This window comes from Amblyomma americanum, chromosome 11 (genome assembly GCF_052857255.1).
Source record: "Amblyomma americanum isolate KBUSLIRL-KWMA chromosome 11, ASM5285725v1, whole genome shotgun sequence".
In the NCBI taxonomy this organism is placed as follows: Eukaryota; Metazoa; Arthropoda; class Arachnida; order Ixodida; family Ixodidae; genus Amblyomma; species Amblyomma americanum.
The window spans coordinates 73,539,483-73,683,661 of NC_135507.1; the positions used below are offsets into that span (position 1 = coordinate 73,539,483).

At 47.4% G+C, this 144,179-nt stretch overlaps 3 protein-coding genes and 1 pseudogene across 4 annotated transcripts in view; all 4 read right to left on the minus strand.

Annotated features, from left to right (window-relative positions):
• RhoGAP100F (Rho GTPase activating protein at 100F) overlaps nucleotides 1-34,839 on the minus strand; it is a 110,606-nt gene extending 75,767 nt beyond the window's left edge. The window contains exon 1 of the mRNA XM_077642337.1: nucleotides 34,700-34,839. The gene's annotated coding sequence lies outside the window, so the exon portion shown is untranslated. The remainder of the gene's footprint in view (nucleotides 1-34,699) is intronic.
• A 10,921-nt stretch (nucleotides 34,840-45,760) lies between these two features.
• Spt5 (Transcription elongation factor subunit Spt5) lies at nucleotides 45,761-86,472 on the minus strand. Its single transcript, XM_077643823.1, has 23 exons — nucleotides 86,355-86,472; nucleotides 84,042-84,280; nucleotides 82,345-82,631; nucleotides 81,366-81,503; nucleotides 80,204-80,303; nucleotides 78,635-78,985; nucleotides 74,596-74,660; nucleotides 74,391-74,496; nucleotides 73,340-73,415; nucleotides 71,902-72,053; nucleotides 70,929-71,084; nucleotides 70,185-70,282; nucleotides 68,607-68,676; nucleotides 65,923-66,048; nucleotides 64,536-64,661; nucleotides 62,718-62,916; nucleotides 60,460-60,565; nucleotides 57,357-57,493; nucleotides 56,242-56,520; nucleotides 54,517-54,660; nucleotides 51,240-51,352; nucleotides 48,575-48,673; nucleotides 45,761-47,376 (listed from the first exon to the last, which is right to left on the minus strand). Exons 2-23 carry the CDS (start codon nucleotides 84,213-84,215, stop codon nucleotides 47,233-47,235), a joined length of 3,246 nt encoding a protein of 1,081 aa, XP_077499949.1. The 5' UTR covers nucleotides 84,216-84,280; nucleotides 86,355-86,472; the 3' UTR covers nucleotides 45,761-47,232.
• A 572-nt stretch (nucleotides 86,473-87,044) lies between these two features.
• LOC144109985 (heat shock protein 68 pseudogene) lies at nucleotides 87,045-89,197 on the minus strand (annotated as a pseudogene). The gene has a single exon (XR_013309667.1). The product of XR_013309667.1 is annotated as a heat shock protein 68 pseudogene (transcript).
• Nucleotides 89,198-94,647: 5,450 nt separating this feature from the next.
• On the minus strand, nucleotides 94,648-96,678 carry LOC144109951 (major heat shock 70 kDa protein Ba-like). Its single transcript, XM_077642732.1, has one exon. The coding sequence runs from the start codon at nucleotides 96,591-96,593 to the stop codon at nucleotides 94,680-94,682; it is 1,914 nt and encodes a 637-aa protein (XP_077498858.1). The 5' UTR covers nucleotides 96,594-96,678; the 3' UTR covers nucleotides 94,648-94,679.
• Nucleotides 96,679-144,179: the final 47,501 nt, after the last annotated feature.

Genomic DNA, 144,179 nt, shown 5'->3' on the forward strand with positions numbered 1-144,179 from the left:
TCCCACTGTAGGGACGCATCACTTGACCGCTACACCAGTGCGATATGAGGTCACTGTATCTTTTTTCCTCATAATATCCCCAAAACTAAACGTCTAAACAGCTATCGCTGTATCTTGCGTTACATAGTCGTAACCGTCCTGTGAGTTTGTTTTGTTTTTCTCTGCTTAGAATCAGCTAATATCGTCAACGTTAAACTCAATCATAATATTTTGTAAAACAGCGCGAACAACGTCGGACAAGAACAAGAAGGACACGGGACGAGCGCTGACTCTCAACTAAGGTTTTATTAGCAACACCTGGTGCTTATAAAGGGAGAAACAAACACAGAGTACATCACATGATACGCTAAAAGAGATAAAACATGAGGCAGAGAAGAAACGCGATGCTTAAAGGTCACCAAGAAAAGCTGTCTCTTTGTCATTGAGAGTGACTGACTGCCTGCTAACACACGTTGGCTTTTGACTGATATGGAAACCTTCCGTTACTTCTCGCGCGGTCGGATCACAGTGCGTGCAAAGCACCTTTGTGCTACGCCACGTAGCTGGGCATTTTTTCTTCTTCTTTTTCATTACTCCACACTTTTTACAGTGGATTACCAAGTATGAAAGTTCCTTGTTATTGTCTAGATTATTTCTGTGCTCCTGCAACCTTTTATTTAAGCAACTCCCCGTCTTCCCGATGTACTGGGCTCTGCAGGAGAGTGGAACCTGGTACACAACCCCTTTGCGACAAGCGACGAACTTGTCTCTGTGCGCGGTGCCGCAACCTTTCGTTTTTCCGACGGTTCCCTCTCCCTTTGGATCGCCGGACATAACTGCTATAGTTTGATGGGAGCTGATAATGCTACATTAACTTCATAACGACTTGCCACATTTTTCAGCCCATGGGTGATGCGATGTAGGTAAGGAAGAACAGCAACTTTTTATTTTTTTCTTTTGGTTGTCATGAGTTTGCCGAGTGTCCTGCTGTTTCACCCACGTTAGCAAACGAGAACAGGCCTCTGTTACTGTAAAGCTGGGGGAGCCGGCAAGCCTAATCCTGGAGAGTTGAGACTGAAAACTGTCGCTGAGAGCATGGTGACAGGATTTTTTTTCACGTTGTTTTGCAAAAGATGCATCTGTATCAACTTGCCCAACTGAACGTCCTGCTTAGTCAATCGTAATGCATATGTGGCGGGCCGCATCAGTTAAATGCCAAGTGAATATTATAAGTGCAAATTTAAAAGTTACGGAGCACAGGACTTCAAACATCCCCTGCAATAAACTGGCTTTTTTGCACAACGAGCATTGTAGCAACTCAGCTCGTTACACCGAGCCTCGCAGCCCGCTAGTAATGTCGCCTGTAAAGCAGGTTTTGCTACATAGTATTCCTTGCAGCAACGCAACCAGCTTTACAGGCAGCACGAGCACCACATCATATTAGCACCTGGCTTCACATACCGAACGTTTTCTACAGTTTCAGCCATTCAACTTCAAACAAGCTGAAATCAGTGCCGCCTGGACAGTTTGGGAAACGCGGAAGCAGATTTAACGTGTGCTATTACGAAAGGTGCCATTGAATTTACAGGGAAATCCATTAAAGAAATTCTACGGCATATTTCAACATAAGATGCGTAGCTTACCACAAAAGCGCAGGACGAAATCGAACTTCAATGACGCCTAAATGCTGTATCAGTCCCGTCCCCCCCCCCTTATAATCGCAAGTGTCCGTTGGTGGCGGTACTGGTATTTTATTTTTATTGTTTACTTATTCTAGCTTTGAAAAGCTCTATATGGGGAGAGAGCAGCATTTCTTTTTTATCGGAAAGAAATAATGTGTAGATACAAGGCAACTTCAATGTGGGCTCTGCGTCCCTTTAAAAATTTGGCTGAGAGGCAATCAGCACGAGCTATTGCCAGGAGTGCTGCAAATGTGAGCAGAGAATGCGTTTATATCTTGTGAACAGAGGACAACCCGAAGCAAAACGAGCAACAACGGGTAAGTATGTACATAAAATCAGACGGAAAGAAAGGATCTGCTGAACCTGGAAGGAAAACCAGAACTTCAGTCTGAAAGAAAGCATGCGGCCCTAGAGTGCGGCGGCAGTTTGCTGGGCAGAGCACAAGAGCGCATATTGAAGTGGCCAAGCATTTCTTCACATGCTCTCGAGATGACGACGTCGATAGCATCGGAGCGCAGTGTGGACTGCTGAAGTTTCATTCGGAGGTATGCAGGTCCTTAAAGCGAGCTCATAAAAACGCTATTCTTGTTCTTCAATATGGGCGGCCCATATACACGACACGTGGATCGCATTTCGACCCGACCCGGGCTTTGGACACGGAGTTGGAGTTGCCCGCCAGCTTGTTTTCCGGGGGCTTCAACTGGCGTGCTCGTGGGGTATATGGATAGAGGTTAAAGAAGGAAACAAAACCTCGGTAATTTTTTTATTATTTTTGCTTCAATTTCCGAACCTCAAATTGAGAACACCGTAGAAACGGAAACACGGCGCTGGCAAGGGACCCTCCACTATAGCGGCAAAAATTGCGTGCTTGAGAGGCAGTGAAATTTCTATGCACTGCTGCCTACAAACCCCCTCCCCCCCCCCCCCCCCCCCTCTTCAGCAGTGTCGCAGCAATAGCACCCAGAATGGGAGCGGGCATTTATTTTAACGGTGATTTTTACTTTCTTCGTCAACAATACCTTAAAATTGGGGTGCCGGACACACGTAAGTGTTTATTTATTACTATTTTTGCGATTCCATGGTACTGCGCTTTGTCACTTTTTCGAGAAGGTGGAGTTATGTGCGTGCTGTGGCAGTTAGCGCATTTTCATGCGCTAGCACGTGATGCCTCGCTAGCGAAAAAAGCCGTCCTGTCTGCGGTTGAAGCCTCGTCCCACCAGCCGGAGAGGGAAATCCCCCTCTTCACTATAAGAGAGGAGGAAAATACAATTGGGAGAGGATCGAAAGACGAAGAGAGGGGGACAAGCGACGAGTTGCGGTAAGGGGAGGGGAGGAGAGGAAAGTGGAGATAGGAAAATTTCTCTTTTCTTTTCGTGCGCCAGTACTAGGTGGGTCACAGCCTACCGATGTGAGATCTGCGGATATATTGATTGGTATAGTTAAATCTTATATGAAAAAATTGCGTTCATAAGCTCTTTCCCGTTCAAAAATGTCTTTGTCCAGAATTGTTGGGTTTCGTTCCGAAGAACGCAACACGCAGCCGATACGCTGTATATGGATGTTTTCACTAGGTGAGTGATGAAATATTTCTGCCTAAATGGGTGAGCAGTCAGCCTAACAGGTGACTGTAAATAAACTAGAGGTAAAACAATGAGACATAGGTTGCAAACTAAGCCAGTACGTTTAAGCACATTATGACGGTCACCACGGATTTCGGCGACAGCAATTGGGTAATGCAAACATAGCTGCGCTGCTAATATATCAGGCATTCATTATCGCACAGAAGGCTTGAATATGCTTCGAGTCATCGCGGAAGGATGACGGTGAAAAAATTAGCAGCGGCTTAGCTCGGCTATGCCAGGATATACGTAGCGTGAACTACGCTGAGCCATTGAACATCAATTGCCGCTGAGAAGCAATTTCGCTCTCCTTCTCCACGGCTATACCACACTGGCAAACGCCCCGCTATATGTATGCCCCCACAGATACATCTGCGCATGCGCACAAAATGAGAGGCACTATCAAGCGGCTCTGGCGCAGCGTCACACTTGGCTACTGCGCAAAGGAGGCGCACAGCTGGGCACGCGCCGGCGCCAGTGCGTCTGCCGCGGCTATGACTGGCGAGGCGCACGCGGTGGCGGCGGCTACGGCGCGCCAGCTGTGCGCCGTGTGACGTCACTGCTCCTCGTGCATGTGCAGCACGGCTCACCAGGAGCCACGCGGAACTACTCAACCTCGGCCAGTGTAGCTCGCGCTACAAAAACGTTCTGTTCCACAGTGATAGCCGCAGATGGCGTTTTGGTTGTGCGGTTTCCATAAATTGCTTAAAAAGTGACGATAGCAAGCGTGTTGAACAATGCGAAATCGTGAATAGGCGTTCGTTGCAACGGTTGCGTACAATGCGTAGGTTAATCCATGTAGTAGACGCATATATATGCTATCGCATTTCAGCGCTAATCAATGCGACTGTACCGGCAGGCACTCTTTCACGCTTATCGCCATGAAAAGTCCGCAATGAACGTTTTAAACAAACATGCTGCGGGTTCGAACCCGACCGCGAAGGCGTTCGGAGGCTAAACGCAAAAGGCGCCCGTGTGCTGCGCGATGTCAGTGCGCGTTAAGGATCCACAGGTAGTCTAAATTATTCCGGAGACATTCACTATGACAGCTATTTATCTCTTTCTTCTTTAACTCCCACCTTCTTCCCTTCCCTCGCGGCGTGGTCGAGGTGTCCACCATGAAGTGAGACAGTTACTGCGCCATTTACTTTTTTTAAATAACTATTGATTGTTATAAGCATGCTGCCAGCAAGCTTGTCAGTCTGTACTTGTAGGCATTGCGGCCGAACGTGAAGACCGTCTACGCTGGAATCAAGCGGTAGAGCTTGTTAAGGCTTCAAGGTGTTTACCTTTTCAAGCTACTTTGAAATTTATTGCGCATTTCTAAAAATAAAAGAAGGTCTCACTTATTTGTGCAGTGACAACCACTTAGATATGTGCATACACATATGTGCAGTGACAACGCCTTAAATCTACCTCTTAAAACAGTGAATGAAATCGCAGCCCATGCCACCTTCTGCGTGAGCGTATTCATCGGCTTACTTGAAACAGTCGTGGAAGGCAGAAGGCTCAGAAGTTTCTTTTAGAAAGCTTGTTTTAATCACGTATATAATGTGTCGATGTCGAGACAGGTAGTAATTTCCCTAGCGTTCATATCAATTCGTGGCTATGAAGCCTGTGGAGGCATCATAGGAGAAAGACCGATTTCGTTCATTTCTTCGCCATTATACTCCAAGTGCAGCTTTTACCGGACAATATAGGTGACATTCAAAGGTGGGAACACAGTGACAGCAGCGTCCAGTTATCTGTAAATATGATTTCATTCCTGAGAAATTATATGCATTTACTAAGGAAATTGTACGGTAGGCCTTTTTTCCTCCTCATTCGATTGCATAAAGGCGACCCGTCGAAGGATCCGCGGCTAAAAGTATCCTTGCGGAAAGTACCGGCGAACATGCTCCGGGGTGAAAGGTCCCTCTCGCACTAACTCCTCCTCGCCTGAAGGAAAGGTTCCGACGCATCAAGACTTCTGCAAAGACCGCACGCATGCGCAGTGAGTCCCATCCCAAAAGACTCCAGTAGGGGCGCCCTGTTGGAATGAGGCTTAATTGAAGCCATGGATCACAGAGGGAACGAACGCTGGCCATTTCATAGCCTCGAACCCAGACCACGGCGTCTTTAGGCTGCCGTCTGTCATTCGTTATATAGCTGATCGGGCGCGTGGAAAACTTGGGACACGCATCAGAATTTACCCTCGGCGCATTATAAGCCGTTGAGGGCGGAAGAGGGAGTCCCCATAAAACGGAAATAAAGTTCAACGGCGTCTCCGACGAGCGGCGCGTCCCCGCCATCCGCCCACGTCTTCGTAGCTCTAAGTACCGGCTTAATTACGTGCAGTGTAGGCGGTGCAGGCACAGCGCTAGGCGGTGTAGGATCAGTGCAGCTGTTCAACGTCCCATGCGGGCCACCGTACTTGACCGCAACATCATACCCTCGGCTCCAGCGCTTTTCTACCGAAGGGGGCTACTGTTAAAGTCGTAAGAATTTTACTCGCCCACGCAAACTGTGCAGACCGCAGGGAGCGAAAGGCCTTTAAAAACCGGAAAGTGGTAGAGAATCATAGCAAAACATGAAGCTGAGCTATTTAGCACATAACGACTAAAAAAATTCTTTTAGAGCAGGCAGAGACAAGCAGACGAGCCACGTGCATTTAGGTCATTGGCCTGGTTTTTTCTGCGCTGCCAAAAAGTTTAGGTGGAAGGACAAATATCACCGATAATTTTAATTTCACTATGAAAACAATTCTATACCGATTCTTTTCTTCTTTACTGTACACAATTTTAATGAAAGCGAAAGAAAAATCAATACTCTCGCTGATCGGAGGGGAAAACGTGACATCCGCATGGTGTGTGCAGTGCTTTACCATTTCAGGGTCCTCTAACATTTTTTGGAGCTCTTTACAATCTTTACAACTAGCCCGTGCCAATCGCAACCACACAGGGTACAGTGATACGTCGTGTGTACCATCTAAATCGCTCCTACTACCACGGAGAACTTTTCTAGAAGCTGAGAGTTGGTTAGGAGACAGTTCTCCTCCTGGAGCCTTACTTGGACACCCCCCCGAGATCGCATCTCTGCCTGCACTCTGAAGTACCACCAAAGAATGGATTCACAGTATTGAAGAGAGTCTCCGAAATGGTCACGCCAGCCTTAGTATGCCTGGCTACCCTAAATGGGCCTCGCCGAAATTGTATAATTCCTTTTCTAGCTCTAGACTAGCATTCTTCGTCAGTAAGGTCCGTCACTACACCCACCACTGCTCTCATTTCTTCTCACGCTCTGGTAGACACACTTTGCCTTTCAGAGCTCCTAGCATCCTAATTTCAGCCACAAGAGCAAAAGGGGGCCGCGTCAGGACTTGCGGCAAATTATTCACCTCCAGAAACAGATAGAGAAATTATGTCTATCGCAAGTCCAGCGTTGAGAATTAAGGCTAGCTCTACGAAGTGGTTAACCAAAGCTTCCCGCTGGCATCTTCGCAGGAGCGGTGGTGATGAAGCGGGCCGCTTAGTCCACGTGACAGACCGCTTTCCAGCCTGGCCAGAGTAACGGAGCAAGAGCAGGAACCCAGCGCGGGGCCTCTGCACGCATTTAGCGAGAAGCAGCTGCCGACGCTTACTCACGCAAATTGCTTCACGTCAAGCATCGTCGTGCTGCTGCTGGTTTCACCACAGAGGCGGGAGAAGAGGCGAGCGTCAGCCTCCTCCCCGTCGCCTTTGCTGTTGATGCCGTAGCTCTCCGACCGCGTTGACGGCGGCGAAAACAAATGCCAGGACGGCGCGCGCCCGATGGCGACGAATCAATCGCCGGCCTCCGGTCGTAAAGCGGCTCCTTCGTCTCGCTGCTGAACCCCCCCCCCCCCCCCCCTGTTCACAACAGCATAGTTGGCTCGCCGGTAGGTCTGTGCGCTTGGCTTGGTTTCGATAGACGTGGCGTGAGTCTCTTTCTTTGGCGACACCGGCCCCCAGAGCTATCCGCCCGAACGTCGGTTCGCCTGATGGCCTGTTTGCTTTTGCGTAAGAGGGATGCTGTCAGTTGGCGGCGCCGCCGTCGCGGGGTGGTTTATGTCAGTGGTTGTTACTTAATTGTGGTCACTACTACGTCCTCTTCACCACCGTTACCTCCCCCCCCCCCCCCCTCCCGTCCTGTCCTGTTTTTATGAGCTGCGTTTTGCTTGGGGCCAAGGACGCCGGTATTACGGCTATAAGTTTAACTGCCGTGGTTGGTTAGGGTCGGCTGGATGTGTGTCAACGCGAATGGCAGAGCCAGTGAATAAGTGGGTGACTCACTGAATGAATTTGTGAACCAATGAGCGGGTCAGCGATTTGGTGAATGGCTAAGCGAATGTGCCTTCCGTGATGGCTGAATGCATATGGAGTTCGGCTGCTGAGTCCAGGGTAGCGCGATCAGATACTGGCCCCAGTTGCTGCCTTTTGAAGGAGGCGAAATGTAAAAGCGCCCGCGCAACATGCGATGTCAGTGAACGATAAAGCTCCCCAGGTGGTCGAAATTAATCTGGTGCCCTCCACTACGGTGTCCCTCATAGCACATGTGTCACTTTGGGGCGTTAAATACAACATAGCACATCATATCAATGACTGAATGAGTGCGTCAGTTAATACGGAAGGTCATGACGGATGTGATTACCGAATCAATTCACCAATGACTTTATGAGTGCGGTAGTGAATACGGAAGGGCATGAGTGATATGATTGCCCAATCGTTTCAACAATGACTTAATGAGCGCGTCAGTGATTACGGGAGGACATGAGTGATATGGTTGCGGAATCCTTTCATCAATGACTTAATCAGTGCGTCAGTGAATACGGAAGGGCATGAGTGATGTGATTGCCCAATCGTTTCACCAATGGCTTAATGAGTGCATCAGTGAATACGGGACGGCATGAATGATATGGTTGCCGAATCAGTCAAGTTAGTGAGTGACTCATAGAATGAGCGAGCGGTCTAAAGAGTGATTCCACGAGTCAGTAGGTCGTTGACTCGGTGAATAACGGAATAAACGACCAGGTAAGTGTCTGAATGAGGCTCAAACGAGTTGTTTTAGATCATGCCACACGAATAAAATTTTTGAGGACGCTTAAGCTTCGCCTTTAATAGCAGTACACAGTAGTGCTATCGGGTTCCATTCACATCGCCTACTGAACATTCACACAGCGACCTAATTGCTACGTAGCGTACTCACAGTTACGCATGTATGCAACGGCACATGTCTCAAAGACAGTTCGCTAAGTCAAAGGCCGCATTGCGTTCAACAGGTTCACCTTAATTCACCTTGAACAGATGAGTGTTCGTGGCCTACGGGCAGCGTGCCTATCTCACTCCTTGGTTCGATTTCCACCCCAACCCAAATTAACCCAATTATTTCTCAACTCAATTACTTTCGTTTGGTTACAGTATCCTCCCTGAGAAATTTCGCGTCAATCCGAACATTCTGCGGCCTGCTCCTGAATTCTTATCACTCTTTACTCCCATCGGAATTTTTCGCTCACGAACAACGACGTCCACGACGACGCCATCTTTTCTGTGACGTGGGACCCTTAGCACTCTTGCATTAAATGGTAACTTGGAAGTGGGATTGAATTGAGGCGAACACGGTGTGACAGGTGCATACAGTGACAGGGGCACAAGACGTAAGCTCACAATATGAAAGCTAAAGTGCCAAGTGCTTAATTAAAAACAAGAGCTGTCAATGAACGTGCCATCAAAGGACGAGATACGCGCCAGAGAACAATGTAAATTTATAAGAATATGTATATATTAGATCTCAGCTTACCAGATCAACGCATTAATCTGCAAAAGCTGAATGGCATTAATGACCGCGAGGTCTAGAGTGGAAGAATCGTTTTGACGTTTCTCAGGCGACTACTTTGTTCGGCGAAATTGGAAAATTGGGTTTTGAGGAATGTAAGTGGCGCAGTAATTGTCTCGCATATCTCGGTGGACACCCGAACCGCGCCGTAAGAGAAAGGGGGAAGGTGGGAGTTGGTTCAGGATAACGGTGGTTTAACGTCTCAAAGCGACTCAGGCTATGAGGGACACCGTAGTGAAGGGCTGCGGAAATTTCGACCGCCTGAGGTTCTTTAACGTGCACTGACATCGCACAGTACACGGGCCTCTAGAATTTCCCCTCCATCGAAATTCGACCGACGCGGCCGAAATCGAACCAGCGTCTTTCGGGTCAACAGCCGAGCGCCATATCCACTGAGCCACCGTTGCGGCGGTGGGAGTGAAGGAATAAAGAAAGAAAGATGGGCCGCAGTGGAGGGCTCCGGAATGATTTCGACCACCCGGGGATCTTAAATGTGCACCGACATCGCACAGCACACAGGTGCCTTTTGCGTTTCGCCTCCACTCAAACGCGGCCGCCGCGGTCGGATTCGAACCCGTGCACTCCGGATCAGTAGCCGAGCGCTCTAACCACTGAGCCACCGCGGCAACGCTCTGGAGCGCAGGGACTCAGTCGCGAGAGCTAAAGAAACAAAAAAGCTGCGCTCGCCAGCGCTGGATGCCAGCCGCCTCATTTGTTGCGCATGCATGCTCACAGGCAACGGGCCGTAATAACGTGGCGTGGTTTCCACTTTCTCTCTTTTTCTTTTCTATCTCTTTCGCACTCTCGAAGGCGCTACTCGGGAACCAACGCGTGAAGAAAGTGATGCAAACAGAAAAATCTGCTGAGAACCGCGAGAAAGTCCGAAAGCGTCGTTCGTCGGAGAACTTGCGCATTACGAGTCAGTCCCGAAGCCGCGTGCGGCCGTGCTGGCTAGAATCTTTTATTCATGACATCGTGTTTTCCGCCTCCGCCTGGATTGCTGCGGTTAGCTTTGTTTTGTCTCTGCCTTTAATTTTGTGTTGTCGGTCTCCAGAATTAGTCTGCGGCGCACGTTCGCAGGTTTCGTCATTAGGTCCACGTGAGTTCGGGGCATTTCTGTGGGAGTCAAAAGTTACTGTTGCCGTCTTTTCATTTCGATATAAACATAGAGGACGCGCGTGCTACAGCTGGAACCGTCAATCTGACTACTAAGGCGTACGTGAATGCGCCTGTAGTTAGGAGGCAGTTTGCGTCAACGTAGCAAATCAACCCCCATGAAAAACGCAGAAATGAACAGTTTTCAACGCTCCGTAAAGCATAAGGCCCAATATCCCCGCTGTTGTTTGAACGCACTTCAATGTGTGTTACTGGCGGATAACTCGACGACGAGGTGGTTTGACACCTCGTGTCAAACCACCTCAAAACACGGTGTCAAACCGCGGTGTCAAACAACCTCCCCACCCCTATCCACCTAAGATCTTTAGACCTTCCTACCGCCCCCCAAGTTGGGGTGTGCCCACCAACCCACTAACACCGTCGATCCACCTCCCCACCCCTGCCCACCTAAGATCTTTAGACCTACTACCACCCCTCAAGTTGGGTATACCCACCCATCCAATGACACCGTGAGACCACCTCCCCACCCCTACCCACCTAAGGTCTTTAGACCTCCCTCCCACCCGCCAAGTTGGGGTGTGTTCATCCATCCACTGACACCGTCGTGCCACCTCCCCACCCGTGCTCACCTAAGATCTTTGGACCTCCTACCACCCCCCAAGTTAGGTTAGGGCCACCCATCCACTGACACCGTCGAACCGCCTAAGATCTTAGACCTTCCTAACACCTAAGTTTGGGTGTGCCCACCCATCCACTGACACCCTCGAACCGCCTCTCCACCCCTAGCCGCCTAACATCTTTACAAGCACCAACTGCCACCCCCCGCACACTCTACCCTCCAGGATCGCTACCCTTACGGCGCGGTTCAGGTGTCCGCCGAGATGTGAGACAGATACTGCGCCATTTCCTTTCGCGAACACCACCATCCCACCTATATGCACCCTCCACAAGACCTTTACCCACTGGAAGATCACGCAGCAGAGCAAAGAAAAGTGGCAACGATATCGAGTTTAAAGACTTGGTGGGAAAACCAGCTGCCCTTCAGAAGCACTATCCACCTCTACTTTCCACCTCCACCCAGCCATTAAAAGCATTCGTAGAGTAAAACTGCTCCCTACAGCCCACATTATCATCCGTACTGACGCCCTTCAAGCAACTCGTCTACTTCGACACGTCAGCCGCAGCCCAGAAATGTTTCAGAATATAAATCGCCTGGCGGCTCGCATCCCACAAGACATTCCAATTGAGTGGGTCCCACGTGACCTGCTCAATTCACAAAGATCTGCAGATTCTGCAACCCGCTTGCCAACCCTACCCACGTCAATGCCTCAATTCCTCAGCATGGATGATGCTACTCTCCTTTTAACAAGAAAGGAACACCTCCGGCGTCGCACACGTGCTCTCGTCCCCCCGTGTGCGATAACCATCCCCCGCGGTCTTACCCGTGCAGAGGAGGTTGTGCTCCGGAGGATCCGGGTTGGAGTTGCCCTCACTCCTGCTGTAACTCGGACGTGGCCTCAATTTCGCCACTTATATCCCCGCCTAGGATGTCCACTCTGCAACTTACAAGACACTGAGGCTGACATTCATCACTTGTTGTGGGTTTGCCCGGCACTGAAGCCAACTAGAATTCGCTACCTGGCAGCAGCGGGGCAGCAGCGGGTCTCCACCCAGACAACCCGTCCTCATATATTGATTGGACGCAGGGGCCACATCGCCGCTCCCTCCTCGCCTTCATTAGATCGGCACACCTTTCCTGCTCTATTTAACACCCACCCACTCTATTCTTTCCTTTCGTTTCTCTTTTCTTCCTAACCCCCCTTATGCCCAGAGGCAATAAACAACGCTATCAAAAAAAACAAACATCAGAGTAATCATGGATGGTAGATCTAACACCTATCGCCGCAACTTTCTGGCTTCAGGTTTCATAATCGTCCTATCAATTTGTAATGAGAAAAATTAATGCCCGTTTATCGGTGTTTATTTTCTTTGGGGAAATCGATGCTTTTAGGCCAGTAGTAGGGTGCGAACGCTAACGATCATAGGCGGAAAAAATTCAGTTTACAAAAGGAGCGACAGATGCAAAGCGCCAGTTCTTTTTTTTTACGTCGGTGACACACAATAGCTTTGGCACGCAAGCTATATAGCGGCGCCACACATAGCCGATCAAATTATCGCCCTTATTAGTATTGGCGATTTTGGTGTTTTATCCAAGTATCGACGATGCAGTATCGAGTATATCTGTCTGAAATCAATGTTGATTTGGTATCTTGATACTGAAAATTGAAAATTGGCTTTTAGAGAAATGGAATGGCGCAGTATCTGTCTCACATTTCGGCGGCACCCGAACAGCGCCGTAAGGGAAGGGATAAAGGAGGGAGTGAAAGAAGAAAGGAAGAAAGAGGAGCGGTGGTGGTGGACTCCGGAGTAATTTCGACCACCTGGGGATCTTTAACGTGCACCGACATCGCACAGCACACGGGGGCCTTAGCGTTTCGCCTCCATCGAAACGTGCCCGCCGCGGTCGGGTTCGAACCCCGGTACTCCGGATCAGTAGCCAAGTGTCCTAACCACTGAGCCACCGCGGCGAGTAATAGTATCAGTTTCAGAAATACGAAAGAGGGAGAGAGAGAGAGCTCTTTAATGTAAGATTTTATCCAGCGTGAATATTCGCTACCGGGTATCATTATCGAATATGCTTTTTTTTTTCAAGTATCGTGCCCAGTCCTGTTTTTTACGTCCCGAACCTTTGCATCGGTTGCCTTATTTCCGGCTGCCGAGAGTTGTTGCAAAGATTTCTGTTACAAATATTTGATCTTTCATTTGCTGATTACCCGCCGCGATGGCTCAGTGGTTAGGGCGCTCGGCTACTGATACGGTGTATCCGGGTTCTAACCCGACCGCAGCGGCTGCGTTTTTATGGAGGCAAGACGCTAAGGCGCCGGGTGCTGTGCGATGTCAGTGCACTTTAATAATAATAATAATATTAATTGGTTTTTTGGGGAAAGGAAGTGGCGCAGTATCTGTCTCAAATATCGTTGGACATCTGAACCGCGCCGGAAGGAAAGGAATAAAGGAGAGAGTGAAAGGACAAAGGAAGAAAGAGGTGCCGTAGTGGAGGGCTCCAGTATAATTTCGACCACCTGGGGATCTTTAACGTACACTGGCATCGCACAGCACACGGGTGCCTTAGCGTTTTTCCTCCATAAAAACGCAGCCGCCGCGGTCGGGTTCGAACCCGGGAACTCCGGATCAGTAATCGAGCGCCCTAACCACTGAGCCACCGTGGCGGGTAGGGTTAAATATGATCGAAATTATTTTAGTGCCCTCCACTACGGCACCTCTCTTTCTTCCTTTCTTATTTCACTCCCTCCTTTATCCCTTCCCTTACGGCGCGGCTCAGGTGTCCGTCGAAATGTGAGACAGATACTGCGCGATTTCCTTTCCCCAAAAAACTAACTTTCATTTTCATTTCCTGATTGATTGATTGATTGATTGATTGATTGATTGATTGATTGATTGATTGATTGATTGATTGATTAACTTTTTCGAAGATCTAGTGTGCTTTATTAAGCAGAACATTATCGAAAACTGCAGTTCCTTTCAAGTGAAAATATTGACCCAAATTGCGTTACAGCACGACCATCCTTCACGTTCTCCCAATAAAAAAGACAGATATTGTTATCTCTCTAATTGCATATGCTCTTGAGACGTCTGTAGGTACATATAATCCTATATCACACCTGTAAGTTTTGGCTGCGTCCTTATGCAGAGACAGCAATGAACCGTTTGCGGTAAAACATACGAATTATCTGGTGAATATATAGTAGCAAATGTCCATGTAGGAACACCGCGCGCCTCTGAAACAAGAAGCCCAATTTGGTAGGAAAATGCGATAATGTTACACCGCGCGCTTCACACCCTACAGATAAATATGGACCTATCTCGCGCCTTAGTGCGGTAAAAACAACGAGGCATGTGGCACAGGCTACTTCTCTTCGTAAATCGAAAAAAAAACAATTACAAAAGAAAAACTATCCAGTCACGACAGAACGTGAGCACGTCCGATCTTTCGAACATCGAACAATGGATCAGACGAGCCGGGGGAAAACAAGAAAAACTGACGAGTCTAGCGAAACACCCGCCCTGCTCGGAAAGTTGCAGTCGTCACGCTAAAGCGATTACAGGGGCCCGCTGCTGCGGCGGGCAAAACAAATTTTGCTGCACACCTTTTTTCCCCTCATTTTTCTTTTCTCTTCCACTCTCTCTCTTTTATTCCCCGGGAGAAAGACGGAGTGAATAGCTGCGTGAGCGTAAGCTTCTCGAGCTACTTAGAAGCCCGCGAGTGTTTGCGCAGAGACAGAAAGAAGAATTTAAAAAAAAAAACCGGAGAGGTGTCCGTAGCCACCCGAGCGTGCGCTTGAGTGTTTGCTTTCGTTTAACCGGGTTCGGTGTGTTGCTGGAGGCCTTTTTCTCCGAGTATCGCTGTTCACGACCGATAGTTTGTTCTTGCCGTCCGCAGCTCCCCCCCTCCGATTGATTTAATAAAGGCTTACGACGAGACCCGACTGCGCGCGGCAGTCCTCGGTGCGCGAACTACAAACTCACCTCCGCAAATATCTGTGAACGGCGGTATTAAACGAATTTGTGTTAGAGATCAGAACAATGTCAACGCCGAACAGCCGTGAAAGCAGGTAGTCATGACATCGTGGGTTTAAAGTCTCCCGTGTAAGACGGATTACAGTTGACTAATACCTGTCAGAGACTGACGTCGCCTTTATGCTTGTGTAAGAATCATCACGACCAGATGTTCTCAAATACTTCGGCATTGGGTTCGCAGAAACGTTCAAGAGGAGTTTGAACAACGACGACTTAACTAATTCTTCCTTGCGCAGTACGTCGTTCATCAGCCAAAACTCCGGGGATGCATTCACAAAAAAAAAAATTCAAGGGCTCACGAAGATACAAAACTGTGCACACGGGAGCGTCAAAACATTTGCCGCTTTCCTCTGAATAATGAATTTTTGACGACCACCGAATACATGTGGGTAAGGGCCGCATATAGATTGAAAATTGAACCTAAAAATGCCGGACAAAGGAGAGTCCTGTAGCTCACCATAATTGTGAACAAAAATTACGGGACGATCAGTAACATCTGATGCGACGATTTTGCGAAAGCAGTTGGATTAATCCTCGATGACTACATTAATGCTTTTACTGTGATGAATGCTTTTACTCTAAGCCGAGTCTTCACACATGCGATATAATTTATCTGGAGGGTGAGGGTGGGCGAGGTGATTCAAAGGTTGGAAGTAGGTAGGTGCTTTCTTAGCATAAAGTGCTGCTCTTAGCCGCATATATACGGTATTCGCTTTTGTTTCCGTTCATCACATCAGCGGTCGCCTAGTGATTTGGGCATCCGCCTTATGTGCGGGAGGTGCGGGGTTCGATCCCCAGTGCCACCGGATGCCCGCCGGTGTTCTAATCTTTTCAATGCTTCCCACTGCCTGCCGTTCGATTTGTCCGGTGTAAAGTGTTTAGAGAATGAATCCTCGCCCCAACGTTTTGCAGAAAAAAAAAACACCTCGTGTCATCGCGCTCTTTGGACAAGGCTCCTTTTGCGCGATTAAAATTCATCACAATCATCAACTTGTTTTCGCTCATCACAGCGAAAACGCTGTAGCCCCGGTTCAGTGCGAAAGTTTCCGAAATTTCGTGAGAAGGCTTCTTTTCAATGCATGCTGGCAACAATGGGAGAGTATTGTATGGAAAGCAGCTTGAAAAATGGGCATATACTGAATGTGACCCTATATTCTGCAGACTCGAGAAAACATTATTTTTTCCCCTTCTTGCAACACAGCCAAAATTGCAGTGGCATTGTCCGCGCAGAAAGCAAATAGCAAATAGTACGACGTTGCTCTTATGAAGTGGTTAATGATATACTCGCTCACCATGATTGAGGTCTCACCCGACAAGACGCCAATCTGAAGAAACTTCGTTTGCACTCCAGCAGCAGAAGCGAAGTACCGCGTCATTTCGGGAAATACTTTCGAATCCTTGCCGTTGGACGCATCACAAGACAAAATAAAGATGAATTTCGTGTCTTGCATGGCATTCCTCAGCTCCTCAGCTGCAGACGGCGCCAGCATGTTTGAAACACCAGTTTCAGTTTTTGTGCGAGCATAGTAAAAGTTTTCGTCGAATGTTTCCTGCAGAACTTTCGATGCACAATCGACTGATCGGAACCTTCGGCTTTGTGCAGTCGTGTGGAACGCGAACTCACGTTCTTCCGCACGCAGTCAGGTGAAGCTCCTTCCCAGCGGAATGTTTTTTTTTTTTTCTGAAGAAGGATTTTGTCAGTGCACTCAGCGAAGCAGAAGGTGGGACATTCTGTTCGTGCTTCAACGACTTGATGTGCTTTGTTATGTCCGATCATCCGCCATGCGCAACCAAGAGGTTAGTTCCGCATTTATCCCCAGGTGGTCGAAATTATTCCGGAGCCCTCCACTACGGCGCCTCTTTCTTCCTTTCTTCTTTCACTCCCTCCTTTATCCCTTCTCTTAAGGCGTGGTTCAGGTGTCCGCCGATATGTGAGACCGATACTGCGCCATTTCCTTTCCCCAAAAACCAATTAAAAACTACGGACATCGACATTCGGCTTTATCTTCTTGATAAACTGCCACTCTTTTGCTGGTTGCGCACTCAGCTTGCACTTGCGTTTCGGCATTGCCTTCAACAGGACGAAGAATACCATTAAAAGTGAGAGCATCGTTCACAACGTGCAGCTTGTTTCACAAATGGAGTTGGTGCGGTCAAGCGGACTTTGGATTTGGCTGTCGATCTGAGCTAAAGCGGATAATTGGCTGGACAAAAGATGGCTGTCATGCGGCCGCAACCAGATGTCGAACCTACCGTTGGTGGTTTCGCTTATCTGATATGAAAGGAAGGGAAGACTCGAGAAATCATGATCACTGTCTTCACGCAGTTGCGAGTCTGCAATTTTTCTGTCAAATGCATCAAATGCACTACGTCAAACGCAGAAGTTAAGCGATGGCCCGCCTGCTTCGAAAGAAGGTTAATACAGGTGTGACACAAACCATCGTCGACCCTCGGGCGCTTCATGCCAAGGCCGAAAGACACCAAAGGAACGATCACCCGGAATCATCTACAAGATCCCTTACGCTGACTGTATCGCCAGCTACATCAGTGAAACGAAGAATTTTCTACAATAGTTTCGACAACATAGAAACAGTGTCTGCAACTTCGACCGAGAGCGAAGTGCAATCGCGATCGCGAACCATTCCAAGGGCCTCGCTTTGCTGGTGCAGTGCAGCGGTGGTATTCTTCTGATGTCGGCTTCTTAGACGTGTCTATATAATCCAGTCCACGACGGCTTCTGCGTCTCCAGCCAATTGGCGCGGACTGAAGTATACACGTCTAAAAAGACGACACCCTCAGAATACCATCATCGTCATCACCAGCTTGATTACGCCAACAGCAGGGCAAAGGCATCGCCTATGTCTGCCCAATTGACCCTTGTCCTTTGCCAGGTGCGGTCATCGTATCTGCACAAACTTCTTAATCTCATCCGCCAACCTAACTTTCTGCCGCCCCCTGCTACGCTTGCCTTCCCTTGGAATTCACTCCGTTACCTTAAAGAACCAGCGGTTATCTTGCCTTCACATTACACACCCTGCCCAAGCCCATTTCTTCCTCTTGATTTCGACTAGGATGTCATTAACACGCGTCTGTTCCCTCACCCACTCTGGCCGCTTACGGTCTCTTAACGTTACGCTTATATTTCTTTCCATAGCTCGCTGTGTTCTCCTTAACTTAAGCTGTACCCTTTTCGTTAGACTGCACATTTCTGCCCCATAGATGAATGAACACCACGCCAGAGTACCACACCAGGTTTAATTGGAGATACTTGGGATAGGCCTTTGTTCTTCAGGGGACGTAGTTATGCTTTCGTTGACTATTAGTATCATGGGGATGGTGATGATGATTGCATCAATGACAATAATGAATGTGCTGCAACCACGCCGCTCACTTTGCAGGAAGTCCCTCACTCGCCAAGCAAAACACGCGAGTTGAGACTGATCGCTGCCACGACAGCCCTCCGCTAATGCGGCAGGGAGGCGTGCTTCTCGGTACACCGCGCGTGATGGGCAGTACGTGCGCGATGCGCGGACACGTCCGGCATTGCATTGCGCTCTGCCTTGCCCCTTACCTCAGTAACGGCCGCGTTGTAATTGCAAAACGCGTCCGTGGCGTGCGCCCGCATTGCGCTCCGCGCCGGCAGTGGAGCGACACGCCGAATTCAACGCCAAGTGAACCCGCCGGGGTGGCTCAGTGGTTAGGGCGCTCGACTACTGATCTGGTTTACCCGGCTTCGAACCCGACCGTGGTGGCAGCGTTTGTATAGAGGCGAAACGCAGAAAAGGCGCCCGTGTCCTGTGCGATGTCAGTGCACGTTAAAGATCCCCACGTGGTCGAAATTATTCCGAAGCCTCCACTACGGCACCTCTCTCTTCCTTTCTTCTGCCATTCCCTCCTTTATCCCTTCCCTTACGGCGCGGTTCAGGTGTCCAACGATATATGAGACAGATACTGCGCCATTTCCTTTCCCCAAAAACCAATTGTTAGTATTAGTGAATGCGGCACTGCGTCCCACTGATTCCTGACGCACCAGCGTGGGACGCACTGCGCTACCCGGCGTTAATGCGAGGCGTCCGATCATGAATATCCTCGGTAATGCTTGAATAAAACAGAGAGAACAGTATGCCACAGGCATGCCTTCAGTCCTCACCTGGATAGTCAGACACGTCCAAACTAAAAAGCAACAAGAATTTCCGGCCTCTTTAAGAGCGGACACAGCATACGTGTCACTTATAGTGCTTATAGCGCATGCTGTGTATCGTGCTCTGCACCTTAATCTGATACCATAATATAATAATAATAATAATAATAATAATAATAATAATAATAATAATAATAATAATAATAATAATAATAATAATAATAATAATAATAATAATAATAATAATAATAATAATAATGATAATAATTGGTTTTTGGAGAAAGGAAATGGCGCAGTATCTGTCTCATATATCGTTGGACACCTGAACCGTGCTATAAAGGAGGGGATAAAGGAGGGGGTGAAAGAAGAAAGGAAGAAAGAGGTGCCGTAGTGGAGGGCTCTGGAATAATTTCGACCACCTGGGGATCCTTAACGTGCACTGACATTGCACAGCACACGGGCGCCTTAGTGTTTGCCTCCATAATATTATACCAGCATTTTAATTTTTTCTTTGCTCAACTGCTGGCTAGTTTTCACTGAAACTACGCCCGCAGCTTGCATATTGATGTAACTTTTGCCTCAGTTTGACAACGGCAGTTCGTTGGTTCGGCTACGCACGATGCAAGCTCGTAATCGTCTGCGCATCAGCAGACAGCACATTTCCATCGATGGAAACCCGCCATAGGCGGCTTCCGGCTGCTCGATCTCGACGCATGCGATTCATAGCTTGCATCATGCACGGCCGAATCATCTAAGTATGGTTGTGAAACTTACTATCAGACAAAAGTTACAGCAATATGCAAGTGTCGTGCGCAGTTTCAGCGCAAACAAGGCAGCAGTTGAGGCGGGAAAATTGTGTGAAGTAGCAACAATAAAGAACCACAGCACGGTACATGGCACGTACAGCTAAGACAATTGGTTGATTAATTCTATCCAAGTGGGGAGCTAGGAAGAAAAGGAAGCGGTAGCAAGAAAAATTGGTCACCGGGAGGTTCTCTTCACGAGGCTACGTCGTAGTATTTCGCAATTAAGTTACTATAGTGACTTCTACAGTATAGTGTGAAGGAGGTGTCTGCCCTCTGCGTCCATGCTGTGCTGAACCAGAAACTACTGGCCATTCTACTGTTCTGCAGTGGAAAAACTGCGCGAACGAGACACGGACCGCGAAGAGGCAAATACGCACACAAACATAAAAACGTTTGTGTGCGTCCTTGCCTCTTCGCCGTTCGTGTCTCGTTCGCGCAGCTCTTCGCATCTATAATGAACCAACTAGCCCTAATGAACCAACTATAACTAACTAGTTAGTTGAACTCCTCAAATTAAGCGCGGCCGAGAGTGCCGGGACATTCTGATTCCGGCAACCTCCGAGTTCAGCTTCTTTTTAGAACTAGTTCGCCCAAATAATAGTTTTGGTTATTCGCTTGATTGTCTGCATTGTTTGCAGTCTACGACTACCGCCCCACATGTAGGCACAGACGCGTGGCAATTTCAAATAATATACTGCGCAAGCGGGAGGTATACACACAGCATGCACCCTACGGACATAGTAAACGCGGTGCACGACTAAGCGAACTATTCTGGCGCGAAGCACAAGGACATCGTCATCGACACCAGCACCACAACTGCCAGCATGGAAACGCCACAATGCATGGATGGCGTGGTTGCAGAGTATATGCGCTGCTGTCAAAACGGTACAGCGGCGGGAGTTTCTACGAGTGGGAAAGCAAAAAAAATATACAAGTTTTCCCCATAGCTTTTTATTCCTTGTGCTCCTCTTCGTAGCGAAGATTTCTTTGCCTGGAGACCCTCTAGCGTACGCATATAGCGTGTGGGTCGTTTTCTCAGGCGGGATAAAGTCTCTGCCCTTCATTAAGGGGCCTTCTCTCTCTCTCTCTCTCTCCTGTCGTGAAGAGGGGGTGAAAGGGAATGTATTGTGGTACAGGCGGCCGAGCACGTACACTACAGCAGCTGGGTTAGGCGTGGGTTTTTCCCCTTGCGTGGGCGCCGGCCGCTTGGCGTTTTCCTGACCGTTAGGCTGTGTGGTGCTATACGGGCGTTGCTGCGCCTGCGTTGGCAGGCATGGCACTGCTCGCTTATGCGTTGTTTCTTCTTGCGCAGTTTGGGGGCGGCAGTGCAGCCCCTCTGCTCTTGGTTTGGATGCACTTAATTCAGCAAACTGCAGTTCATTCTTCTCTTGTGTGCACAGTTACCGCATTGGTATGGCTGTCTCTAAACTTTCTCGTGTTCGACGTTCCTCAGCTTCTGTATTCCATAGCGCGAGTGTCACGTAAACATCCTACGTGGCGGTCCTTCTGTAGAGTACAGAGGCTGATGAACACGTATGCACATTTTGGTGTGCGACAACTGCACGTGCGATTAAAGCACTAAACATCTGTTGTGTGCTTTTCTTCGCTTCTACGTTAGACGCCTGACACTGCGCTCTGTGTTAAGTCGGCTAGACCCCCGAAACACCCTTCCAGTGAATGTCTTGGGACCTTGGCCTCGTCATCCAATGTCGCAGGGAGACGCGCGAATTTGGCTGTATCACCTGAAATTTACGGCCCTAAGAGAGCGTTATTAGACCTGCGCAATCGTAGTCTATGAATCGGCTTTCACAATATGCATATTCTCTGCTATCTCCCTTTTGCTCATTCCATTTGTTCTTGTGTGCTCCCTTTTCACGTTTCCCATGTGTAAGGTAGCAGTTTGTATCTGATCCGCGTAACCTCCATGCCTGTCTTTTATGCGCCTCTCTCTCTCTCTCTCTCTGTCTCCTATCATATGAGCGCTCTTGTTACCAAAACCTTCAATTTTAATCGTTTCGATCGGGCGAAGCGCAGAAGGCGCCCGTGTGCTGCGCGATGTCCCAGGTGGTCGGCCACATCTTTCTTCTTTCACTCCTACCTTCCTCCCTTTCATTACGGCGCGGTTGAGGTGTCCGCTGAGAAGTGAGACAGTTCCTGCGCCATTTTCCTTTCCTGAAAAACCAATCTTTTTTTACGCGCCCCACCCGATGACAACGAAGATTATTGCACGCAGCCCAAGGCACTGATTATTATGACAATAATAATAATAATTGGTTTTGAGGGTAAGGAAATGGCGCAGTATATGTCTCATGTATCGTTGGACACCTGAACCACGCCGTAACGGAAGGGATAAAGCAGGGAATGAAAGAAGAAAGGAAGAAAGAGGTGCCGTAGTTGAGGTCTCCGGAATAATTTCGACCACCTGGGGATCTTTAACGTGCACTGACATCGCACATCACACGGGCACCTTATGGTTTTGCCTTCATAAAAACGCAGCAGCCGCAGTCGGGTTCGAACCCGGGAACTCCGGATCAGTAGCCAAGCGCCCTAACCACTGAGCCACCGCGGCGGGTCCAAGGCACTGCGTCGTTTTAATTTTGTGGCAAGGAAAGTAACAGGCTCGCTTGTCGGTGGATGCCTCAACAGCGCCGTGAGGAAAAGGAGGGAGGGGGAATAAAATAAGAGAGAGAGGTGAACAAGGATGCCGTCTGATCGCAGGAAAGAGCGACTCTTTGTCAGCTAGATCTACAGGTGATCCGCGATAGAAGGTGTGGAAGACTCCCTATAAATAGCTCGCGCAATAAACCGGGCATGATCATCAGCTAGGACGCTGCCGCACTGGAGGACGAAGGGCGTCTTCCGCTGATACCTGATCAGCCCTCTCCCGCCCGCCACGGCTACACAATAACGCGGCTGAAGACATCGTGTTGTGGCGTGTGTGCATAGCACCTTTACAAATTTGTCCTCACGGGTACAGCTGTAACACCACTGGACTGTGTCAGCATTTCAATTGGTGGATTTCACATGGACAGCTTACTGCACGCGTCCAGAATGCGCATGCGCTGAATCAAGTTATAAACAGTGGAAAGCTGTTTGCCAAATATAGCCTCCCCAGCCGGTCCTCAGCCGCCCCGACTTCTCTTCGGTAAACAGTATGGGCACTAGCTCTCAGTCTGAAGACAGGACTCAGGGTAAAATAGGTGTAGCATGCCCTCTGAGGGATACTAAGGACAATGTGAGGTTGGCTTGCATCGATTGATTATCGTGCTCTACCATCAAAGAGGCAACTATTACTGAAAACTACATTTTAGAAGCTATAAAAAAGCCAAACATTAAATATAAGTATCGCGGGCACTGATCATTTTCACAAACTACAATGACGACCAGTATGTTTTCGTTTGCAGACCTCTGAGGCTACTCCATGTCACCATTCACTTTTATGCGGCGATCACGGAGTCCGCATTCTCTCGACGTCACAGTGAAACCACGTTTTTGAACCCGACTAAGGTGAAAAGTAATTCACTTTAAACTCCAAATTTCTCAGCAAGAAAACTTCATTATCTGCGGTCAGACGAACGCATGCAGTGAGAGGAGAAACCTAACAATCATATTTGAATAAAATAAAAACTTAAGATTTCTTATTAGTGTCCTTTTCGCAGCAATGCCGTCTACCTCGGCGTTACAGTGCGGGCTGTGATGTAGTACGGCCGACTTTTTCACCTTTGATGAGCTTGGACAAGACTTATCAGATCTCAAGAAGCCTTGCAGTAACCCTATAGGCGACCGGACGACTATAAGTGCAAAGTAGTTACCCCCTTTAAAGTGAGCCTACCCTTTCCGACTGCAATTACATTCCCCCTCATTGGGGAAGTATAGTTCCCCACAGCAGACCCCCTCCCCAACTCAGCGACGAGGCACTCCAAAAGTTTATCCCTATTTCGATGAAGGCAGTTGCACTTGCAGAAGACGCTGGTACGAGTAACTAAGGCGGTAAAAAAAAAGACGAATTAACCGTGGGAACACCGTTGCGAGCACGCAGGTTCTCCCCAATTTATGATCGGCATGGCGATAGACGCGCCACGCGTAGCGACAAGCGGCAGTTTCTATGTGCCTTATACAGGGTTACACGCCGAAACACGCGCACATATAGACAGGAGAAAGTGCACACACACACAGGCAGAGACTGAATCCTCCGATCACGTTCATACGGCCCCAAAGCACGTACGTCGACGGCGCAGCGAGAGCGTGGCGCTGCCATCGCAATGATCGAGTTAATGCGTAGCAGACGACCACCACCGGAACGCTCGCCGAAGCGGGCGACAGCGCTGCGCGCGGCAATAACCATAAATAAAAATGAAACAGACGGCGACCGAGACTCGGGGAAACGAGTGTGGGTCGCAGGGAGGGAAGAGGTATAAATTTCGCGAACAGAAATGAAAATAATAAAATGACGTAATCGGTGGAGGGAAGAGAGGGCAGGTCACTCGAGCGCGGGCCGCTCTTGCAGACGACACAGCCTCTGTAGCAGACGAAAGCAAGGAAAGAGAAAACGTATGAAGACTCCGAGAGGGAGAGATGGGAACGACTTGTAATGAAGAAACGATATGGATTCGTTGAAAGTGCACACGCCGAAGATAAGCTCAGAGAGCAGTTAAAAAGAAAAGACCTCTGACCTGTAACCCATTTAACCCCAACCCCGAGAAGAACAGAAGATTTAAAAAAAAACCTCACCATTTCTTCTTGCCCTCCTATAATTACAGCTTTCATCGCTCGGCATAAGGCGAATTCTCGTGGTCGTGGTGGTAAAACTTTATTGGATGCACTGGGGCGGGTTTTAGAGGAGAGTGGAGGGTTTCACCGCTCCCTTGCCTGGGTGGTAGTCCTCATTCCGGGGCACCATTGGCGGTAGCCGCTGCCCGCGCTCTTTGGACCAGAGCCCTCTGGGACTCCAGGTCCAAGCAACCGGACAAATTCGCTTCCCAGCCCTCTCTCGTTGGCTGATTTACTCTCTTTATTTCCGGATTTTTCTTACATACCCATACCATATGATATGCGCCTGCCCACATCTCACAAAATTTACAGTACCCCGAAAAGGTTGGGTCTATGTGTGTTAGAATCGCAGGGCTTAGAAACGACCCTGTTTGCAGCCTTCTGAGGTGTCGTTCCTCAGTTCTATCCAGGCCCTTGGCGGGCTCTGGGAAAGTCTGCCTACTGAGGCGCAGACATGCTGTAATGTCCGCATATGTGGTAAGCGGATTCGGTACAGAAGTCCCGACAGAGCCTGGGAATTTAGTGGAACTCCGGGGGAGAGACGCTCGGGCGGATGTGTGGCAGCCTCGTTCCCTTCTATTCCCTGGTGTCCGGGCACCCATACCAATTGTTTTGTTCTCTGCATTGAGCTATGTTGCGCGTTTGCTAAAATTCTGCTGCGCTATTCTTCCCCTTATATAATTTCGACAGGCGTGTTGAGAATCAGAAATTATGCGCGTGGCGTCGGAGTGAGTGGCTGCCAGCGCTATCGCCACTTCCTCGGCTAACGCAACTTTACTAGTTTTCACCAAGAGTCCATTCGCCTGCTTTCCCTCGTGTATGACCGCGACGGTGCAGATGACCTCTTGCGTGGGGCCCGCCGCGTCTACATAATACGGGCCATTTTTGCTGCCGTAATACTTCTCTATAGCTCTAGCTCTGGCTTCTCTCCTGCCTTGATTGTGCTCGGGATGCATTTTTTTGGTATTGATTTAACTAATAGTTTATCTCTCCAGTCGTTGGGAATGTCCCCTCTGTCTTCGATTGTTGGTGGCAGTGCTATGTGCAGATCATCGAGGACTCGTCTACCAACTTTGGTCGTTGATAACCGCATTATTTGGCTTGTTTGGTGAGCTTCGAGTAGTTCTTCCAGCGTGTTATGCATTCCTAGGTGGAGAAGGCGATCAGTGGACGTCTTGGAGGGATAGCCCAAGCGCGTTCTTGGTGGCTTTTCTGACTATTACGTCTAATTTCTTCTTGTCGCTCTGCCGCAGTTTGAGGTGGGGCACTGCATATGTTATCCGGCTAATGACGTGAGCCTGCACCAGGCGTAACGTCTCCTTTTCCATGAGTCCACATTGCTTGCCAGATACTCTGCCAATCATCCTACTGATTTGCTCGCACGTGGACTTTAGTTTGTTAATCGCTATGGCATTATTACATTTGTTGCTGATCTGTAGCCCTAACACGCGGATGTTTTCTACCTCCGAGACCGGAGTTCCATATATGTATAATTGAATTTCGCTTGCCGATTTTTTATCCCCCGTGATATGAAGGAGCTCTGATTTTGGTGGGTGCACACTTAAGGCCACACTCTTCGGCATACTTATGTACCGCTGACGCTGCCTCCGGTAAGGCGTCCTCTAGCTGTCCAACACTGCCACCCGACGACCACAGAGTGATGCCGTCCACGTAGATGACGTGTCTCACGCCATCTATCGCGTTGAGCCTCCCGGGGAGGCCCATCATGGCTATGTTGAAGAGCAGAAGCGACATTAGTGCCCCTTGAGGCGTGCCTCGCGTTCCTATCTCTATGGGTCCGAATTTACTGTCGTCTATCCTGATGTATGCCTTCCTGTTCTTGAGGAAGCCCTTCACGTACTGGTAAGTCCGCTTTCCGCAGTTTGTGGTATTGAGATTCTCTAGTATCTTATTGTGTTTAACGTTGTCAAAGGTCCCCTTCAAATCCAAAGCAAAGGGGGGCTATGACTTCCCTATAGAGTTTTAAAAGCACGTCTTGTGCTGACAAGCGTGCCCGGAAGCCGAACATAGTTGTAGAGAAAAGCTCCTGGTCCTCTATGTACTCAGATAATCTTTTCCTGACCATCGTTTCCATAAGCTTACCCGCGCACGACGTAAGAGAAATTGGTCTTATTTTGTCCGTGTTGATTTTCTTACCCGGTTTGGGTATGAAAGTCACTATTGATGTTTTCCACTCTTCCGGTATTTTTTCCCCTTCTCATATTTTATTGATAAAGTCTGTGAGGTCCTCGATAGCTTTTTCGTTGAGGTTTGCCACCAAAGTGACCGTTATGCGGTTATCTCTCGGTGCCGTGCCTCTCTTCATACTGGCTAGCGCCGCCTTGACCTCCCATTTAGTGAATTTCGCATCCAGCTCCTCATTTTCTTCCCCGGTGTATATCAGTGCGTCCTCCTGTCGGTCTACCTTGGTGCATATGTACAGTACTCACGGATTGAAATAGGACATTCGGAGCGCTAGCCTTGCAGTGCCACGCAGGCATGTGGTAAACCACAGGCCGGCTCATTGGCTACTGGAAGGAACAATTCTGCTTTATAGATGTTCTCCCTCTCGCGCCATACCACAATGCACCACCTTGGTTCCATGAGCGTCTACGGGCGGCGCTGCATGCAGCGACGGCCACGCGCTCCGAATGTCCTATTTCAATCCGTGAGTACTGTACTTGTCTTCTAGAGCTGTAGTGAATTTAAAAAAAAAATTGTCTGTGGTTCAACCCGGATGAAGCTAGTTAGACGAGCCAGAGCTCTGTTAAGAATGGTTAGGCATGGTTTAGCTTCGGTTAAACTTTATTGCATATCAATGGTTTGGCTTGGATGGTGACGATACATAGTTGCGAGGCGCGCAACTGTGGTGAGGAGTGGCGAGTCACGTGGCATGACGTCAGAGCCAAGCCTCCGCTCTTTCAGGTTTGAAGGTCAAATTTCATACCCACATGACCTTCAGCTTTGTACGGGAGAAGTAGAGCTTTCGTTCTAAAAATTCAAGAAGGGAAGCGGAATTAAATACGAAGGAGGTAGTGCTTGCGTGTATAGAGAACATGGGGAAAAAAGTTATTAAACCATAGAAATTCAAAAACTCCCCAGGGGACCCACGTTACCTGAGCTGGCCAAAATTTGGTAGGCTGCACACTATCATGTCACCTTTGCTCAAGTGAATGAACTCTTCTGGACTTGGTATGTCCTGATGACTAGCCGCAATGCATCGAATTTTCATTTCTCACAAGCGGAGACATTGTGTGATGGATCCCAAAACATGTAACAGCACACAACAGACAGACCTACATGTGTGCAGCGAATGCTGTTATCCGGGAACTCTGGATTAAACAAAACTACGCGAGGAGCTAAACCAGTCCAAGAGTGAAGTCAGTACGAAAACGGTAACAAAATACATAACATGAGCGATCCGGTCTTTCAGTCAAACCATGGCGATAACATTAAGACAAATTGATGATTTCATTACTAGTCAAAAATAAACGACACAAAAGTGGCATGTCCGAAGAGAGCTGAAATAAATTTCCTTCAATGTTAAATTGCCTTTAAACAAGCCAGGTAGTTTGCTATACACGGTTGGCAGGAAATGAAAGAAGCGAAGAAATTGAAGGTTCGGTTTAAAGGGTTTTCAGCTCGCCAAACCCGTAAACTATCTGTGAGGTAGTGGAGGGCTCCGGATCAATTTAGAGTACCTAAGTATCTTAATCTCCCAAATAAATCTCAGTGGACAACCTCGAATATTTGAATTTCGCCTCCATCGTAATGCGACTACTGCCACCGTGATCGAATCAGCACCAAACTCGAGCCCAACAGCCCAAAATGGAAAGTGACTCAAGCCCCCTCTAATCTTTTCGGCAAGCAATTATCAATAATTCAGTGCAAGTGAAAGTCGTGCCTCTTCGATCACTTTATGCGCAAATAAAGAAAGAAAAATGATTGAGCTGAAAATCCTTTTTGTCCATACTTCGCAGCTAAGCGCTCGACAGTTTTCGGACGGCTAAAATGGATCGACAGCAACCACCACGAAAGAAGGGAGATTGGGGGGGGGGGGGGGGGGAGTAACGCTCAGGTGTTACGCCTCGGGTCAAAAACTGCAAGTTTATCGCTGACCAAGTTCGCGTAGAAAGGCAGTGTGTGTATGTGCGTAGCGTTAACCTATGCGGAAACTTCAGCGACAGAGAGAGAGAGTTTATGCGAGACTGCGGCCGGGTGAACGCAGTCGCCGCTTCTGTGACCGGCTCAGGGCAGTGAGAAATCGAACCTATGTCAATATTTAAAACCCCGCTCACTATACGGCACTCTCACGTACGCCAGACGGTGGCTTTTTATTTCTCCGTTTTTTCAGATACTCTCCTGGCTTTTTATTCCTCCCTTTTTTCGGGTACTCTCCTGGCGTACAACGCAATCGAATCTCAGTGTTTGACCTCTGAGGTGTTTCTAAACAATACCCCTGCGACAAAGTTCTGCAAACAATTTTCCCGGTTCGGATAGCTCTGCAAGCAGTTCAATTATAAGTTAGACCACACAAACCCCTTCTTTTCTACTGGACGGTCGCAATCGCACTATAAAGTCGACTCCTCCTAACCTGTATAAATGTCCGCGAGCTTTCTTATTGATTTCAACAAGCATAACGCGATTCCCTGGTTTCTAACCCCGTTGAAATAATATTTTTAAAATTGAAATAATTTTTTTAAACGTAGCACAGTACACGGGCTTCTAGAATTTTGCCTCCATCGAAATTCGACCGCCCCGGCCAGGATTGAACCCGCGTTTTTCGGGTCAGCAGCCGAACGCGATAACCACTGAGCCACCACGGTGGCTCTTACAGATGTGCGTAATACGTGATTGATTGATTGATTGATTGATTGATTGATTGATTGATTGATTGATTGATTGATTGATTGATTGATTGATTGATTGATTGATTGATTGATTGATTGACTGATTGATTGGTTGGTTGATTGATTGATTTTACTTGCCAGAGAAACACTGCAAAATTGTGGTCTTTGAGGCACGCGCAGTGGAGGGCTCTGAATGTTGACCAACAGACTGCCTAAAAACCTGCTGCAACCACAAACACAATTCAGAGCTATGAAGCCCTTTGTAGACATCTATAATTTGTGCTTGAGATATCTATAAGAAGTCTTCCAAAGCGTCTTGTAGCTCAGAAAAGTGCGAGCATCAGCTAAGCTATAAAGGATGGCTCTAAGATGTTAAAAGACGTCTAGAACTTGTCAAGATCGACGTCTTGTAAACATTCAGTCACTGCCTCAGGGGTCAGTTGAGACGTCTACAAGACGGCTTGTTCATCTTGGCAAAACACTTTACAGCTGTCCAGTAGACGGATTGGTGTTCTGTTCCTAAACGTGCACTGCTTAGACTGACAAAGAAATGAGTTAAAGACAACAACACTCACGGTTAAGCGATTAATGTCGTCCTAAAGCCATGGGAAACATCGTGCAATAAATTAATGACACCCACAAGCAGTGATCCTTGAGGTACTAGACCCCAAACGACCGACTATAAGCGTCTTCGACTGCGGCACTCGGAGCGAAAGATGTTCAAGATAGAAAATTGTACAAAAATAAAAGAAAATAAACGGACCAGTCTTGTGCGGGCCTAATATTAAGTGAGCCTCTGAAGGTCGGCCTTCAAACTGAGCCTCGATGCGCGCATATAGCGGGGACCTCGCGATCCTGAAACCTAACCAGACGTCCACAAGAATAATAGAAAGAAAGAGAGAGAGAGGGGAAAAATGGACGCGACGCGGCATTTACGTCAGCGCTGCTCACACGCACGCCGGGCTGGCGTCGGCCGCCCACGCTCAATTTCCAGCGCAGAAACGCGTGCCGCCGGTTTGCGAGACCCGCGCGGACCCCGTCACGCCCACACGCCCCTGCTCTGGGCCAGAGTCGGGGTCGTTACACCGCGAACACAGCGCCGGGCCGAAACCGGGATACCGACATATGGCAGCGAGAAAGGCGCCCTTCGCATACCTCCGATGCGCATTTCGGGCGCTCGTTTAAGTGCCGACGTTAATGGATCCCTTCCTTAAGCCTCATTGCTTCCCTACGTGAATTCTAATTGAAGACGACCAACTAGGGGCGTGAATGAATGCATTCCTGCATTCATTCTTTCTTAAGCGATTTTTTTTTAATTTAAGAAGATAGGCTGCCGACGTAAATGAGCGCCTTCTTTGGTTTCAGTTTTTTTTTACGTAACTCCTAAAATTTAGGACGATCAAATGCTGACGTAAGTGAATAACTCCTTAGGTTGATTCTTTTTTAGCAAATCCCTAATTTACGAGCACTGACGTCAATCAGTACTTTCTTGAGCTCGTTCTTATCTTACGTAATTCTTAATTTAAGATCGACAAAGTACTGAGGTGAATGAATACATTCATGATCTCAGTATTTGTTGCGTTCCACCATGCTTTATGAAGGTTTAACGCCCCAAAGCGAATCAGGCTAGAGGAACGCCGTAGTGAAGGGCTCCGGAAATTTCGACCACCTGGGGTTCCTTAACGTGCACTGACATCGCACACTGACATCGTGCACTGACATCGCACAGTCCATCAAAATTCGACCGCCGCGGCCGGGATCGAACCCGCATCTTTCGGGTCAGCAGCCGAGCGCCATAAACCACTGAGCCACCCCGGCGGCTTTATTTAATATCCCGTCAACAGCATTTTAAGGGTAGTATATATATGATGATGATGATGACGACGACGACGACAATGATTATGATGTCGAAGAGGAGAAAAAGGGGTTCGAAATTATACATTACAGATGGCCATGATCGAGCATGGATGAATTATAGTTATGATCAAAGATGGTACGCTGATGCAGGTAGTCCGACTCCCGATTTCGAACTTCAACTCACATTATTGTAAAACAGACAAGATTTCGCCAGGCCTCCGTCTGTTCTTAAAAGATTATTCGACATGTTTCACCTAAGAAGGGACTGTCCGTCTAGGCAGTGTACTTAGATTCGTAATCCATTAACATTCGAATAGATACAATGCTCTCGTTCGACGTTTAGGCGCAATGAATTCACGATAATGCATTGCTGGTAAAACTGAAGATGACGATAAGAGCGAACAAATGCTTTGATGAGACAAAGTTCCTATGTTTAGAGAGTTGTCATGATTTAAAAAAAGAGAAATAAAGAAGATATTAGCGCATAAAACAAAAAACTAAAAAGTTTAGGTTCTGAACTCGGCGTACAGTTTGAATTTCATTTAGAGCAAGCTTCCTTCTGCGTTTATTGCCCCGTACATAGTCTGAAATAAAAAGTTAAAATAAGATGGCTGAAAAATTATTTGATTAGGTTCTTACATGTCGGAAAAGTTTCCACCCGGTGTCTAGCAATTACTAGTCGTCGGGATCTAAAAATGACAAATACCATACTTCAAGCCGTCGTCTGCCATCATCTGCTGGCTCCGTCGCACTCGTGAAAAGCTTCCTTCGGTTTTGGAATTTTCACTAAATTTAGCTTGCTAACGCCTAAAAGTACTAGTGTGTTCCTTGATCTTTCTCTCGCTGTAAAAAGAAAAAAAAAAGCAAATTTATTCACCGAGTACATCCCTTCGGATAACATGAAAATAAAAACTACTAGTGTCGAATGGGGCATTAGAAGTTCTGGGTAGAGTTTAGTTGGAGTCGTCGCATTAATGTATCGCTGTTCAAAGTGATCGCGTAGTAGTTATACAGTGTTTTCCACAAGCAACTGCGACTAATGTAATACAACACACGGTGATGATGGCGACAAAGGGAAAGCGATAAGAAATGCAGTTTGTCTTGCTCTGGAGGCGGCAAGCCACACTTTTGGCCAATTTCATGCACAAAACTTGAAAGAGCGCCATTTACATTTTCTACAGTCTGAGATACAAAGAAAAATGGTAATCACCATATAGTGTGCACTTTTGAGGATGACCACGGGTCGATACAAAACCCAGCTTGCGTTCGCACAATTCAAGCAAGCCAAACATGTTCGGTACATCATCAGCAAGCCACACCGTTTGTACTCGATCGAATTCGATCTCATTGGTATTCATAATGTCAAGCGCAAGAAGAATATGTGTGCGGCTGTTCGCAACAGCTGTAATTTTGGTATCGTTTTTTTTTATTTATCTCTGAAAAAGCAAAGGCTGAGGAGTAAGGAAACTGAACGTCGCCGCATGGCCGCCTAGCCAAATGGATTTGCCGCTGGTCGCAAACCATGCGCATATCACTGGGTGCTAGCATAGCATTAACCAAAAATAGTCGCTTTGGGACGTTAAACCCTATAAACCAAACCAAACCTAAAAATAAGACGAATGGGAGTCCACCTCAGGGCGCATTAATATAGTCAAGGCTTTCAGCTCTGCGTAGCCTGGTTCATATAGCAGCCGGCCAGTGCAAATATAGGCAGTTCTGAGCAAAATCTCTTTATTTTTGGTTAATGTTCAAAAACAACAGACTATACTACGATCTTACAGGCTTAGACCTGTATTCCGAATTGAGAAAGCCTCGCGCTTGGTTCATTAGTGCTCTATGAGACTTTTCAAGGTGAAATGAAACATGCGGGAAATGCCTTTGTTTCGGGCGCGATAGCACCCCAGAAGTTCAAAGGCTTCGGGAAGGGAACGTGGGCAAAGTAAGTATAGGGTCCCTATGCGTTCTATTTTTCCTTCTTTTCGCTAAGAATTAGAAATTTCCCGGCCTTGAACTGGCGACGAGTTTCGTAGTTGCGCGTCTAAACGCCCACCTCCGTCACGGGGAGTGGGGCTGCTCGCAGAGCCAAGACGCGTCGAAATTCCGCTTCGTGCATAGGCGATAATTGATTGCGGCGCGCCCTTCGTTGCCAGTTTAACGCTAATTGCTCTCTGTGGCGTCCTAATCAGCGCGTCGACGGCTTCGGTGAACGAGAAATGAAACAAAAAATTAAGGCCAGAGAGACAATGAGGCTGTGAGGGGGAGGGGGTGGCATGGACAAACGCTCCTTATCGCGAAGAAAAAGCGAACCACGTATCAGTGAGGCCGTGTTCGACAAGCTCGTAAGGTCGGGTCGACATTATTCTTTCCTCCACGGCTTCCCTTCGCCAGAAGCACCCGTTCTCTCTCCGCGTCATTTTCTCCCAATTTACCTTGTGTTTGCTTTGTCGTTTTTTTTTTTGTCTGGGTGCTCGCTCAGCACGCAAAAACCCTCGCTCATGCATCTGCGCCGGACTCGACGAACGAGGCCGAGAAACGCATAACGAATGAGGCGTTTCCTGCTTAAGTCTTTGCACATTAATTCCACATCTTTTCTCTCGCCGTTTTCCGCTTAGCTTACGCTATAGACCGGTAAGTAGCACATAAAACCACTCTTCCAACTCTGCTCCCACTAGAACTTCGCCAAAAAAATACATCGTTGGAAAAGATGGACGCGGAAAAGCTTGAGCAGGTCTGCAAGATTCCGTCCTCACAGGAAGATGCGCAAGGTGTATATGAAGGGGAAAAAAAACACTGGCGCGCTCCCCCGCGAAACGGCTCCGTCCATCTTAGCTGCTCGCAGTACCGTTCTATCTCCAGCCCGTGCGGAGGTGTGCGGGCCGATTCAGGCCAGCGTGGCCGGGAAGGACTATGAGGTAGTGGTCGCGGCGGAGAGCCGTCGGTGAGCGCGCCGACGCTTCGATTCCCCAAATGTGCGGGTTTCCGGTGGCCCACACACGCGTACGACATGCAGTCAGGCCTTTCGGTAATCCATGCCTTTCCTAGCGGGCCAAAGGCACGCACGTACGCAAGCATGGGGAGAACCCGCCCCCCTTTCCTTGCCAAACACTACGGGGCTGCACACTTCGAACAAGCTCGCCTCCCTCTCGCTACGCTGTGTGGACCTTCCTTTTTTTTCTGCTCTTCTTTCTTTCTTTCCTCCTCCCCCTTTTCCTTCCCCACTCGCTCCTTGCGTGCCGTCGCGGCGGCCGACGTCGAAACCGCGGCCGCGCCGAGGAGGGAGCCACGACGTCCACTCTAATGGCTCGCCGGGGATACGGGGGAACCGAAAACCTTTTTTTCCCGGGTTTCTCCGGTGCCCGGGAAGGCGTTCGGGAAAAGCAAGGAGACCCACCTGGTTCCCGGTTCGGCGAAGGCGCACTCCCAGCCCAGCCCCATCGCCCGGTGCGGCTCCAAGCGCCGGGAACGCGCAAAAAATCCGCCGGGGTCCAGAGCGTCTAGCGTCTCGACGCCATGGCTGCCGGGACGGCCTTCCGCCTTCCGCGGAGCGCCGGGGCGCGTTCCCTTTTCCGCCCGCGCTTTCTCCTTTTTTCCCTTCACGTCGCTCCAGGCGCAGCGGCGCGATTGTGACGTCAGAGGCGTTCGATTACGCCGCTTCCGACGGCGCTGCGTCGTCTGCTCGCCGGGGGCTAACGCCGTGACGTCACGAGTCCGCGTGCGCCCATGTCGGCACCGCTGCGCCGCCTGTCGACAGGATTAGGACGCCGAAAAAGCTCTTTAGCCACGCTGTTTGCGAAGCTCAGCAAGCTGAACACAGAGCTGCGCCTGCATTGTCGTTTCTGTTCCTCGTGCTCCTGTCGTGTCTCATTCGCGAAGTACTAACCTTTTTTCTGCAATGAGCCAACTAGCCCGCAGAGCTTTCTACCTCATCGCACACTTCTAGCTTATAAGACGATCTAAAGCCCAAGATGATAGGACGCAAGCTGATTGTTGCGTCATCTGTGGGCAGAAAAACTAACCACTGTACAAATAATAGTTTAAATTGAATTCTTATGCGCCCGAACATTTATGCTGACAGAGGGTGCGCACGCTTGCTTGCTCCCATCTGCTTCTTGTCAAAGGTGCGTTTGTTGTTTACCAAAAAAGGCCGCTTTCGATGGTGGTGGATTGGAACGTTAAGATGCCAGCGCACGTGACATCAGCTGCGTTCGAATGTGCGGCCCGGTGACGCGGGCTAGCTTTCTTGCCGAGCTCCGGGGCTAATTCGGCATACCCGCTATGAATGCGCTAGTTCGGTCAGTGCGTGCGAATCTTGGTTCCTTGACTTACTTATGGGGTTTGCCTCAACTGACATTGATGAGCGAAGGGGCGGAATAGCCGCTCCCGGCAGAAACGAAGACACGTGTGATTGGTATAAGAAGCGCTTCCAACAGATCAAATGCCAATCAAGAACGTGTTTGACGTCTGGGCGCCTGCTAGCGAAACTAACTAGGTTTTTCTTTTGTTTTTTTTTTAACGACATTTACTTTTTATTTTCAAAACTCTTTCCAGCAACGTGGGGAGAAATTCCAAATAGCTCTAGAAATAAACAAGAAAAAAGACGGTTTGAACATAACCGCGTAACATGCACAAAACCAACATTGCAGTGTTATACAGAACGGAAAGCAAAGTTTTCAGTCACGTAGTGCCCACATCTGCAGTTACGGTGGCCAGACTGGAATGCCATTCAGGCTAGCCGTGAAGGCGGTTCGATTCATGCTTGTTCACCAATTAAAACAAAAACTGCAGGCACTGTACGAAGGCAGATGTGTCATTCTATAAACATAAATTAAAAAACAACTTTTACGATTTTTGACTGCGGTAAAACGTTTTGTCAGCCCATATTTAAGACATCAGCGCAGCGAATATCTCAGGAGAATAACGCAAACAACCCAAGTTTACGCTTCGAGCTCGCCAGTCTTTAGTGAAAATAAAAAACAAAACGTTCACAGAAAACAAAAACGTCTTCGGCAAAGCTGGCTTTGCCGCACAATAAAAGACTATGCGGCAAAGGCTTCTTAAAAGCACTTCTTTCTTGTTTGGTCATTTGCGCGTCTTTACATCGCTTCTTTATAGTTTTTAATCGCTGTGGCCATTACGACGACAGCCAGAAACTCCCCGTGGATGTTTACCGAGCTAGTGACCGAGTGCTTAGAGCATATGCCTTGTATGCAGGAGGTGCCGGATGCGATCACCCTAGCAGCCAGATGCCAACCCGATTTTTCGACGGGTACAAGCTTTCTAGGACGTGGACGTGACGTGATATTTCTAAAACGCTCCATAGTTCACCTTTAAACGTGTCCTAAAGAGAGTTTTGGGGAAAATTCGTTTTCGCTTTTATTTTGCAGCGAAAGCTACATTGGCCACGGACTCGCAGTTTCGCCGTGCTCGCATTACCACCGTGGTCGCACCGCACCACGTGACCAACCACGTGACTGGACACATGACCAACCACGTGACGAACCACGTGACAACAACTAGCCAGACAACCAGACTAACCTGGACTTGCAATCAAGATTAACCAGGGCTAACAAAGCTATGCCTTAGCTTTCGCTACGTATATCCTGGCATAGCCGAGCTAAGCCACTGCCAATTTTTTAGGGTGCTTTCCACGAATAATAAGTTTCAATTGCAGACAACACAGCCCCTAATAAGCCTACAGAAACGAAAAAATACGGAGGGCATTTAAGTCTACTTACGTGCTGTGAATGTGAAAGCATGCACGCGGTGTGTTGGCTGCGGTGGTGGAGTGCTACTGTCATGCCGTTCTCAGCAAAGCTGATCTGTTCGCTCCTGCTTGGGTTCGAAACCCACTGCAAAATAAATTTCCTTTTTCTTTCTTTCTTTCTTTCTTTCCTGACAATGTAGGCGCTGTCGATGGCGTCATGAGGTCACGTGGATTTTCGTTCCATTTCTCTTGGACGGAACGCCGGATTTTCTGAATGATGAGCCATATAATGCTTTCAGATTGATTCGCGTGTACTATTTGCTTTCTCGAGACTCAACCTCATCACTCTTTGACAGCGAATTAAAATAATATAATTCATGAAGACGCCCAAAGTAATTGTTATTACTCTTTTTGGACACGACGTAAGTAATAGTTTAAAAAAAACACTATATTCATGGTTCAGAGAACTTATCACCAAAATAGCAAGACTAAGCAAGCGGACTATGTTTTCTCCTCGTCCTCTGCCGCAGGGATGATGCGCCCGCACGTCTGCTCCGGCTGAACATAGTCCGACCAGTAAACCGCACGTTTTTGGAGATCACTCCACGTACTAATCTGCTGACAGCAGAGCGGCAAGCCGTCATGCGATTGACTGAAAGGCACTCCGCTCTTGCTTTTCGCCATGCCAGCCATGTTGGTTGACTCCTACTCTCCGCGGCGAGATTTAAAAAATGGCGGGAACCGGGACGATATAGGATTTAATAGCGAAATCGGCCACACAGGATAAATTCAAAGTTTCTAAGAATGCTTGGGGCGTGTAGATAGAGCTCCCGCGATGAAATGATAACTCAGAATTCACTTAATAATAATAACAATAATTGTTTTTTGGGGGAAAGGAAATGGCGCAGTATCTGTCTCATATATCGTTGGACACCTGAACCGCGCCGTAAGGGAAGGGATAAAGGAGGGAGTGAAAGAAGAAAGGAAGAAGAGGTGCCGTAGTGGAGGGCTCCGGAATAATTTCGACCACATGGGGATCTTTAACGTGCACTGACATCGCACAGCACACGGGCGCCTTAGCGTTTTTCCTCCATAAAAACGCAGCCGCCGCGGTCGGGTTCGAACCCGGAAACTCCGGATCAGTAGTCGAGCGCCCTAACCACTGAGCCACCGGGGCGGGGCTCAGAATTCACTTCAGTACACCTTAAAGTCGTCCTTGGCCACCAATGAGAAGCAAAACGTCTTCGTCAAAGCTGGCTCCGCCGCAAGGCGACCTATAGTGCGGCAAAGCCGAATTGCGGGCGCTCTTTCCTTGCACAATGGTAAGGGGAAAGGAAATGCGCAGTAACTCACTTTTCGGTGGGCGCCTAAATGGCGCCGTGGCGAAGCGGATGAATAAGGAAACGAAAAAAGGAAAACACAAAGAGGCGCTACAGAAGAGGGTTCCGTATTCTTGAGATTCTTTAAAGGAGTAGTAAGTGGTTTTTATTATATATAAATAATAAAAAGGAAGGAAAATATTTTTGCTAGCCCCGGCATCTGCCATCGATGCTGAAGCGCCTGAGCTCGGGCAGCGGAAATAAAGGATAGCATAAAGGAGCCCGTAAAACGGTTTTGAAGGTGGCCATAAAATGCGCGCAATGTGTGAAAGCTATTGAGCGTCCATGGCGCGAACGAGTCATTAAAAGCGGGCCTACAATCGACAAATTCACATTCCCTCGGCTCGCGGCTACGTCTGCTACCAGTTTCTCACGAGAATCCTGCCTTACGCAATCGTGTTGCTCGCGTGACGTCATGAGTGATGGGCTCTTTCGGCTCTCCGTGAAACGTCACATCCTGTAATTGCCGGGAAAATTACAATGCAGTTGGTAGACGACGCAGGTAGGTTCGCGGGGGGCACGTAAGGGCTATAGGCGGTAGCGCATCTTTCCCCTCACTTTTAAAAAGTCCAGCCACTGCGGGCGAACGAGAGGGCCAACCGGAAGTAAACCGAGAGGATTAAGTATTTGTGGGCGTAGCGCTAGCTGTCACGTTCAAGCATTTTACTTGTTGCATTTAAGGGTTTAGCTGTTACTGGCCTTTGCCCCGGCTTTACGGTGTCTTTTTCGTTGGCTTACAAGCGTCTTTTGCATGCTTTGCAAGCTATGCAGTCATGCGGGTTCGCTGATTAGTGTATTCCTCCGTGGTGAGCCAGTAATTCACTAAAAAGCCCAAAAGCATGAGATGTGCTCACTCGATCGTCCGGTAGGACTAGAGGCTTTTAGCATAGCGAGGTACCGCCACCGCTGCTGTTTACAGCGGCCCGCCACTGCGCGTGCGCCGATTGGTCCCGACGCAGTAGGCGTGCGCGCAGCTGGCCGGCACCTGGCGCCACCCAGCGCTTTCGGGACGACCTTCGCATGCGCAGTCGCGGCCTCCGCGATCAGCTCCGGCAGCGCGCCTTAGAGCAAGGCGCGCTGCCGGAGCCGATCGCGGAGGCCAAGGCGCAGATGCGGCACGCGGTTACAGTACGCGGTAGCGGAGGGCGATACTTGCCAAAAGTATCGAATACTAGCTGCCCAGGCAGCGAAAGTACGCAGAAACAGCTTTCCTTTACCGCCTGCCCACATTCCATAAACCTTTGTCCACGATGTCTAATAAAAGTAATATAGTGCAACACAGACCACATAAGGATGAGAAAAAAAGCATGACTCAGATCAAGCATATATCTGCGTCCTTTTTTCTTCCTCCTGGTGGTCGTCTGTTCCTGGCTATCTACTTTGAGGTATGTACAATCAACTAGCCCGGCACCATGTTTTACTTTCGTTCATAACTGTATAGACGGAGGCGGCATGAGTGTGAATGGATTATGAGCGCTCAGAAAAAAATTCAGGGCGATTACGATTCTCCATAATTAATGTGAAATTTGAGCGCATATCTCTGTCGGTGTCTCAGGCTCTGTAGGCTCATTGCTTTACTTTCCTGGGTTATTAGTTGGATAAGTCGGCGATGTGCAATGCACAGCGTGCGAAAATATGTATATTAGTACGATAGCAGTTTCAGCCGAAGACGACGATGTGCAATGCACAGCGTGAGAGTGTGTTGCAGTTTAATACGAGGCGTGATCGGCTGCGGTGAGAGCCTTCTCGTACAATAGCCAGCGAAGCTGATCTGCTCGCGGCTCCGCGGGTTCGAGTACCTGTCGCGGCAGTAATTATTTATTTATAATTTGGCCGGGTTACATCAACGGCGGTGACGCGGCTCAACCCAGAAACGGGATCTTAAGAGCCGCGCTTCAATGCGCAAGCACACTTTATGCTTTTTTATCTCTTAATAAAAGATATCAACTCTATAGTGCAAAAAAAATGGCTTGTGTGAAAAGTGTTTCATTTAATATTTAACCTAGCAGTCCTTAGCTGCCGCGCCGACGCAATTCCATAAAATAAAGCAGTAGGGTTTTAACATATATTTAAACCGGGTAGATCTTGCGAAAGCGTGTGTTTAGCCTGGTTGGCTCATGGTTTTGCTATGCAGGGTTGTCGGCACGTCTGGCGACGATAGTATACAGTGGCTAGAGTACCCCTGTCAAGACGATTTACAGCGCCGCATCATGGGGGCTGCCATCTTTGATCACGTGATCACGTCTTCATTACACGCCTTCTGACTGCTCGGCGCCTGCCTTGTGACGGCTGCTACGTCTGATGGTTTGGTTCCGACAGCCAGTGTTTCGGTTGATACGGTTGTAAAGGAGTGGGAATACGGCACTAGGCTTTGGTCAAAGCTTCAAAGGACATGTGAAAACCCTAATTTTATCACTTGATATGTGAAAACGTGATCGGGCTTCATGTCGCGGAGAGACGCTCAGCTCTCCGCCTCTTCGAACCAACGATTGGATCGCCTGAATACTTGTCTTTGTTGAATTTTTTTTCTTGTTGTGATTATCTAAAACGGCAAGGCTTATGCTCCTGCAGCAGCGCAGGTCGTTGATTGTGTACATTCATTCAAACACCACTCTAAAACGTTCACATGCACTTCGTACGCATTTGTTTACCTGTTAACGGTGCTTCAGAAACCTAAAATATTCTCTACTGCTTTGTCAAACAGAGAAAGGTTTATGGGTTTTATGAGTTTATGGGGGTTTAACGTCCCAAAGCGACTCAGGCTATGAGAGACGCCGTAGTGAAGGGCTCCGGAAATTTCAACCACCTAGGGTAAACAGAGAAAGGCGACAAAAATAAATACATACACAAATGTTAACTACCGTGGTAGCCGTATCATGTATCAAGCAGCCCTCATATGAGCTGGCGTGCAATCGTTTTGAAGGATTTGCAACGCGCGCAATGCAACGCGTTCATACGAAGTTGACAATTATGTCATCTTCACACACAAAATTGTGGTGCGCTCCACGCTCGATATGCTGACTGGAAAGTGCTCGAAGTCTCGTTGGTGGTAAGTAATCAGCTGTCCTGCGAGCTAGGTCACTTTCCTGGCTCGCATGGACCGCGAAGAATTGGGACAACCACCCAGCACAGCAGCTGTAACGCGAACGCTTTATTCTGAATATGTTCCACGAAAACGTCGCTTCTCGAAGCGAAGTTCAAAAGAAGCACCAAGACTGCAAGTAATACACGAACTGGCAGTAAACGTTGTCCGCTCGCACGGCTGTGCTCAGTGCATAATCTACAGTAGCGGCATGTAGGAGCGTAGTCGTTCTTATTTTCCATACCTAATTTGGTCTCGGGCGGGCCTGTTACTAATAGCTGCACACCTTAACTTATGAGCAATGGGGTCTCGTTACACACGCAGACGCAACTGAAAGCACGCCGTCACGGTTTCGGCGGCGGAACAGCTTGTTCATGCAGATAATGTTGTGCACTTACCCTCACAGACTTTCCAAGATCGAAACCTTTCTTTCTAGATTGGCTATCCAGCACTGGCAGACGTGTTGCGTTCGCCCGTTTGGAAAGAATGTATGACGAACGGCCACAGACAGGGGCGGTACGTCCTTGTGCAGTTCGGTTCCGTGAAGCTCACAAACGATCGCATCCCGCACCTTTAACTCTGTGTCATCATTCTTGTATCCCACAACACAATACGTATTTCCTCTGCCTTTCCAAATCATAGCAGAAAGAACACATTCGGCAGCCATGCACCCGCGATATTTCCACTGCTGCGTACACACCGGCGACTTATGAGGCCTGCAATGGCGCAGTGTTCCGAGCGCGCCTGTGGCGCCATCTGGTCTTAAACGGAAGAACTGTGCGCTGAAAACTGACTATATTCGATAGTATAGTAGGATACAACTTAAAAAAACAGCAGTTGTCAACACTGTGCCACGGTCCGCGGCGTCTTGTATTACTCTGCTAGCCAATCACAACAGTAAACGAAATCAGCTTTTTAATGTTTGACTTTATTAAACGAGCCAGCTATCAAAATTTTAGAACTTATAATTTTTTATTGTGATTTGCTTCTTGTTTCGGTAACAAGAAAAGATTTAACAACAGACTACTTTTTTGTTGTGGAGGAATTCTGTGCAGCGGCCCTGAATGTGGGCGGAGCTTCACTGCAGACTTAAGTTGTATCCGACTATAGTATAGGTTGACGAGGACGACGATGTGCAATGCACAGCGCGAGAGTTTGTTGCAGTTCAGCACGATGCGTGATCGGCTGCGGCGATAGCATAGTGCTCTCGTGCAGTGGCCAGCGAAGCTGATCTGCTCGCGCCGCCGCGGGTTATAATCCCTAGTCGCGGCAGTATTTCACTTGTGGTTTGGCCAAGGTCATTCTCAAGGTCAAGCTTTACACAAACTCGACAAGCCGGTAAGACCTCGTGAAGTATTGCTTTCACACTGAAAAAAATGCTCCCATTTGAAGCAACAGGTGGAATGAAATGATAGTCTGGTGTAGTTGTTCCAAGTTTTCACCATCTATGCTAAAATGCTACCTTTATTTCCATTGTTAACCTTCCCTGTTCAATCGTCTTTTAACTGTCTCCACGGTACCTTACACCAATTGAGTATTCTTCATCACAACTGCTCTCGACCAAATGACTTTTCACCCAAATAATGACCCCAAAGCCAGCAGCACTTCATAGTAGCTTGTAAAGCTTATTTTTTTCAAATGTGCAAATATGCATGCAAGGATAATTATAATCAGTTCATTATTTTTGTCTGAAAAAATTTCTGGCATCCTTTTGCTTGAAATAATTTCCAGCCTCCGCTACATCGGACTTCTGAACTTGCATGAGTGAAAGCTGAAAACAACCATGCAGACATGTATTTTGTGTGTTACTAACACATGGCTGGATATACTTGACTCTGCAATGCAATTTCCATCATGCTTGAAATGAAAAGCCGTGTAATAGAAACTGTTTAGAAGATATCGCTGACTCTGCTACATCATGCTAATAAACTATCTTAATACCAGTCAAGAGCCTACCATTGTAAATCACACACCCAAATCGGTAAATTCTGGCTTCTCTCATGCCAGAATCACATTAAGCCAGGCTTTGTAAAATCTTCCATTATTCAATTTATGTCATGCACTAATGAGGAATGGGTGCATTCACAGACCACTTACGGGGAATGAGGGGAGGATGACATAATGTCACTCTAAAGTTCTTTGCCCTGACGGAAGGTGAGAAGGTTCAAAATTTTTTCCAGTAACTTGGCACTGCTCATGATAAACATTGCTGCCTTTTTCCATTTGTGCATAAAGGTCTTATTCTGAATCCCTTTTCGCTTCAGATTGACATCATACAAAGACGTGTTGAAGATGGCACGCGGCTTACTGCATCAGCGCTGTTGTGTCCCCTTCTTGTTCTGTGCCGTCTTTGCGCTGTAATAATGAATAAATTCCCAACACACCTGATATGTAGACCTGCGGCTGCACACAGACAGACAGACAGACAGACAGACAGACAGACAGACAGACAGACAGACAGACAGACAGACAGACAGACAGACAGACAGACAGACAGACAGACAGACAGACAGACAGACAGACAGACAGACAGACAGACAGACAGACAGACAGACAGACAGACAGACAGACAGACAGACAGACAGACAGACAGACAGACAGACAGACAGACAGACAGACAGACAGACAGACAGACAGACAGACAGACAGACAGACAGACAGACAGACAGACAGACAGACAGACAGACAGACAGACAGACAGACAGACAGACAGACAGACAGACAGACAGACAGACAGACAGACAGACAGACAGACAGACAGACAGACAGACAGACAGACAGACAGACAGACAGACAGACAGACAGACAGACAGACAGACAGACAGACAGACAGACAGACAGACAGACAGACAGACAGACAGACAGACAGACAGACAGACAGACAGACAGACAGACAGACAGACAGACAGACAGACAGACAGACAGACAGACAGACAGACAGACAGACAGACAGACAGACAGACAGACAGACAGACAGACAGACAGACAGACAGACAGACAGACAGACAGACAGACAGACAGACAGACAGACAGACAGACAGACAGACAGACAGACAGACAGACAGACAGACAGACAGACAGACAGACAGACAGACAGACAGACAGACAGACAGACAGACAGACAGACAGACAGACAGACAGACAGACAGACAGACAGACAGACAGACAGACAGACAGACAGACAGACAGACAGACAGACAGACAGACAGACAGACAGACAGACAGACAGACAGACAGACAGACAGACAGACAGACAGACAGACAGACAGACAGACAGACAGACAGACAGACAGACAGACAGACAGACAGACAGACAGACAGACAGACAGACAGACAGACAGACAGACAGACAGACAGACAGACAGACAGACAGACAGACAGACAGACAGACAGACAGACAGACAGACAGACAGACAGACAGACAGACAGACAGACAGACAGACAGACAGACAGACAGACAGACAGACAGACAGACAGACAGACAGACAGACAGACAGACAGACAGACAGACAGACAGACAGACAGACAGACAGACAGACAGACAGACAGACAGACAGACAGACAGACAGACAGACAGACAGACAGACAGACAGACAGACAGACAGACAGACAGACAGACAGACAGACAGACAGACAGACAGACAGACAGACAGACAGACAGACAGACAGACAGACAGACAGACAGACAGACAGACAGACAGACAGACAGACAGACAGACAGACAGACAGACAGACAGACAGACAGACAGACAGACAGACAGACAGACAGACAGACAGACAGACAGACAGACAGACAGACAGACAGACAGACAGACAGACAGACAGACAGACAGACAGACAGACAGACAGACAGACAGACAGACAGACAGACAGACAGACAGACAGACAGACAGACAGACAGACAGACAGACAGACAGACAGACAGACAGACAGACAGACAGACAGACAGACAGACAGACAGACAGACAAAGACAGGTGCCCTGTCTGCAAAATGGAACTGTGTGCTTGAGATACTAGAAAACACATTTATCACAGAGCAACTGCTCTGTATGGAACAAAAACATGAAATGAAATTACGACCCCCACCAGCACACCTCTGAGTGAGCAGTAAACAAAAATGGTGGTACTGTGCCTAGATCCACACAGAGTGCCATGTAGTGCGACAGCCGCCACAGCATGTTTTAACACGCCTGAATCCGAACCATATATACAATTTTGGTTTCAATACCAGCGGCTGCCTTTCCTAACCACGGGTACACTTCGCATGAAAAACAGGGTCTGGCAAAGTTTCACACCACTGCGTTTATTCCACACCATTCTCAAGTTCATTTCCGCTTCTGATATGTCGTGACAACACATAGCACCCCACATCACTAGTAGTGCATTTTTAAGCGAACTCATCAAGTTTGTACAATTCATTTCTTTAGCGATCCGAACACATAAAGTGAGCCAGTGAAGCACCAATACATGCAGGCTTGGGACAAACGAGGCTTGCCTTCGCCACTTTGTCCCTCTCCTTTGGCAAACACCATGTACAGCTCTTGTCAAAAGTCTTCAGGCTGCATGGTTCGCTTTTGATCTGTGTTGCAGTGCACTTACGATACACCACGTGCTCTATATCTGTACAGAGTGGGGAGAACCCTCAAAGTCACTTTCCAAGGCCTTCCTGGTCTTTAAAGCTAGACTTACATAAGTGAACCACTACACAGATCAAAAACAAGGCCAAGGCCGTGCTATCACATGCAGTACAGCCTACACCACACAAGTGCGCACCAAGAAGTGTTTGCATTCACAATGTGGTGCTAATTAACGCTGCTTTTCGCAGTAGAAGGCAGCTCTGCACTAAAAACTACTCAACAGAGCCTTCATTTTTGCTGGCACCTTTGCTGCCTTTGTCTCTTTTTGTTTATACCAAGATTTGAGCAATTCATGTGCAGCAAAGAAGACATCCACGATAGTGCGCAGCTTCGCCGCCACTCTTTCCACATACACCAACAACACATTTGTGGCAGTGACAGTCAATGCCAGCACGAAAGTGGCGATGAGGAATGCCAGAAAAAGCAAAACATTCATCACTATGCAACTTGATACGCATAGCCCATGATCGATTAGGACGACAGATTGGATACCAAAGGAGAGAGACATGATCAGGAAATTCGCCTCAAAAGACCACCTATGGGTGGTGCAGAAGAGGGGCTATCTATCACTAGGAGGGGGGGGTATATGCACTGCAGTGAAATCAAACATGGCTGCTCCTACTGACGATGATAACGACGATCAAAAGAATAGAAATGCAGCAATGGCCAGAACCACCTCTAACTCCAGCTCATGCTCATATATATATGTAGGTCTGGCAACATCTACAGCATATACATTGTCGCGATATACATCATAGCCTGTTATTACACTCAGCAGCCTTCAACTAGAAATACTGGAAAAATGCAGTTGTCTCCTGGAAGGCTGAGTGCACACAACACATACATACACTGCAGCAGGTAGGGAATGGTGAATTGTCCTCCCTCAACATCCAATGTGGTGGCCATGCGACACTTGAAGAACACATAGCAAAACTGTGGGTGACCAAATCAACAACAATTTTAACTTTACAACACAATACACTTCCAAACACTTCGTAACAAACTTAGCAAAAAAAAATGTATGGCAAGAAAGCCGGCCGAAGTGGTGGAGAGCGCTGCGGAAAACGCAAACGCCGACTCTGGACAAAAGTAGATGGATGACGACGACCGCGAGACGACTCCTCAGTTTTCGTGAATCTTGCAGAAATGTCGCAGCGGTTGCATAGTGATCTTGCCGCTGCTGAAGATCTTCACCACGCCTTCACGTATGTCAATGCTGAGTAGCTCTCCCGTCTCTTCACGGTCCTCGCCCATCAACACTTTCACCTGAGGTGGGGGAAAGTCACACAATGGTCACTGCAGCTGTCAAAGACTCCCCAGAGCCCTATTCAAATTTCTTGTGAATGACAGTAAAACAACATTTTATGTGCGATTTCAGGTCACCAGAGGCACTATCTAGGCTGCATGCAGCAAACTCTTAAACTGAACTCACATTTCTCAACATAATCGTTAAGCTGAAGATTTTTGATGTCATACAAAGAATTCCAATATAAAAAGATACTATCGTGCTCAGTATGAGCTGCAACGCACAAGCTGTGGAAGGCCCTCAGTTCTCGAAGCAGTGAAAGCCCAGTGGTGCTGGAAATTAGAAACTGGTGCAGTTTTAAGACATTTATGCAAAGAATGAAGTACTCAGAACGTTTGTGCAAACTTGGTGCTCTGTGTGAAGGTGCACCAATTTTCTACAAAACAGAAACCTCATTTGGTTCCCTTCAAGTGCGCTGCAAGTCATAGTGAGCATGCTAGTACTACAAGTACTACTCATATCGAAAACATTTTGTGATGAAATCTGAAAACCTAAAAACTCTGGCCCGCAAAAACCCCTAAAAGGGCCATCAGCCATCAGTCTGCATGGACCTCAGGCCGAGCTACATTCCAGCAAGCCTATACATGCCACGCACAACATGAGCCCCTCAACACTTCCCTGTATTTGCATTTTTCGAAACGTAGCATGAACAAACGAGGACACAGGTGAAGGCAGAGACACGACACGGGCGCCTCTCGCAATTGAATTTTTATTACAAGGGTTAACAGAAAATATACTGTGGAAAAAAGAATGGAAGGCAGAAGAAGGGAAACATTCGTTTTTTTCGCGCTACGTTTCGAAAAATACAAATGCTCCAACTCGCCCAGTTTAGCATACTTGTACACTTCTCTACACTCTGCACAATTTCAGAAACGATACTAATATGCAATGCCTCTGCTGTTGACCAAAAAGCTTTGGGAACTAATGGTGTACATTGAAGGCAAGGGCACAGTCTGCCAGGGCAGTAAAACTGGCAGATCGAGAAAGGGAACCAGCAGGAACTAGCAGGTGCCTCCCACGAGGTGGTTCTTTACTTCAACACCTACACCCACCTCCCCCCCACCCATTAGGCTATCTCTTCTTTTTCTCTCCCCCCACCCTTCTTTTTTTTTTCAGTAATTATCATGTGACTTCTGGAGACAGTTTAAACTGACTGACCTTGTCTCCACGCAGGGAAGGTGGCACAGGTTCGAGATGCTCGCTGGGGATGCTGACCACCCGGTCCTCTTTGAGCAGGAAGACTGAACACATACCACCCTGGAGGAGGAAATGGACAGGAGAGCACAGCTCAGTGCGGCACAGCCAAGCAGACTCCCCACCACAGAGCACCACAGATGGATTGTCAGTGATACCAAACTCTGACTGCCAACAACAGTATTTTTGTTTCCAGAAAAAAACAATGTGTAAAACATAAATGATTCAGAAACGATCTGAACAAAGAAAATTCATCATCATGTGCATCTGGTGCAACTGGCACCAGACGCAGCACATGCCTAATGTTTAAAGGCAATGGCTTACCAACTGGGACAAATTTTTTTTATATAAATATAAAAGATTGCTCTTAGCTGCTGAAAGACTGCAGAAAACACCCAATTTTGCAGTGCCAGCAGTGGCCGTGCAGAAAATCCCCCCCACCCCCCTCTCAAAAAAAATAAAAATAAAGAGCACGAAGCACCTCAGCTTTGGTTCTGAGTGTGTTGTGACAAGATCCCACTTTTCTCCTATCCGGACTCACTGCCCTTGGCAAGCATCAATCTGCGACATGCTGAGGGAGGGCACGTTCGCAATTTATTTTGCTCCTAGCAACAGGCCATGACAACAGAACAGGATGTGGCATTTCGCAAAGAAAATAAACAAGTAAAGAGAAAAAACACAGGACAACACCCAAAAATCAAGAGGCACTAAGTACTACCCTCATTAAAAGACGTACGTACATCGGCTGTCAAAATTTTACGGAAGGCAATATTGCGGAAGGCAAAATTTAATTTCATTATCGTCTTTCCATGCAGCCTGGAACAGATATTGTATGTAGCCTGAATATACAATTAGGCCACAGTGCGTCATTAGTCTCAAGCAATGCACCATCAAATCTAAAGCAACGCATTTTGGAGTCAAAGGAATCAAATATTTTCAATCAAGTCGCCTTCCATAAACTTTTGGCAACGGCCATTGCACACTGCATTGAACAGTTATGAAGACCGAATCAAAGAGGCTCCGCAAGGTGTTTCAGTGATAAGTTTTTAGACAGGAGAAAAATACTCCTGGTCTTTTTTTTTTTTCTCCTCTGAGAAGCAAACAATTGCAGTAGAATCTCGTTACAACGAACTTCACAGGACCGCCGAATTTAAATTGTTATTTTGAAATATCGTAGTACTGAAAAACCATTATTTTCATGTCAGTAATGCATCACAAGAACTAAAATTACGTACCTTTGCAGCAGATTTACGTGTTGGTAAGTAAATAATAAACGATAACGATGGGCACAGTTTAACTACAATTTATTGCTTGAAGAAGTCTGTTATCTTCTTCTGGCGAGTAGACGACAAGCGCTGCAGGACGAACGCCTCCACATCCTCGACCTTCCTGTGCACGTCATCGGGGACATCTTTGCAGCGCCCGAGGAATGATCGGGTATTCTCTAGAAAGACTAGGACATCCGAGCCGGAAACAATCTCTTCCTCTTCGTGCGCTGATCCAGTGTCGTCGGAAACAATCTCTTCCTCTTCGTGCGCTGATCCAGTGTCGGCATCGTCTTCGTCGCTACTACATTCTTCTTGCTCACGCACTTGATTCACGATGTCTTCGGTGGTGAGCTCCACGGATGTAGCCGCCACGCTGTCGCTGTCCACATAATTCGAAAGTCACTGTCCACGGTAATTGCCCAGCCGCAGACGTTTTCTTCAGGGAGCCAGCTGCGACTCTCGATGTAGTTTTATTATCTTGTCCCAATCTTTGAGCATCGTTGCCATTGTTGACGGTGTAATGTCAAGCTCCCTGCACAAGTCCGCTTGCTTTTTTCCAGCAGCTGCGACAGAATGTCCGCTTTTTCTTTAAGCGAAAACTGGCGTCGCTTCTTTTTAACGCGGGGGCCAGGAGAACTCTTTGTCAGCAAAGCTAATGCACAACACAATCACAGCGCCGATAACTTTGCAGATCCTAACGTTCGCTGTCGACGTGGTGACACTGCGCTGAATAGGCTTAAGACTACTGCGCAGTATGTGACCACACGCTGGATGGATGATAATGGCCTTACCCTTTGTATCGGGCGGCAGCTTGCGCCGCCTAGCCTATATTCATTCAACGCGACTCTCGCGTGATGGCGATACCGCTGGGGCTGTATCCGTTGCAACGAGTTCCCCAGCGCATAGCTGATGCTTCGGATGATGATGACAGGCGTCAGCTTCAGGGATTTGGTACGGAACTTCGACGGTACTTCGTAATAACGAAGCGTCTTGCGACGAATGCGAGACTAAATTACATACGTTATTCTGAAATATTCGGTAATTTGAACTTCGTAGCACTGAAAGTTTTTTACATTGAAAGTATAGGCATTTTGGCGGGGATTTAAAAAAAATTCGTAAATCTGAAAATTTCGTTAATCTGATGTTCGTAGTAACGAGATTTTACTGTAATAGCAATAGATACACAGTGTTCTCCTCCGGGCACAAGACCAAACACATCCCCGAAAAAAAGATTTCTGCCAGTAAACGACACAAACCAGTTCGTTACAATTGCAGCATGGCAGGTCATGAGTCAAGAAAGGCTTTGAGGGCAAAACAGCAGCGGTGAGAAAGAAGCCGGGCGGTAAAGCAGACACACATACCGAGATGCCACGGATGACACCCGTCTGGCCAATGAGACCCTCTCCCTCGTGTGTGTCCTTGATGCGCACCTCCAGGTCCATGGTCTGCCACTCCACGGACAGCTGCTCCATTCCTGCATGGAGGCAGCCAAAGAGGTTTGATCAGCCATTTAAAGGAAACTCCAGCAGATTTCTGACAACCCGACATGTTGATCCCACCGTTCTTCTTGGAGACAGATACCTCTCTTTAATGCAGCAAACTGCCGTCCGAAATATAAATGACCGAAACAACTTTCGAAACAGCTTGTAGAAAGCACTCAGCTTCTGCACCTGGATAATATTCATTGTGTAGAAAACAAGCGAAAAAAATCACTCTAAACAAACTCAACGAAAAGGACACAAATAAAAATAATTTCTGCCAAGACATATCATCACATAGTAGTAGTACAGTAAAACCTCATTAATTCGGATCTCGCGGGAGTAAAAAAAATTGTCCGAATTATCCGAATGTCGAATTATCGAATGAACAACAAAAATAGCACATCTGCAATTCTTTTATTGCATACCTTCACTTTGAGAAGAAGTCGGTGATGATCGTTTGTTTTTTCGTGGATAGCTGGGCGGAAAGGACTAGCTTCCGTACGTGCGACAATCCGTCCAGTGCGAGCGTGTTGCATGGAGCACCATAGCATAACTCCTCTAAAATAGCGAGAGCATCTGCGGCTTCTTTTGCAGTACGGTGCACAGGGAGTACATCGCACGGGTCGTCTTCATCAGAAGCCTCACCTGCCACACCGAGAGCATCGCTGATTATCTCGTCATCGCTCAACTGGCCGGCGACGACAACACCGTCGTCGATGGCAACGTGGTCGGCGAACGGAAATTCGGTGGAGAGCAGGCCAACGAATGCCCCGTCGTCGTCCTCTTCTGGCGTTTCAGACTCCAGGCTCTGGGATGTCTCGGGCCACACAAATCCACTGTGCCTAAAACAGCTCGACACCACTTCTGGCGGCGTGTTCGCCCACACGTGCGCCAAAATATGCATCGCACTCAGAAGTGTGATGTTGTACTGCTGCTTCCGCTCCATGCAGGGAAGCATTCGTTCCAGCACTTGCTTGCGGTACCTTTTCTTAACGTACTGGATCACTCCCTGGTCCATCGGTTGAAGAGCAGCGGTAGTGTTGGGAGGTAGGAACACTAGCTGGATCGCCTTCAAATTCGCAACATTGCAGTGTGAGGTGCAATTGTCCACTATCAAAAGCACCTTGCGTTCCTTGGCACTGAAGCGTCGATCCAGCTCCTGCAACCAGGAACGAAATATCTCCGACGTCATCCATGCTTTCCAGTTTGCACGGTACTCGACGGGAAGTCGCTTGATGTTGTTAAAACATCTTGGTTTCAGAGCCTTCCCGATGACGAGAATTGGAAGGCGCTCCGTGCCCGTCATGTTTGCTGCCAACAGTACTGTCACCCGCTCCTTACTCCTTTTACCGCCAGTGCACAGGTCCCCTTTGAATGCTATCGTTTTATCCGGCAGCGCTTTGAAGAAGAGTGCCGTTTTGTCTGCATTAAAGACGTCGTTGGGGTCGTAGGCTGCCACGTGCTCTTTAAGGTGGACGTTTTGCCAATCTTTTACGACTTCTTCCATCTCACCCCTCTCCCCGCACACGGTCTTAAAAACAAGTCCATGCCGGTCTTTAAAACGGGCAAACCAACCCTGACACCTTGAATGAATCAATATTCATTTGGAGGGCGTAGGTCTCTGCTTGCGTGCAGATGAGTGGTCCACTCAATGGCAGCTTCGAATCACGGGCAGCGGCAATCCACCGCAACAATGCTTCCTCCAGGGCTGGGTGGGCTGCAGTTCATAGATGCTTCCGACCGGCATGAAATTTCTCGCCCTCAAAGGCTTCCACTATATGAGCCTCATTCTTGACGTATGTCGACAGCGTGCTTCTTTTCACGTCGAACTGGCGCATAACTTCTTCTCTGGAAGCGCCGTCTTTCAGTGCCTTGAGGATCTTCACTTTGGTTGATAAGTCCTTGGCCGCATACTTCGCGCGCTTTGCCGGTACTGCCATCGTAATAAAGAGCACCACGACCACACGCACCGACGCAACACACCACACCTCGTAAAGAAAACACAAAATGGCTGCTCTGGTCATTCTCGTCCGTCGTCAACTGAGTAGCAATTCATTTCCGGAATGGAGAGCAGTGTCAGCCATTTCCAGTGATGGCGATGATCCTTGAACGATGATGATGATGATGATGACCTTAACGTATAGCAGCGCCACCTTTCGTATGCTGGCTTGGCTTGGCTTGGATTGGAATGGATACCAGCGCCGTTCTTGGCCTGCCTCCATTCCGAATTAACCGGTGCACGCGCAATTTTGCGCCGAATTAACGAAGGTTTGCTGCCATAGGGCTATGTACATTTTTGAAGGGAGGGAATGGGGATGCCGAATTATCCGAATTTCCGAATTAACGGGGGCCAAATTAGCGAGGTTTTACTGTAGTAGTAGTAGTAGTAGTAGTAGTAGTAGTAGTAGTAGTAGTAGTAGTAGTAGTAGTAGTAGTAGTAGTAGTGTTTATTAGGCTGCATTATACAATGTGCCCCCAAAGAGAAGCTAAAGAAAGCAGGCAAAGCGTGCTTCACGAAGAAGCCTACACCCCCAAAGACTAAACACAGTCATAATAAAAATGCCTTTTAAATGAACACACAGTAAAGTGAAAAGTGAGATTAAGCCACAAAAATTACTGCAAAGTATGGCATAACATGATTGTGAAATCTGGCGTAGAATATTAGAACCAATTCAAATACCTAATGTAAAGGATTCCTTTTTTTAAATACCTGAATAAACTTTGTAGTAAAGTGAGTTGACAGCAATTGTGCACTGACTGCAATTACAGAAGGCAAGTGTCCTAAGCAGGCACTTTAAAAACAAGCCAGAATAATTTCAGCGGTTCCAGAATACCCGGCCCACTGAAGTGTTCCGACTTTGCTTCCAAGAACTTTATTCAAGCTAATCACATAGCTCTCTGCAGCTGCTACCTGTAGTATATTTTGATGTCTACCGCTTCTGTTTATGTAACTGCCTAAGGAAAAGAAGAGTGAGAGAACATATGTGACCGACCCTCATATAGTACCCATTTTTTCTAAAGCCGAATCCCAAACTGTATTATTTTTTCCTTTCACTTCAGAAGTCAGCCTTTTGGTATGCTTAAAGTCTGGTAGTGTAAAGCGCTAGGCAGCGAGTGCAAAGTTTATTCATAAAGCCAAGCACAAGAGCAGACTTACCGGCACCGGGCGTCTGAGGGTTGAATGGTGAAGGAGCTCCTGGGGTGGTGGGGCTGTAGCCGCCATATGTGGATGGGGACGGCGTGCCTGCCTGGAAGGTGACTGGACTAGGCGTGGTGACGTAGCCGGTGGGGCTGGGGGACGCTGGAAACAGCAACGCAGTACACAAACTTACCGAAAGAGCCAGTATTGGAGGAATGTTTTACTGGAGGGAAATCCCTGCCGCATGGTGCAGTGTGGTGCAGTGATAATAGAAGTGCTTCAAACCAGCTCATAGTCACATGAATGCATCAATTGGCCAACAGAGTGAATATCCACTTGTTACCAACTAATATCCCAGAGCAGTGACTTTTCTAAGCAAGTGCAAGGACGTGTTAATATCTTACAGTCAGCTGTTGCAAGTGCACACTGACAGTGCACCTCAAGAGTAAAAGTGAAACTGCATAGGCACTACCGTACATGGACACCATGCTCTCAAAAACACATAACCAGCAGAGTACAGTCATCGGTGCTTTCCTGACCAAAGCACTACACAAGTAACTTTACTCTTAAGGTGCAATGCTCAAATGAAAGGAAAAAAAACTCTGCAAGAGCTAGAAATCCAACTGCATCATCATTTTCCAGACACAATCAAATACTAACCAGCTGCACTGATAAAAAAAGAAAAAAAAAACAGGCAATACAGCAAATCTCACAGGGTTTCAAAAAAAAACGAGTCAAATGCCTCCACAGCGAGCACCTCTATCATTTGACCTGCATAGCACAGGATGCCATGAGGCCTGGTTTATAGTAACCTTTAGTTACTATATTTTATGCAACGGCACAAGATTGGGACAGAAAGCTGGCGGTGTCAAACATTTCCCACCCGGTAGGTGGCAAGAGCTACCCCCCTCCTCGACTAGGAGAGGGGAGGATGGTTTATGGGGATTTAACGTCCCAAAGCGACTCGGGCTATGAGAGATGTCGTAGTAAAGGGCTCCGGATAATTTCAACCACCTGGGGTTAATTAACATGCACCGACATCGCACTGTACGACGGCCTCTAGAATTTCACCTAGAAGCCCATGTACTTTGCGATGCCAGTGCACGTTAAACAACCCCAGAAGAGGAAGAGTGCTGACACAGAAAGAACCCGGTCACCTGCCAAGGCTGGTACACGGAAAAGCCAGCCGCAATCTGCCACACAGCGCAACCACAACTGCAATGTGAGGTTCACTTCTGGCAGCACAGAACCAGAAAAGAATTACTGATCTAATCAATAACGCTATCAAACTATAACGCAAGGCGTGACTTTTCACTCCTATTATCAGTGAGAAAAAAAAATAACCAGCAAGCACACACGCACATGCACACACAAAGTAGCTTAGTTGGTGAAAAAGGACTACACTAGTAATGCAGTAAAAGCTCGATTGCATGGGAGTAAATGAGGTAAACGTCACTTGATCCATAAGGTACAAAGCTCTATTTCTTTCAGTATGCATATCCTGTATTACTGGGGGCAGTAGACAATGCACAATGCTTATAATGAGGTGACCTATATAACGAGGAAAGACCATGGGCATTACCCGTCTTGATGTTTTGCTCACTTTTGAGAATTTACCACAATCATGGATGTTAATATTGCAATGTCGATGGCACCTTTATACCAACAAGGTCTCCCATAAATGAGCACCTTCAGTGCGCAGCTCTATACCCATCACCACAGGACTGTGCCAATGCTACTCACGCTGGTAGGCTGTCGGCGAGGGCGAGTAGCTGTGGTCCGAGCCATACATGCCAGGTGTCTGTGGTGTGAAGGGCCCCTGCGGCGTCTCGGGCGCCTGGTAGCCCGGCGTGGCCGGCTGGTAGGAAGGGGAAGGGGAGCCTTCGTCCAGGTTGTAGTCCTCCAGCTCTGGCCTGGCCGGCGTGTTGGATGCCGTTGGGTCCCAGGCGCCGTGCACGGGTGTCCGGCTGCCATCGTGCAGGGGTGTCTGGCCACCACCAAAGTGGGGTGTACGGCTGCCCGCTACGAAGAGAGAGGTTAGCCTTGAGTTGAGGAGATCTCTAATGCAGCACCACTTGTGTTGCAATAGGAACAGTGGACAAACCGTTTCACAGCGATAGCTGTCAATGGCACCAGCCCCCCAGAATCATGACGACGTCGGCGTAAAACGGGAGTTCTCAAACTGGGTTCTGGGGAACCCTTGGGGTCCGTGGAGTGCTTTTTGGTTTCCCCAAGCACCTGAATTCATGCACGCCTCAAACCACTCTCTTTACCCGCTTACCTCGGAACTTCCCGTACCCATAAGCACTTTCGACAGAGAACGCACACCATAGTCACATGAAAGAATTTCATTATCTTCTTCTCTACTGCACAGATAGCAAACGAACTTGGTGAGAAGTTTCTTTATTTAGTCAGGAATCCAAAAGAACACAAATTTAAAAAGATATTTTTTTGAAGAAAATCGTAACGTTAGCCCCGCTTTCCCCCCTTAAAAAAAAAAGATGAAACTCACGCATCATAGGGTTTCACATAGCTGCTAAGGTGAATATATATGCCAGGCTAGCTTAGAAACTTACCTCATGCCACTAAGTGGTTAACAATACTGACTTCTGGATTGAACTGAATTATTCTGAAAGCCTAACTCCAGAATAAAAAGATTACCTTTGTACAATGTTTTTTTAGTCTCTCTTGAACGCCATTAAACAAGTGGGAAAGAATCAGTTGTCAAAGGTCTCATCATGTAAAACGTTAAGTCACTAAGGCTGTCCCTCGAATAGTTAGGCAGCAAGCATTCCTGGGGACCAGCTGCAATAACCGCTCCACACAACACCCACGAGGTCACCAATTGGGACACGTACCTTCGTAGAGGGGTGTCTGTGACCCGTACATGGGTGTCCGAGAGCCACTCTGGTACATGGGCGTCTGGCTGCCACTGCCATACATGGGAGTTCTGTTGTACGTCGATACTCCGCCACTTGTACCTTTGCTGGTACTCCTGGTGAAGGGAAACACAAAAAAAAATAATCATGTTAGCTGTAGCTTCTTAAGTTGCAACGTTGCACCAAGGCTACGAAACACATCATAGCAAAGGGGCTCGGCTCCAGATAGGAGGCCTTAAAATGGGTTCCTGCAAAAGTGTGCATTGAACACAAGAAAACCGAAAGATTGATGGATAGTGAATCACTTATCCTCCTCCCACAAAGATTGTCAATACAACTTAAGTAGCACCAGAGATATTGGCAGTTAAAAACTCTCAACTGCCCTCTCAACTCGTATTCCGAGGTGAGCCAGGAAAGTTGCATCACAGGCCGGGACTATGCTCACCCATGACTTATAATGAACTGCACATCTGCAACCAAAAATTTTAACTTAACCCAACGTTTCGAAGCGGACTCGGCTCCTTCATCAGGGGTGACTGAGGGCAGAAGCTAGCGTCTTTTAAGTACGGAGGGGGAGGGGGGGGGGGGGTTAGGCTGTTAGTTACGCTGGCGCACTGCAGGGAGGTGGTGAATGGCGACTTTTTTTCCGTTGAGTTGAAGAGCCAAGTCCCTGGGCATATACTGGGGGCAGGTTTCCTTTTGTGGGGTTGATATTGCTCGGGGTGGTTTGGATATGCCAGGATTCCAGAAGGAGCCTTTTGTGGTAATTCGTTTCGGTTCCGAGGATGCGGGTTTCTTCGAAGTTGATTCTATGGTCGGAGTCCTCGGAATGTTCCGCTAGTGGATTGCACTCTCTTGCGAATTTGCGGACGTCGTATTTATGTTGCCGAATTCTTTCTATGAAATTTTTGGTTTCGCCGATGTAGCTTGCGTCGCAGTTAGCTACATCGCTAGCTACATCAGCGAAACCAGAAGTTTCGAAAAAAGAATTCGGCAACATAAAAACGACGTCCGCAAATTCGCAAGAGAGCGCCATCCAGTAGCCGAACATTTCGAAGACTCCGACCATAAAATCAACTTTGAAGAAACCCGCATCCTCGGAACCGAAACAAAATACCACAAAAGGCTCCTTATGGAATCCTGGCATATCCAAACCACCCCAATATCAACTGCACAAAAGGAAACCTGGCCCCAGTATATGCCCAGGGACTTTTTCTCTTCAACTCAATGGAAAAGAAGTCGCCATTCACCACCTCCCTGCAGTGCGCCAGCGTGACTAACAGCCTAAACTCCCCCTCCCCCTCCCTCACACCTTTCGCGTCACAGCTGTCATTCCTCTGACCACCCCCCATACTTAAAAGACGCTAGCATCTGCCCTCAGTCACCCCTGATGAAGGAGCCGAGTCGGCTTCGAAACGTTGGGTTAAGTTAAAATTTTTGGTTGGAGATGTGCAGTTCATTATCAGTCTTCAAACCCAACCAGACAGCCAAATCTGTCAAAATGTTTAGTTTTCAATCACCCATGACTGTTCGATCGTTCTCTTTTTTTGCCACTCCCTCCCTGCTACAGCACAGCAATATAGAGGGGCGAGTGAAAGGAAGCCATAAGCGGTTGTCTCCAGCCAGCCATGCATCCGCCCTCCTTTGCCTGCTTCATCTATGCAGTTTTTGGCGAGCCAATGAGAGCCCCTCGCAATGACGTCACATGAGCTACAAAGCACAGCCACAACAGGCTGCATTACAACGTCTAACACAGCCATTCAGTCCACAGGTTGTCAAGTGAGACCTCGACCATGGAAAAACAGAACACATACTACACAAGGAAGGAAACGGAAAAAAAGCGCCACATATGGGGACCTACATTTGCACCCCGCCATGTTCGCTGCCCAGTTTTGCCCTGAGTTAACATTAATTCAAACTGCAAGCTAGTGAGGGCAAGCTTCACTGGCTTTGCCCTTGGCTGATTTGTTAGTTGGTAAGTTGTTTGTTCTTTTGTAGCGAAAGCTACATTGGCCACAAACTTGCAGTTTCGCCGTGCTCGCATTCCCACCGTGGTCGCACTGCACCACGTGACCAACCACGTGACTGATCACGTGACCAGCCGCGTGATGAACCACGTGACAACAACTAGCCAGACAACCAGACTAACCTGGACTTGCAATCAAGATTAACCAAGGCTAACCAAGCTACGCCTTAGCTTTCGCTACGTATATCCTGGCATAGCCGAGCTATGCCACTGCCAATTATTGTTTGTTCGTTCATTCACAGAAATAGGTGTCACCTGCAGGTTTCAGTTCAGAAAAGTGAGTCAATACAGCCAGCTGACAGAACACCTATGTCACTGCCTCTTCAGTGCTTCTTTCATATCTACTCTGCAGACAACCAAAGAAGTTAAACTGCCCAAATAAGCTTCCTTTTTGTAACAGGATCTGCAGGTGGCATACATTTTCCATTTCTGCCAGAAAAAAAAAAAACGGTTCAAGTACAAATACAGTCAAAATAAGACATCTGACAGAAGCCTGTCTGGCTGGCAAATTTAATTTAGGAGAAAGATGACTAGTTTTCTGTAAAACTAACATGGTTGGCATCAGTCATCTTTCTTCTAAAATACAGTCAAGCCTCGTTATAACAAAACGGTTTATAAAGAAATAATGGATGCAACGAAGGAATGACGATTCCCCTTAGAAGCTTGGTCAACATAGGCTATAACGAAGCTATGGTTATAAAGAAGTAATTATCGGGGCCCCTTTAACTTCGTTGTAGCGAGGTTCAACTGTACCAAGTTCCTTCTTTCAAACACAACAGCCTTTGAAGTGCAGTGTCCAGCCTTTCAAAAATAAGGCATATAAATTTGCAAGAAAGGAAAGAGGATTGTGCGAAACAGAGCCCGACAAGCATACAGGTTTAAAAGAGCACAGCAGTCAAGGGGCCAAGCACCACTGGAAATAAATTTGAGGGTTAATTAGAGAAACATGGGAGAGGCCTTTGCCCTGCAGTGGGTGTAGTCAGGCTGATGATGATGATGACAGGCGCCAGCAGCAGAGTAAAGAGAGGAGATAAAAAGCATCCACTGAACACTCACCCCACCGGCGCAATACGGGATCTGTCCACAGAAATGGTTTGGCATTTTGTGTGCAGCTCCACTCTGGCCGTCGTCTCCGTGGCATCTTTGACAATGCCAATGTGTCCTGCAACCCAAAGTTGAGAGTGAGCTTTCCCAAGTTTCAGCCGCTGACACACAGCTCATCTTGCAAACCTTCGACCTTCAAGTTTTGCACTGAAAACAGCATGCAGTAAGACACAAACACAGCTCCCACTGCTTCCTGAACAAAGTGAGTGTCCTGCTGCATATGAACGAGGGCTCACAGTGCAGACTAGTTACGCGCAAAACCTTCTGTTCTTGGAATCTGAATTTCAAAGCAAATGATTTAAATTACACACTTCCCTCCCTCCCCCACTCAAAGTCCTCTCGTAAGGCTCCACCCAGTCTTGAAATTACCCCCGTATTTTCAGAACTTTTTAAATTTAATAAATATATCGTTACTCAAACTCACACATCTTAAGGGGGGAAGCTGGTCTTAGGGAAAAATTTTTGTTAATGAAGTTACAATAACAAAATCTTCACGAAACATGCATTTTTGTGTGTTGATTCCAAATATGAATCAACTTTATGTAAAAAAAGTCCTTGTGCACTTATATAATGTTATGTAACTCCTTGCTGAGAGCTTTCAACAAATTTTGCTACAGAACACTTGCTAGAACACATGCCATTAGCTTGTCTTGACATCAAGCTATGCAATAAGGGTAAAATTATTATCCTGTCTATCATAAAGTTGATTTACAAGGTTCTGAATTTGCCACTTCACAAACGGGAAAAAAAACTTGCATTCGTGATGATTTCAAAATTCTATAACTCTCCTTCTACAGCAGGCAGGATGATAATTTTACCCTTATTGCACAGCTTGATGTCAAGAGAAACCAATTCCATGCAAACTAACAAGTTCTCTGCAGCAGAATTTCTTTCAAACTCTCGGCAAAAAGTTACATAACATATTGTACAAGTGCACAAGGACTTGTTGGACATGAAATTAAATTCGGTACATTATTGGAATCGGCATGCAAAAATACATGTTCCCTGAAGATTTCATAACTGTGACTTCAATAATAAAAATTTATTTCCAAGACCCCTTTAGAATATCTCTCAAGTCGAGAAAGTTTTTCATATCACGCAGTAAGCACCAACTGGTGGCATGCAGCTGCCACTGCTCATTTAAAGATTTTCACGGCAAAATTCAGAAACCTTAATTCTTTCCTTATTGCAGGAAAAAAAAAGGCACTTTCGGAGTGGTGTCCAAAGCAAAATTTAATGAGCCATAAATTTAAGCATTTTATTTTATTCAGGAATAGTGAAACGCAGCTAAAGGAACCATCCCTTGAAAGAATTTTTAAATAAAAACAGGACAGTGATGGAACACCATGAAAAAAAATCTTGGATTTGGAAAATTTTACGGATCAACACAAGAGTTTGAAAAGAAAAAAATTGAAGAGTGAATTAATTAAGCCAACAAAATTATTTCAAAACAGATCACATCAATGATAACAGCAAGGTGAACGACACAACAATATCGGCCAAAGTGGGCGCAGATGCCAGAAATAATTCCTAACAGGGAACAAGTAAGTGTGGCCAACAGCGGACCAGAATCTGCTGTGGTGGCGAAGCTGGTCGCTTTCACTATCCCAGTCAACAAAGAACTTCGCAACCGATGCACTGAAATCAGATGACAAGGGCCATTTTCAAGCGCAATTGGCACGGAATGAAGATGACTGCAAGAAGTTAATCGACAATACACAGGATAGCCTCACATGTCCACCAGAGTGTTGAACGAATTGTTGTTTCGCAACATCCACCAAACTCATCGATTTGACTGTGGTCTGTAGGAAAGAACTACACTCTGGCCGGTGAAACTGTGAAAACAGCCATCACCCAGTGGTTTTCAGAAACTTCAAAATACGCCACTAACCAAAGAGCAAGTCTGCGATAGCATGCTGTATTCACCATGTTCCCCTGCCACTCTGTCCTGTTTCATACCTTGTACGATTAAGGGACCGACAACTAACACACGTTGGCCCCGGTTGAGGTTTGAAACCACAATCTGTACAATGAAAGTTCTGGTTCTTTGCACCTCAAAACACTGTTTTCCAAATAATTTGCTGTAATTTTTACGACTTACAAATTAGCAAAGAGTGGATTCACTGCAAGTTTTCTACTACTTAGGTGTCTCTGCAACCATGCCGACTATCACACGCCAACCGTGCTGCCATGCAAGTCATTCTGCTCACCCTTGTAAGGCCCCTGGGTGATCTTGATGGTCTCGCCAATGAGCTCGCTGTCTCGGCGGCCTCCGCGGCCCCGGCCACCACCGCCGCCGAAGCCCCCTCCCCGGCCTCCACCGCCTCCCCCACCTCCCGAAGGGTGCATGGGGCTCGAGATGCGGGGAGACAGTGGGGTGTAGCCACCCATAGTGGGGCCGGTTGACTGCTGCAAATGTTGAAAGCAGGAGAGGGAAGTTTCCGAGTTTCAACTCTTCTTATGCTGTCTTCAACTTTCCTTTCCAGCACCCCAACTAAATGTCAAAAATATCTTGCACCATCAAACAAGTCATCTGACTGAGCCTGACGTACATTTCTCACAAATTTGTTCACCTCTCAGCTATACCCTCCTGTGGTCGTGGGATTTGAATTCAAATCTGTGATCTTGCAACAAAACATCAGTCTGAACGTCATAATCATGATTGCTTAGCAGGTTTCCTTTCTGTTTATTAATGTCTATCCCATGCCACATCAACAGCTCAGCGTTCCTGATCAACGTTTTTGACAACAAGGGCAGAAAGGTCCAGAACTTGCTTTATGCTAAGGCTTCAAGCTCAAGGATTATTATAAACTCCACGTCACGCACTTTGGCTACCAGCTGTTCTCCTTAGTAATACAAGAATGGCAGGGGAAAAAAGAAAAAAAAACATGAATTTATGCAGGCTCATAACATAACACAACAGGCTCACTGTCAGAGGTTACATTTGCAATGCAGGTAAAAAAAAAAAAAGGCTTGGCATTGCGCCTCTAAAAAAAGGGATGCAATTCAAATGGTGCTTCAAAAGCTGCACAGCATGTAGATTTATGAAGCCAAAAGAATTCACTGAATTCAGCTGCAAGCACTAGAAACCCACAAATGCCAGAAGAGTATAGTGATGGAGTATCCGGACTTAATTCAAAAGCCGAAATTCTCCTATTTCTGCAATAAACCTAACAAATTACCAAGAGGCTCATTCTTCAACAGGAAAGGCTACGCAACAACGCTCAGCAAGGCTTGCTAAGCTGCACTGGTCACACTCACTACACAAGCTGAATTCTGTGTACTGACGCATACTACAAGAAGTCAACTCTCCCAACTTGCAGCCGTCGCTGGCCATAAAAAACTGACAAGATATGTCAACACTCTCCCCCCCATCACCTGCCCCCTTCTCTTCAAAGCCGGCAGCCAAAGAAGGAAGATGATTGTGCACAGTGTTTCCTGTGAGATGGCTTTGTAGTGCATGCATTGCCTAAAGCAACAGGAGTGTAACGATGCAGTCATACAGCCACCATTTCAGAGGCAAATGGAGATCAAGCATAGCAAAGGTGATAAAATAGCATATTCACCCTGGCCAGCTGATTAGTCTGGTAAGTGGCAAACCAAACTGCACATGCTTGTGTAGTTTCTAATTACAGGTCAAGATACGCTCCAGAGGTTACTGGAAGCCTAATCTTGCGCTATCTACCATTTGGACGGAAAAGTGTGTAAATGGCACATAGTTTAATTTTCATCAGCAGAACATAATTCACAACATTTTTTAAGCATGCAGCTTTCTGCATAATGCCAGGGAGGGCAGCGCAGTACCCGCAGCCTGGCCAAAACTACTACACTACACCCCACAAATAGGTCGGCCCTGTGTATAAGTCAACCCCCCCCCCAAACTTCGTACGGTCATTTTGGTAAAAAAAAAAAAAGGGGGTCGACTTTACGCGGCAATATGCGGTGAGTGTTCCCAGTAGCACTCAGCTGCACGGTACTTGCACAGCACCTGCAGACCCCTGACAGGTCAGCGAGGTGAACATGCTCACCCGTGTGCTGCCAGCGAGCAGCAGATGCCTCGTCTTGCAGACAAAGATGCCTCCGTTCTCGAGCATCATCCGAGAGTGAAGGAAGGCAAAGTTGCGAAAGATGTGCTTCACTTCTCCTTGCCGACCCTGCAACGGTGAGAAAACACGAGGCATTTAATCTGGACTTGTTATCCATAACTGGGAACAATTTCCAGCTTTTATAGCCAACTCTCGAAAAATTGTACAGCACTGCAGTCAGCTGCATTGGAGAAGAGCAAAAGCATTTGTGTTAAACATTTGCAACTTCTTTATTTTTTGCAAGTCATCAATCTCACATGACACTTACACGACGTGACCATTGGATGACGCTAGCAACTTTTTTGCAAGCCATCATTGTCTAACTTCAAAACACATCCCCAACGCACTTAACCATCATACACACCACACCGCGTTCACTTCGTGACCCTCTAACATGCTTCAACCACAACCCTTCATGGCATATGCGTTGCATGCCCGCCTGGCACGCAGAGGGCCTGGGTTCTGGCCAAAATTCCGGCGAATTTCCTTTTTCAAATGGTCATTTTTGCACTGACAAGCCCTGCCGACAGGCCCTGTACACACCACTCATGAGACAAGAAATGCTTTCACATTAAAAAGAAACTCTCCGAACACAAGAAACCAGTGTCAGTTATCACAGCTACAATTTTGCCACAGAAATGGCGACTTGTTTTGGTAATATATATCAACACAATGAATATGAGCTGCCCTGGAAGAAAATCTAAGGTGCTCTGCAAATAGACGTGTGATAGGTCCTGTATGTTTTGTTCCCAGGCGCACAGCCACTGCCTTAAAGTAAGTTGTGTGTGCTGTGTTGAACTTCATGGTGAATAAGTGACCAACGCTATCATGTCTATCATTCAAGGCTAAATAAATGCCTGCTGCTGTGTTAAAGAACAAAAAGGTAATGCAAACTCAGCTCACTGAGACGGCTTCACTGGCTGTCCAAGACCTAATGTGAGACTAGTGTTACACTGAACTTAACCAGACACGTCGAGCTCACACTGCACACACTTCGCAAGCCTGTGAGGTCTACTGCCTCTCAGGACTCTGCTTGGCATACCAAGGCAACAGATCTACTCCATATCCAGACACTCCACCAAACCTTCTAAAGGTACTGCAATCATTGGTTCAACATAAAATTCACCACCATCTCCACCCACATTAAGTGGCCTCCTCTGCGAAAATTACGAAATAAAACCACAAGTTAGAATTACAAACTAAAAACTACAAACTAAGCACTGTGCTACATCCACTACTTTTTGCTGTCTGTGTTTTTTCCATTCCAACTAAAACCAGGGGCCCCAATAAACAAGCCACAAAGAAAGAACGTGAGAGAAGGCAGCCTCACCGAATGTGGCCCATCGATGACCTTGACAATGTCTCGGACCTGAATCTGATTTTGGTCAGAGTCAAGCGCAACCGCCTTGCGTGCATCGCACTTTTTGGTCACAGACTGGTGCTTCACCTGAACAACCTGCGTTGAGCAAGAAAGAGGGGAGAGAGTGAAAAGAAAGTGATTAACAAGCAACTCCAAGTGTAGCACGAATGGACGCATGACAATGCCGGGTACTCAGTAAAAAAAAAAAAAAACACCAATGGCAGGTGGAGTCGCTGCCACACAATGGAACTGTCATTTCTGGTGGTGGTACCACTTTCTATGTGGCCAACCTGACTGTGGCACCGGTGCCAGAGAAACTTGTGAATGCAAACTGTTCATCTACATCCGCATGACAGCATAGCATGCAGACTGCATAGGCATAACAAACAACTGGCTGTAGTCTCCCGATGGCTCTTCTCGAATGACAGGTACCTTTCCAAGAAAAGGTATTAGTACTACTCTTCTAACACAGGGGGTTTCCAAACAAGGTTTGACCTCAAAGTGTTTCCCTCGAGCAGCTAAATTTATGCATGCCTCAACTCCCTCCTCCTTTACTTTCTTCATCCTGGGACTGGTCATAACGTTTTTTTTTATAAGAGGCTATTTGACTACACAGTCAGTTATTTATGAGTTAAATTAAGGTTTTTTATGTATATTTTTGAGACCGTGTACACCCGCATGCACACTGGGAAGAAAGGAATGGCAGCCAAGACATGTAGGGTTCTTCAGCACCTTTCGAAAGCTGTTCAGGTGGGTACATCGAGGGGGAAAATGACCACGTCCCCTCTGCTTATACAGTAAAAGCTCGTTAATTCGAATTCCACGGGGCCGCCAGGGCAGTTCGAATTAACCAAAATTCGAACTAATGAAAGTGAGCAAAAATGGATGCGTTTGATGCCCGGAGGGCACGAAAAACATTTATTTAGCAAAACAATCTGTTATCATCTTCTGCTTCTTCTCTCTGAGGGCTACCGTAGTCACTTGGTCTTCTAGCGCGCGAATGCGATGCAGGGAGTCTTTTTCCCCCTCTTCAAAGCTGAAAAAAAGGCGCGCGACATTCAGCGCTCCCATAACTTCTGCCGCGGACGGACGCACGGGCTCTTGCTCCTCGTCGTCGTCCTCGTCTTCTGCCTCTTCTGGGACAGATTGCTCCCCAACAATTTCAGCGACAATGTCCTCATCACTTTCTGTTGCTGGCGAAATCTTCGGCTTCGTAGGCATCCTCGATGGCCTTCCTATTTCGGACGTAGGTCGACAACGTGCTTGGTGGAATCCCGTGCTTTTTCGCAATTTCCACTTTGCTGGCCTTCCGCTCATCCACCTCGCGTAAAATCGCCACTTCCTCCTTCACCGTCTTGGCGCAGTATTTCCCACGCGAACACACGGACACAAGCTCACAGCAAGCGGCGTGCAAAACGAGGGCTAAAACACTAAAACGTCGTTCCTCGAAGCAGTCGCGGCAGGAAAGACTGGTTAGTACTTGTTCCAGCACCCTAGCGGCGCCCCGATGGTTGTGCCATCTATCGTTCTGCCGTGAAAGCTTCCAACGATGGTTTTCAACAGCGGCGCTTGGCGGCGCGCAGTTCGAATTATGGGTGGCGGCGCCAATTTTTGAGTGAATTAACGAGCTGTTACACGCATAGACTTCTATGCACTGCGGACCGGACCACGATGACTATTTCAAATTATCCAAAATTTTGAATTAACGAGTTGTGAATTAACGCGCTTTCACTGTACATCACCGTGGATCACATTCCAGTTACTAATTCAGCCCACACTGAAGGCACAAAGCACAATCCAGTGACCATTTCAGCACCAAATTTGGAGCTCACTCGTTTCAACAGAATGCAGCAGGTACACCTGCACCCAAAGCAGTGTGGCACCAGATAATGTGCCACCGATCATCACGAGAACATGACAGTGCTGAGGACCTGCCTTAAAGACGGACTCTGTGAAGCAGAATGTTGACATGAACTGTGCAGCTTAACCTGAGTATTGCTCAGTTTCGTCTACACAGAGTGCAAATGAATAAAAAAAATTAACTTAACACCGAACACTGAACTTGTGCACAGTGGTCAATGCGAAGTTTTGCAGTCACGAAAGTACAAGTGAAAAAATTTGTGAGATAGATGTCCTTCTGTCCTAGTGAAGATTTGATCATTACACCAGAACTGTGTAATGTAATTCGACACATTCTTCTCTTTATAGGCAAAAGTGCTTTGAATGCCACAAGGTTTGTGGCAAGGTCTTGGCAAACAGTAAACGAATCTTTGGTTCCGTTCGACAGAAACACGCTGCTACCTCAGGAAAGGCTAAAACGTGCAACAACTGGCTGCTCAACTGCAGGTGTTCATTGGGACACCCGAATATATTTTTCTTATAGAGTACTCCTTAAGTGTTTTTTGCAAACTCAACATCTCTTTTTTTGGTTCATTAACCATACCTTTTTGTTCTTGTGCATTTTTATCATTTCAGCAAAACACATATAAGCTTAATTGTTTTAAGGTACTTCTTTGACTCGGGACACCTTCCTGACTACCTGTCTTCTGGGTCATTCTGTTGGCCCGAACTTCCAAAAATGCTGAACAGATTTGCCACGTTTGCACTGAATAGACTGCTGGATATCACCCCTCAAAGAAGCAAGCACAGCTCACCTTGCCGTGCATGTTGAGCACCTGGAAGTTTTCTTTCTCGAGACGCACGATGACCCCCACGGTCTGAGGACTGCAGAGCAAAGCGTCAAACAATGAGCAAAGACCACTCCAGCATCCCAAATGCTACTTATAGTACTCCGCGTACAAAGAGTGGGACAAGCGACAGCTCCTGACAGACCGACTAGCACAGTCACTGTTAACAACGCAAAGTAGAGTCATTAATACATAAGGAGTAAAACATGCATACTAAAGAACACTACAAACAGTGACAAATTTAAACTCGTACTAACACTTGTGTCCTTGGAGGAGCATTCTCCACATTGCTAAACATGTTCCACTTAAGCCTCATGATCGAGCTGCTTTACAAAGACAACACACTCCATCATATTGCTTGTTACCACAGAACCTCGGTGATACAAATCTCCCAGTGCCCCTAATAACACTTGCATCATCCGAAATTCATATAACCCACTGCAGAGGCTCAACAGCTTTGGCATTCGGCTGCTGATCCCAAGGTTGCGGGTTCGATTCCGGCCGCAGTGGGCGTCTAAATTAACCTGGAGACCCACAATGAACCTAATTGCTCTTGTGTCACCTTGGGACTTTAGGCTCCACAATTTACAATTTCACGATTTGTATCATCCAAAATGAACAAAATCCATTAGCAGAAGTGCAGGAGATGCTTCACACAGATTTGTTAACGGCTGACGGAATTTTTTCATGGAAGCGCACCACCACTTACTGCTTGCGGTGCATACCATGCGACTGATGACCGCAACGTCGGCTATGTATGGGCAACGCTTAGTGCTCGAGAGTGCGATTGCGGCTCTCACACTTGCATGATATGTAGCTGCACAGGAGAGTGCTCACAACACACGAAATCCAGCAGATTGTACACAGTGCACTACAGGCAGTGAATATTACGAATTCGTATCAACCGTGATCATATCAACGATATTTTATTGTACGACTGTCCACAAAGGATCACTGCCATTTATTCGAAATGGCATTTCCTTCAGTATTACAGCTGCCTTTAGCAAAACTGACAACTCATAGGGCAAATTTCGGCAAAAGTGTTGGGGCATTTGTAAACACGACATCAGCCCAGATAATGCCAGGCAAAGTGAAAGAATGTATACAATTCTAGATAAAACTAATGTGGAGCGATTTCAGGTCCCCTTGTGTTTCATGCTAGCAGGTGTAGCAAATAATTTTTCCATGCCAAATGAATGCTCACCAGAAATGCACAATTCTGGGCTTGTTGATAACAAATGCTATAGCAGAAAAATGAAGTGCAATGAATGGGACACAGGCAGGATTGACATCCATCTTTAATGCCCTTTTCTATTCTCATCCCATTTCCTTCGCATCATCAGCAAGCGTCCCCTTCGCCATGATAAGCTGCATCGTTCTTTTCAAAGGCATCAACGTTTGCTTGCCACCACCTATGTTTGTTACGCAAGGACGCAAAGCTCACATCCGATGCGTTTTGAGTTAGATGTACAGATGGAACGACCGTACCAGGAGCGAGAAACTCAGAGATCCAGACACAGCAAGTTCAGCGACCAAGTAACTCACTCGAGCTGCACAAGATCACCCCACTGGAACTGGCCAAGGGAATCCACGCCCGTTGCCATGTCAGCGCACAGCTGCAGATCTCGAGGCAGCACTTTCAGCTGTAACAAAAGAGAGTACATAAGTGGAAGTTAGAGATTCGATAAACCAAGGCATTCAGAAGAAAATGGAGAGAAGAAAACACGTCAGACATTTCTGCCCATTTTACCGCAAGCCAGACCCACATCTGTCAAGCAAGTGGCCCAGAAAGGAACGTTGGAAGGGGGGGTACACAATATTGCAGGGATGCTTAGTTCCACAGCATTCTCATAATAAAAGATTTTATGACTCCTAAAAGCAAACACACAAAATTCAAACACCTTCTACGTGTCAGTAGCAAAACATATATACTTACAACCACCCTAACAGCGCAAAGTTGGCTCGCACTAGTACCTCACTTATCAAAAAACAAAAATTTGGTGGCCTAGTCAGTCAAGTCAGCAGTACAGGTGGAATCTCGTTCACTTCCAGTTTATTCAAACAAAATTTCGGGCCATTTCGAGATCAGAATGCTGAGAGTCAAGTGTATCGGTATGTGAACTGGCAGGATAAGACCTGGTCACCTGTGCCATTGCCTAACGAAGCATCCCGAGGAGCCTCACAAAGGAAGCTGATCAGCAAAAAGGGGAACAGTCCGGAACGCACCGGCCCCTGCTGCCGGCTCACTGGTGCAAATGCACAACAGCCACCTGACAACTGCCCACCTACCTCGTGCATGGTGAGGTCGGAGAAGAGAACCACCATGTTCTCCTCCACCCGCACGATGAGCCCCGTGTCACCCTCGAACCGACCCGAGATGACCTTGACGTGATCGCCCATCTTGAAGTACTTCTTCAGCTCGTGCGCTTGGAAGTCCAGAGGGTCCTATGTAAAACAGGAGCGAAGAAAGTGAACACATGAGTAAAGGCCTTAGGCCTCTGCCACCACCACCACAGCCAACCCTGTATGATGTCTCTTCAAAAATAAATAAACAAATAAACTACGGTGCATTCAGCTATCACTATAACCCCAGCACCGTAGCTAGACTCAAGTGCTATGCAGTGAGTGGTGCAAAAATTGTGAGGTTTTTAAAAAATCTACATAAACGCATCAGTTGGCACCAAGTGGTACTGAGACAGTATTCTGAAAGTCACACAGGCATGAGCTATGGATGCATGCTTTGTGATGGTTTGAAAAAGAACACAAAGCAAAACTGTACGCCAAAAAAAAAGCGTGCACAAGCAATGGGGCTTTAATAAAATCACACAACAGATGCTCGAAGATTACGACTTTGTGCAAAAACTGCTTGACCAACTTCATGGTGTGCCTGTGAAGAGGTCTTCAAATAGTGCATTACAGTTATAACAAAGTTACAGAAGCACACCTGTAACTTCTTCTCATAACTTCTCAATCTCACCTGCCAACCTAACTTTCTGCCACCCCCTGTCCCATGGCTATAGCGACGTCCGCGCTATTTCGACGCAATTTCAACATTTTTGCTTATAATTAATTAATTATTCTGCAGTCGTCAAACTTGGCTTCTATGTTCATTTTTTCCTCCTCTATCTGAAGAAACCATTCTTTTTCTCCTATCTTTATTAGTTCCCGAGTTAAACAAGTGACACCCTCTGCGAACGGACGACAGTATGAGCCATTAAAGGCGTTCGCCTCAAAAAGAAAAGGGTGTCGCCACACCACTAACCGTGAGGTCTTCGTGCTTGGGCAGCATGGTGATCTTGTTGCCATCAATGCTGATGATCTTGCCCTGCAGGTGCACCAACTCACCCTCGGCCACCTCCACATTGTCTCCCGGTGCAAACGAGTGGCCCTGCTCTTCCCGACGGCTCTCCCCCACTGGTCACGGCAGTAATGGTCGTTTTGTTTGGTCAAGAAAATGTGTGGCAACACGTGGGATCTCCTCAGCCACAAAAGATCAACACAGAGGTCGCATTCTGAATCAGGCTCTCTGCCAACCTGAGCAGACAGGGAACAACTTCCGAGCTGTACAATACACAATGCATTCTAGGTAATTCAAACTCACTTAAGGGGAGACACTGGTCTTAGACCTATTTTCCTTATTTTTAGTCTAATCCTAATGAAACTGTATCAACTTGCTGAGTTTTTTTTTTACTGATTTCAAATATTAAATTGCTTTTTAAATTAGTTTGCTGGTTCCTAAGATAATTAATTTTAATTAGTAATTTATTAGGTACAGAAAAAATGGCTCAATAAAAAATAATTTTCAACCCATGGCTACATAGTATGGTGAGTAAAGAGTGCAATAATCACAGCAGTTTTTTCATTTTACCTTCATTAGTAATTTTACAGCACTTAGAATAGCAGCATTCAAAGTGTGAATATCATGCATAGATGAACGTTGCAAAATTATAAATTCTTGAAGCGTGAATGAACAATTGTGCTTCGATTATTGCATACACTGTGTCTTCAGCTTCCCTTAGCAAACAATACGACATGTCTATCTGTCCTAGACGTTCAGATATTGACGTACTAAAACAGCCAGGTGTCCAAAATTTTCATGGTGTTAAATCGCCTGCTCCTGCACAAACTGAGCCCACACAGTGATCTCAATTTAATATTATGGTCAAAATACAAATTTCCTGGAGGAGAAAACTGGTAGAGTTGAAGAATAATAGCTATAGGCTCCAAAAATGTCATTTTTTTATTTATTTTTGGGTCATATTTTGGTCCCAAAGACCAGTGTCCCCCCTTAACTGAAACCTCCCGTTGTTTTTAAACGGCTCCGTTATCCCATGAGCATCAAGTGTATTGGAAATGTTTCACTTAGTTTCAACTCCACCTTATTCAAGTGAATTTGCGTACCTCTTCGAGTTCAAATTACTGTGAATCAACTACACAACTAGCGCAAGAGAACGAAGGCTTAGAAGGAAAAGCACACAGAACATGGCATCCTCTGCACTTTGTTTTTCATACCTTGCATCTTTCTGCATTTGTTGTAATGCATCAGTACCTGCAAAAGCAGCATCTAGCCTAGCGTTCCCCTGTGCTCGTGAGCAGTGACCCAGTGCAAGCAAACTAAGAATCAAGAAATCCAGCCGCAGCAGCTGAACAAAGGCAATGAAGTGTGCAGTAGTAGGGAACCGAGGCGAGGAAAAGGATACACTCCAGCTCCAGCCCTTCAGGCTGCTCTTCAAACTTCTCCAGTTCAGACAAGGTTGGCTTCACACCATCGGCAATCTGGAGGTAGAGAGGCAAAGGAGGACAGGTTGGGAACACAGTGAAACACCACGGCAGCAATGCACAGGCACCCACACGTGCACGACATCTGCAGCAGCTATGCTACTTGGACACATAATGAGCAGTCTACAAATGTCTAGAAAGGAATGCAAGTGGAAATTTTAGTTTAAAAAAAGTTGTAAAAATCTAAGTTACAAAAAGTTAACTTGCAGTGGTATGGCAAAAAGGAATGGGTGCTGGTAAGCACGTGTGTAATGAAATGCAAGAACAGCTTCCAGATGGAGCAAGACAATGGATGTCAAATGTACTGCTGCCAATGCTGCCAGCTAAGCAGAGCTTGCGCAGGCACCCAGTGTTATTAACATCCCGATCTGTACATCAAAGAAGAATGACAGATGACGGGAAGCCTGGAGAAAGCCAATAAAAGCATGGCAGGATGTTATCACAGACATTCCTATGTAGTAGCTATTCGTGGGAAGAGTTACACATTTATGCACTTAGCGTTAAAAAATTAAAAATTGGTTTTTGGGGAAAGGAAATGCTGCAGTAACTGTCTTACATCTGGGCCAAAGGGAAGGGATAAAGGAGGGAGTGAAAGAAGAAAGGAAGAAAGAGGGGAGGGCTCCTGAATAATTGCGACCACCTGGGGATCTTTAACGTGCATCGCACAGCACAGGGGCGCCTCACCTTTGTGTTTTGTCTCCATCCGGGTACTCTGGATCAGTATCCAGGTGCCTTAACCACTGATCCACTGCGGCGGGTAAGTTAATAATTTTGTTTTGTACCAGCTACAGCCACGTCAGTCTATAGAATGTCATACACCTGTCACCTGGCTATTTTAGTTGCTTTGAAATAACACCCCACGAGACATCGCAATCTCTGCCCTTCTGAGCTTATAACACCCACAGTAAGATTTGCTGGAATCATTCCAACAAATGCCGTCAAAATGCGCCATCACTTATAGCGGTCACTTACAATGGCTGATGTTGCAAAAGCCTTGTAGAGGAAGCCCTTGCGACTGTAGCGGTTGCCCTCAAATATGAGGAAGTCACCATCGGTGGTCACTTCACCGCCTACGGCCCTGAAGAAGCAAGCAAGTTGGAACAAACAACAAGGTTAATCAAGAACGTGTGCCATGGAACGAAGCGCATGTGCAGTGCATCGCACTGGCAACTCTCACCTGATGGCATCAACGTCAAAGAGCTTCGCTGCAGGTCGCTTCGATTTCTTGCGCTTTTCAGGCTCCTGAGTGGGCAAAAAGAGAATGTTGTGACATAAGTAGTCAACCATGAACTCTGGCTTCGGGTAGGAAACACTGAATCAATGACTTACCGTAACATAGAGTAAAAATCACACTAAATTAAAGGTCTTGTATTTTTGATCTCATCACTTTCAAAGCAAGCCATAAAAATGATAAGACCAATTTAGGCTTCAGAAGCACAGGAAAAGAATGTGCGTGACCTATCCTTAAGAGTACAATGCAATAGCATTAGAGATCCTTCTCGTGCAACTACTCCTTCTCTTCTATACATTCATAGAATGTGGAAGTTCTCACACCACGAATGGCGCAGTGGTGCAGCGGTTAGGCAATGCACCACTGCCCTGGCACCCCGGCACATGGCTGTTTCTAACACACCCACCGGTGGCGCTTATGAGACTGAGGTTGCTCTCCCCGAGCTCCCATAAGGCTAATTTTTGCCCTAATATTTCTTCAGGAGGCTGTCCCGTCTCTCGACAAATGAGCTAATGAGCAGTGCCACACTGGGCAGGTGCATGAAAACAATGTTCACCTGCTTAGATGCATAAATACTAATGACAAGCAAATAAACAGAATACAGTCAAACAAAAACGGCAATCGACTTGCATAGGACAAATCTGACAGAGGTGCACTAGCACTGCGTGGCCACTGCTTTGCAATGTTTATCGTCCACCTGCCACGTAGGCCATGTGACCTTGAGACATCAACACAATCTGCCAGGTTTAGACAGGCTGCCACCTGCCAGAAGTGGGCTTCAGACAAACACACAACAGCTAAATGCGGGGAATGGTCACATAAGCGTTACAGACTGACAATAAAAATACTAAAAGTAAGTGTTCCACAACCGTTATTGATTTGTGACAAATACCCCGAAATTTCGAATATCAAACATTTTGATCAACCTGTGATTGAATGTTTCAATGCAGCGTACTTTTTGAAATGTTTAAAACTCCCTTTAAGACTCCCTTTAAGGCAAACCTGAAGGGACCATGGAAATTTGTTCATCTTATCAGGCCCCCAAAAAAGGGTATATACCGTAAAAACCGGACTATAGGTCGAACCGGAATATAGGTCGACCCCCCCCAACTAACCAATCGTAAAAATGAAAAAAATATTTTTCAATGGCAAAAGTACTGAAAGACACCCTTACCTTGAAACAAATGCGACTCAGCCGGTTGCACAATGGTGACAGTATTTATTTAAATGCTGCTCGCATGTGCACCCGGCCAATTTTTAACAGCATCGCGCGACCATCGACCCGCGTGCTTGTCAGCACCTTATTAACGGCGCTGAGCGGCGAAAGAAACGAGATACGCGCATGTATACACATGCGCTTACTTTCGCTATTTCGCCGCTCCGTGCCGTGATGATAAGGTGCTGACAAACACGCGGGTCGATGGTCGCGCGATGCTGTTAAAAATTGGCCGGGTGTGCAGTACACAAAAGGACACAAAGTGCGCAATCGCTACTCCGAATCAGAGTCGTCCGAACTAGAGTCCGATGACGAGTGCTTCTCGCTGCCCACGTCCCATAGAGCATCGTCCTCTGTGCCGTCCAGCGCGTTGCTTATGCAGCATTTCCTGAAAGACTTGCGCACCATCTCTTCCGGGAGAGATTTCCACGCCGACGACACCCAGCCACAAACAGTCGCAAGCGGTGGACGTCGCAGGCGGCCGGTGGGGGTAGTCGGGTTATCGCCCAGCATCCATTCATTATAGAGTTCGCGCACTCTATCTTTAAACGGTTTATTTAGCACCACGTCTAGTGGCTGCAGCACAGGTGTCAGTCCGCCAGGGATGACCACGAGGTCCGTCTTGCCGTCGCACAGGGCCCGCTTTACGTTGGCTGTGAGGTGGCCTCGAAATGAGTCCAGAACGAGCATGTTCGCTCGCTCAAAGAGAGCACCAGGTCGCCGCTTCCAGACGAGCCAGACCCACTCCAGCATCAACGATTCGTTCATGAAACCGTTTTCATTAACCCGGACGATGACGTCGCGTGGGGATTTCTCTTTCGGCAATGTTTTTCTTTTAAAAATGATGAAAGGGGGCAGCTTCTTCCCATCAGCTGTACATGCGAGCATCACAGTGAACCGCGAGTGCTCGTTGCCCGTTGTTAGAAGCTTGATTTGCTTCGCTCCTTTCTCGGAAACAGTCCGGCTTGAGGGCATATCGAACCACACTGGCGTTTCGTCGGCGTTTCCTATCTGTCCCATCATGTAGTCGCGTTGCTGCCGAAGCGCAATTACATATCGCTGAAACGCGATTAGCTTGTCCTCGAATTCTTCGGGCAGTTTCTGGCACACAGAAGTACAGCGCCGTAGTGCTAAGCCCTTCCTCTTCATGAAACGCCGCACCCAGGATGGCGAGCCCTTGAATTGCGCCCTCGTCAGTCCAGAGGCGCGCGCGATCTCTACCGCTTTAAAACGGATGGATTCAGCTGTCACAGGCAGCGATCTTGCACGAAGCTCCCGGACGAAATCCGCAACCTTGTTTTCCAGTCCTGGGTACGCTGCAGTCCGCCCACGAAATGAAGTTTTCTTTTGGTTGCTGCAAGCAACCAAAAGCTGCTCCTGCTTCCGCCAGTAGCGAATGCATTTTTCCGACACTCCAAATTCGCGCTGTGCCGCCACGTTGCCGTTAGCTTCCGCGTACTCGATCGCCTTTTTCTTGAAGGCGACGGTGAATTGCCGTCGCCTTCCGCTCATTTTTAAACAAAGAAACAATGCAAACGCAAAATGACGGTGCTACGATGTCGCCACGCCACGCCGCTGCTGATGTCGATGGCGGCTGTTTACTTTTTCCGCCCATTGTTGCAAGACTTCCGTAGTTTTTCCGCCAATGTCCGGTATATAAGTCGAGGGTCGACTTTTCGCGATGGTTTTTTGAAAAAAAGTTCGACCTATATTCCGGTTTTCACGGTAATCATGCAAGGTGCTTCAAAATATCTGTTACATGAGAAGAATGGATTTCAGTGGTAAGATAATAAAAAAATAGAACACTATATATGAAGTGACATAAAGAGCGAGAGCGTACGAAAAGGCTCTTTTCATCGACTGAAAACAACACTGGTCTCCTTTTGTCTTTTGCTGCCTTTCTCTCCCCTCTCTGCAATGACTCTTTCTTGTTTTTTGTTTGTTTTTTGCTTTCCCAATGGCCTGAATCGCACTGAAGGTGCTCAGCTTGCTAGTCGTGTGGTACAAACCCTGAAAACATGTGACCAGATCTCTCTACTAAGAAACTCCTTCTGCAGCACGGCTGTTATCAAGTATAGGAGCAGATGCACCCCGTTTCTTTCCAACCAGCACAGGAGATGCGGACCACTGATATGGGACGATGCCAGATCTCTGCGCCCCGAAAAAACAGGCAGTAACTGCTCCGTCAGTTTAGAATTCAGCTACTCTACACCTATGCGCCTCTTCGAAGCAATGGGCAGCAAGCGAAGCGCACACAAAACAGAGGTCTGGCCATGTCAGATCGTTGCACCGCACGCAGGCCGGTGCGAAAGAGCCCCACCTTCCTTACCCGCACCTGCAAGGATGCATCCCTGCATATTCCATTAAAGGCGTGGGAAAGCTACCTTGCAAAGGGTGAACTACAGATGAAAGGAAGCTCTCTTGCAGGGTACGTGTCCTGGTGAGGAAGCATTTTTTCATTTTTTTTTTCTTTTCCTCTAGCCTTCCTCGAGTGTGCCTCGAGGATGCCCCGCGAGTAACGTTGCGTGGAGTGGTCATGGGTCACGGTCGGTGCGAAAGTTCATCTCAACCAAAGGACACGAAAAACAGTTCATCTTAAGAGATATTTTTTAGACAGAGTCTATGCGAAACCAACCAAACGCTCTCATAAAGTTTGTCGCATCGGAGAATTCATCTTCATCGAGTTCGTCTTAACAGGGGTCTACTGCGCATTAAACGTTTCCATGAGTCCTATCCCAAAGGCAGCAACGGAGTGTACGATGAACTCACGTTGGCGGCAGAGCGCAGGGCACCCCGGGGGCGGGTGTAGTCAACACGGGGCAGCAGCTTGAGGTTGACCTGGCTCTGGGCCGTGTCCACGTAGTCCACCTGGGCCAGGTCGTCGCGATAGATGCCCCGCTTGAGGCGCACCCACTGCTTGGGCCGCAGCTGGGCCTGCTCCCGTGTCACCCGCAGCACATCCGTCATCTCCTTGATGGGCACCATCGTCTGCTGGTAGAGGCCAATGCGCAGGTTGCCCACCCCCTGGATCACCTGCTTCACGTGCGTGTGCTTGTACGCTTCGATGTAGATGTAGCCCTTCACCCCTTCCGGAGCCACCACGCTGCGGATTTGCAGCGGCTGCGACACGGGGTAAGAGAAGAAAGGTCATCATCAAGGCACTTAACACTCCATGCATCCTGTAAGAAAAGAAGTTTTCCAAAGCTCTCAAAAGACGGTATGATGGTTTAAGGCAACTCTCAAAGAGGAAGGCGGTTGAATTTGGAATGCACAAAAACCCACTGCAATGATTACGAGCAAGAACGCAACAACAAGTGTACGTTCTCAGGAAACATTAATTTAAATGCACTGCGAGTCAATGAAACACGACAGTAGATTTAACGAAGGAAAGTAAGCTCAAAAGGAGTGTTGCAACTTTCTCTAGAATGGCTGTTTTTGATCGCTTTGAAAATGAGTTCTGGCCGAGAATAATTCACTGCAGTCTCTCCAGAAAATTTGAAGTTAACAGGACATCAAGAAGTACCTGTTCAATTGTAAAAATACATACTGAATATGACTGGATGCACTGTAGCATTACAGAGCTTGCAGCTAAGGTATGATTCTTTCAAACAACGCAATCAGCCTAAGCACAGTATAGCAGCAAGCAAAAATATATGCAGCCAGTGTGCTACTACAATTTGTACTCTAAAACGTGTCTACATCTTATTACCATTTCATCAATATCATTTGCAACAAACTGTAGAAATCACTAAGTCTTCCTCGGCACGTGCGTGGATCATCTGTAATGTCTACGTTCATGACATCAGGTTATCCAGAACATTCGTAAGGAATGCTACCAATGATATCACACTGGGCTAATAAACTCAAGCCAATAATGTCACACCAAGTAAATAATATGACACCATGTACATGCAATAACGTGACATTAAGCTATCCAGAACATCAGCGAAGACATGTTACCAATGTCATCACATTGAGCTAGTAACATCACGCCAATAATGACCCATCTGGTCAATGATGTGGCATCACAGCTGGTTAATGAGGTCATGCCACTGACATTACCTCAGGCTAACTAGAACATGAGTAGATGAAGCGCACAAAAACACAGCACACACGAAAAGGAAGACACGAGACAGGCGCCTGTCTCGTGTCTTCCTTTCCTGTGTGCTGTGTTTTTGTGCACTTCATCTACACAAGCTATGCACCAACTTGCCCAAGAACGTGTTCTAACTAGAACATGAGTGAAAAAAATACTGCCAATCAATGCTCTTTGCTCTTTCTACCATTTGAGACAGTAGATAGCCACAAAGTCATGACAGAAGTCTGAGCAGTCTCTACCTCTTCGGTAAACTGGAAAGCGATGAACTTCCGCATCATCTGGAGCAAGGTCGCCTTCTCCTCACCCAGCTTGCACTTCACCATCCACAGGTTGGGATCCCTGGATGCACCGGGAGCATGCTTTATGGCTCCACACTTGTTCTACGCCACTGGCTAACAAGCAAACTTTTGAAAGCAAGCACCAGAGCTATTCAGTGCAGCAACATCTCAACTACCACCACTGCAGGGCAAAACCCTCCCCATTATCCCTTCAATTAACCGTTCTGTGCCAGCTGCAGCTTACTTTATTCTCGCAAACATACTAATCTCATCCACTCAACTGGCTGTTTGTCATGCCCTATTACAGTTCCCTTCTCTTGGCATCCACTCCACTATATTAAGAGACATTGGTTATCTTGCCTTCGCATTACATGGCCTGTCCATGACCATTTCCTTTTCTCGATCTCATCTGGGATATCAAGAACTTAGGTTCATCCCCCTGACCCCCTCTGCTATCTTCCCGTCTCTCGACACTACACCTGTAATTTTCCTTCCTGCAGCTCTTACAACCAACCCAGTTTCATAGCCTCATTCTGGAATTTTCTACTTACAAACACCACACAGAACCCACTTGCTTCAACAGCAATTACTGGTGAGCAGCACTACAATAAATACTGCTAACTAAAACGCTCCACACATGCTTAAGGGTGATTACATGTTGTGGAAGTTTTAAAAAGGATTAACACCACAAAGGTCGTTAATTGAGCAGCATTACAATAAATACTGCTAACTAAAATGCTCCACACATGCTTAAGGGTGATTACATGTTGTGGAAGTTTTAAAAAGGATTAGCACCACAAAGGTCGTTAAAAGCTTATAAGAACTATCACCACAAAGATAATTAACGGCTAATGCCAGCAACCAAGCACCACACAGGTTATAAACACCTGTGACACCAGCACCAGCTAAAAAATTCACACAAAACACTCTATGTCAGTCAGTTCTTGAAGGAATGCATAATGGCAATGCAAATTTTTAATTTTACGACGATGGTAGCAACTAGTAGCTCCTAAATGGCAGTGCATGCAGAACATCTTAACCAAGCTCTGCGTTTTTCGCTCAGAGTAGAAGCTAATGAAGGCAGTGCAAAACAGAAAGGAGGGAAGGAGCCGGTTCCACTCACTTCACACCAGGAAGCAAGGTCTGCTGGGCAATTTCATCGGAGAGTTCCACGTCAGCCTCTCGATAGCCTCCTTCTGCTGCTGTGGTGTCGGCATACTTCCTCCGGTAGTAGTCCTCAATCTCGTCCTCCTTCTGGGACCTGTTCCGACAAGAAAGAAAAAATGTCTTGAAGCGATGAGCAACTTTCTCATGCTCGCTAGCCCAAGCCCACTTGTCTCGAAGTGAGTGTTCGTCAATTAGAAATTCTGTCATACTTTCAACAGCCCCCAAGAAAGCAGGCAAGAATGTCCACTCCTCAGCCCAGCCGTGTTGCAGTTTGGACCCACCCTTGGCCAAAAAAATAATGTGCAAGTCATCAGTAACAAAACACTTTTAACACCAATGCCGCTGAGACCAGAAAGAGTTCCACAAATAGACATCACTGTAAAAAAAGAACTATAACTTAACATCCACATGGGCAAGGCCAGAAGACTACAGAAGAGAGCTGTAAAGTTTCCTTGAAACTCCACGCTAAAAAAATATCTGGGAATAACCATAGCTATTTCCATCATTTAAAACCTATCCCACCAAAGGGGGCCACCCCTAGATCATATGCTGTGCAAATACTGGCACCTCTTATTCCAAAACTGATTTGCTTCATGTCTTGTCACTAATATCCGGTGTAAAACAAGACTGCGAACTAATCCTGACTGCAGCTACGACAGCAAGTGCACTAAACCACAAACTAACAAAATGCAAAATAAAAGCAAGGGTGTCTAGTTGACAATACTAAAATGAAGCCCAAAGCACAGCCAAATGTCAAGAATTCTTCAGTCTAAAATTCTTTTTTTTACATCAGGATAAAAAGAGACCCTTTTTGAACAACAAACAGTGTTGCCTCCATGAAGAAAAAAATGAATACACAAATCTAATAGAGAATCATTAGAGGAAAGAAAACATGTAAACAGGTAACCAGCAAATCCTGCCAACTCCTTTCTTACGTGAGCATCATCTGCAGACGTCGATGGGAGTTGAGCTCCTTGGACGAGGTCTCCTCGGAAGCCCGATGGGGGTCAATCATGTCCTCAGCCCCCTCCTCCCAGTCCTCCTCATCTTCCACCTCATCGTCGACCTCAGCCTCATCAAGGATGAAGCCGCCAAAGCGTGCCTTCTTGCGGCGCTTCCGCCTTGCCTCATCCTCTTCGTCCTCCTCTTCTTCCTCGTCATACTCCTCCTCTTCCTCATTCAGGTCCTCGCCTTCAGGCTCTTCCTCAGGCTCGGGCTCCTCCTGAGCACACGGACACACCACAATGAAATGGCCATCTAATAAAAGCATAGCACTGACACTGGACCGAACCACTGATTTGGCTTGCGAACAGCATACCACCTTAATCCACATAACGTACCTGCGGCAAGAAATTTACATCTAATCTCTAATACAGTGAACTGACCTCTGATCCGTTTCATTGTTCTACTCACATTGGCCACTCCCATAAAGTCAGAATTATTTCTTGTCACGCTTATTGCTGCTCCGAAAGTTTTGTTCCACAGTTATCACACGACTGACACTTTCCTGGACTCATCACCACCTCTGCAAGCCATCAATGCTTTCAAAATGCATTAGCTAACATTGTATGAATAAGAGCCTAACACCTTGTGCTTTGATTTTCTGTTGCATTTCTTGTTTTTCTTTAATACATTATACATTTCATCACTCTCCTAAGTAATGCTGCTTGGCCTTGAGGGTACTAAGTCACAAATTATACAGCAGGGAAAAAAGCTATCAAATAAAAAACAAGCCACGATTGCACTGACAAAATCTGCATCCTCCAAAATGATATTTATGCAATTCTGCTAGGTAATTGTATGTCCATATCGTGAACAAACACTAGTTTCAAAATGTCTCAATCATACTTCTCTTGACTCATTTCTGTCACAATGTGTTGTCATGCAAACAAATCAGCTCACTTTAGGGATTTTAAAGTGCCAGTGTCTAAAAAACACACAAACGAAAGCATGCTCACAAGTCCTACATCAGAGCTAATGATAAACAGGGATGCGTACACCTTAAAAACAATTTTACGCATCTGTTTTTCCTTCCTGGCTTGAAGGGGTTCTATGCGACTTGTCGCAAAGGCTCCCAATGCATATGCTCCTGCCATTCACGGCACATTGCACCCCAGAAGTAACCGACACCATATAAGTTACGTGCACGTATGGAGACGCCAAGATAGAAAAGACTGCAGCCGTGCAGATGAAAAAAAATTAGGGTATCTCTTCACTTAAGGATGCTAGATGTGGTCAAACAGGGATCTAAATACATAAATCTCAGTGTCAGACCAGCAATTCTGTTTTATTCCAATATTACAGCCTAATAAAAAAAGACTTCGAAGTTTTGCAATCACAAATGGCAATTCGTACATGATGTGAAAAGTAGGGCACATGTCTATGAGAGCTGATGCTAAGGAGTTGAAAATTCGTGCACTCAGTTACCTGCTTTTCTCATATGTCATGTGGACCCTTTAAGACAGCAAATGGTCATGACATCACAAATCCATTTCATGAAAAAAAAAATCTGTTGTTGGAAGTTGGTAACCTGCATGGAAACTGCCTTTCTTACTTTTTACTTCAGTAGCACTGCAATCGTGTCGATCAGGAGCAAAATAAAAGGACTCAGTACTCCATGAATAAAACTTACCTCTGCACCTTCAGGTACCTCCTCGGCTTCGGCTATGCCGACCCCGCTTCCGGCTTCACTGCGAGCCTCTTCTTCCTCCTCCTCCTCTTCTTCTTCCTCCTCGGCATGCTCGCTGGCCTGGAAGCTGCGCTCGCTCTCGTTATCCGAGTAGTTGCTCCCCTCGCTGTCCGACATGGTTGCCGACTTGCCTCTGCTGAGCTGGATATGGCCCCCTCCGCGGGAGGTACACTTTTCAGAACCTGCAGAAGAAGAAAACACAACAGCTGACATAAAAATCTACAGAGAGCCTTCAATTTCATAAAACGAACGTGTTTTTATCTGTTACCATGCTGGAACATGAATTCCTACAGCAAAAGAATACTGGTCAGCAACAGAAGTTTCAGTCGTTTTATACTTATTTCCATTACCATCGGGGCCAAGAAAAGAACACAGAGGAACTTCTTTACTAAATAAAAGATGGCAGGTTGGGAACGTTTCTGATTATACAATATCAGTTAAGGCATTGTGAAAATATGCGAGTGATCAACAATGATAAGACTGAAAGGAAGATTTGATACAAATGACTGCAACTACGGCCTTCAGTGTACGATCGATTCAGATGAAGTGCACAAAGCAGAAAAAAGGGTATCATTGTTTTGTCACTCATAAAGGAATACTGAACAAAATTTCATGCAAATCATACATTTGCTTTCAGAAAATGAAGTTTAGGGTTCCCACACCACGTTCACTGTGCTTCACAGGCATCTGAAAGCACTTATATTCATGAGAAAATTGCCTCTAATGAAGCTGTTGGCATTTTTCACTACGCCCGCCGTCTTCATCTGGAAGATCACCGCAAACACCATTTAATTTTAGGAGGTGTTTATAGTGCACAAGACAACTGCTTGACTGAAGATAGTCCCGTTGGCTTTGCTAACAGCACAGGGCTCATTAGGGAAAAAATTTTTATCAACTCAGTGGTACAAAACAACATAGTTTTTTTATTACATCATCTATATGGTTCACGCAAGCGGTAATAAAGCCATCTGGGGTTCTGTGTTTTCCAGAGAGACAAAACAAAAGCCCTGCAGCAATGCCACACCGTCCACTCCTGCACAGTTTACTCTGTAATGTGCAGCCACGTCAAAACTTGACCTAATGCCCCTCTAATAAGCATGTAATGACAGTAACGAAAACAAGGCAGCTCAGCTGCTCCAGCTTTCGACAAAGGATAATACTGTCACTTATCATGGCTAGTCTTAAACAGAGCCACAGGTGGCCACACACACTCCAAGGCATTGGGGTTTAAGGACAGCGAAGGGAAAGTAGATTTTAAGCGGGTATAAGTAACCAAGCGGAGGTTATCTGATTGGTAACCAAAATCAAGACAAGAGTAAAATTTCATGAGTCATGGCTAGGTGGCTTGAGCCACCGCCCGATTTAAAGGGTTCAACCTTATCCATCCATCCATCCAGTGCAAGGACTAGCTTAAATAGGCGCAGGTGTACGGTCAAGACATGACCCCTGTACAGCCAGTTAAAGTGTAAGTCGCGGATATGGCACGATCGTCAATTTCACTGCCTCTGCTACTAAAGCGGTATGCTGTAGCACTATTAACTCTTACGTAATAGGCCAAACAAGCCAGCTAACACACGATCGCTGTTCTGTGAAAGCGACCGCGAACAACGTGAAAGCTGCAGCTAAAGCCGCTGTGATGTGATCGCTTAGCGGGATTTTTCATGCATATTCAACTGCTTTGTGTATTGCCACGCGATTCTCGAAGCCCTATCAATAGACTTTTTTTTTTCAACTTTTGTTCAAAGACAGAGTAGAATCTGTTCGCACATCAACACGCCGCCGAGGCGAAAGACACCTCCGCACAACTCGATCGACGTAGTAGCTGGCACCGCGCGACAAACCTTAAACGGAGGAACTAATGACCATTGCCGCTATGTTTACACTTTTTCAAGGCTAACAGATCGTGACATGCCGCCGCTTCAAAGACAAGACCACCCGCAGGCGGCTCCTTAGTATGTCACACCAATGCTGAGCAGAATCGCTGATCACAGATCGCAGATACGTTATAAATGCAACAGCAGCGCCGTAGCGAAATTAACAACTTCTCGAAAATAACCGGTGTAAACCACTCTAACAAATGGCTTAGAAAATGAGCAAGCGTGATTAACGCACTAGAAGCCGTGCTCTGGAACTCTTGGCAACATAGCAAGTGCAGCACCTAATCAGCACGCATTGTGGGGTCGTTGTGTCGGTATCACTCTAGTTCACTCTAGTATCACTAAACAGTGGGCTATTTAAGGCCTGTTGTATACTTACCTGCTTCAATCAGCAATAAGCTGAGGACGCCAGATGCAAGAAAATACCAGCGAAATCGCTAAAACGTCGCCAACCAACACCGCCTGACAAGCCAAGCACAGTGTTGCTTGCTTTAAAATAGCAGTCCGCGATGTCGAGTGCGATTGTCCACATGTTCTTTCACTCGTTCTGTGCTCTAAGCTCTGCAATGAAAAGCGCACTCATAATGAAAACGAGGCTATACCATATATAATTCTGTTGCTTTGAGATATATTTTATTTCTTGTACAATAATGTGAAGTCTTTGTCCAATGACTTTGAAGAATATTGTCACTGCATACCGCTCTTTTTAGCAGACGACTCCGCGGCTCATGTGCTAACGCGCATGAGGACAATTTAATTGTTACTAACCGTTGAAAGAAGACAGTTATAATAAAATTTCTGTAGAAAGCAGGTATTTGTGCACTTGCGTATTTCATTATTGCAACTATTTAGTTCATAACCTCACTCTACAATAATTTCTTTTGAATTCTGTGACTTGATTTAGCGAAAATACAGAACTACCAATAGTAAATGTTTTATTAGCGGTTTAAATGCACTGTGTGTAGTAAAGTAAGCAGAGCTTGCATCGGACCACGTGCATCGGACTCCCAATGCTGGTGGTGGCAGAGCGCAAGCCCTGACCTAAGACATTAGCCCCGAAGAATCACATCGAACACAATTTCAAGTGAGTCATTTTATTGCTTAAAATAGTTAATATATTATATACATATGTACATATTCCACAATGAACACATTTCATAATTTGTTAAACCTATACTAAACACAGACGTTGTTGATTCAGTCAACTTCTTCGATTGTGGGGCCGGACTGTGGCGCCGAATTAGGGCTCCTGTTCTTGGGACCCTGCTGGTGCATTTGGGACATGTAGGGAGCGCAAAACTGTTGGAGCTCCTTCAGCTTGTCTTCGTACTCGTCTTTCTCGGCGAGGCTGTTGCTATCGATCCAAGAGATGGTTTGCCTGCATTTCTCCAGGACACTGTCTTGGTCCGTGGGCTTGAGCTTGCTTCCGGCTTCTTCGACAGCCTGCTTGACGCCGTACACATAGGCCTCGAGCGCGTTCCTAGAGGCCACGCGTTCTCGCTGTGCTTCGTCCTCTTGCTTGAACCGCTCGGCCTCTGCTAGCATTTTATCTATCTCTTCTTTTGTGAGGCGACCTTTGTCGTTGGTGATGCGGATGCTTTCCTGCCTGCCCGTGCTCTGATCCTTAGCCGACACGTGCAGGATGCCGTTGGCGTCCATATCGAAGGTGACTTCAATCTTCGGAACTCCACGAGGCGCTGGTGGAATGCCGTTAAGGTTGAAGGTGCCCAGAAGATGGTTGTCCTTCGTCATCGCCCGTTCGCCTTCGTACACCTGGACAGTGACGGCAGGCTGGTTGTCGGAGTAGGTGGTGAAGACCTGCGATGTTTTGCACGGGATCCTGGAGTTGCGCTCAATAATGCGAGTCATGACACCACCAGCAGTCTCGATGCCCAGCGACAGTGGAGCGACGTCGACCAGAAGCACGTCTCGGATGCTCTCGCTGCTGTCACCGCTGAGGACGGCGGCCTGCACGGCTGCTCCGTAGGCGACGGCTTCGTCCGGGTTGATGCCCATGGAGAGCTCCTTGCCGTTGAAGAAGTCGCGCAGCAGCTTCTGCACTTTCGGAATACGCGTGGAACCTCCGACCAGGACGACGTCGTGGATCTGTCCTTTGTCCATCTTGGCATCGTGAAGCGCGCGCTCCACGGGACCCAGCGTGTTACGGAAGAGATCGATGCAGAGTTCTTCGAAGCGCGCTCGGGTGATCTTCGTGTAAAAGTCGGCGCCTTCGTACAAGGCATCAATTTCAATACTGGCCTCCGCAGAGCTTGAAAGTGTACGCTTTGCACGCTCGCAGGCTGTACGCAACCTTCGGAGAGCTCGCGGGCTCTTGCGCAAGTCTTTGCGATGCTTACGCTTGAACTCTTCGACGAAGTGCTCCACCATCCGGTTATCGAAATCCTCTCCTCCCAAATGCGTGTCACCGGCGGTTGAGCGAACTTCGAACATCGAGCCTTGATCGATTGTCAGCACGGATACATCAAATGTGCCGCCTCCCAGATCGAAAATCAGAACGTTTTTCTCACCCTTGAGGTTCTTGTCCAGGCCGTAAGCCAGAGCGGCAGCCGTCGGTTCGTTGATTATCCGCAGCACGTTTAGGCCGGCGATTGCTCCAGCGTCTTTCGTCGCCTGCCTCTGGGAGTCGTTGAAATACGCCGGCACGGTGATGACTGCGTCTGTCACTTTCTTGCCCAGGTACGCCTCCGCAGTCTCCTTCATCTTGGTCAAAACCATGGCGCTGATTTCTTCAGGGTTGAACCTCTTCTTCTCACCCTTGAATTCGACGCAGATCTTCGGCTTGCCGCATTCGTTTACCACTTTGAAGGGCCAATGTTTGAGATCCTCTTGGATCTTCGGGTCATCGTACTTGCGGCCGATGAGTCGCTTGGCGTCGAAGACTGTGTTCTCGGGGTTCATCGCCGTCTGCGCCTTGGCGGCGTCTCCGATGAGACGCTCTGTGTCGGTGAAGGCGACATAGCTTGGCGTTGTGCGGTTCCCCTGGTCGTTGGCGATGATCTCGACCCGACCGTGCTCGAAAACGCCGACGCAAGAGTACGTCGTGCCCAGGTCGATGCCAATCGCCGGTGCTTGTGAACGGGAACGGGATGGCATTTTGTCAACGAACTTTGCAGCAAAGTTTTGAGAATGGAATCTCACTCGTGCGAAGCAAGTTCAGTGAAATCTGCTGGCTAGCAGACGACGCGCTGCTTATATAGAAACCTCGTATCCTTCGAGAAAGTTCGAGAGGCGCCCAAACGCTTTTCGACCAATCAGAGAGCAGAATAAATCGTGACGTCGCAGACGGGCGCTGCCATTGGTCGATGGTTTGCAGAGGGTTCGGGAACGTTCTCGCGCCGTCTGCTCCCGTTTTCGTCTGCTTCTGTTTTTGTCTGCTCCAAAAATACTCGACGACGCGCCCGTTTTTACTGCATTCATTGGACGCCTCATGAGTAAGCGTGCGACGCACGTCAGTGAAACAGCGAGGATTTTTTTTTCGTTAACGTCTACAGAGAAGTACTGTCTCGTTATTTTTTTTTAATCGGCTACGCTGGAAGTATCGTTGGCACGTACTTTCTATGGATAAACATCGCGTCGAGTACATGACTACACGGCAGATGGCGGTACGTGTCGGAGCAGCTCAGAGCCGGTCTACGAGCAGCCGACCCGCATTGTGGCGTCAAAGAAAATTGCACTACAGCCAGCTGGCTGCACAAGGTGTACAAGTACAAACGCTCTCGCCACTGATGCGAATTAGATATTTCAGTGCTTGTCATGCTGCGAACAATTTAATCGCTCACCGAGCTTAACAAGTTCGGTTAATCCACTTAAACTGGCGCCAACAGTTCGGTCGTTTATTGTTGCTTGTACGCAGCATATGGAGCCAAGCTATGGAGCCAAGACATAAAAGTCCATCTCACAGCTTACTGATTACTTAGTCGAACACAACATATGCACTCTTTAATAAAGTAAACATAGACTGCCCGTGCTTACACATGCATGCTTGTCTCAGTTAGACGGTTTTAATGAACGTGCGCTCACGGTGAACTTTTTTTTTTTTTTATGCGATGAGTTGGGGGCCGAAACACTGCAGCCGTCGATCTTTTGCTTTCCCAGAATCGCAAAAATGAAACTCTCTGTGTACAATATGTGTTTTTTTTTCTTCATCACCTAAATCGGTTACACGTTTCTAAACAGCCTTAACACCCCTCTCCTTTGTCTCGTCGTCATAAGCATTTGCTCAGATGGATGCTTTGAAAACGCATTACAAAAGTAAACAACAAAATTTCTTTCAACATACAGTGTGTTCAGCCGGAATTAAATTTGGAACTACGAAAAACGTGAGGCACTGGAAGCCTGGCAGTTTATTTCGGCTGCCCTATTCTGGGATTCTAGGACATCCAAGTAAAAAAAAAAAGGAAATTGGAACCAGTTTGGTTTCCCAGCTGGTTCTGAATGGGCCAGGGTTTCCAACCATGGTTTCTCTTGGAGTGGTGTTCTAACTTGATAGTGCAAATGGACTCCATATATAAGCAATAGAATTTCTGAGATGTTACCTTCGAATGATGTTCCATATTTAGGCAGTTAAAATGGGCTTTCAATTGGACCAATCGAGTTTCTAACTGGTTCCTTTATAGGAGCAGTGTTCCAATTGGATAATCCAAATGGACTCCCATTTGGACAAATTGGGTGTCCAACTGCATGTTCCAAATGAAATATCGTTGCTCCAGATGGACAGCCTGTAGTTTTAGTTGGACTCAACATTATTATAATTAGTAGGTCACGTTCCAAGTGAATAGTCAGTTGGTTCAGCCTTTGCCAACATGGTGAGCCCAACTGGCCTTACCAATTGCATCTAATTGGTCTGTCTCATTGCACCCAGTGTATTCATGTAAACATTTGCATATTTGACAAATACAGCAAAACACATATGGTTTTTATTACAAGAACTATCCGCGGCTTAATCTTCTAAATTGTATACATCATTTGTGATATCTCTGCAGTTGAAATTATATTAAATAACGGCGCTTAACTTGTAAGCGGCACTAGCGCCGGCATAAGAGTCCCATGTGATGTACATAAGTTGGATCTGGAGTCGATATGTGTGGGGCTTATGTTAGCAGTGTTTGACTATATACTGCTCCTAGAATGCGGTGTATCCTTGCTTGCTTTACTTGGTTTCCGCAAAAACATGTAGTTGTCATTATTCCAATTACTTTGTATAAACTTGCTTCCGGCAGTGCTCAAAAGTCAGCTTTTCTTTTATACCTTAATATCTCTTACATTGTGTACTTTGCGCTACTAATTAGGAGGAACATTTAATTTCGTGAATGTTTCCTGGGTGCAATAGTTGCCTGCATACGGGACCTGGTGGTTGCAATGGGCGAGTACCAGTTGGCTTTAATGGGTCCAAATGTGTACTAATTTACGATAGTAAATATTCAGTTAATTCTAATTGGAAATCGGCAATGTTATTTTTTTTTCACTGGCATCACTTTTAATTATGAAGCAACTGTGGAATATTGTAAGATACTGTTATGAACTTAATTGTTGATGCAGTGGACTAAACTATCGATGCAGAGCAAAATCTTGCTTTTAAAGTTCATCCTGCGATCGCAAAGAGTAGTTAAAAGAGTGCCATAAAAAAACCTCTTGGGGGCGTTTGTGACAATAATTGGGAGGAAACTCTGGAATATTAACTGTGAGATATGGTTATAAACACATTGGTGGGAACGGTATATACTCTACCGATGCGCAGCATAATCTTGTTGTAAAGATTGTTCGGTATTTAAAACCGCCATAGAAACCCAATAGAGGCGTTTTTGACAATAAATAGTACAAAACTACAAACCATGCCAGGGAGAACCTACGAATATATACTGATATTTACGGCGAAATCTTACGACGGGCGAAAAAAATTGTGTTCATAAACAACTCCCCGTTGAAAACATTGCACTTGTCCAAAATTTCTGGCTGTGAACGAAATTCCTGTAAATGTGAGCAGAATTTATTCGTATCAGATCATGGAGGAAGGAAAACTCGGGAGAGGCCCTCGCTATGCGAGCTGCACGCCAAAAAATGTGCCGGAAGTCACGCGCTTTCGCAAGGACTACTGGGAGTATTAGGCCGCCGGCGCAGCCAATAGCAACGCTGGGTGCAGCGGCATCGTCTGCTGCAATGCCTGCTGCGCATGTGCAAGCGCGCTGAGACTGCGGCCAAGTAGGGGAGATGCAGGGGGGAGTCGCCTTCGAAAAATGTGACGTAACCACCTCTCCTCCTTTTTTTTCCTTCCTCCATGTATCAGATCGCAATTGAGGCCATGTATACTCAGTGCACGTGACTGTACGGAGATAAAAAGCACGAATACTAATTTTCACAGAAAAGCAGACCATCTGGGCATGACACACACTGCAGGCGTAATCATCACGATGAATCAAAATAGCCGCGCATTGAGATTTCATGCCACCTGAGAGGGTCCTTAGGTCACTATTGAGGTCAGCTGCACGAGCGCGTTTTGCGTAAAATTGGCTGCAAAAATAGGGCACAGCGATCGACCTACGCCGCTGAAAAAAAAAACGATAAAGAAATAGTCTGTGAAATTGATCATGAACCCAGGAGCAAAAAGATCTCATTTCCAGCTGGATTACTGAACTGGAAATCGTGTTCTGGAGTATGTTCTGCCTCCAGTATTTCAGCTGCAAAAGTACTTTTCCAGCTGTCGTGGGTACCCCTAATGGAATCCTGCTGCGTCTTCATTTTCATCGGGATTAAGTATGCGTATGCTCGCTGAAACAAGCGTTAGATGGGCAAGTACTATGCCTAAACCTGCATTCGCACTACTGACATGTCATTATCGCGCGTCCAACGCTGACTAACGTAGTCAAGCATTGTTAATTAGATAACGGTATCAAGATATCTGTGGAAAAGCGCTCATGCAAGGGGCTGGGCAGGGTAACTGAAACGACAAATTAAACTTCAATTCTCAACACACCAAAGATTAATGCACGGTATTTATGTTATATGCGCACCCTAAGAGATCGCGTTGACCGGTTTAAAGTGTGTTTGCCGCATCAAAGCAGTATAATGAAAAACCGTAACCAACAAGTGATGCCTTCGTCGAAGATAAAGGCAGCCAATAAAAGATTTAAACAACTAAGATTGGGGGCGGGGGGGGGGGGGGGGGGGCTAGAACTGTTTTCATGTATCCACCCTAACCATGACATAAAGAGCCTATAGATGGGGCCTCATTACGCAAGTTTAAAGTCCAAGGTTGTATTGACTTTTACACGTTTCACTGATTCTTATTTTCTCCCCGAGAACATATGTTAAAACCCGCATGCATTAACTGAAATCGATGGAGTTCGCATTGCATTAACTCTGCACTTGATTAAACTGCACTTGGCAGCTGGCATACGTACTCTACGATAACCATGGCCAATCTCAGCGTAAATACCACGGGTGTTTCAGCTAATTAACTGTCAGAAATTTCTAAAATTAGGGTTATTGAAATGAAAAGAAATCATTTTCAGCCGATGCGAACATTATATATTTAATAAAAATTTGGCTAGTTTATTAGATAACCGACTAAAATTAACTAATAAAGTATTTAATTTGCACAGCCTGGTGGTTAGGGCCAGTGACCAGTTAGTAACCACAGACAAGACAATGCCTTATCAGCTGCTGAAATGGAGAAAGAAAAGTGTCTCTCCCAATCCCTGTTGAGAGAAAGTTCATCGCTCTTTTCATTGCTAGCCATGTGGCCATCATTTCTGAGAACGTCGAAGCAAAAGAATGTGCATTCAAATTAGGTGCCGCAGAGATGTGGGAATACGTCACTAGCGGATGTAGATTTTTACAGAAGTTCCTGCCTGCCCCATGCGTTAAGTTTTGGTTTCGAGCGCGAAAAAAAAAAAGGGGGGGAACCATATATTGCCTCGGCCTGCGGTACTTCAGAGAAAGACTTTTTTTTGGCGTTTAAAAAATTGATATGGCGTCGTCGCCACTGTCCATATGAAAGAGCCTTCTTTTTAATATAAATTTTATTTACTGCTTTACCTGATGCAGTTTTTCAAAAAAAATTTGTTTACCGGTCAAGAGGTAATTACCTCTATCAAATCTATGTGCATATCTGTTGCAAAAGTTCCCAGGCCAAGAAGACTTACCTTTAATGAACGCATACCGCTGCAGTGAAGAGAAGGTGACGCACTGACCGGTTTCGCTATCGCAGACGTAGACGAATAAATACCCTATCACCCATCAGATATATTTTACCAACCAGCGCGCACAGGCCAGTTAGTTTAGGAACTTCTGCAGTAGGTGATAACTACTTCTGCTCGGCTTTGGTAGCCTTTATCGTCATACGTCGTAGCAGCTGATGTTAAAAGATCAAGGCTCACGAAACTGAAAAGCAGTAATAGTTAGTCTGCAGCAAATATATTTTGTTAAAAAACACAATACGCAAAGCAGCTCTGCTGGACCCGGGCTCGCCTGCCGCAGGTCCTAGCAGGAGAGACAGGAGACAAATGTGCTGCGATTGAGCTGAAAGACTTTATTAAAAACTAACCGTTAGTATGTACAATATGTACAAGCACTACAATTTTAAAACCAGTCCATTAAAAGCACCGGCTATAAGAGCGCACAGCGCCTTAAGCCGAACACAGAGTCCATTTAAAAAAAAAACTGCCTAAAGCGCGCACAGCGCACCTCAGTCGACCTCTTCGATGGTGGGCCCAGACTGTGGCGTTGAGGAACTGCCTTGCTTTCCTCCTTGCTGGTGCATCTTCGTCATGTACGGCGCGCAGAACTGCTGAAGTTCCTTGAGCTTGTGCTCGTACTCGTCCGTTTCAGCGAGGCTGTTGCCGTCTATCCAGGAGATGGTGTCCTTACACTTCTCCAGGACACTGTCCCTATCGGAAGAGGAAAGCTTGCTTCCGGCTTCCTCGGCCGCCTGTTTCACGCTGTACACGTAGGCCTCGAGCGCGTTCCTGGAGGCCACGCGTTCCCGCTGGGCGTCGTCCTCCTGCTTGAACCGCTCCGCCTCCGCCAGCATTTTATCTATCTCTTCTTTTGTGAGGCGACCTTTGTCGTTGGTGATGCGGATGCTCTCCTGCCTGCCCGTGCTCTGGTCCTTAGCCGACACGTGCAGGATGCCGTTGGCGTCCATGTCGAAGGTGACTTCAATCTTCGGAACTCCACGAGGCGCTGGTGGAATGCCGTTAAGGTTAAAGGTGCCCAGAAGGTGGTTGTCCTTCGTCATCGCCCGCTCGCCTTCGTACACCTGGATGGTGACTGCAGGCTGGTTGTCGGAGTAGGTGGTGAAGACCTGCGATGTTTTGCACGGGATCCTGGTGTTGCGTTCTACGATGCGCGTCATGACACCACCAGCAGTCTCGATGCCCAGCGACAGTGGAGCGACATCGACCAGAAGCACGTCTCGGATGCTCTCGCTGCTGTCACCGCTGAGGACGGCGGCCTGCACGGCTGCTCCGTAGGCGACGGCTTCGTCCGGGTTGATGCCCATGGAGAGCTCCTTGCCGTTGAAGAAGTCGCGCAGCAGCTTCTGCACTTTCGGAATACGCGTGGAACCTCCGACCAGGACGACGTCGTGGATCTGTCCTTTGTCCATCTTGGCATCTTGTAGAGCGCGCTCCACGGGTCCCAGCGTGCTACGGAAGAGATCGATGCAGAGTTCTTCGAAGCGCGCCCGTGTGATCTTGCTGTAGAAGTCAATGCCCTCGTAAAGAGCGTCAATCTCAATGGTAGCCTCCGCGGAGCTTGAGAGTGTTCGCTTGGAGCGCTCGCAAGCTGTCCGCAGCCTTCGCAATGCACGCGCGTTCTGACGTAGGTCTTTACGATGCTTTCGCTTGAACTCTTCGACGAAGTGCTCCACCATTCGGTTATCGAAATCCTCACCTCCCAGATGCGTGTCACCAGCAGTGGAGCGAACCTCGAACATCGAGCCTTGATCGATAGTCAATATGGACACGTCGAATGTGCCGCCTCCCAGATCAAAAATCAGAACGTTTTTCTCACCCTTGAGGTTCTTGTCCAGCCCGTAAGCGAGAGCGGCAGCCGTCGGTTCGTTGATTATCCGCAGCACGTTTAGGCCGGCGATTGCTCCAGCGTCCTTCGTCGCCTGCCTCTGGGAGTCGTTGAAATACGCCGGCACGGTGATGACTGCGTCTGTCACTTTCTTGCCCAGGTACGCCTCCGCAGTCTCCTTCATCTTGGTCAAAACCATGGCGCTGATTTCTTCAGGGTTGAACCTCTTCTTCTCACCCTTGAATTCGACGCAGATCTTCGGTTTGCCGCATTCGTTTACCACTTTGAAGGGCCAGTGTTTGAGATCCTCCTGGATCTTCGGGTCATCGTACTTGCGGCCGATGAGTCGCTTGGCGTCGAAGACTGTGTTCTCGGGGTTCATCGCCGTCTGCGCCTTGGCGGCGTCTCCGATGAGGCGCTCCGTGTCGGTGAAGGCGACATAGCTGGGCGTCGTGCGATTCCCTTGGTCGTTGGCGATGATCTCGACCCGACCGTGCTGAAATACACCGACGCAGGAATACGTCGTGCCCAGGTCGATGCCGATGGCCGGCGCTCCTGAAGTGGAACGAGATGGCATTGTGTCAGGTTTGCTTTGCAGCAAGGGTTCGTTGAGTTATTCTCGCTTGTGCGATACAAGTTCACTCAGTGAAATCTGCCGTAGAGCAGACGACGCGCGCCTTTTATAGAGACCTCGCAGCCTTCGAGAAAATTCGAGAGGCGCCGGGAGACGTTCTAGCCAATCGCGCGCAAGAGCAGCGCATGACGCAACAGGAGAGCTCTCGGATTGGTCGGTCGATTGCAGAAGGCACGGGAAACTTCTCGCGTCGTCTGCTGCCGTTTTCGTCTGCTCAAAAAATACATAAATAAAACCGGCTTTCTTTGTGAGTTCATCGATCCGCAGGTGAATAAGCGGGGCGCACTGGCTGCAGAAACAAAACCACGCACTTTCTCTCAATGTCCTGACCTTTTTGTAGCCCTTGTGCGTGTTTTCGGGGTGTTTTAAGCCGAAAGGTTGCCGTGAAACCTAGACGCGAGCAAGCCGCTAGTTTCGCTGGCGAGATGGAGATGGCGCACTATGTCCGTTTAGGATAGGGTGCCTAGGAAAACGCGGTCGGCGGTATCTGGTTGTGTTTCTAGTTTCAGATGCTTCGCTGCTCGACTTCTCTCACTAGAGACGTAGCATTGTTTTGTGAATTCGAAGGGCGGTCGCTTCACCTCGCGTTCGCCATTCTAAACCCCGTTGTAAAATTTATTGGCGCAGCCAGCAACTGTCAGCCGATTTCACAAACGCAGCAGTCCTCAGGACCTGCCAACATCGTGGGCTATAATTTTTCGGTGACCCGCAATTGAGCTCAACGTGGGCCGCGGGTGAATCATGCGTCCCCGGGTTTGATACCTGTACCGGGTCGTGGGCGGTGAGACGCAAAAGACGACTGAGGTGGCTGGGGCGTCACTGCGTCACGTGATGCCAGGCAGCCAATGAGAGGCGACTCTGGTCTTTTCCACGCGCGTCGGCCTTCTCGAAACTTCGCGCTCTTTCTAGCAGACGACGGGGTGCGGTGTTGTCCAAGCGAAAACTGTAGCAGCCCCTGCCGCGCCACCGCCCGATGCACGAAGGACAGGGGTCCTGTAATTGAAATAAGATCTCTGCAGAACCCGAAAGCACACCATATGTGATTTAAATTTTGTTTACTGGAATAGCGAGCACGTCAAGCGAGGGAAAACCGGCAGCACTGACTGAATTACATCGACTTTCGCCCTTAACTGATGTAAAACATGACAGTGAGGAAGGCAGCTTTCATTTTCGCCGAGGTTGAATTTAGTAAGCTAACTCGATTAAGTATGTCATTTCTTTTTTTTACAGTACTGAGCACTGGTAGGAGTAGATAAACGAATATTATGACCCCTATTGACCGCAAATTAAGCAACACTTTGCACCTACCTATTTTTCGAATGCAGACGATTGTTTCTTTTCTTTCTGCATGTCTTACCTTTTTTTCGCAGCCTGGCTATGAAACTTATGAAGACGTGAATGATGCCTTGTTTTCGATGTTTATTTTATTTTTCCACGTTAAGCATGCCTTTTTTTTTTTTTTACTCAAAACAGTGTTGCGCGGCACATGAGTGCGAGATTCACAACGCATTTGGAGAACGACGATGCGTGACAACGCTTCGAGTTCAATGCAACAACAATCGATTACTTCAAAACAGTTGCCGCGACCAACGCTTCTGGTCGGGGCACAGAGAAGAGTTGCCGCGCCGCTATCTCTACCGCCTGTCCACGTCCAGACAAGCAGTGGCGTGAACCTCTCAATTTTATCTTTTTCGTTTGTTTTTTCGTCGGCACACGTATTTGGGTACCGTAGTCGGGTACAGCGTAGGCAACTGTTTGCCGTACGACGTCACTGGATTGTTTGCGAAAGATAGCTACAGCACGCAGCCGCAATTATACAGTGCGAGCGAATGTTCTCCATAATGCCTGCGAGTTATCTGCTCTGTGACAATATAATTTTAATTTTTTTTAATTGGTTCTGGGGGAAAGGAAATGGCGCAGTATCTGTCTCATATATCGTTGGACACCTGAACCGCGCCGTAAGGGAAGGGATAAAGGAGGGAGTGAAAGAAGAAAGGAAGAAGGAAATGCCGTAGTGGAGGGCTCCGGAATAATTTCGACCACCTGGGTGTAACAATATAACGATTCTGTTCTATTTTTATTCTTTTCGTCAGTCAGATTTTTTTTTTTTTAGTCCCTGTCTGCATTTCAGTCTCTCACATTGAACTGTGCAGCTTGTATAGACATGTAGAGAGCTGAAACCTTTTGTTGCAGCGACAGCGTGAAGCTTTTTGCATTTTTATCTGACTTTCCTTGTTCACTTAATGGAGGAATTTTCGCTTTGTGTGCTCAGGTCTCGGCTATTGAGCTTACCATGTTCTAAATAAATCGCAGTAAATCCCTTTCCTTTGTGCAATTTACTTTTTAACACTTGTTCGAACATTGCATACTACTGATTAAAAGTGCAGATCACTGTAATTTGTTTCCACGCTCATGACCTCAACATAGTCTTTCTGTAGTGTTACAAAAAAAATAAAGGAGGAAGTGGATGTTAAAGAAAGTAAGAAATGGATGAACCAATAATAACTAACTTGCGTCCGCAACGTTATTAATTTTTGGAAGAATGAAATATGCTAAACAGAACTCTTTTTTTTTCAGTTCAGATTGTGCCCAATACTAAGGCGTATAATAATGCCTTCTATATTGCTTCCTATAAGGTAGATGAGCTGGTATTATGGGACATGATGCGTAGATTTCATACTAACAAAAGTGCGTCGATTGTCGCCCAGACGCTTTTCCGCAGAACCTCTACAAGAAGAAAAAAAAATGCGCACGAAACAATAGGCGCGCCCTGGCGTGATCTTCTCGTCGCAAGGTCATCGTTTGGCCGACGTGGGTGGGAAGGGTCCCCGGCTAGCGTAGTATCATGCTCCCAGGAAGAGCTAGGCCACGCGTTGGCGGCGCACAGCGCATGCGCAAGGAAGGTCGTATTCGGGTCGACCTTGGCCATGGTCGGACGCACCACACACTCAGACTGGCAAATATTGCAAATATTTCTCACGAAGAAATTTGTGGTTGCTGTCGCTGGCAGTCTGTATTCGAAAACTTTTCTTAAATATATTTAAAGGCAAATCATTGGGGGTTATGGCAGAATAGTACGTGACGAAATTAGTAAGGGTCAAAGAACGAACTATGACGAGGGCTGTCCTGATTCATCCCGTACGCCTGTACACACGCAGAGTGCAGCTTTTTTCTTTCGAAGCATGACTAATTAGTAGTGATCGTTATACGATTTGAGAGCACGTGCGACGCCTGTATAACCTTGTACTAGAACGACTGCATACATCATTCGGTAGATTGTGTGCTTGATTTTGACAACATTTTCTTTTTATATTCATTGTACTGGATGAATTTTGTTTTATGGGTCGTTGCACGTCGCCGCCTAGCTAAAATCAAAATAAAAATTTGTTTCGTTAATTTTTGTTAATCATCTAATTATTGATTTATATCAGGTACAGCGTCGCCAACCCTGTGTAGTAATCATAATAATAAAAATAATGGGCTTTTGGCGAAAGGAAATGGCGCAGTATCTGTTTCATATATCGGCGGACACCTAAACCGCGCCATAAGGGAAGGGATAAATGAAGGAGAGAAAGAAAAAGGAAGAAAGAGGCGCCGTAGTGGAGGGCTGCGGAATAGTCTCGACCACCTGGGGATCTTTAAAGTGCACTGACATCGCACAGCACACCGCTGGAGCAGTGCGCTCCGCCCAATAAAAAATAAAATTAGAAAGCAGCCCATGGCTTCCAGGCAAGGTGCCCGTGATCACCTCTCTTGCAAATTTATTGGGCTCTACTGGCCTACAAGCGTTGCCTCTAAATCGCATAAGCTGCGACAAGGTGAAGGTTTTTATGCGAGCAAGTGCGCCGCCCGAGCGCTCTACACAAGGATGACGCGGACTGTACATGATGTCCGCCATACTGTACAATCCAGCTGCACAGACCGCACCGACGTATCTTCACAGTTAAAAAGCGAAAAACTGTAAAGTTAAGAAAAAATAGTCGCCCTGTTTACTTCCTTGTTTGAGTTCTCTTTTCTTCTCTCGAGTTTCCTTCCCTCTGACGCAGCCAGGCTTTGTTGTCCGGGCATTGTTCCAAGCGCGAAACGATTGCAGGGTTTTACACTCGCGAGTGGGATTCCGCTCGGCCGCCGTCAACTTGGCAGTGCTTCCCTCAAGGTCGCGCATTTAATTCTGGAGCGGCATTAGTCATCCGTGTTTTGACTCGCATAGCGTTGCGTGTATCATGAAACCGTCTCCCTCTCTGACGAATCCCTCGACCGCGTCATGGAGTCCCTTTTGCTTATTCTAGCTGATGTTTAATGCGAACGCATTATATATGGCCCACCGGCAAAGAAGCCCGGCGTCGTTGACCGCAGAATCCCAGATGACGTCACGGAGGTATCGGAGAAAAATAAAATTTCTCCCAAAGGCGCCGGGAATTAAACTCTGGGCTTTGACATTGCGAGGACAGCGCCTAACCCATAGGTGACAAAACCCCTTCTTTTTAAAAAAAAAATATGGTATTTATTACACCGAAAATACGTAAACAGTTCACTTATTTAGGCCACAAAACCGCGCTGCTTGTTGGCGAACAGAGGTGAACATAATATACGCGTTTCCCAAGTCTAGCTTTCTCGGGCAAAAATTTTGAAAATTGGAAAATTGTAAGACCGCGGCGGCCGCGTTTCGATGGAGGCGAAATGCAAAAGGCGCCCGTGTGCTGAGCGATGTCAGTGCACGCTAAAGACCGCCAGGTGGTAGAAATTAACCAGACACCTCCACTACGGCACCTTTTCTTTCCTGTCTTCTTTCACTCCCTCCTTTATCCCTTCCCTTGCGGCGCGGTTCAGGCGTCCGCCGATATGTGAGATACTGCGTCATTTCCTCAACAAATCGATTGTCCGGACCCCGTAGAGTATCTGTTGCGGGTCCAATTGGACTTATTTTTGGAAATGTGCCGGAGAGTTTGAAGGTTGCTTCACTGCCGCCACCGGTTGGCCCGGTATTGCACTGCCTCCGGGATCGGCCTTGTCTTTAGCGCGTCTTTACTATCCTGTCTTTCTATCCCATCTTTCATTTCTCCTGCTATCTGCACGTGGTAGCGATTGTGGCTCGGCTTGAGCCAGTGGGCAGGCCTGTACACTTTCCTTTTCTTTCTTCCTGGCAACAACTTCTCTCTCTGTCTCTTCCTCAACAACCAATTTTATTTTCTTTTTCATTTCATTATAAGACACTGTTACTGAAATACTGAAAGTATACTGGTCCATTCTTCTGATATGCAACTAAATCTTTCTTTTAAATTGTTTCTAGTGATCTCATCGAACCGTTAACACTGCCATAGAAAACTAACGGGGAACGCTTTTGACGATATCAAAAACGTTAATAAAGAAGAATACAAGGCTGCATGCGGTCGGGTGATCTGCGGATATATTGATTGTTATAGTGAAATCTTACCTTATGCGCAAAAATTGCTTTCATAAGGGGTATCCAGCTCAAAAATGTTTTGGTCCAGAATTGCTGGGTATGCTTATGCAGACGAAAATACTTTGCACCATGGCGCTCTTTGGCCTAAGGTTCCTTAGCGCGCATTAAAAATATCGTGATCATTATCATCAGGCTTTGTCTGGAGTACCTCAAGGCAGTGTTTTCGGGCCTCTTTTGTTTTTTTTAAATGATTTACCTTCTGATATAACCGTTCCACTAAGGTTGTTTGCATGCGACTGTGTCAAATGCCGCCACGGTGGCTCAGTGGTTATGGCGCTCGGTTGCTGACCTGAAAGACGCGGGTTCTATTCCGGCAGCGGCGGTCGAATTTCGATGGAGGCGAAATTCCAGAGGCCCATGTACTGCGTGATGTCAGTGCATGTTAAAGAACCAGAGGCGATCGAATTTTCCGGAGCCCTTCACTACGGCGTCCCTCACAGCCAGAGTTGATTTGGGACGATAGACCCCATATGATCAAACCGACTGCGTCATATATAGTAGGATCGAATCTTTAAGTGACCAGTTATACGTTCATAACAATTTACAAAAAAATCTAAAATAGTGCAGTTAATGTCAAATGTCACTGAACCCAGTAAAATCAGTCTATATGACTATAGCAAGGAAGAAGGGGTCCCTGAAGTATAAATACAGCATCGTTCCACACGAACTAAAAAGGGTAACAGAATATAAATATTTAGATTAATATTTACTTGAGACTTGTGGTGGAACATGCGCATCAATGACGTATATGTAGCAGGGCAAATAGTTATGCGGGGCCTCGGGCGAAGACTGCATAGCGGAGCTCCTGAAGTGAAAAGCCTAGCGTATAAGATACTAATGAGGCCAATTACTGAATATGATAAAATAGTATGGGACCCACACACTGCAACTGACCGGAATAAATTTGACAGAGTCCAACGATTGACTTCCCGAATAAATATTAGCGCGTGCACTTTCCTACTGAATATATGCAGTTGTGCAAACCTCTCCGCTTTCAAACTAAGAACTAAGTTTGACCGAATAAAATTATTATATTTAATTATTCATAACAAGGTTAAAATTAACTTACCTGAGTAGCGTGTAATTTTACCGCATCATCGTTTCAGGCAAGGCACACTTTACACATACAGCAGCCAGTTACGCGGACATGATACATACAAATATAGCCTTTTTCGGCTGCTGCAATGAACTGCCAAATCCAGTTGCCATATCTTTCTCCATCAGTGCTTTTGCTGCTGGTTTAGCGGCTTTCCTCTTCTCTGATATGAATGCGTCTTAACATGTATTTCTGTTTCTGATGCGTATAATGCAAGTGTATTTTGTCTGTTTTCGCCATAGGTCACCTTTTATAGATAATGCGCCTGTATTGCTCTGTCGTTTATCGTTCGGCATGTAGCAAGCTTTTGCATCCTTTCTTTGTTGTATTTTTTATCCACTCCTGTAAACGCCCTTTCCGGGGCTGGCAGTACAAACAAACAAAATGAGCCCACCCTTCGTTACGTTACTATATTGCTTATCATATACTGGGCCGTAGCTACCACGTATACATCTACGCAGACCCGCTTACGTTTTATTAATTTATTCTCATTTTTTGTTCGTTTCGATCTCTTCGTTTTAACCGAAGCGTATCGCAAATTTGGAGCATTGTAGGGATCAAATCGCAGATCTTGAAAAACTTGTTTTCCATATCTGTGTTTACAACTTTCAAGGTTCAAAGCCTTCATATATTCAGTTAGCACTAACAGCAAACTGATAACGCCAGTTAACACTTCAGCATGCTTTTTTTTTCTTCGTGATGAGAGAAAAAGATGTAAATATTTAAAAGCGAATTAGGAGCCAAAACAAAACATTATCGGGACTTCAAATAAGCTTGCATTTGGCCTAAATATTATTTTCGACACTTCCGGAGTTTTTATTTTTTTTAATGCATATATTAATCCATCTTCTGTGACGATGACAGTTGCAGTTAACTTCCTTTTTTAATCACAGACTGACCCAAAAACGCGCCGAGCTGTTCGAAATGCGATCACGGCAGTAAACAAGTAATGGAAGATGGGGAGGACCACGCCCAAACTCAATGGCCCGGGCATGGCGCGGGCCTTGTCGACCGGGTAGGCAAGGTGGCCAGTTTTTTTTTTTTTTTTATGCTCTTATTACACCTCCGTGCCCCTCCTTGAGCTCACTTCCTGCAATACCCACTAGATGGCGCGTCGATCCTAGCGCTGGAATAAGCCTTCAGGGGGCTTGGCCCTCTCTCAGCTTCTCTTCCCCAAGTGCTTCTCTCTGTCTTTCTCTGTGGGAAGCTGACTCAGTTTCGCTTCTAACAGTCACGTTCACTCATTCATCCCGGCCGCAGCGGCCGACCGAAGCGCAAAAGGTGCCCATGTGATGCGCGATGTCAGCGCATCCCCAGGTGGTCGAAATTATTCCGGAGCCCTCCACTACGGCACCTCTTTCTTCCTTTCGTTTTAATCTCCTCCTTTATCTCTTCCCCCACGGCGAGGTTTAGGTTTCCTCGGAGTAGTGAGACACAATTTCCTTTTTCTTTCCTGTCCTCAAAACCAATTTTCTTTTTCTTTTAAAATTTCCTACCCATTCATTCGTGCTCGTACCTTTATTCATATCTACAGGCACTGACTCAATCTGGCGCCCAATAACCGAGCGTTTTAACGTAGCATCATCATCGTCAGCCTAACTACGCCCGCTGCAGGACAAAGGCCTCTCCAATGTCTCTCCAATTAACCCTGTCTTTTGCCAGCTGCACCCGCCCTATGCCTGCAAACTTTTCAACAAACGAACGCCCACCTAACTTTTTTCCGTCCCCTGCTATGCTTGCCGGCTCTAGGAATCCACTCCGTTACCCTCAAGGGCCAGCGGTTATCTTGCCGTCGCATTACATGCCCTGCCCAAGCCCATTTCTTCCTCTTGATTTCGACTAGGATGCCATTAACACGCGTTTGCTCTCTCACCCACTCGGCCCGCTTCCGTACTCTTAACGTTACACCCATCACTTTTCTTTCCATGGCTCGCTGTGCTGTTCTTAGCTTAAGCTGAACCCTTTTCGTTAGCCTCCACGTTCCTGCCGCGTAGGTGAGTACCGGTAAGATACAGCTGTTTTACACTTTTCTCTTGAGGGATGCTGGTAAACTGCCATTCATGATGAGAGAACCTGCCATATGTGCTAAACCCCATTCTAATTCTTTTAGTTATTTCCCTCTCATGATCCGGATCTGCGGCCACTACCTGCCGTAAGCAAGCGTATTCTTTTACCACCTCCAGCCCCTCCCTGCCAATTGTGAACTGCTGTTACCTTGCTAGACTGTTGAACATTACTTTGGTTTTCTGCATATTAATTTTTAGACCAACCGATCTGCTCTGCCTGTCTAATACCCCTGTCACACGGGCACTTGTAAGGCCTTAGAAATTAAGGTCATTTGCCCCAAAGGCGCGTGACGCGCATCTACACGGCAAAGCGTTGAGACCTTGGCGATAAAGTTCCGTAGCAATAAAGGCGGCCGTCAGCGGCCTTAAAGTTGCTTAAAGGAGCAACCCAGACGGCAGCGCCAGCTAGCGAGCTCAAAGAATAAAAAATTGACGCAATTTTTAGTTTTGAAACCGTAAAAATATCTAATTTATCTTATTCAATGGTTAATTTTGCGTTACAGTGCACTTAACCGTAGAGAAGGCTATGACTAAAGACATCCACACTGCTAAGAAAGGACTTGAACGCTTTTCAGCAGCCGCATCGACACACACGTGCTTGCGCATCTCTCTTTGCTGTTTTTTCTTCGTTTGCTCTTTGTTGAGTGCGTTTTTTGAGTTTGCTTGTGTGCACAAAGACACAAGCAACAAAGCACGCTTCTCGAACACAACGAGGAGCCGAACGGAAAAGTACGCCTACCGTGGTCGGACCGAGAACGATGAAAAAAAAAAAAAAACTTTGTTTCAAAATATCCGTTTCTCACCGTCAGAACGCTCGTTTATTATCGTGATAGCTACTTTTTCCAACTTAAACGAATGCACTCTTAGCTGAAGTGCTACCGTCTGCTTTAATTTCATAATGTTACTAGCGCCGCTTCACACACAGCGGTGACTTTTGGCATTCACGGAGGCCGCGTTCTAGCTCCTTTGGATTTTCCGTGTAGCAGCGTCGCTGCTCCATTTCGGTTTTCCTCCTTTAGTGCAATAAGACAACTTTACGGCAAAAGCCGAGAAGAAGTCACGTGTGACAGGGGCATAACTCATTGATCATTCAGCGTAGCGTACACTGCTAAATTACAGCGCGAATTGCAAAGCATGATCAGTGTCCTAGACACACAAAGCAGAACGATGAGTCTAAAAATTAAGATGCCGAAAACTGAAGTAATGTCCAACAGTCTAGAAAGTGAACACTAGTTTACGATAGGTTGCGAGGCGCTGGAAGTTGTAAACGAATACTTGGAGGAGATAGTGGCCGCTGATCCGGAACACTAGAGTGCAATAATTAGAAGAATCAGAATGGGATGGAGCGCATTTACCAGGTACTCTCGTATTACGCCTCTAGAGAAAAGTATATAACAGCTGCATCTTACCGGTGCTCACCTACGGGGCAGAAACGTGGAGGCTGACGAAAAGGGTTCAGCTTAAGTTGAGGACAACGCAGTGAGCTATCGAAAGGAAAATGATGCATGTACGTTAAGACACAGGAAGAGGGCAGAGTGGGTCAGAGAACAAACGCGGGTTAATGACATCCTAGTCGAAATCAAGAGGAAGAAATGGGCTTGGGCAGGGCATGTAATGCGAAGGCAAGATAACCGCCGGTCCTTAAGGGTAATGGAGTAGATTCCAAGAGAAAGCAAGCGTAGCAGGGGGCTGCAGAAAGTTAGGTGCGCGGATGAGATCAAGAAGTTTGCAGAGACACCGTGGTTGTTTCTGGCACAGGACCGGATTAATTGGAGAGATAACGGGGATGCTTTTGTCCTAAAGTGGCCGTGATCAGGCTGCAGGCAGCATGCTGCTGCTGACGATGACATCACTAGCAGTAACTGCCAATGCGCATATACGATATTCACTGCGAACTCTGTGCTTTGAAATGCTCTATTATGCAATATTTTAGCACACGTTACCGCATTCGGCTATCGCTAGCGTCAGTGCTGGACGGTGGCTGCGCGCGATCATCAAGCGCATGCGCAGTCACTCCTCGGAGCGATTACGGTACCGTTGTTACCATACCGCTATCGTATATCACTACATTAGACCACAAAAAAACATCTACAGCTACCATAAAAAAAATATGGCGGGTTTGGCTCACATACAAATCAAAAGCAGCCACGCCTACTGTGAATCACTTGCTTTGGTAGTGCCCTAAGTGCGCGGACCAGCGGCGGAAACGCCAGGGCCCAGACGGCAGTTTCTAGTCGTATAGGATCCGTCCCTCGTCTGGGCCTACCGCGTCCTAAGGGCGCTAGCTGTTCGGTTTTGCCGCGGGATCAGTCACCTGCCCCATGGTGTGTAGGGCGGGGGCGCTGCTCTGTGGCTGGCTTCGCACCCACCTGCACAGCTATCCCCCAACCTTTAGGCAAGATTTTCTAATCAGTCGTCATCATCATCATATTGGCTGCCACGCGCGTAAACAGTTAGGTAATGGTATACGGAAGCACTAATTTCAGACTTTTTAATACGCTAAAGCGTTCCCCTCCGCGAATGCACGCCAAACTTGCTACTGATCCGGAGTTCCCGGGTTCGAGCCCGACCGCGGCGGCTGCGTTTTTATGGAGGCATAACGCTAAGGCGCCCGTATGCTGTGCGATGTCAGTGCACGTTAGATCCCCAGGTGGTCGAAATTATTCCGAAGCCCTCCACTACGGCACCTTTCTTTCACCTTTCACTCCCTCCTTTATCCCTTCCCTTACGGCGTGTTTCAGGTGTCCAACGATATATGAGACAGATACTGCGCCATTTCCTTTCCCCAAAAAAACCAATTATTAACTTGCTTCCGACGGGAACAGTCAGCTGGTGCACGGGCGGGGTGGCATGGGTCGGTTCTGAGAATGGGGCGCAGTAACTGTCTTTCTCAGAATGGAACGATAGAAGAAGGGGGTGAAAAGAAGGAGCGAGAAAGAAACACATGCACGCATCTAACCGTGTGCACAAACTTTAGCACAAAGCCCAATAGGGTAACAAACAAGTTGGAGTCGACATTTTTTTATCTGTCCTTTGCAGACTTTCTTGCTTGAGCGCACCACACCAGCAAGACGCCTAGCTAAATGGCGGCCCTACATTGAACACATGTGGGCTGCCCGTAGGGACAAATGGTAGTTCTTCTTCTCGATTAGACCTTCGAAAACTGACTTGTGACAGATGCGCGTTCTGCAGAGGCGAGCCCATATGGGCTTTTTCAAAAGGAACCTTTGTGGCTGCCCCAGCCCCAATTGCCCTTGGTGGGATCCTCAGAGGCCAACCATCGTACCGATCTGAACAACCCACCTGATTTTTTTTGTAGTGAGAGCTACACTGGGCTACCAGTCGAACATTTCGCGGTACATGGGAGAGGCCAGTTGTGCGCATGCGCCGTTACCATGGCAACCGAAGAGAAGCAAAGTGCGGTGTGCGCTTCGCCGTCGTCGCGGCCGCGCGCCCGCTCAACCGTCCCAGTTCCAGTTCCAAAAACTTTTATTTCCATCAGAAATGGAGGCCCTCTACTCCGTACCCCTGGCGCACAGGCCTAGGGTCAGAGGCCAGGGCCTCCGCGACTAGATGCAGGCAAAGAGTTGTTGGCTCTTCGCGGCCTCTGCCGCCAGATGGATGGCTTTCTTCTGGGTCGCGGGGTCCGCGCTTTGCAGAGGGGTTTCCCAGGCTTCTCTACTATCTATTCCTTCCCTCACCACTGGGGAGTGTACACACTGCCAAATTATATGGTCGAGGGTCCCCCTTTCTCCACATTTTTTACATTTATCTTCTATGTCCTCGTCTTCTAGGACGTGTGACGTCCATACAGGGTTTATGAAATTTCCGGCCTGTAGCCTTCTCCAGGTTACTGCCTCTCTGTTCCCGAGCTTCTTGTCCGGAGGAGGAACAGTTCTTCTCTGCAGTCTGTAATTCTCTCTGATTTCTGTGTATGTTTGTAGTCTCTCGTCTAGTTCCTTGCAATCTGGCGGTTCCGCTTCTGCTCGGAGGTAGAGATCTCGAGCTAGAAGGTGCGCCGCTTCATTGCCTGGTACTGACGTATGAGCTGGTGCCCATATTAGGCTAATTTTTCTATTCATCTTTTTCCCCGTTAGAATCCGCACCGCTTCTGATGCGACTCTACCTGTTCCATAATTGTAGATGGCTGTATTACTGTCACTTATTATATAGTTTGCCTCTGTTCCCACGCAAGCAAGCGCTATTGCTACCTCTTCTGCTACTTCCGAATTGCGGCTGCGTATCGTAGCTGCTGATATTGCTGTACCCTTGCCATCCACCACTGAGGCTACAGCTGCTCCCAGTCTACCGCTCGCCGCATCCGTGTATGCTACCGTCTCCTTATTCATTTCGTTGAAGCGTCTCATGAGGGCTTCGGCTCTCTTTTCCCTCCTCTCACTGTTGAAGGTGGGGTGCATGTTTCTCGGAAGTGCGTCTATTCTGAACCGTCAAAGCCGAGCGTGACGTCACGCGCATGAACGGTTGTGCGCATGCGCCGATACCATGGTAACCAGAGAGAACCCATATCTGAGCCGCGTTCTTCGTCGCCGCCTCGCCGCACACCGCTCTATCACCCGAACCCCGTGTCGCAGGCGCAGGATTGCGTATAAGAGGCGGAGATGTAGTGGGCGTCTGCATCACAACGTTTGACATGTATGCACAGAAGGAGAGTCAAGCCGCTGCTAAACGGCGTTATAGACAAGACAATATTAATTCTTTCGGTCCTGAAATTGTCGGCTTGAAGTAGGCTTGAACCAAATAAGAACACTGGAGTCTGCGTGTACGTGAAACAAGCTGTCACCGCTGCCAGACATCTCCCTTCGATCGCGGTTAATAATGGTGAAGCCTGCTGTGTTCGGCTTCTGGAAAGCGGCATTATCATGCAAGGAGTCTACGTGGCACCGGGAACATCTGTCAAACAGACGATTGATGTGGCTGCCACGTGTATACCAGCCTACGGCACGGTTTCACAGTTGTGTGTGACTTTGGGCGATTTAAACAGTAAACAGGACTCTCTTAGTCAGTGTATGAAAGAAAAGTTTGACTTTAATTTAGCTTCGGACCCTCACGTCCAGACTACACATAGGGGAACTACTATAGAGCTTGTATACTAAAGAGGCTCTACCAAATCGAAATATTGTATCGACAAAATTGAGACCGCTGCATGCTACTTCTAAGATCATCAGGCAGTCTTCGTCTCTGTCAAGCAAAATGAATAAAAGATGTGTATACCCAATGTCTCTCATTGCTAAGCATACAGTGACCACAACAAGCTCAGCCGGGGAAACACCTCTCGCTACGTATATCCTGGCATAGCCGAGCTAAGACACTGCCAATTTTGTTTTTGTAAGCCATAGGGCAATGTGGGCTGCCCACGATGAGCCCAAATTGGAGGCCGCACACATTGCCCCGACGATGCTGGGTGCAGTTCGTATAGTGCAGGTGTGTGTTCCGAACTATAATATAACGAAGTTCGGAGTGTCGCAGAGTACCCAGTGCATCCTGCCTGGTATAGGGTGGCGAGTTATTCCCCAGTACGGGCCGGTCGCACAATTTACATTTCTGCGAGAACCAGAGACATGCAAGTTTTGTAATCGAGTAAACATACTTAGAACTATTATATAAACAATTCATAAGAGTAAAAATGGGCACGTACGATACAAATTAGCGAATTAAAAGATGTATACATGACAGGGTGCAGGCACGCCGGTGCGTTCAGCCCCGCTATGCGGACGACGTATACGACAGACTGCGGTATTGCATCGGCAGCCCTATTTGGGCTTGACGAGGTTCTGCAGCAGCCCTCGAGTATCGAAAAATGGCCAATGTGGGCCCCATGGTGGTGCACCCACTTTCCAGGCACCGCCACAGCCGATGTTAGACCCGCAGCGATATTCGTCGAGTGAACAGTCCCATTTGGGCTTTCCGCGGTTTTCCATCGTGGAACCCGCATCTTTGTTCAGTCATCTGCCCCCTCAAGCCGACGGGTGTCCGAGGCAACCTGGACATTGGAATGTGGGCTCAATTAGCCTTTGCAAGCGCCGATATGGGACCCATTTAGGAACAACAGAGGCAAGCCCAATGTAGGCTTGCCCACTTATTCCCCACATGGGGCCGGCGTAAGTAATAGAGGAGTTGCCACAGCTACACGCACTTGCCCATGTGGTACCCACATGGCTCCGGAATCGTGTGCAGCTTGCGCACAGTTGACACCAGAGCAGAAGAGGTGTAATTCTATTCCGAAGTTATTCTATTCCGAAGTTATTCTATACCGGAATTTCGTTATGTTTTCACTTCGCGCTACTGCAATTTCGTCCTCCTGCTTTGTCGTCCTTTTTGGTATAACCACACTTACTCTAAAAAACAAGCTTATAACAGGGACAACACTCAGGCATTATGGGACTGGCCACCATCGCCCTATATCGTTACAGATCCCTGCTCGAAACCGCCCCAGTTCCTCGGCGACTAGTTCACCTTACCATTCGAGCTTCTCGCACATACCTGGAAGCTCTGGTTAAAGCTGTCCTCGCCCCATAGCACCAATCTTGGTGCATCAGTAAAAATGCTATCTCTTTCTTTCTACATGGTATCGCTGGCCAGTGCTGCCGACATGTCCATCATTCTTTGACAAAAATTTAGAATTTTTTGAGACTGTAAGGTACTGCTATAGAAAAATATTGAAGGCAATGGTCCATTCTTTCGATATGTGACAAAATGTTTTTTTTTTGTTGTTGTGCTTCCATCGCTCGCATCGAACACTTAAGACTGCCATAAAAAACCAATGGGGAACGCTTTTAACGATAGCAAAAAGGTTAATAGAAAAAAAATGCAACACTGCCGCCGGGTGATCTGAGGATATATTGATTGTTATAGTGAAATCTTACAACATATAAAAAAAAATTGCGCTCATAAACTCCTCCCCTTTCAAAAATGTTTTTGTACAGAATTGTTGGCTATTTGCCGGGCAAAAATCTAACTTTCGCCTTCGTGTTCAATGTCAGAGTATCTTACAAAGCAGCTCACAACGTTGAGTAGTGGAGCTATAGTTGGCGCAGTTTCGAGAACACGATTTGGAAACAGCGCGCTGTGTCGAGTCGCTGAGTGTCCCGCGTTGACCAGCGCTCTGTTTTCTCAACGTGCTATCGAAAGCAGCTGATTCCCCGAGGCTTATTGGTAATGCGACAGACACACAATTGCGGTGCCGCAAAGCGCCGCACAAATCTTCATGGGTCGTCCGTAATTGTGCCGGCCCGTTCGAGGGGGCGCTGCAATCAGCGAAGCGAGGGAGGACAACGCTCTCGGGACCACACAGAAAGGACGGCCAGGGCGGGCTCCTTTGATGTAACCGCGCGCCATCCGTGTCGGGTTACGAACTAGCGCTAGCGCCATCTCTGATCAGAAGCAACATTTCGGTGGGGATCGATATAAGCGCACCCGCGGTAATGAGGAAAGTTGAAAGCGCCGAATGCGCACGCGTGGTCTGCATCGTAGTTTGGGGCGAATAGATCTGCACGTAACTCCGGAAGACCTCCTCCCTGCAGCCTGGTAAAATTAAAAACTTCGCGTAAGGACAGCGCACTTGTCTCCTGACTTCCATCTGAGTCTAAAAAAAGTTCCTCGAAGGAAGCGAAGTCCGGAATGAACGGCTCAAAAAGAAGAGCGTTGAACTAAGAACGAATTAAATAGCCGGCGTCCGGGCAACAGCTGTTAGAAAGTAGCGGCAAGCCGCTCCCGATGCTAATGGCGTATTGTATATATAGCTGAGGGCATTGACCTATGCCAGAAAGCGTGTCCGTGACAGTGACTGAAACACTTATTACGCCCTTGACGACGCCCCTGGCTCAAGTTGGCGCAGTGAGAGACATATTGCGAGTCGGGAGCTCATTCATAATTCATGTGGCAAGCCACACCCTTACGTGTCATATCCGAAATAGACTTGGCTGTAGACGCTTAATGACGTTGCAGCATCTGCGACGTTTCCATTCCTCGGTTCATGAATGAAGAGCGATGCGTTTCATAATGCCGGTCGTTGCTCGTCGTAATAGTGTGTTGTTGATAAAAATTTTAATTGCGAGACTTTTGAACGAATAGATGATCAGCCGGGCCTGCTTGCATGTGAAAGAGCTTAGGAGACCGAAACTATGAAACAGTGCCTTCCTTTCACGAATGTAGTCTGTATACATCACTCGAGAGTTGTCTGTGCCTGTGGAGTTCAAGAAATCCAAGAAACAGGCACCCCTTCGGGGTTTCCGTCATTAATGCGGGATTTTTTTTTTCTTCAAATGAATCGAACGTCATTCAACTTGGAACGTTTTAAACGGATATTGAACTTAAGTGTCTGTAATAACTAATTGAAAAACAGATTCAACACAACCCTTTGGTATGGTATGGTATGGTATGGTATGGTATGGTATGGTGTGGTATAATATGGTATGGTGTGGTATAATATAGTATGGTAAGGTATGGTATGGTATGGTATGGTGTGGTATGGTATGATATGGTATGTTATGGTATGGTATGGTATGGTGTGGTGTGGTGTGATGTGGTATGGTATGGTATGGTACGGTACGGTGCGTGGTGTTTAACGTCCTGAATAAGCAAAACGGCCGCAACTGTGAGAGACACCGTAGTAGCGGGCTCCTGATTAATTTGGCCTAACGATTAATGTGGCCTAATTAATTCATGGCCATTCAACCTGCCGTTATTTAACGTGCGTTGACATCGCACAGCACATGAGCCTTTTTGCGTTTAGCCGCACACTGTAGCAGCACTTCCCGCAGCACGAAGTTTTACAGCACCGAAAACCGCAAATTCACACGGCGGAAAATTCGCCTACCAGGCGAAAAAAATGTACAGTCCTCCACACACTTGTCTGGAACGCTCGAACGGCGCACTCTGTTGTGCGCTGATGACAATCGCCGCTTTCTGGCAGACACGATATAGCTTTTCAGGACTTAAGGAGCTAAACATGATCCACATGAATGCGCATGCGATTCACGATAAGGTCTCGTTTCGAGCCCTAGAACACCCATATTTAGATGACGCAAGCGTACTCCTCTCCAGTACTCTGTTCCAGCATTTTAGGCAGGTGTGTGGACGACTGTACAAGAAGGAAAGAAGCAGATTCCTTCAGTTCACGAATCCCGTATCAATCATACTGCATCCATATCATGACGCTCTTATGCATTAGTTCATAGCCAATAATTCTGGACAAAATCATTTTTGAGCGGGAAAAAGTTTGAGTCCATTTTTTTTTTCACATGTTGTAAGCTTTCACTTTAAATAACGAACAATATATCCGCAGATCTCCCGTCGGCAGGATTGCATTTTTTTTTTGCTATTAACGCTTTTTCTATCGTCAAAAGCGTTCCCCACAGGTTTTCTGCGGCAATCTTAACTACTTGATGCGAGCGATGGAAAAACTTTAAAAGAAAGATTTTACTGCGCGTCGGAAGAATGAACCATTACCTTCAATATTCCTACACCAGTATCATACACTTTTTCAATTTTCAAGATTTCTGCCCACGAATGTTGGACATGCACATTGGGAATAAACTGCACTCGATACCCTGTGTGATAAAAGGCGAGCTACTTGCTATCCTTAATAACTTCAATAAGCATTCAGACATTAATAGTGATTGAAACATTAATTTTTCAGTTCTGAGTTTCATTGGGCGACCTCCAAGCTCTAGTAAAAACTATTAAACGATAAAAGTCACTTTGGAGTAGTTCGTATCATACAGCATATGTTACGGTTTTTGTACGTATCACGTAACAATGATGCACACACGAGTATACGTAAAAACAAAAAAAAGATCAGAGAGTTGCATGGAGCTTTGCCGCAATGAACAATTCTCGCATATACGAATAGAAAAAAAAAAGGCAAAAAGCAATTAACAGTTGCATATTGAAAATGTCCTACTGCTACACGGAATGAATTACAGTGTTTCAAAATTAATAAACTCACTTCGAATTTGCAGTTTGAGGCAGCGGCTTGTATTCCCTCTGTTCGCACAATGTCCTAAACTGCCTAGTTTAGACTTAAGAGGGACTGCAACGATCCCAAGAACGCAGGAAAATACTATTCGTGTAGAGTTTCTCCTATAATTTTCTTTTAATTTTACTTTCAAAGTTCGACGAAGGCTAAGTTCGAATGTTAAATTGCTAAAAATAATGAACACCTGTTTCCCCAAAAAACGCTTAGCGGGGCGCTTGAATTCTAGAACCTGTTTTCTCCTTGGATGTGTTCCGAGGCGTCAGCCTAGTAGCGCCCTTTGCACCGACCGTGGATGACGAATCCCCGTACAGAGTTTTAAATAGACAATGAGGATGACTGTATTTGGAATATAAAATAAAGAGACTGCATACAAAATTCGATTACTGGGCTCATTGCTGCTGTGTTAATTTTGATCAACTAAAGATGCGTTTTATACGGAGAAATTTCGGCATGAAAATGGAATATTCATTTTCCAGGAAGTCAGTTCACACTATAGAGACCTTGATGATGGCATCGAGCCCATTATGGACTCCGTGATTACCTTCTGGAGCGTAAACAATGAAAGTCGAGAAAAGCGTATTGACGTCACCGCAGTTTACTTTGTTTTGGAATCGGCCGGTGATGGCGCCACATTTATTTCATTTTTTTATTAATGCGAAAACATTATATGGCTTATCAGCAGCGAAACCCGGCCGCTTTGACCAAGAAGAGCGCTACCAAATCCTCATGACGTCACCATGATATCGCATGCCGTTTGCAGTAGACAAAAAGATAGTAATGCTGGATAATAGGCATTGAAGCAAAGACATTAGACAAGACAGTAGTAGTAAGTGAAAGAGATGTTTAGTGATAGTCAGAGTGGTAGTTTTGGAATGATAATTTGCGTTATTAATTAATGATGAAGGTGAATAATGGCAATGGCAGTGATTAAGGCCATTAAGTTGTAGGCCTTTATTGTAAAGGTATTTAGCTCAACGGCCTTTAGGCTGGAGGCTGTCAATGTAAATGACTTCATGTAATGGCATTTATGTCAAAGGCGTTTAAACTAAAATCATATGTGGTAAAGGCCTTTAGTGTATTGGCCTTTAGGTGGAATGATGCTTTCGCATTCACAGCAGGTAAGGACCTTAAGCGCCCGGCGTAACTTTTTTTCGTGCCGTACAAAAGCTCCGTTTTCAGGGAAAGTAGCATCTGTGTCATTGAAACGTGGTAATCTATGTATGCGGACAAAATTTAATTTAACATGGCTAATGCTGCGTGAGAAAAAAACTTCCAAAAATGTCTGCCGTACAGATAACTCTTAAGCCGCAAGCAGCGTTCCATTGCAGCAGAACCCAACGGATGTCGCGTGCGTACTACGGAGTGCAGTGACAACAACGTATGCATCTTGGAATCAAGCGTGCCCATTTTGTGGCCAAGGAATTCGCTCTGATCTATCCTCATCAAGCAACTATATAGCCCGGCGACCAGTGTTGCTGCCCTTTAATGTCACACCGCCTACCGCTTGGCAGACACTTTGCTGATTAATGAATGCTTGGAAGGATGCACTGCTTGGAATGATCCACAGCTTTCCGCTGCAGCGTGAGAACGGCATGGGTGCAGTGCAGCACACATGGTCGACAGGCCCCCAGTGCCAACTGTGTGAGCGTGAATGCGCGTGAGGAAGACTCGAGCTTGAGCTTCGCCAGCTTCCCACGGGTGGCGTATTTCGCCTCTCCTGCGGCACACCAGTCACGACGCAACCAACGAACCTACGAGAGACCAGCGAAGCCAGAGCGAGACAGGAAAAGGAAAGTAGAAGTGTAGTAGGAGCAAGAATGGCGCGCGCAGAGCGTCGCCATTCCGCGTGAGAAAGGGAAAGGCCGTTAGTCTCCCTGCCGCGCCGGCAGATGGCGCCACCAGAGCTGGGCAGGTGGGCAGGCCGTGCAGCGGCAGCTTTGCACTCGCAGGCTTCTGAGGAGTAGGAGTGTTTTTGTACGAGCGGCGACTGCGGAAATAGGAACCGGCGCCCGCCGTGATGTCGTATTAGCGCGGGGGCGGAGAGTATCTTGTTTCCCGCGGCGGGGCCGGGAAAGTGGGCGCTGGTGGGAAGAAACATTGTTCCAGCCTTGTCTCCGGGTTCCCACGTATGTCTCCGGCGGGTGCTAAGGACGGGCGGGGGAATCGGAGACAGGATAAAACAGCGGCCGCGCTATGCGATTGACGGCCGGCTGTGCACTGTTCTCACGAGTTCAGTGGAGGCAAGCTGCAGCGACATTCGTTCAATCATTCGTTCGTACAACGGCGAGCATTTGTTTCCTCGTTCCTTCGTTCAGCCATTGGCTCATTCAAATCAAGGGAGTGGGCTCACGAAGTGTGGCCCCAGTGAGCGCATCTGCACGACTACAAGCGCAAGCTACACTATTTTCGTTGGGAGGCTTTCCTTGGTAGCAATATGACTGCGTTCAGTGTATGCTAATTATTAATTACGCCGTAAGTTAAGTTCTACCATCACTTGGGAAAGTCCCTTGAATTCATTCATTCATTCAGTTTACTTCCTTATTCATTCAGTCATTCATCACAGAATGTAGTGGGGACGTTCTTCCTACACCCAAGTTTGTGAGCGCATGTGCTTATTCTATATTAACACGACAGCGATAAAGGCCCCGTTACGCAGAAAATCCGCTGTCGGCGCTGTCGGCGTTGTGAGCGACAAATAGGGCGGCGTGGGGTGGCCCAGGCAGCCACCCCTGGAGAAGCAACCTAGGTGGGCAACCTAGGTCACGTGACCTTGTGGGGTCATCACAACCTGCCCACCAGATAGTGAGAAAACTACCCCCACTGGCAGGTGGCAGCTAAATTAATGGTTGAACGAGAGAAGCTGCTAGAGAAGAGCAACCTGAATCGCATAAGACAGACCCACCGGTGGCTCAGCACCTGCCGTCGCAGTGCAGTGGCGCATCGCTTGACCTCTGCACCACTGCGCAAGGAGTGGTATGGGGACTCCCAGGGGCATATGAATCTAAAGTCGGGAATGACCAATTCCACATATATCGACATACGCAACGGAGGAGCATGATGCGCTAAATAGTTGTAACCTGTACGCTGCAAAGCCTACAGGACCGCGGGCTTAATCGACGGCACAGTTACTGCGTTTACAAACGCATGCACCAAACTGAACGATAGCGACAGCGCTCTAACTGCAAAGAGACCACTCTCACCGGAGACAGGTCTTTTAAAGTCTAATAAAGACCAAAAAAGAAACGAAGTACAGATGTCGGCCGCCGCGCTGGCTCAGTGGTTAGGGCGCTCGGCTATTGATCCGGAGTTCCCGGGTTCGAACCCAACCACGGCGGCTGCGTTTTTATGAAGGAAAAACGCTAAGGCGCCCGTGTGCTGTGCGATGTCAGTGCACGTTAAAGATCCCCAGGTGGTCGAAATTATTCCGGAGCCCTCCACTACGGCACCTCTTTCTTCTTTCCCTCCCTCCTTTATCCCTTCCCTTACGGCGCGGTTCAGGTGTCCGCCGAGATGTGAGACAGACACTGCGCCATTTCCTTTCCCCAAGAACCAATTATTATTAATACAGAAGTCGCCACCAGAGGCCGTTTTTCACGTAAACTACGTGTGCCGACACTGAACATGTTTCACTGACCCTAGTGGCTATGTTACACCGCCATTCACTTCAAAGCGGCTGCTACCAATCCTTCTCGGTGTCGACGTCATGACTTCGATTCGAGCAGCGGGAAAATCTTTAAATTCAATTTTCGCAACTATAAATAGTTGTATTTTTTCTTTTTTTGCTGCCGAACAAACGTTAGCTTACCCAAAAAGAATAAGAAATAAATAAATATATATACTAAGAGCAGCAATTGCATGGAGTTCCCTTAAAACTCTTTCCGCGGTAGAACCTTGAGCGAAGAACGCCATCTGTACACTCTATAGACGCAAATACGCCCGTGTGGGAATAAAAAGGGAATAAGCCGTCCTCTAGTGCACACCCTTTTATAGAAGGGAGTGTGCTATAGGACATGTTACTCCCTTCTTACTCTTTTCAGTTTGCGGTGTACCCCAGTTTTTTAGCACGTAAATCGAAAGCCAATCAGGAGGATGAATATCTCGTCTAGACGGCGCCAGTTCGGGAAGCAGGCAGAGAAAGACTCGCTTCGCTATTAATAATAATAATTGGTTTTTGGGGAAAGGAAATGGCGCAGTATCTGTCTCATATATCGGCGGACACCTGAACCGCGCCGTAAGGGAAGGGATATAGGAGGGAGTGTAAGAGGGAATGAAGAGAGAGGTGCCGTAGTGGAGGGCTCCGGAATAATTTCGACCACCTGGGGATCTTTAACGTGCACTGACATCGCACAGCACACGGGCGCCTTAGCGTTTTTCCTCCATAAAAACGCAGCCGCCGCTTTTATGCGAAGCATAATAGGGACACTACTTAGCTCAACCATAGCCCAGCCTGGCGCGGCCGCGACCACCAAGACTAACTCCCGCTCCTCCCGCTAGGGGCGCTGCAGCCGATCACGTGGTCTGACGTCACGCCAGCTGAGGAGAGCCGGGGCTCAACTCGCGCGGTCGCCGCGCGGCCGCGACCACCAAGGCTAACTCCCGCTCCTCCAGGAGATTGCTAAACAACGAAGAGACTAGCCTGACTTACGGGCAGGCGATACCGAATCCCTTTCACAAATCTATTATGCTTCGCATCCTAGGCTTAACCTTAGCTAAGCCAGGCCATTTTTTTTGTAACTGCTTCCAGCTGCCTGTCACGTGACGCGGCGGGCGTTACGCGACCGTTGCGCTGTCAACCCCACCCTACCTTGGTGGCAGGAGGCAGCGATGCGTTCCCTTGGACTCCAGAAGTCCCGCGCGCAGGCGGTGATTAGTTACGCAAGACGTAGCGGTTTCTGCACGCCGTCCAACGAACTCCGCTGATATAAGAGTTCGTTCAACGTGGGAACCGTGTGCGGGGGCAGGTGGTGCCTAAAACAAGGCTGGACTAACAACTCCAGCCTGTTAGTCCAGCCTTGTCCTGTGCAGGTTCTCTTCTTGTCCCTCGTCTTTTTGCGGCTGGTAAAAATTAATGTTCGACATGTCACACCAACTGGCCCACCATTTAGCCTTGCTAAAACATTCGTCGGCGCCTTTAAGCATAATAAGGCTTATAAGCTGTGGGTGACCGAACGTCAGGAGCCAGGTGCAATCGCTCAGAAAAGCCGCTGATGGTATCACCAGGAGAGTACAAGACGAGCATTGAGGAAGTGCAGCTAATGTCGCGAAGGTATATAGCGGCGGGCATTTTGGAAGATACCGGCTGAGTGGCCAAGGGTGATTCAGAAGCCACCGTTCTGGGGCGTCGCCTAGCCAACCGCAGCAGTGGCCTAGTCGTTTGAGCATCCGCTTCGTATGCAAGATTAGAGGTGCGAGGGTCGAACCCCAGTGCCGCCGGACATCGCATAATCATCATCATCCTGACTATGTTAACTGCAGGGCAAAGGCCTCTCCATACCCCTCCAATTAACCCTGTCCTTCGCCAGTTACGCCCACCCTACGCCTACAAGATTCTTAATCTCTTCCGCCCACCTACCCGCCGCGGTGGCTCAGTGGTTAGGGCGCTCGGCTACTGATCCGGAGTTCCCGGGTTCGAGCCCGACCGCGGCGGCTGCGTTTTTATGGAGGAAAAACGCAAAGGCGCCCGTGTGCTGTGCGATGTCAGTGCACGTTAAAGATCCCCAGGCGGTCGAAATTATTCCGGAGACCTCCACTACGGACACCTCTCTCTTCCTTTCTTCTTTCACTCACTCCTTTATCCCTTCCCTTAAGGCGCGGTTAATGTGTCCAACGATATGTGAGACAGATACTGCGCCATTTCCTTTCCCCAAAAGCCAATTATTATTATTATCATTATTAACCGCCCACCTAACCTTCTGCTGCCCATAGCTACGCTTGCCTTCTCTTGGATTCCACTCCGTTACCCTCAAGGATGATCGGCTATCTTGTCTTGGCGTATCTACCGTTCTCCAGGTGGTGCAACCTTTACCCTGGTGTGGTGCTCGGCTTCTCCGATGTGAAATGCTTGGAAAATGCGTCTTTGACCCCACCTTGTGAAGACGGAAAACACCTTGTGACATAGCGCTCGTTAGCCAAAGCTCGTCTTTAGCCATTAAAATTCGTTACCGTTATCATAATCATCATCAACCGCAGCAGCCACGCCGACTAATTTGCACGGCTATACACAAGCGGCCACTCCTCGAAGCACAGTCAATGGTTATCACGCGCTCCAGACCGCAAAATATTTATGTAATGAGCCATTTGCGCGGATCTGTAGCAAATTAATTTTTAAAAATTTTATTCTGCACCATTTATGAACGCCTATACTATGGAGATGTTAATATAGTGCATTGTAGATGCCGCATACTTCAGCAAGCGCTGTGAGCAACTTCTCAACCCAATCCTTCAGGGTTGGAATCACAAATCCATATATCGGTTACCGATGCCGGCATAATTGGTTTTTGGTTTTTTGTTTTTTTTTGGGGGGGGGGAAGAAATGGCGCAGTATCTGTCTCATATATCGGCGGACACCTGAACCGCGCCGTAAGGGAAGGGATCAAGGAGGGACTGAAAGAAGAAAGGAAGGAAGAGGTGTCCGTTGTGGAGGGCTCCGGAATAATTTCGACCACCTGGGGATTTTTAACGTGCACTGACGTCGCACAGCACACGGGCGCCTTAGTGTTTCGCGGTCGGGTTCGAACCCGACCGCGATGCCGGCATAAAGGTTGAGAAACGACGGTGTATCACACGTACGGGAAATGCGTCAAAAACAGGCAGAAGCGCGAACTAGAGAACTACAACGTGAGTTCAGGATATTCCACTGCTAAAATGAAGAACTCCAAAGGGACGTGGCTATGGACCCAGCATGCAATGAGCAGAATCAATAAGCGTTGGTCCAATTCAGTGAATGCTGAGACTGTAGAAGCTTGGACAAGTTGGTGTGACATTGTTTCTCAGCAGCGCAGGAGACAAAAACATAACACTGCCGTGTCTGTGCACTTGTCTCGTCCTTTGTCGCCTGCGCTGCTGAAAAACAATTTAGTGAGTAATTGACACAGTACCTACAAAGGGGAGGTGGGGGCAGACGAAGCCGCAAGATCTGCTTGAACCGTAACCCCTGAATTAGAGGTATACGGGAAAGGCATTTGTCCTTGCGTCGAATACGCCTTTGGTTGAATATTATGGTGACGACTGCGATGACAGGGGAAAGCTTCGTCCCATGTAAACAGCCCTATTCCAGTCGCATAATTATACTGTCACCGCCTTGCTTTTAGGGGTTGGATTGGGCTGTGGCTGTTGCAGGCCACAGGTGGGACTATACCTGCAGCCTTGTGTAACACAGCCAGCAAAGGCTCCACGGCAGTGAAACTTAGATCATTATTAAGGTCGACCATTTGCGGCACAGTTCTATTATCTAGCAGTCCTGAAACGTGGTAACTGGCGCTAAGAAAACACAAGGGACAACGAAAAGATACCGACTGTACACACGCTATGTCTAGACACGATATGTGGAAGGACACAGTTAATGTCTAGCGTGTGTCTCATCGCTAGCTTTTTGTTGTTCCTTGTGTTTTTTAGCACTAGTTACTTTGTTTCAGTCAGTTAATCAAATGGACCAACTAGCCCAACTTTCTTCTTTAATCTAGCAGTCCTCTGTCAGCGCTCGCTCAAACGCTTGCCCAGAAGAGTCTCCAGCTACAAACATAGTCATATATAGATAGCTCCAGTGTCTTCAATATGTTTTAGAAGGAGCCGGGAGACCTCCCTTCGATCTGTCCGGTTCCCCCATGGGTAAACGTTGCTGTGAGGTCAAGGCAGCGAACTTGCGCTCAACACCAGAATGCTCCTATAGACATTTCCTTAAAATGTCACGGCAAACGGTCTCGTTCGCCTCTGCTGCAGTTCTACCCCTGCGTGCGTGAAAAGCGCACGGTGCCGTGACACCTGCCGGGCACTGCGCGGCCGTTGCGTGCCGTCGACCCGTGGCAGGCGAGCAAGGCGAGGGACAGGTGGCGGCGGAAGCTGCCAGAGGGCGCTGTGGTGGGGGCGGAAACGCACCGACTCGTGACGTCACGCAGCACGCTTCCGGGACGCAGGGTCACGCCACGAATCTCCCACGAGACCGACGCCTCGGGGGCTGAACCGTGTGTGGAAGAAGGACCGCTCGCTGGCGCACTCGAGGACGGTTTGGCTGATTGGGGAGAGCCGAGGAGGAGGAAAACCGGGAAGTTCAAACAGCGATCCGCTCGACCGCGTTGCGCGATCTGCACGGTTGTATAGATTGTATAGACGGAAGGCAAAAGGAGAGAAAAACTGAAAAAGCGCAAAAATATGTGAAAAGAATTAGCTGCGGTTCAGCTTTGGTTAAACCTGGTGCGAAGCGGAGGAAACCTCCGACTCTGCGTCGCTGGTTAGACGTACCGCCGGAAGTATACTTTGTGCTGTTTCTTCGCAGTAGCACTCTTCCGTCGTTTCTCGACGGGTGTCGCACGTTCTTCTTCTGTCTCTTCGGCACGGCGTTTCTTCCTAGCCTCATTGAAACGTAGAAGCTTCGCTTTCCGGCGCGCTATCACGGCAGGATGTTCCTCCTCCTGCATCGCAAAACTGGTTTCTACCCCCACCGGCTCACCGTTGGTATATACACACAGCTCTCCATTGACGTCACCGACGGTGGCTCCTCCCCCTTTGTCAAGCAGAGTATCTGTCTCCATGATCGATGTGCTTGTTTACTCAAATTCCTTTTATATGACGTCACCGCCATACAGCATCGCAAGTTGTCCCAGCTCTTCAACCATTGACTTTGACCTTCGAGAGATTTGTGGGCCTGGGTGGCCCACCATCTTGGTTAGGCATATATGCGCCATCGTGGACTACGTGACTTTGCTCCACGGTTTGACTTCTAAAGCTTTTCAAGGTCATAAACGGAACTACACTATACCCTCTTGAAAACCTCGCGTAGTGAAGCTTTCGCTTCAAAAGCCGGAAGTACAAGCTGTGACCCGTCGCTGTGGTTCAGAGGTGATTGCGTTCGGCAGCTCAGCACGAGGGTCAAGGGATCGAATCCCTTCCACGGCGGCTGTATTTCAATGGAGACGCAATCGAAAAGAAGCCCGTGTGCTGTGCGATGTAGAAGCTAAACCGTAGCCCTCCACTACCGGCGTATTGTTCTGCCTCTTACTTATTTCGCTCCCTTATTTGTTGCTTCCCTCACGGGTGTCCACCCAAAGTGCCGAGATATGTAAGCCTTTACTTTATCTGTACCCTATTATTATTTAGTATTATTAAGTCGTGCGTTAATTGCAAAAACATAAAGAGAATTACCGTGGCTTTCGGCCCTTGCTGGCGGTGACTAAGCTGCCGCGAAAGCTGTTTCACCCCCTCCCCCTCCCAGCCCCCAAAATTACAGTGTGAAATGCAAATCCACACGGCCACCCAATGATATATCGCCAGTCTAAAAAGAGTTACAGCAGACTTAGCTTACCTAACCAAATTCCAAGTATGTGCGCTAGCACGTCACGTTTCATTTCGCATTGGGTTTGAGCCTATGGTTTCAAGGCCAGGCTTCAGACGAAGACCGGCGGAATCTGTGACCGTGGACCTTAGTGGTCGCAGTCATGTAAGATTTGGGGACCGCTTAACGCAACTTAAGAGGACACTGCGACAGCGGTGTCGTTTGGATCCATGGCGCACGAAGGGAAGTTGATGAAGACGACCACCTCCAAAGCACAGCGCAGAGAGTGGCAGTTAGACACGAAGGGTGATCGGTTGCGGCGATACCAAGGTGCTGGAAACCCAGGCGCGTAAGCAGTCGTGGCCATAATTGGTTTATTTCCGAAGGTCTAGCTGGCTTTAGACAGGCAACGGGTTTTTTTTTTTTTTCGAGATTGGATAATTGGTTTATTTCCGCAGGTCTAGCAACGTTTTTTTTTTTTCGAGATTACAAGCCTTAGTGCTAGCGTACTAAAAAAGACTGCATTGTTTTTTGTCTATAGACTGTCTGCTTGTCCAGAGTCCGGAATATCACTAGCCTAAACAAGAAAACCTAGTGATATAGTAAACAACTCTGTCACCAGTCAAGACAATGTCACTTCACAAAAGAGCGCCCCGCTTGACCATGCAATGCAAGAATTTATCGCGCTATTCAGCCCACGTGAGCAGCATTCTCTTTAGAGTGCAGGTGAAAGCGGGAGCTTTCATTAAAGACATACTACGCCAGATAGCACCAGCGAGAAACCGTGGCTTCCGTAGAAATCCTGCGACATTCGTCTGGGATGCGACACCATACCGTTACAGTAGCTGTTCGAGTGGATGATGAATACTGTAGCGCTTGAAAACAACGACGGAGACAAAAGGCAGACAACACACGCGAAAGCTTCCGACTTCTCGTAACACGAGCAGTTTTCTTTGTGTGTGTGTGTGTGCGTGTGTCGTGGTCGGAACATACGGAAAATACGAAAAACAGCTGTCTGTAGAGCAAGTCACAGTATCTTTCATCTGCTATGCACAGCACCGAGAAAAGCCTATTCTTTTTTTATTTTTTCAAAACTACAGAAAACGCACGATGACACGGTCACCCTCTAGTTTTTCTATATTCCCAGTTTTGTCCTTGTTTCTATAGCCCTGTAGTATTCATCATAAGACGCCAACCTGGCTAAGCAGCTACTCTGATTAATGTTTCAGAGCAACTGGCCGATCGCTCTATATATACATTTGACATCGAGGACAGAGCATGCATTCGGCGCATGAGAGCACTCGATCACAAATCGGGCGACGCTTAGCGACTTATAAGTTGCTCCGCGCGCACAGCATACACCAGCGTCTTGTCGGGTGACAAAGACGCGAGATGGATGAGTACGGATCGCGCGTGGCCGCGTCACGCTTCCATAATAGTGGCACGCGCACGCCCGCGGCAGATGTTACCTACCACCCCGCCTAATATCTCGCCTAATCTCGGGAGCAGGGGATCATTTACCTTCTTAAGAGCCCTACGCCGCGCATCTTAATGTTGTTCCATTCAGGCTTCTCTTCTTTTCTTTTTCTTTTTGTTCTTTTTTCCGCTCAGCGTGTCATCTTGTGCCCGGGAAAAATGAAAAACTACAAAACAAACGCGCAGGCAGCCGTCGCCTGCTCGCGCGGCGCGTGTCGTCTGCGTGCCGCCGCCGGGAGCAGACGACGACACGAGCACCTGCGCCGGAAGCCGAGCGGTCGGGGCACTTCCGGTTTGCTGCTGGGCGAGCCCCTGGTAGCAGACGACGGTGCGTTCCAGATGTTTGGCGAGGCTTCCTTCCTGCCGGGGTCTTCGCGCCTTGACCCTGACTACCATTTCTGCGACTGCGTTGGTCGTGAGCCTCTGTGTACTGGCAGCAAGCAGCTGGCTTGCTCACGATGAGCGCGTCCCTGTCTCTAGGACGCGAGAGGCACGCGCCGTCCGCCCGAGGTTACGTAGCGGGTTTCACCTGCCTCTCATTGTAGGAGCGCTTCGGCCACCTGCTCCCGTCTGTGTCGTTGGACGAGCGGCCGGCTATGCGATCGAAAGTGCGATCGTTGGTGCCTGAAGAGGTCACCCAGGTCATGGCGTCTTTGCCAGGGTTGTCGACCACCTTAGCCCGACATGTTGCCGAAATCGCCCGGGATTGGCCGCGCGCTTTTTGGCAGCTGTACACGCAAAGCCTATTGCTTCCTCACTGAATCCAAAGTTAGTATAATATATGGTGTTTCGTTACGGTCTCTTCTAGTAATCACTCGAGAATTAAGAGGGTTTCAAATTGGGCTAGTTGGTAGTTAGCATGGTCAAACATAATTGCGCTTCTAGACTGACGTCGTAAAACACAGGGACGACACAAACACTGGTTGCGCACCAGTGTTTGTGTCGTCCCTGTGTCCTCCCACGTCAGTCTAAAAGCGCAATTATGTTTGACACTTGAGAATTGTCAGGATCGGAATGACCGGGCCAATACTAAAGCTTGCCTAAGATTGGCATAAATGGTATGTTTTGACAGCAAAGCTTCCCAAGGATAAAAAATGGTTACTGGGTGTTACGCGTAAAAAGGACTTAGTGGAATATTGCTATGAGATACGCCATACAGTGAAGCGCTCCGGATTTACATTACTTACATTTTATACGTGTTTGTACTGAGACGTGATGACATGACAGCACTAGCCGGCTCTGAAAAAGAGCGACAGCATCGCCATAACACAAATTTAGTTAAACATTTGTAACATCAAAAAATAGACGTTACCGGCGAAAAAACAAAAAGCTCTCTTTCAGATGGCAGAAATTGTTAGCGGGAAATTGTTACCGGCACCGAAGAAAGGTTCCAGCATTTCTTCACGAAACATCAGTTACGATAAGAATAAAAAATGTTTGTAACGTCAAAAATAGACGTTACCGGCGAAAAAACAAAAAGCTATGTTTCAGCTGGCAGAAACTGTTAGCGGGAAATTGTTACCGGCACCGAAGAAAGGTGCCAGCATTTCTTCAGCAAACATCAGTTACGATAAGAATAAAAAATGTTTGTAACGTCAAAAATTCTTGTTGCATGTAACCGTGTACTTCGCAAGGACTAAATTAGCTGCACCCGTGCCCAACTTTTGTCTCTCGAACTTCGCCTCCGAAAGTAGCACCAAACATTACAATGACGTTACATTTTTGTTTTGATCAAAAGTTACTTGAATGTTTTTAATGTCCTTTTTTTCATACTTTCTGTAATGTTACAAATAAACTTTGCAACAACATCCTCCTATCATTAATCAAACATTTAAAGAATATAAATGTAACATAAATGTTGCATTCTCGAGTGTGGTGAACCAACCCTGCACAAGCTTGCAAGCGCACGAGTTGTGGCAGCACACAAATTGCAACGATTTGCAAGAACCAACGATGACAGCGACACTCGAGCACCACTGTAGAACATCATGCAAATCGTATTCACTCACCTCCGAACGGATACCATGGAGTCAAGCCTATGTACCCATTACTGAGAGCTGTCCTATGAGTGATAGTGCCGAATGGGTATCAACCAAAGTTTTCGAACAAAATAGTGGGGCTCTGCCTGGAGCCCATAGCGAGTACTATAAAGAAATGTGGTTCGAAAAAGTACTGCTAGATGAAAAACATCGTTAGTGTAAGAAGAATGGGAACACTTATAAGTATCAGTGCTTGAATTATATTTGTAATGTTTTATAGTTATGACTTTTATTTATTGCGAAATTATGCCTCCTGTCATAAATTGTTTACAAATATAGATACACGCTGGATTCTCGAAGGAAGTCCAGTGACGTCCGGTGATGAGGCCCAAAAATCCATTATTCTACATCCGGCGCATATTGCAATGACGTTTATAAGACTACTGAAACAATATTTGGAAAATTAAACTGTTTTCTGTTTAACTAATTACGTTATGTGTTAATCTTTAACGTTAGGGGAACGTTATAGAGCAACATATAGCATTACTGCAACTTACAAAACATTTTTATAACATTATCCTAATGTACTACCTGCACGGGTCTCGACCCACACGACCGGCTGAGCCAGTCCCATACAGATCTCAGCTTTTGATTCGTGCAAACGCTTCTGCCCTACATGCATTTTCTATACACGTTGGGGAGGAGTTAAGCCTACTGGCAGGCATAACGAGGAGGGTGGTGGGGGTCACGAGTTCAGGCGCACTTGGAATGAGCACAGTTTAGTGCGCATGCCTGCCCTCTCGATGGTGACCGATCTGCGCACTGCGGGGGCGCCACTGAGCGTTTGTAATCGGTGACCTCCCTGGATTACTGGGCACCCCAACCGGCCGCGAGCAGCTGAGATGGTCCGCACATATTTAAGAGGCCAAATAACCGCTTCGCTCGTGTGTGCGTGCAGATCGGGAACCGGACAGAGATCTATGCGTCGATCGCATATGGAGCGGCCGCACGCTATGGGGGTGACTGCCGACTGTAGTACGTCTAACGGTGTATGCTAATGAGGTAAGACAAAAATGGTATGTATATGCAGGAAGCGTAGTTGCACTGCTGGTTCCTGGATCGCCTCACGGTACAACGTCTTGACGGTGCTCTTTCAAGTTGAGGAAGCGCTATAATTTGCATACGCTCGCCGCGCTTATATCGAAGCAAGAGGTGGAGATTGTGGACGCGTTGGTGGTTTGGTCGGGGAAACCGTAACGCAGTGATCGCGCCCGGCCTCGCTGTGATCTGCGGCCTGGGGAGGCCATTTAATTCCGCCCATATCGCCGAACTGCTCTCTTGCCATTAATTATATTGGCTAAGTCGTCGCACCGCTATGTTGCTCAACTGGGCCACTCGGTTTTAAACTCGCTGGCTAGTGCCCTATATCACTCACTCACTCACTCACTCACTCACTCACTCACTCACTCACTCACTCACTCACTCACTCACTCACTCACTCACTCTATGGTGTGTTTGTTGATTTTTACAGTTTTGATCAAAAGTATTCGGGCCACACGGTTTTCTTCTTAACCATACAGTGGAGCCACCTTACGGCACCACTAAAGACCGAAACGCCTGACAAGGTGAAGACGATGGTTCTGATGAGAGTATCAGGGATGCCATAAGCTACCCACTGCACATGGCTCAAATGTAAAAAAAAAAACGCAGCCAGGACACCTTTGACCAAGGGTGCATAACTAATCTTTAGCTAGCTGAGTGTTCGCTCGATAATCCACTAACTTTGGTCATTTATTGGTTAACTGACTGATTGAGAATAAAATGGTGCCGACCAAAAGACAAATGGAATGTTTAGGCTATCACATAGGAGCCTTGTTTACAATAGTGACTGGATGGGATGTCGTCGTCCAATGGGCAACTCCGGTGGTTTTTCGATGTTCACAGTTGTCAATGAAATTTGTATTGCAATTTCTCGAAGTATAAAATGTTTGTGTGCAACGGCATGGCTGAGAACCGCTCAGCTTTCTCGAAAATTAATTTTAATGATTGGTCTCCATCTTGCCGATTTCTGGGATCAAACAGGCACGTTTTACGGCAAACCCTACGCAGATGACGTCACACTTGGCTCAGCCTGGCCAGGAGCAGACGGACGGCGGCCCTGCAGTGATCAGGTTTCGTGGGTTGAGGTCTTCGGCTCGCAGTTCGTGCGTTGCGGTTTCTGAAGTGATTATGGCAACCTAGCGTTGAGCTCTGAGCTGCACACGAACCGCACGAAAAAAAAAACAAATAAAGCGATTGCCTTCGCTAACTGGCAATGAAAGCATTTCGCGAAAAGTAGATTTATGCCGTTCCCCACCTCAACTTGTCCCAATTCCAATGGTGCGTTTCTTTCTTTTTTTTTTTTCGGAACATTTCACGCGGGAGTGCTACAAGGGCAGCGTATTTTTGAAAGAGGTTATTTTTTTTTCTTGTAAAAATATATGAAGCGCACTCAGGACAACGGACAAGGAAGACCCAACAATGTTGTTTGGTCTTCCTTGTCCGTTGTCCTGAGTGCGCTTCATATATTTTTACAAAATGCAGTACCAACTAGCTAAAATGTCGATTCTGTTTTGAAAGAGGTACTCGGTTTCGCGAAGCTGCATTGCAGGAGATTTTTGAGCTCGGACGGTGTGTCGACGTTGCTCTTTAAGCTGCTTATTTCCTGAGGGGACAGCTACGAAAAGAAATCGAGCGGTAGTAAGTTTAGGAGATAGTTAGAAGGTGCAGTTTTCTGTTTAACTAACCTTGACTGCGTAAATGCTGCGAGCAGCGAACACGAACAAAAATACTTGAGGATAAACTACAGAAAGCTTAATCGCGCTGAGAGGGGTATTGGCGAACACGGATGCCCTTGAAACCACCTCTGATTCGCTGCAAATCAAATTTTATTCTCGCTATTATTTATAATAAATCGAGTGTGGACTCTCGATAACTTTCAATCGCCATCATACTTGCAATGCCGTTGCTTAATTAAAATACACCGCTTGTGCCAACAAGTCAGCATGTGGGGAATTCTAGCGAAAGCTCTCAAGAGTTCGTAGCCTTTTATTGATTTTAGCCAGTCAACTGACTAGACGAGCGTGAAGGTTACCGTTGTAATGTTTCTCACACCGGTCGGTACATTTCTCGTACCCTGAGATGTGTGTGTATATATATATATATATATATATATATATATATATATATATATATATATATATATATATATATATATATATATATATATATATATATATATATATATATATATGTATATATATATATATATATATATATATATATATATATATATATATATTTTCAAGAGTAAGCATTCTGTATATATAGTCATCGAAATATACTCCAGGACTTGGGCAGAGTACTCTGCCCCTAAAAGGGGTTGCTCTAGAGGACAACTTACTCCAGTTGTGTATAATTTGCGTTCAGACTAATTTAGACTAATTTGTATTTAGAGAGACTGAAGTTGTCTACGGAGTCGTCACTTGCACTGTCAAAGGACGAGGAGAAATAACAGTGGATCTGATGTTCGTACGTGCTGTTCCGTCGCCGATTCACTTTCGGCGCAGCGCGGCACTGCGCACATGTGCTCGTCAATAGAGGCGTCATCGCTGACGTCACGCCACTATGATGAGAAATCCTTCTACTACTATGATGAGACGTCTATAATGAGACTATGATTAGAAATCCCTCAGAAATATAAATGAGCCGGTAACTGACAGCGGTGAAAAAAAATGGCCGGATTTGTCCTTTAAATACGGCACATGATGGGATCTATAGACATAGGCCTATTGGTTTACAGTTTATGGAGGTTTAACGTTCCAAAGCTACATAGACTATGAGGGACGCCGTAGGACATTTCGACCACCTGGGGTTCTTTAACGTGCACTGACAACGCACAGTAGACGGGCCTCTACCATTTCACTTCCATCGAAATGCGACCGCCGCGGCCTGTATCGAACCCGCGTCTTTCCGGTCAGCAGCCGTGAGTATGCATAACCACTTAGCCACCGCGGCGGCTCAGGCCTAGACGTGTTGAGTACACACAGGTGAGAAATTTCCATCGATGCGATTGAGTGTGCGGGCAGACCTTTGTGTAATAAACCATTCGAGACACAGCCGTGATGCTATGTCGTTTTCCTTTGCAAGCCCACCTTCTTGTGTCCACCCTATATTTTGGCTCGAAGATATCGGGTGTTCGGCGAGTGCATTCAACGCCACATGCCACTTGTTCGGGTCATTTTGATGCTCCTTCAATCTGCTTTTAATGTTTCCGGTTTCTCCGTATGCACAAAGGCAGTCAGCCCACGATATTTCGCGCACGGCACCTGGGAATTTTATCTTTTTCAGCTTGTTCTTTACGTTTACTAATTCACCTTTGAGCTTCATCCATTCATTTCTTGATTAATCGATTCCCTAATACATCCAGCTCGCACGTAGGCACGACGGCAAAGCACATATTCATTCATTGAGCAATTAATTTATTTTTGATTCATAGATTCCCTGCTACATCCAGCTCGCACGTAGGCACGGCGGTGAAACACATATTCATTCATTGATCAATTAATGCATTTCTTGATTCATGGATTCCCTAATACATCCAGCTGTTCCCGTAGTCTGAATCGCTTTGGGACGTTAAAACCCCATAAACCATAAACCGTAATACATCCAGATCGCGCACAGGCACGGCGGTGAAACACATATTCATTCATTGATCAATTAATGCATTTCTTGATTCATGGATTCCCTAATACATCCAGTTGTCCCTCATAACCTGAATCGCTTTGGGACGTTAAAACCCCATAAACCATAAACCGTAATACATCCATATCGTGCACAGGCACGGCGGTGAAACACATATTCATTCATTGATCAATTAATGCATTTCTTGATTCATGGATTCCCTAATACATCCAGTTGTCCCTCATAACCTGAATCGCTTTGGGACGTTAAAACCCCATAAACCATAAACCGTAATACATCCAGCTCGTGCGCAGGCACGGCGGTGAAACACACATCCCGCACTGCTGCCGCTCCGTCGCCCAACAGCGCATTCGCATCCCGTATAGTTGCGCTTTCGTTGAATGGGGGCGACCTCACCTCACGACGAGCCGCGATCAATACGCGCCCAAAAACGGCGGCGCGTGACGTGCTTTTAGCGCTGCGCCAGCCGCTCACTACTGAGTGCGTGTGTTTGTGTACGCGGTTGACCGTGAGGTGGAGGAGGAGGAATAAGACGTCGTGAGTGCATGCGCACAGAGCTGTACACGCGCGCATGCGTAGTCAGACAGCGACTGCATCGTTGCCGCGGCGGGCGGCGCAGGCGTGAGCTTGTCGCCGCTGCAAACGACGACACGCTCGCCGAGTGGTATGCTTTGCCTCGCGGGTGGTCAAGCGGCGGTGAGGAAATTAAGCCGCCACTCGACCTTTCTTCTCTGCTCCCTTGGCCCCTTGCTCACTTTAATGATGCCCGTTTGGGCTGCGAGCGAAGGGTCGGGAAGGAGGCGGAGGGGGTCAGGTCCGCGTGTGTAACTGTGTATTCTTCTCGGAGATGTCACGCCCCGCGCTAGGCTCGGCCGACATGTGTCGCGGCGCGTTTGAGAGCACCCCCCCTCCGGCATTTGGTAGGCTTTTTCTTGAATAGAGATTGCTCCTTTTGTTTGCGCGGGCCCGTATTCTGGAAATCTCCGCTACATTATATGAAGACATTCCCGAATGAGTGCGGCTTAAAGTAGGCGCATTGTCTTTCTCCAAATAACGGCAGCACCGCCGCCGCCGCCTTGTTTCGCGTATGGTTTGGTGCACTCTAAACATAAAAGAGTAAAAAGGGCGTAAACTGACATCTAGCGCACTGCCTTGTATAAAAGAGTGTGTGCGCTAGAGGACAGCTTACTCCTCTTTTACACCCGTACAGGAGTATTTGTGCTTAGGGTCTAGAAGTTCCCACCGCCTTTAAATAAAACGCAGCCACCCTGTCGCTGCTTTCGAACTATTTAACCTCATTCGGAGTTATTTAGGGCACACGTTATATAATATTCGCTTTTGTAGTACGCAGTTATTGGCGTTCTGGCAATATCATCCGAGATGACGTAACAGGAAAGACGGGTGAGCTGTCGTCACGAACCCGTCAGCTCCACAATTGGAGCCCCGACCAACTGTCGTCGCTGGTCGAGTGGACTTGACGCTGGCAGAATGCGAGGGCCTTTATCCTCACTCTGAGTCGCTTGCTGAGGTTGCCTCGCAAAGGGGACGAACACGTGCCAAACAGATAATCATCCCATAAACGTCCCCTGCAGGTCAAAGGCTTGTTCCAATGGCCTCCCATTCTTCCGGTCCTGTACCAGCTGCGGCCACCTTATATATACAGTATCCCAACCGGAGTCCCTGTAACCCTAAAGATGCGCTTTCTTCCATTTCCTATCCTTCATATCCTGGGACACCGGACATTTGTCCCGAGCATCCGTTGCGGGCTTTCGTTCATCGTCATATCATCGGCCAATAGCTGTGGACCTTAGGCCAGAGCCAAGTACAGCTTTTGACAAAAGATTAGCGTCACTTATATCCCTGAAGACGAGATGAAGTCTCGTACATGCCCACCCGCAACTTCGTACTTCCACGAGTGCTGCAGACACCCCCTGCCACGCCTTAAAAGGAAAACCTCTGGGCTGCTGACTTTTAACAAAGGCTGGGCATTTCCTCTTGACGACTGTGAGGCCGAAACACAACAAAGGTGCTTGTGTTTCTGCTTACTTCCCATTCAAAAATGGTCTGTAGACAGTCTACAGACTTCTTAAAGCTTCTATTGCCTTCCTATAGATATTTCTTTTTGTCTATTCATAGTCTGTAGACTGTCCATAGACAAAAGTCTACTGAAAGTGTATGGCCATAAATCTACAGATTGTCTACAGGCTGTCTATAGGATTTGTATTGCCTATAGACTGTTCTCTAGGGTTTGTCTATAGAGAGTCTATAGACTTTATAGACAGAAGTCTATGGACAGTCTATAGACTGTGTAAAGAAACTTTTGTAAGGGTTATTATTTCCGTTTGAGGAATTTATGTCCTGGAAGCAGTGTGTTCAAGGCTGAGGAATCCAGTGGCATGAATTATAGAGCAGCGCGAACGCATATGGTGTGCACATACCACTATAGGGATCCTGTACTCTGATTGTTCACTTCGCCCGAGCGCCGAGAGTCAGGGGCATATGCTATCGTTTTCTTCACAGATCTAGACACGGGTAAAGATGCACCGCTTTCACGCACAGGTGCTGACCTTCACGCTTACTGAAGCTTAAACCGACGTCAGGCCTGCCGCCTCTCTGCCAGACCTGTCAAGCGCGGCCGGCCTCCCTGTGTATACGAACGCCGTTTCATTTCCTCTCAGAGGCAGTCTCCGCCAACACCCCGAATGAAAAGTGGACGTAGCAAGTGGTTCCACCCTTGAGTCCGGACATTACCGGGGAGGACATCATTACGAGGACGGACGAGGCGGGCAAATGGAGACGCGGTTAGCCCGAGAGGCTAGCCCCATCGCTTGCCAAATCAAAACGCTATGAGGAAACAATGTGCAAAAATAACAAGCGCGGTGAGGATCCAAGAGGGGCGTAGCGGGGTTGTCTTCCAGAGGGGCCTCGGGAGAGGGACGTTGAAAATTTGTAATGAAAATGTTCAGAGAGAGAGAGAGAAAAAAAGAGAGGGGAGGAGGGGAGATGCACCGCATCGGCGTGTCTCGCCGAGGTGGCCGATTATTCCGCCGGCGACCCCCGCGACTTTTCGAGACCTCTCGGGCTAAGCGGGGGCGTGGGAAAGCGGTCTCCCCGCTTGTGCCGCTCCGCTCGCCACACGACTTTTGTGCGTGCGTGCGCGCGTGCGGGTGCTCATGTCCCTCGCATTCCAGTCCCGAAGGGCCAGTCGTATTTCACTCCAACTTTATACGCACTGAACGAGGCTACAGGGTATACTAGCACCGCCAGTATGAGATATCGAGCATTCTTTTGAGCTTACTAATGCTTACTAATATTTTGTGCTTCATACTTATTATTATTAGCGCCGTCTTGCCTTTAGAATTTTTTTCTTCAATGATTAGTTATCGCCTTTCTTGTGTACAGAGTATTTTACCCTGAGGGTACTGTGAACAATGATACCCAGAAATTGTGGACAAACGTGTCTTCAACGGGAAGTTTTTTACGAACGCATTTTTTTTTTTTCGCACAATATCGCACCATGATATTCAATATAAGCAGAACCTCCCTCGCGGCGCTTGTAGTTTTCTTCTATTTAATACAAAAACACACTCTATTGCTTTTCTATGGCAGTCTTTAATCGGTGCCAGCGCAGAACAAGCTTTAGAAGCGAGGTTTTTTTCTGCTCATGAGAGGGTTAAACCATTCCCATCAATATGTTTACAACAATATTTTGCAGTATTGCGCACCTGTCTCACAAAGTAATGTCCAAGAAAATTATACTTGCAAGTAAATAAAATAACCTATGGCATCTCAGAAGGCACTTGTGGCATTAATGAAAGCAAAGGAGTGAAATTTGAGTCGGTGCTGCGGCTACGCTGCTTCGCTGCTTGGTGAAGTCTCCGGTTCGACTCCCGTTCGCGGCGACCACACATCGATGGAGGCGAGATGAGAATGCATCCACGTGTCGACACTTCGGGGCGCGTCAGAGAAATCGCCGGCGGCGAATATTAACCCCTCCACACACATATCCGCCGAGCCATGGCGGCTACAGCGCCTATCATAGCGGCCAGAAAATCTATCGCTTATAATAATCTCATTTTCTTATCAGGTAAAGGTGTGCAGAAGACACTAGATACTGACGCAGAGTGTCCCTAGTAAGCTTACAGTCGATGATTCAGAGGGAGAAAAAAATTTTTCGAATTAAAAGGGCCTTTATTTTTTAATGCGCTCGGTATGACGAAAACTAAAGCACGCCCATTCGAATAAACCGGATGTTCGAATTAAGAGAGTTCCGCTTAACGATACTGTACGCTGCCTTATCTTTGTCCTTTGTTTCTACACATCGTATACAGCGAACAGCATGGACTAGTTTCATTCACGCAACGAACTGAACTCAACTTTTCTTCGCTCTTTCTCCTTCGCTGCCTCCACCCTCCTCCCCACGTGTAGGGCAGCCCTTCTTTTCCTTTCTTCTGCTTATCTCTTTTTCTCTCTCTCCGTGCACAGCCAAATTGCGCACGCTAGGCGGTGACTCCGAGGCTTTGCGCGCCGCGGGCGGAGAAAGCGTAATGCCTGCCGCGTCGCGGTCACGTGACGTCTGTCGACGCGTGACGAAATATGTGGGTGGATCGAAGAATCGTCTGCGCCGGTGGCTTGCGAACTAAACGCAGCGCGTGTGCGGCACTCGCGCCGAGGATCATTACAATGACGCGACAATAATGGTCATGCGATGGGGACGTCGCCGCTCACGCCTGCAAACAAGCTCACACGCACTGTCTAAAAGTACGAAGTAATGGCCTCCAGGTGCGAGCATGAATGCCGGGAGGCGCACTGACTTCTTCCCTTTATGCCTTTCCTCCTAGAGCGAAAGCATTCGTGCGCTCTCCAACACCGACCATGAATCTTGTCTCGATCTTTCTTGTGCCGCTGCCAAGAAACGGCGACGCCATGTTTAGTTAAAAAGAAATTAAATACGTATCCGTGACTGGGAGGCGAAACCGCGAACAGATCAGCTTCGCAGGCCGCTTGCGCGAGAGCACTATAGGCAATAGCTGCATTTTTTTTAAACATGGTATTTACTACACGAGGTTATGTATGTGCAGAAAGATTATATAGTTGTATGCAGATTGTTTACAAATCAGGCAGCTAGTGACTGCACTGCACTAGCTGGACAGAAAACAACAGTTAAAAGGGCGGCAAAGATAAACACCGCATCAACAGCGGAAACCAGTCCGGGAGAAAGTCCATCTGTGACCCGAACAGATCAGATCAGCTTAACTTCGATAGGAGCTTAACCCGAGTCTAATTCGTCCACAGGCATGCCAACGACCCATCAAAGCCAAACCATGAGCAAAGCAGGCTAAGCACATGTTTTCGTACGTCGACGTGGTTTGACAAGGTTAAAATCCTGCCAATTTTTTTTTCTTCAGTTCCAAATCTTTATGCAAGACAAGTTAGGTCAATTGCTCGAAGGAGAATCACCTTATGTGGAGTAAAATGAACAGTGCAATAGCTATGTACCTTTTCATTAATTGTTTAGCCGTACGTCTGCGCTAATGTAGATGCAACAACAGTATACAACTCAGCAATAAATATACGTATGACGTGTGGGCCTTGAAGCTGGCGGCGTTGTCTAATAATAATAATAATTGGTTTTTTGGGGAAAGGAAATGGCGCAGTATCTGTGTCATATATCGTTGGACACCTGAACAGCGCCGTATGGGAAGGGATAAAGGAAGTAGTGAAAGAAGGAAGAAAGAGGTGCCGTAGTGGAGGGCTCCGAAATAATTTCGACCACCTGGGGATCTTTAACGTGCACTGACATCGCACAGCACACGGGCGCCTCCGCGTTTCGCCTCCATCGAAACGCAGCTGCCGCGGTCGGGTTCGAACCCTGGAACTCCGGATCAGGAGCCGAGCGCCCTAACCACTGAGCCACCGCTACGGGTACGGCACCGGTGTTTTGCGTTCGAAATGAAATAAATGGCTCAGCATTTTTGTTAGAAGGGAAAAAGAACATAGATGCGCATTAATGCCTCCCACTGGAACGGACAACAATTAAGGCGGCTTCGTTTTTGTGTGTTAGCCTTGTCCACTGATTGATTCGATCCAGCGAAAACGACCAGTCCTTTGATTCCGTGCTTGTTCATTCATTTTGCATTCATTCATTCATTTTGGCGAGCGAACCACTGCGCTCGCGTACGCTGCTTCCTGCGCGAAACCATATTCCGAGCGTGCCCTCCAAAGCGCTCAAGGGCCGCCCAGCCACCGTCTTCCCTGACGCGGAGGCACATACATCAACACGCAGCCACCGCTGTCAACAGATGAGCCTCGAGACGCGATGACTGCTGAAGCGTGTGCGCGCAAGTCCCGCCGCCGCCCCGACTTCCGGTCTCACGCGGCGCGATCTTGTTTTTCCGGTGGGCTCAGCGCTAGCGCCGTGAACCGCAGGTCAAAGCGCACGCACACGCACACACACAAAATACACACACGCAGACGCACACAGACTCGCACATGGGAATTCAAAACGGCCGGATACCGCTCACTTCAAACGCGCACTGCAAAACCAACGCACCAAGCAGCACTGCGCGGTCTTGCTTTCGTGAGAATGGTGCGCCGGTGGCGCCGCCGTGCGGAGGACAGCGATGATTTAAAGCGCCTTATCTCGCCCCCGTACGGCTCCTTCCAGCTCTTACAGGAGCTCGGACGAGAGAACGACGCGGGTGCGAGCTGTCACCACCGCCCCCGAGTCGAATGATGAGGTTGAGCCAGGCGGAAAAGCGCCGAGAGCGAAACGACAGCAAACAAAATGGCCGCCCCTCTCAGACGACGCGAGGGAGCACTCCCTCCCTGCCCATGCCTAGCCCCGATCCGTTTCGAGGGCGTCGTCTGCTCTCGAGGAGAGGAATCCAAGGCGCAGGCGGCAGTGGCGAGTAAAACCAAATTCCTGCGACGTGTTCAAGAAGGTATGAAGATGGCAGGGGATACACGCGCAATGCCAGGAGCGCTCGTTGAGCGAGTGTTGGTTGCGATATTAACAGGAACGAGAATTTGCGTCTGTCTGCCGTGACAGTACTTCACGCGCGGTTATTCCCAAGGATAAAACTTTAAACAAAAATCAACACTTGGTGATGATGATGATGGTGGTGGTGGATTCTTATGGCGCAAGGGCATCTGTGGCCAAAGAGCGCCATGGCATAAGGTTGTTTTTCTTCTACTCAAGGTGGGGTCAACAATTAATAACAATGTGCAGCCGTACATCCGCGGCGTCGTGTATTGCTCCCGCGACCAATCACAACGGTAAGCAAAATCAGGTTTTTAATATTTGACGATAGCAAACAAGCCAGGGGCATCAGAATTGTTGAGCTTATAATTTCGGCTTGCAATTAGCTTCTTGTTCAAGTGACAAGAACAGATTTAACAACGAAACTAGATCTTTGTCGCTGAGGAAGTTTGAAGACCCAGAATGTGGACGCAGCTTCACATGCAGACTTGATTTGCATCTGAGCATACTGAATTTTGCGCACGGCAGAGCTCACGTCCCTGCATTTCGCATACGGAACTCCCTCTCCCCACACCCAACCCGCCACATTGAGCTGATATGGGGGCCTGTCCACTCCGGGAATCCCGGAAACGAGGTCGCCAAGCCTGAGGTTCTAACAACCGGTGGCCTACGACCTGAGGTTCCCGCGGGAGTGCACTCACTCGTTCAGTGATCTGACGTGGGCCTATACAAGGCCCTAACCCTCACCTCATCACTCCCTCAATAATTATTATCAAACACATTGAAGGCGCCTCCAAACACGCACCCCTCCAAACACGCACCCTCCCCTTCTATAGGCTCCCGCTATCCCTAAGTCCACACAAACCCCTCCTGTACCCTCTGCCACCACCCCAAAGCCACTCTCGACCACATCCTTTTCATCTGCCCGGAGGACACTTCCCCCTGGGGCCTGGAATACCTTTCCACTTGGGAGGCTTGGGAGACCCTGCTGCACTCCGATGGCTCTGCCAATTGCAAGCCGTCACCGCAGACCAGGCTGCCAGCGTCAAGAACCTCCGGGACATGGATGCTTGAGTGCCATGGGGTCGTGTGGTGGCCCAGGGACCTGCGTGTCCAAAACTGTCCTGTATATACAATAAAGCTTTTCTCCGCCACCTATCCGAGCATGGTATCAAGGTATGTCCTTTTATTTGCCCAGCGAAAGTAACGGGGCACGATACCGTGGCAGTGTCTCCGCGATTCGTGTGATTACAAGGCGCGGATCTTTCGTTGTAACTAAGGGTTAGACTTTTCGTAAGGACGATAAAAGCGCGCCGAATTCAAATTTCAAAATTCCGTCCTAATGGGAAAACGTCAGAATTCTTAACATGCACGCCGTGCCAGCTAGCTATCCAGTAGAAGCTACACTGTCAAAAGAAAAAAATTAAGAAAACTCGGGGGCCAGGTGCGTGGCCAGACTGAGTATCGTTGCGTTAAGTAGGAGGTTAAGTAGAAGGTAGATGGAAAATTTGAGGTTATTCAAGAATTCGAATCTATGAACCTTCTATGTAAAGTATGTCATGTAGTTTTGAGCTAGCATTGAAAATAGTGACGTAATCACAGATTAAAACCCCAACGATAGTCAGGCTTCTCCTCACTGCGTTGGAGAAGTGAGAGAAACTCGCGATGACGTCATTGTTGCCGAAATTTTTCGACGTCTGCTGCCTTCTCCCACGAGCTACCGTGAGTCTTGCAACACCATCAAACAATGTTTCGTAGCTTCACCTTCGGCGGCGTCAGTTTACTTCATTGAAACAAGTTTCTTAAACGCAGCGCCTCCGTACGTGACGTCATCACTGCGGCCTCAGCCTGTTGCTGTGTACTGCAGAGAACGCCGACGCCGCTTTAGTCGGCGATTACATCCCCATTTCAAATGCTAGGGCAAGAGGATTTCGCATGCTTTACCTGCAAGTTTCACGCATTCGGCTCGTTTAAAATCGCCGAATTCTAAAACATCTTCAGTTGCCCTTTAGCGCGAGCAAAATGGATTGTCTGTACTCGTTTTAAAACTCACGCACGTCAAGAAAATCAGCGTGCGGTTCGTGCAAGCTCATTATCCGTCGTTGAGCAGTTGGTGCTGCGAGGACAGACTGGAACATAAACACTCTGGTAGTGTATTGGGCTAGCTCGTGAAGCGCAGGGAGGGATAGGAAGGTGGTGGTGCGGTTGATGATGATGATGACGACGATGATTATGATGCTGCTGCTGCTGCTGCTGCTGCTGCTGCTGCTGATGATGATGATGATGATGATGATGATGATGATGGTGATGGTGGTGGTGGGTTTTATGGCACAAGAGCATGGTCAATGAGCGCCATGGCGCAAGGTATTTTTATACTGCTCAAGGTGAGGTCAGAGACCCCTTTTCCAGGCATTTGACATCCGATAAGCCGAGCACCAGGCACGGGGAAGCTTATACCCATTGTATGACCGGTGGGTACCCGGCGGCACTGGGGATCGAACCCCGCACCTCCCACATGTGAGGCGGATGCTCAAACCTCTAGGAAGGGATAGGAAGGGAGACACAGGTAGGGATGACTAAGACGCAAGAAGAGGGTGACCATTTGACCATTTTATAACACCTTCATTATGAATAAAAATATCAACGATTATTTTGTTGATTTATTGATTTCGTTGTTTATGCATTAATTATTAAATTATTACTGCGTTTGCTAGTTAGTTATCAGTTACTTATCCGGCTAAAATACAGTAGGCCCAGACGAAGCCCGCACGCGAGGGACATGCAAATATCGAATAAAGTATAACTGAGATAACAGGATGGGAAGAACAACGCCTAGGCACAATAAATACCAATACGTGCATGCACGCACAATACCGGCCGTTTTCTACCGGGTTGTCTATCTATAGCACCCTAAACAGAAAGGAGTAAAAAAAGGAGTAAGCTGTCCTTTAGCGCACTCTTTTATAAAAGGGTGCTTATTCCCTTTCTACTCTCATATTATTGTTTAGAATGGCATGCATGTGCCGATTTATGACTAAACGAAAGACTTAAAAAGACGCTGTTGTCGTTGCGCGACGGTTGGCCCGCGAAGTCAGCTATACAGAGTCGCTGGCAAGCACAATGCTTTCAACGCATTGCAATCGTCTCGAGACGCCTGAGAGAACCTGGGCCTCCCGTTCATAGAGCCAGAAGCTGTTTGGAAACGGGCGCGTGCACGTGACAGGATCTCCGGCTTCGCGCGGGCGACACGAGCGAGCTGCAAGTTTCTATACGGCGATCGATCTTTGCGAGCATCCTGGAAACGCAGACCGATGCGTTCTGAAAAACGCCCTCAAAACCTCCAACCCCCAACCAAGAGTGACGCGCTGACGTCGGTTTAGAAACCGGAACCGATGCATTACGAAGCTGTTGCGTAATACAAAGAGGCCGTACTCGAGGAGGCTATATACGGTTTGCTTGGCGTATAGATATACCAGCGGTGGCAACAGCAGCAGCAGCAGCTCCTCTGTGAGGCAATCGTTTGAGCCGGGTACGAAGTCGACGGATGCCCAGTCGTCACGGATCAACGCGTGCGCGCAAGGTCTGGCTTTCGCGCAAGCACACCGGCGATCTTCTTCGAAAAAAACGATTTCGCCGCTCCTTGTTCCGAACCGCGCGAGCGTATAGAAGACCGAGAATGAGTTCTTTCGCGAAACTTGCGCGTCAAGAGTGACAGGGAGCTCTCTTCTTCCAGACCACCGTTGATCAGAGAATCTTGAGGTGAACGACACCGTAGATGGATCTCGCTGACTTTGGGGACCTTGCCATTTTTTTTTCAACTTAACGGCTCCAGCTTTTTAATTATACCTTCGTCATATTCGTATGACCTTCAGCCCCTCTCACTTGCATCCTGTTGGCCATGTAGGCAGTCAACGCTGCAACGAGAGTTCTTTGCCCCGGAGACAACACAAGGTTTATTTATTTTATTTATTTGTGCCTCAAAGGACCGCAATGGGGAATTGCATAATGGGTGGGCTGACATATGTATTCAGTAATTAGTTGACGTATTGAAGCGGTCAGGGTTGTTATGTAGTACAGGCGAATGAGCTATATGTTTTCTCATCTGACGGTCTCTGTCTACCTGACTGTCTAGGACGAGAGATGATTTGCTGCGCTCCTGTGGTCGTATGTGCGTCTGCCTGAGCCCCCCATGTGCCCATTCGTTACCACATAATAGATATGTCTGTGTCTGGAGTGATT

Excerpts from the sequence above, each read along its gene's own strand:
- LOC144109951 (XM_077642732.1), bottom strand. The coding sequence starts at position 96,593 with ATGCCATCTCGTTCCACTTCAGGAGCGCCGGCCATCGGCATCGACCTG.
- Spt5 (XM_077643823.1), bottom strand. The coding sequence starts at position 84,215 with ATGTCGGACAGCGAGGGGAGCAACTACTCGGATAACGAGAGCGAGCGC. Across the intron at positions 82,632-84,041 it reads AGGTACCTGAAGGTGCAGAG|GAGGAGCCCGAGCCTGAGGA; the intron begins GTAAGTTTTATT and ends CCGTGTGCTCAG. Across the intron at positions 66,049-68,606 it reads TGCTCAACATGCACGGCAAG|GTTGTTCAGGTGAAGCACCA; the intron begins GTGAGCTGTGCT and ends TGCTCAACGCAG.